This window comes from Anolis carolinensis, chromosome 1 (genome assembly GCF_035594765.1).
Source record: "Anolis carolinensis isolate JA03-04 chromosome 1, rAnoCar3.1.pri, whole genome shotgun sequence".
NCBI lineage: Eukaryota > Metazoa > Chordata > Lepidosauria > Squamata > Dactyloidae > Anolis > Anolis carolinensis.
Window position 1 is genome coordinate 261,303,048 of NC_085841.1, and position 122,634 is coordinate 261,425,681.

The 122,634-nt window shown below is 39.9% G+C and overlaps 1 protein-coding gene across 17 annotated transcripts; it reads left to right on the forward strand.

The window, feature by feature from the left end:
- The first annotated feature begins 678 nt into the window (after positions 1 to 678).
- On the forward strand, positions 679 to 118,174 carry LOC100554144 (sodium/hydrogen exchanger 10). Of its 17 annotated transcripts, XM_062967541.1 has the most exons (27): positions 682 to 1,203; positions 3,852 to 3,952; positions 5,446 to 5,571; positions 11,383 to 11,548; positions 15,640 to 15,756; positions 19,487 to 19,648; positions 19,762 to 19,861; positions 27,966 to 28,109; positions 30,426 to 30,603; positions 34,166 to 34,247; positions 35,862 to 36,028; positions 40,713 to 40,853; positions 59,074 to 59,171; positions 62,391 to 62,510; positions 63,867 to 64,062; positions 67,025 to 67,213; positions 71,323 to 71,472; positions 73,353 to 73,404; positions 77,528 to 77,676; positions 88,656 to 88,781; positions 93,275 to 93,373; positions 103,929 to 104,123; positions 105,056 to 105,193; positions 107,029 to 107,214; positions 110,692 to 110,809; positions 114,810 to 114,871; positions 117,863 to 118,174. In XM_062967541.1, the coding sequence occupies exons 1-27, from the start codon at positions 1,023 to 1,025 to the stop codon at positions 117,914 to 117,916; spliced, it is 3,597 nt and encodes a 1,198-aa protein (XP_062823611.1). In that variant the 5' UTR covers positions 682 to 1,022; the 3' UTR covers positions 117,917 to 118,174. The 17 variants fall into 17 exon arrangements, with proteins under 17 accessions (XP_062823628.1, XP_062823614.1, XP_062823625.1 ...); XM_062967544.1 differs by lacking the exon at positions 110,692 to 110,809 and having other exon boundaries at positions 681 to 1,203; XM_062967543.1 differs by lacking the exon at positions 105,056 to 105,193.
- The last annotated feature ends 4,460 nt before the right edge of the window (positions 118,175 to 122,634 follow it).

The following is a 122,634-nucleotide window of genomic DNA, read 5'->3' on the forward strand; positions in this document are numbered from 1 at the left end:
TGGGGTTGTTGTATGTTTTCCGGGCTGTATTCCATAGATGTGGGCGAAACGTCAGGAGAGAATACTTCTGGAACATGGCCATACAGCCCGGAAAACATACAACAACCCTGTGATCCCGGCCATGAAAGCCTTCGACAACACATTGTTAATGTTTCTTTCAGCAATTTTAACTCCAGCCTTGAATTCATCAAGCCCCGCACTTTGCATGACTGTTCTGCATACAAGTTTAATAGGTTGGGTGAGAGGATACTGCCCTGCCATAGTCCTTTCCCAATCTTGAGCCAGTCTGTTGTTCCGTGGTATGTTCTTACTGTTGCTATTTGGTCGTTATAATAAAAGCGGCAGGTGCTTTTAATAAATGTGTGGTGTGGAAAGAACTTCGGGAAGGTAATGTTTTGGAAAGTCATACTCTCTCAGCCTCAAAGGAAGGCAGGCAAGGGTAAGCCTCCCCTAGACAAATCTTGTCAAGGAAAATCCTTTCAAGATTGCCACCGAACAAACGACTAGAATGTGTATATGCCAAAGGCTGGAGTGTTTTGCTTTTGACGAGATTCGTTTTGGCGGGAAAAGGCGAGGGAATGTAAAGCCCGCCAGCCACTCTCAGTTAGGTTGGCTACTCCTTGCGCATGCGCCCAACTGGGCTCACGCACTTATTTATGTATTTATTTATTTAAAAAGAGGCGTTGGGATTGAGATACGGAAGCCGCGAGCGACTTGTCCCCGCTCTCTACCAGGCTAGCCGCCTCTTCTCCCTGGAACGTGCGTGCAAGTGCGCATACGTTAAAATCGGTTCGCGCATTCAGCATTCTATTAAAAATAGGCAGTTGAGGTGTCCCAACGGTTCTTCCGTTGGAATTGGAGAGGGCGCGAGAGACAGGCAGGCAGGCAGGCAGGCGCGGAGGTTGTGACAGATCTTGTATTTCTAGGGGCAAAGTTAACCGTGGAAGGAGGAAAGGCTGCCCTCTGTTTCCTGCCCTGCTTTGCCCGTTAGCGACCTTCCCTGAAGGGAAGCGGCTGGCTCAATGGCGCCGCTGCCGATGAACGACGCCTCGGTCTTCATCCCGCGGGGACATGACGTGACACTAGGCGTAGACAACGCTGCCTCCGAAGAAATGAAGGATTTCAGTTACGGCACATTCCACATCTTGCGCCCTAACCGGCCGATCACGCTGCTGCTGGTCTTCCTGAGCTGCGCCGTGGGAGGTAGGAGGCCCTCTTACCTCTGTACCTGGCGCCGTCAACACTGGCGTTTGAGTGCCGTTTCAACCCTGGATGGAGGAAAATAGTTTTGCCGTGGAGATTATTACTGTGGCGTCTATTAATACAGTTCCAAGTTGGTATTGAAAGGGGTTTCACTGCAGAGGATTTTAGACGCAATCCGGGAAGCAGTTTATTTATTTATTTCGGGAATTTCTAGGCCGCCTTTCACCCGGATCACAACCTATTTAAAATATACAATGCAACAGAAAACCATTAGGTAAAAGAAGCCATAAGAGTTACATAAATGCCTTATAGCCTCCACCATCTAAACTGTTTACATTAAATTAAAATGTCTAAAATTTCCGTACGAACCATCAGGTGCTAGGACTTGGTTAAAATTCAATTAAAAGCGGTTTCAAACGGGAAAGTCTTCACTCCTTTTCTAAATGACATGAGTGGGACCCGATTTGATTTATTCACAACATATTTAAAATATACGATGTAACATAAAAGACAAGAAACAATCAGGGCCAGCTAACACCTCCCAACAAACAATTTCCCCAGGCAGGGAGCAGCCAGGATTTGAAGCTGCAAGGCCATTTGATGCTAATCAAAGTGGCCAGTTGCAACATTTACATTTGCCTCTTGCAGACAAGAGTCCCTTCTCCCACCCTGGACATTTCACAAATATATAAATCCCACTTGCCTAGTTTCCAAGAAACCTCACAACCTCTGAGAATGCCTGCATAGATGTGGGTGAAACATCAGGAGAGAATACTTCTGGAACATGGCCATACAGCCCGGAAAACTCACAACACCCTAACAAAACCATTAGCTAAAACAAGCCATAAGAGTTACATAAATGCTCCATAGCCTCCACTATCTAAATTAAATTAAAATCTGTCTAAAATTCCTGTATAACCCATCAGGTGCTAGACTTGATTAAAATGCAGTTAAAAGCTGTTTCAAACAGAAAAGTCTTCACTCCTTTTCTAAATGACATAAGGGTGGGAGCTGATCTGATTTCTTCCTGCCCAGATGGTTGTTTACACAAACCACAGAGGACTTGATTCATCTTAAGGGGTTTCTTTCGTGTGCTTTCTTGGGGAGTTTATTGTTTGGCCATTGGATGCAGTTGGAAGATAGCTGTTGAAGCTACCTTCATTTTCTTGTCAAAGACTTTCACTGCCAGAATCACTGAATACCACGTTCTAAGAGAATTTTCTCATGATGTTTCGCCTGCATCCATGCTGGCATCATTAGAGGATCCTCTGAAGGGGGAGATGCTGCTAGAACACAGCCATATAGCTCGGAAACCACACAACACCTCAGAGGGTATACGTTTTCCACTCATTCTGGTATCTATGTTTAAAAGTACGAGTCTGTTAAATCCTTTGGTAGTTAAGAAACTAATTACTATACTCATGTCATCCTGAAGGGTGGCATTTCCCTATTCCTTTTGGGAACTATAAGGCGTCAGATATGGAGAGATGTGGTATAATAAAGCAGCATTCACTCACAGTTTGTCTTGAGGTTCAGTCCCACTTTGTGAGCAGAGTTTTAATCTCATCTGCTTTCCCACTGCCCTGGGGTATTTGAGTGCTTAGGATATGAATACACCACACATGGGACAACACCTGCAATTGGCCACCTTGATTAGCATTGAATGGCCTTTCAGCTTCAAAGCCTGGCTGCTTCCTGAATTGGAATTGCAAAGGTTTAAGTGTCGGGATGGAGTCACTGGGTAGATCAGGCATGGGCCAACTTGAGCCCTCCCTCCAGGTATTTTGGACTAACAGCCTTCCTTTCCTCTTTCCCTTTCCTTTTCTGCTTAAGCGGCTGAGGGGTAAAGGGAAAGATCCCGAGGCTGTTAGGAATGGTGGTTTCCAACTTTCTACCATTTTACACTGCAATGTAGATTGCCGGGAAGGGCGAGATGTGGCTGGTGCAGGCCAGACTCTGTGCTTGACAAGAAAAGTCTGCACCAGTCACGTCTTGCTCCTCCTGGAGAGCGGCTGGCATGTGGAGAGGCTCGCTGCACATTGCTGCCTAGCTATGTGTAGCAGGTCTTTCCATGCACTGAGCACTTGCCGCAAGGGATGAGATGCAGCTGGCACAGACTTTCCCGTCGGGCACAGCATCCGGCCTGCACTGGCTCATCTCGCCCTTCCCTGCGAGCATCTGGCGTGTGGAGAAGCCCGCAGCGCGAGAAACAGCTGTGGATCCGGGCAGGCATAGGATAATACAGAATGTCGGATGAGCTGAGGTCGGTTAAACGAGATTACTATATTCAAGTGACCTGTCAATTTATGTTGACCCCATGGACTTCACAGGGTTTTGTTAGGCAAAGAATACTCGGAGACCTGAAATAAAGCCTACAGTGCAAAATATTCACTACCATCAGATCCTCTGAAGAATCCAGCCACAGATGAAGGCGAAACATCAGGAGAAAATGCTGCTAGAACATGACTATAAACCACACAACACCATTAAAAATAATTACAGCTGCATTTGAGATGAACTTCTGTATATTTCAAAAATCAGCTAGCTTTGAGCTGCATTAAATAGTGTCTATGGGCCCTAAACCTGACACTTACTAAAAAAAATAACATAGATTGCATATTAATGGTGATACGTGCTTTTCTTTTCAGCACTGCTGCGAACTGTTTTAAAAGAAACAAAAGTTCCTATTCTTGTGGTTATATTCTTCATTGGACTTGTCATTGGAATAGTAGCCCATTTTACACATCAGGTACAAATTTATTAAAGTAAGAATAAGCAAGCATGGGAATATGTTTTCTTATGCAAATAGAGTTTACAGTTTACAGTTCATTGCCTGCTTGCAAAAGGTAGTGTTCTTGTATATTCATTCTAGAATCTCTCTGGAGTCTATTTGAATCTAGTTGATATACTTAAAAGACATTTGGAGAGATTGAGTGATAACACATTGGCATCCCTAATATTGGTACCTTCTCAATAAAAAACTGCAGCTTGTAAAGCTAAATATTCTATTTGTAATTGTACCTTTTTTAGAATACTAGGGCTAAAAGATGTATCTATAGAATCCTAGCCTTTTCCCTGTCAATTATGTTGCTGCATGTTCCTCAGAAATTATTTGAAACAGAATTCAAACTAACAGAAATACTTCTTGAAGATGGCAGTATGGGCAGTTCCCGAGTTACAAATATCTGACTTAAGAATGGGGTGAGACAACAAGAAATGAGAGGAATCTACCCTTAGGAAGGGAAATTCAATCCTGAATGTTATGGGGAAAGGTGTCTCCACTGAAGCTTTCCAACCAATTTTTGTTTCCATAACAAGCCAAAATTTTCAAGATTCAATTATCACAGACAGAAAGTGAGGTGAGATCTTCTGAATAGGTGCACAGACAGAAAAACAAACACCACAGGGGAGCCCTATGCTATCAAAAGTTATATGTATGTGTATTTATGGCTAGAGTTACACTTAAAATGTGCCTGTTACAATTTACATACAAATTCAACTTAAGACCAAACCTACAGAACCTATCTTGTTAATAATTCAGGGACTGCCGGTATTTTTTTCTTCTCAGGATGCCACAAACCTTGGGTAGTATCACTTTCCATAATCAGTAGCATAAAATGATAAGTACCTTGGAAACAGTATGCCTTACAGCTTCTTTTATTTATGAGGCTATTGTATATATAACAGCTCCTTAGGAAGAAATAGTCCAACATATAGCTAGAATTTGGATACATTGTGAGAAATCACATTGTGGATTCAATGTGTGAGAGGATGGAAAGAAGAATTGAGGCTTTTCATGTCTCCAGCATGATCCTTATTACGAGAAGGCAGTGAAAGGCTATGACAGAGCATAGTGTAAAGGCTTAGAGCGAGTTGGGGGAAAGTGTCTGGTCCCGTTGCATTACCCATGAAATCTGGATCCTTTTCAGATTTCCATTTCAGAACTAGAGTTGCAAAAAAAATTACTGATTTATTTAAAGAATTAAATAAAAATAGCTGTTTCTGAAAAATCCTGTTCTTATTGGCCCATCAGAGGCAATGGGACCTACTGTACCAAAGAGAAAGTTTCAGACATCCAGTCTTCTCACTGTTGTGTCCAACCAAGGCATCCAGAACTACCACCTTTTGTTTTATATGGAATATAAAAAATTTAACCACCCCTTTTGTGTTGCTAAGAAGAGTGTGATATTTTATAATGCAAGTCATTTTCAGCTAACAATACTTTCTACTTTTTGTTATCAGTTACCTTTTGTGAAGCACATTGCAGAAATAGATCCTGTACTTTTTCTTCATTTGTTTACACCAGTAATAATATTTACAGCTTCATTTGAGATGGACTTCTATATATTTCGAAAATCATTTTGGCAGGTAAGGAATATAATTTTCAGTTTCTTTTCAGACATTTAGAGCCCCTGTCATAGGGATAATGATATAGCTGCACAGAAGGCATTGCAAAGATGAGGTCAGAGCTATTTTTAAGAAAAGGAAAATTTTCCAGTAGCCAAGAAGAGTATCTTAACTGTAACTCTTGACTAATTCCTGTCAGAGCCTATGCAAAGCCTCTGCCTGGCATGGACAGAAAACACTGCCCACTTTCAAATCCTGTCTTCCTGGGCATGCAGTTTTACTCAGCTCCAGAGGTTTTAAGGGTGTTTTGGGACCTGAAATATTAAGAATAGGTTTTGCCTTTTCAAATCCGTTTTTCTCTGTTGTAGATGATAGATGTGAAAAGAATTAAGATAGTATGCAACTTTCAGTAGGCACTTTTCAAGAGTTATGAGTCATGCAGGAAGATTACCTTTGTCAACTTGATATAGACACAGGGTCTACTCCCATCCCAATTTGCACTTCCAAGAATTTGCAGCACTTTATCAGTCACCTCGTGTTTACAATACTTATATGGTGCACCTTACCCAGCCTACTTTTACAACCTCTCCGTTTTAATCCATGTTTTTATTAGTTCTTGTCATTTGTTTTTATTGGCTAACATTTAAATTTTTATAATTGTGCATGTCTCTTGCTTGCTATTGTGTTTTATATTGCTATTGTTTTTATTCGGGCTTGGACCCATGTAAGCTGCCCTGAGTTCCCTTTGGGGAGATAGAGGCGGGGTATAAAACTAAAATTATTATTATTATTATTATTATTATTATTATTATTATTATTATTATTATTATTACAAAAAGGAGAGTATTTAATATTGAGTTTGTTATAGGCAGAGCCACTTGTCTGAACTGTGAGAATTCTCACACATGTCAGTAGGCATTGGAATAGGTACCATGGAATAAATTTTCCAGGGACATACTTCAGGGAAGGGCAAAGTGCAACCTGGAATTACATGGGCCCCTAAGGCCATAAGTGAAGCCTTTGACCTTTCCAGTCTCCCCCATTTTCTTGGCAAAAAGAAAAAAGAGAAGAAAAAAAAAAGAAATTTCCTCTTCTCTTATAAATTGCCAAAGGAAACTACCTTTTAAATAGTTGAATGATTCAAGCTCGGTCGGTGGGAACAAAAGAGTAGGCCTTCTCGGTGGCTGCTCCCCAACTCTGGAACTCTGCCCAGGGAAACCAGAATGCCCCCCTCCCTGCTGTCCTTCTGGCTGCAGGCTGAAACCTTTTTATTCAACCAGGCTTTTAAAGATGAAAATGAGCTCTGGTTGGGGGTGCTGTGGTTTTTAACTTTGAATATGTTTGATGGATTTTAACTGATTTTTTAAATACTGGTTGGGTTTAATTCTGTTTCAATGTTTGTATATTTGTATATTTTAAATTGGGTACCAATGCTTTTATGTTAAGCCGTATTGAATTCCCTCGGGCGGGGGGGGGGGGGAGATAAAGCGGGGTATACATAAACACAATAATAATAATAGGCCACAAATGTTAATGTCTCTTTGTCTCCAGCTGCTAATAGTGAAACGTAGGTGGTAAATACCAGGCAACTCAGTCCACCTAATTTCATATAGTTGATCATTAATATCCATTATCTTTACTCTATTGGTAGCTTGGCTGGCTGATGATAAACTAGTCTTTGTGCGGGGATACTCATAATAAGTAGATTTTACCTGTAGATACTAGAATAGCTCACATATTATGTAAGCTGGAGTAGCTCTGTCACTCCTTTCCACCTGTCACTAAGGAGGCTGTTCAGGTCCTGAACGGGTGTCTGACCGCTGTGTCGGACTGGATGAGGGAGAACAGATTGAAATTGAATCCAGACAAGACAGAGGTCCTCCTGGTCAGTCATAGGGCTAAACAGGGAATAGGGTTACAGCCTGTGTTGGATGGGGTCGCACTCCCCCTGAAGACACAGGTTCGCAGTCTGGGTGTTCTCCTGGACTCATCGCTGAGCCTGAAGCCCCAGGTTTCAGCGGTGGCCATAGGAGCATTTGCACAACTAAGACTTGTGCGCCAGCTGCGCCCGTTCCTTGGGAGGTCTGACTTGGCCACGGTGGTCCACGCCCTGGTTACATCCCATTTGGACTACTGCAACACCCTCTATGTGGGGTTGCCTTTGAAGACGGCCCGGAAGCTCCAACTAGTACAACGGATGGCAGCCAGATTAATAACTGGGGCGACATACAGCGAGCGCACCACCCCCTTGTTAAGCCAGCTCCACTGGCTGCCGATATGCTACCGAGCCCAATTCAAAGTACTGGTTTTGACCTATAAAGCCCTAAATGGTTCCGGCCCAATCTACTTGTCCGAACGTATCTCCTCCTATGAGCCAGCAAGATCCCTGAGATCATCTGGAGAGGCCCTGCTCTCGGTACCACCTGCCTCGGAGGCGCGGCTGGTGGGAATGAGGGACAGGGCCTTCTCGGTGGTGGCTTCCTGGTTGTGGAACACCCTCCCAAGAGAGATGCGTCAAATTCCAACCCTGTTGGGTTCAGAAAAGCCCTAAAAACATGGCTGTGTGCCCAGGCTTTTAATCAATAAATTGTGAAGATGACACGAACTGAACTACGGACAAAGCATGAGGAAGAACGGATCTGATTTTATGTTTGAAATGTATATTTTTAATTCATAATGTATTTTAATAGTTTTAACTGTTGTATGTGCTGTTTTATATTGGTTTGTATGGGCATCTAATTGTTGCCACTGTTGTAAGCCACCCTGAGTCCCTTTGGGTGAGAAGGGCGGGATATAAATGTGAGAAATAAATAAATAATAAATAACAAGAATGAAGAATACATGGAATGGGCTTGGCTATCAGAAGCAACCTGGTGAAGCATCTGTCTGAAGCACCCATCGGCATTAACAAATGACTCTCAACCCTCTGAAATAATCAAAATGAGAAAATAATCCTCCTGGGGGATTTTAATGCAAGAGTTAGACCAAATTTGGGCCTGTGGCCAGGGACAATAGGAAAAGATGGGATTGGAAGCAGCAACTCGAATGGCAGCCTACTTCTCACCATTATGTGTGGAACACAACCTTGTTATCATCAACATACTCTTCTGTCAGAAAAAAACAAACCTAAGACATCATGGAAGCACCCTCGGTGAAAGTATTGGCAATTTTTAGACCATGTAATTATATGTGTCAGAGACTGCCACAAAGTGCTTCTTACAAGAGCCATGATAAGCCCTGATTAAGACCACAGGCTAACCTGACAGACCACAGGTTAATTCTATCCATGATAGCCATCAAGATTACCCCCAAACGCAGGCTCCAAGGCAGAAAGATAAGACGTAAAATGAACACTCAATCCTTTCAAGAGCCCTTTAGATGAATCCGTCCCCAAACACCACTCAAGGAACATCTATCCATAGAACACCCTGAAAATGTTGAGGAACATTGGAATAAACTGAAGACCTCTATCATCACAGCCTGCGAAGAAAGCATTGGATACCAAACTAAGAAACATCAAGACTGGTTTGATAAATATGATAACAAGATCCAACAGTTAATAAAAAAAGCAAAGCCTTCCAAATATGGCAGAGAGACATCAGATGTGCTGCTAAGTAAAAGATCAACGCTAGTGCAAAAGCTGAGATCCAAAAAGGACCAGAGAACTCAAGAACATCGGGTAGACAAAAAAGGTTCCAGAAATCCAACACTTTGCTCATCTTTGACCAAGATGTTCAGGGATTCTTTAAAGCTACAAGTGTCATCTATGGCCCAACAAGTCATGGCATATACCCTCTATGTTCATTAGATGGAACCAAACTTCTGAAGGATATAATATCAGTTTCACTACATTGGAAAGGGCACTCAACTCCAACGTGCCTGAAGAAGTTATCTTGCAAATCCCGCAACAACAAACCAGGGATGAGCTTGGAGCACTGCTTAGTTTGGAGAAAGTCAGCAAAGCCACCAGTCAACTAAAAATAACAAAGCCAGTGGACCTGATGGGATCCCTTTTGAAAGAGGGTGGACCTGAGCTGACACAACAACTCTATCAGCTCATTGAAAAAGTGTGAGTGACTGAGAAAATTCCTACAGACTTCAAGGATGCCACCATCATCACACTTTTCAAAATCCTTGCAAGGATCCTTGCAAACCGCCTCCTATCTATTGCAGAAGAATCCCAGAAGGGCTTCTGCCCCTCCAGAGGAACAGTAGGTATGATCTTCATTGTACAACAGCTCCAAGAAAAATGCAGGGAACAAAATCAATCTCTGTACATGGCATTAATTGACCGTGCAAAGGCATTCGGCACAGTGAATCGCAGTAATCTGTGGATCACCCTCAAAAAAATCAGGTGCCCTGACAAATTTGTGAATATCCTGCGGCTCCTGCATGATGACATGATAGTAACAGTCTTGAACAGTCATGGCTCCCAGAGTGACCCATTTAAGGTGGAATCAGGTATCAAATAGGAAGGTGTTATTGTCCCAGCCTTATTTTCCATCTTCATCGCTATGATACTGCATCTTGTTGATGGGAAGTTTCCTACTGCCGTTGAAATCGCCTATTGGACAGATGGCAAGCTGTTTAACTTCAGCAGACTGAAAGCCAAAACTGAGGTCACAACAATGTCTGTTATTGAACTCCAATGTGCTGATGATAATGTTGTCTGTGCTCGTTCCCCCTCGGACAACCTACAAGCCATTCTAAACATCTTTGTTCACTGAACAAAGTGCTCTTTCAGCAGGCACCAGCCAAATCCCTCTGCAATGCCAGAAATACAGCTTAATGGTGCAACATTAGAAAATGTTGACCATTTCTGCTGCCTTGGCAGCCATCCCTCCACATAAGTCAACATTGACACTGAAATACAGCAGTGTCTGAGCTCTGCGAGTGTAGCATTTTTTCGAATAAAGGATAGAGTGTTTGAGGATTGGGACATTTGAGGATCGGACAAGATGCTTGTTTATAAAGCTATTGTTCTCCCAACCCTGTTATATGCCTGCAAAACGTGGACTGTCTACAAACGGCACACTCAACTTTTGGAATGATTGCATCAAGGTTGCTTCTGAAAAATCCTGCAAATCTCTTGGGAAGACAAGCAGACAAATGTTAGCATGCTCCTTCCCAAGTTGTTTTTCTTAGCCTTCCAGTTGAGAGGCTAAGGCAGGTATGGGCAAACTTGAGCCTTCCAGGTGTTTTGGACTTCAGCTCCACACCTGGAGGGCCCAAGTTTGCCCATACCTGGGCTAAGGAAAAGGGACTGTCTTCCTTCCCAGCTTTTAAAATAAAATAAAATAAATGGTTGGAAAACACAACTTCTTTGGAAGCAAGTCCCAAAATCCCCCATTCAGCAGGTGGCAAAATAGCTCATTTGAAATGGCCTTTTTAAAATAAAAAAGGAGAGAAGAAGTGCTTGGAAAAGTTTTTTTGAGGGAGACTGCAGGTCCCAGAAGTTCCATTTTTACATTGCAGTGCCAGAACATGCCAACCAGCATGGCTTTTTTTTTAAAGTAGCCATCTTGAAACAATCTTTATAATAAAAAAGAGAGAAAATACTTGGACAAGGTAGATGCCAGCTCTTCATATTTCTGGCAAATCCAGATATTTCTAATGTGCACCTCAACATTAACAAAGTTCATTGCTTATTGATCTAAACACAAAATACTTACACTTTATTTTTTAAAATTAATATAGATGATCAAATTATTTTATTTAATGTAATTTCTGAGCTAATGTCAGTAATTTGTTTATTTTAATTCTAATAGCAATTTCTCAAGTCGCTCCTGACATGAAAAAAATTTCTAATAGCATATATATCATTTTTTTAAGGTGTTAGTTCTCGCAGTTCCTGGATTTCTAATGAATTGTGGTTTCCTTGGATGGTTAACCTTTAAAATAAATAAGTATAACTGGTCTTGGGATGATAGCATGTTGTTCGGAATAATTCTTAGTACAACAGACCCTATCCTCTCTGTGGCTGCTGTAAAAAACATTGGTGAGTAAGAATCTATATTGATTTTCTAATGGTGAAGTCGATAAAATAAAATTGGCAGAATAATGTTTATAGATATTAATTGATAATTAATTCTCAATGTAATTAAATTAAGAGATTTTAAACCCAATGGCAAATTGATCAGGAATTTGAGAAGCTATAGTCCAACAAAATTGGAATATCACAGTTTTGGAACCAATGGCTTGAGAATGTCAATAAGAATGATTCTTTAAACATTAAATATAGTTTGAGTGATTTAGGTCAGAGCTGAAAGATATTTAAGTGTCTTCAGTGAGTTCTTTCAAGTATGCCTTAGCCTTTTGTAACAGCTTGGTTGCACCGTGGTTGCTTAGTCTATGTGAAACCTTTTATTCTCTGGGTGGCACAAGGCACAGTCCATTATTTCCTCACGTGACAGCTAAGAATTTAGATTCCTTGACTCCACTTCTCCATGTCAGTTTTTACATTTCTTATTTTTCTATCACATGCATTCATAGATGAGGGAACTCAAAAAAGGAAAAAAAAATAGCAGAAGTATGAGAAAGGCAGAACAGTTTTGTATTTGGAGAAAAGAAAAAGGCAAGCATAATAAGAGGCAGTGGTCGAGGCTGTCCTGATTGCAAGTCAGTAGATCGAGAGATAAGATAATAACAGTGCAACTTGTTTTCAAACTCACCACTTTTCAGTGTTTATTTGAGAAAAATCTTAAAAAGAAAAAAATATTTTTACAAGTTAAAATGATGTGGGAAGAAAACAGCTTTTAAAAAAGATAAGGTAGGAAAGATAAAGAAAACTAAACATTACCAAAGTTTTTAGTGTTGAGAAATTTGGTCAAGTTGCCAGAGAGAGTGTGTAGCATTACTTTAGAATGTGGGTGAAGTAGAAGTGCATTCTCCAACTAGGCAGTTAGTTCATACAAAGCCAACAACTGTACATTGTCAGGATTTGGTTGATATTTTCAGTGACAAAAATGAATGCAGCTTGGAGAGAAAGAAATATCGTAGACGTAGTTGCAGATTTCCATGTTAGCGGCTTTAAAAATAACGTTAGCAAATGCATTGGGCCAGAGGGTTTCTTGCATACAAAGAAACAGATTGAAAATAATGTTTGATCAATAGCACAATTCAGCTGAAATGCGGAATATGGCAAAGAGACATTGAAAGAAAATTAGGCACTACTTGGCAGTTTTGCTTTAAGTGTGAGCAAAATGAATGAATTTAATGAATGCAAGTTTAATAAATGTAATGGAGCTGACATTTTTTCTACGACAACATTCAATTAGAATAAGTTGTCTACCAGTGTTTTGCAAAATGTATTAAATTTTATAGAAAATGCTAGTAAAGAAGAAATAAAAAGAACACAAAACAAACAACTAAAATTGATGTGAAATACATGAATGAATAGTGATTTATCAGCAAATCATGCAGAGCAGTGGTTCCCAACCTTTTTTTGACCAGAGACCACTCTCCAACATTAGTACCAATAGGGTTACAAATAGGTTTTTGGTCAACTTTAGATTGGATAGACCACATCAGCTCTAGTTTCTGATACAGAACATATGCCATCCAGTAGTTGCCATCGGCTTGTCCACAGAAAACCATATTTAATAATGTAGAGCTGATGTGGTCTATCCAATGCAATTTTCTGAATCAACACCCCAAATAATCCCAGGAACAGGCCTGAAAACAAAGACACCAAGTTGCTTTTGCTTCCAGGCGCCACATGGAATGGCTCCGTTCAGTGGGAGGAAGGAGGAGGATAAGCAGGCACCAGGAGGCTCGTGCCTTTCGTGGGCAGTCTGCCAAAATCCCCATTGCCTCGGCGCAATAAGAGGGTTTCGTGAAACCAGTCACTCCCGTCGCAATGGTGTAGTAATGGTGAGGCCACAAATCATATTTTAGTTCTTGTGGACCCCTAATGGTCCACGGACCACTGATGCAGAGGAAAGAAATTTACTAAGAAATATAGATGTTTAGAAAATATGCAGTCAGTTTCTGATAGATATAGATAGTAGTGTGTGGTGAATGAAAATGAGGATAAAGAATTCACAAGTCAGAAAAACAAATTCTTGGGATGTACAAAGGAGTAATCCACAGTTAGGTTCATCCGTGCATGCTATTAAAACTCCCCCTTCTTCATCTGAATAATTGCATGCATCTCAATATATACTAATGTTACATTAACCAGTAATGTACTTCAGTTAAAAATTATTTTAATGAAATTCTCTCACAGGTTATTTAGATTGATTTCAGTTTCAGAAGTAACTTCTTTGAAGAAATTATTTAAATAATGATATGAATCATGATAATACAGTGTTCCCTTACTTATCATGGGGCTTACGTTCCAGGATCACCTGCGAAAAGTGAAAATCTGCAAAGTAGGGACGCTATACTTTGTGTTGTTTGCAAGTAGAGTCTCTGTCCCCTCCTCGCCTCTCAAGTATGTGCATTTGCGCTCCTGCTGCTGCCACTGCCTTGTGAGGTGAAAACAAAGCTGCTTCAGCCTCCTTTTCTCCCCCTTCCTTGGGCTTCTCCTTAGGAAGGAAGTAGAAAGAGGGATTTATAATATTACTAGCTGTGCCCGGCCACGCGTTGCTGTGGCTTAGTCTGGTGGTGTTGGTCAGTCTACATTAGGTTGTATTTATGCTGTGACCTCCACCTTCTTTATACTCACATTAGTAGTAGTATTTGAAGTCTGTTACCTTCTTCAAATTTTGTGTTGATTGATAATTGCTTGAGATCCCTGTTGTCTTTGGTTTGTTGTTAGTTGTAATGTCTGATTCTGCTGAGTGCGGTTTATATTTTTATTGTGGTACAATAGTCCTTTTTTTGTTTTGCCTGTGTAGGTGTTTATTATTATTGTTGTTGTTGTGGTCATGAAGATTGGATAAGTTAGATGCTACTGTATTGTTTTTTGGAGGCCCAGTGTAGCACTGACTGGCCTCTCAGCCTCAGTGCCTAGCTGTTTCTTGCCTGTGATGGTGTTAATTCTTGTTGTTGTTGTTGTTGTTCTTACAACTGGGAGGCAAGGCTTTTGCATTGTGTTGTCAAATTTTGTATTTCTGGGGCGTTTAGTTGTGTTATAGTCACAATGCATTGTTGTGAGTTTTGTGGGTCCGGATTGTGGTTTTGTGGTGTGGTTGTGTTGTTACAACCGGGAGGCAAGGTTTTTGCGTTGTGTTGTCAAGTTTTATATTTCTGGGGCATTTAGTTGTGTGCCAAGTTTCGTATTTCTGGGACGTTTAGTTGTGTTGTTATAGTCACGATGCATTGTTGTGAGTTTTGTGGGTCCGGATTGTAGTTTTGTGGTGTGGTTGTGTTGTTACAACCGGCAGGCAAGGCTTTTGCGTTGTGTTGTCAAGTTTTATATTTCTGGGGCGTTTAGTTGTGTGCCAAGTTTCGTATTTCTGGGGTGTTTAGTTGTGTTGTTATAGTCATGATGCGTTGTTGTGAGTTTTATGGGTCCGGATTGTGGTTTTGTGGTGTGGTTGTGTTGTTACAACCTGGAGGGAAGGCTTTTGCGTTGTGTTGCCAAGTTTCATATTTCTGGGGCGTTTAGTTGTGTTGTTATAGTCACGATGCGTTGTGAGTTTTGTGGGCCCTGTGTGGTTTTGTGGTGTGGTTGTGTTGTTACAACTGGGAGGCAAGGCTTTTGCATTGTGTTGCCAAGTTTTGTATTTCTGGGGCGTTTAGTTGTGTTGTTCTCGCATGATGCGTTGTTGTGAGTGTTGTGGGTCTGGATTGTGGTTTTGTGGTGTGGTTGTGTTGTTGTAACCTGGAGGCAAGCCTTTTGCATTGTGTTGCCAAATTTCGTATTTCTGGGATGTTTAGTTTTTTTGTTATAGTCACTGCGCAAACAACTTTATCATTTTATATATATAGATTTTATGATTTATACTATTATTTTAGTGTTTATTAAAAACCCGTGAAACAGCAAGGGTGCGAAAAGTGAACCGCAAAGTAGCAAGGGAACACTGTAAATCAATTTGAGTCAAATTTAATCAGTCTTGTAGATAAATAAAACTTTCCATTTCTTAAGCATCAATGTTCAACTTGTTTTCTTAGCTGTTTTGTGTATGTGGTTTCTTTTTTCAGGCCTTTCAAAAATAGTTACCAACTTAATTAAAGGCGAGTCTTTGTTTAATGATGCTACCACAGTAATTATTTTTGAGTTATACAGGGACCTTGTACATCAGAGTCATCAAGAAGTGGGTAAGTCTTGTTTCCTATAATGTTTACATATAAATATGCAATGCTCTGTCAGTGGATGAATGGACCCAATAGGAGTATATTAACTCTTGTTACTTGAAAATGCAGGGTCAAAACTTTTTCCAGATCCATTGGGGCAGAGGGACACCCTTTCCAGTTTTGGCTCTGGCTTCACAATGACAGCAGGCAAAAGAATGGCTTATGGACTACATGCATTTGCTTCTCTCAGGGCTCCATGCTCTGATATGTTTTTTTTTCTAGAAATGCCCCATATTCTTTCTAAAGGAGCAGTATTACCATTTTTTAGTATGTAAACCAAAGGGATATTTAGTTTCTTGGCAGAACAAGCTCTTATGATTTTCAGATCTCTCAAAACTTATCCTCTTTCCTCTATGAGAACTGCTCTCCCAGAGTACCTGTACTATCTGCTTGGATAATTTTTCCACCATCTGTTGTATTGCTGAAAGCCGTTGTTAACTGAAAGTTTATTCACTTAAGCTATTTGATGGGAGATAGGTAAAAGCAAGTACTCCTTCACACAATGCATAGCTAAACATACAATAGAGTGGAAAGGACAATAGTTTTATAAACAAGCATCTTGGTCTCCCTACAAATGTCCCAAATCTTGAATACTCCAAGTAGTATTAAGATGAAATGTTAAGGTGGCAGACTTCTAAATCAAAGTGAGGAAAAGCAAACACCCCAAGACAGCCTTGTGTTCTCAGGGACCCATGTATCTCTTGGGGCAGGCCTGGACAACTTGGCAGTAATAAGGGTCCAAAAGGAAATAGGCTAAACCTCTTGGGCTGCAGATAGGTTTTGAAGTCCTCATTCAGAGTTTGTGAGAAGTATCCTCTGAGCGATCAGCAAAGCAGATGAGTCTCCATTTCCCCGCTTCTCCTCAACATGGGGACAAGTTGTAGTTGTTTCCCAAGGGAAAGAAGTGCCTTAGCGCTTGCTTTCTCTGCTCTTCCTTTCTCTTTGCTTCTGGGTTGCTTCCACTGCCATCACCTTCTCTTTTGGAGGGGAAAACTGCCAACTCTGCATTGTTCATTTCTCTCATTTTTGAGGAAGATACTTAGCTTCATTATGAAGAAAGACCCTGCAACAATTTCATGGTGAGGCTTTGTTTTGCCTACAGTAAGGGAAATGAATGGCAGGGAGTTGGTGGCTTTTCCCACTGGAGGAAAAATTGACAAAGGCAAATCAGAAGAAAAAAGAAAGGAAGAGCGGTGGGACCACGTTTCTCCCTCAGAAACAAATGTTACGGAGTTGGCGGTTTTGCAGCTGGTTGAGATGGTGGAAGCAAAGAGAAAGGAAGAGTGCCAGAGTCAAGGACTGAGGTCCTTCTTTACTGCTTCCCTCTAAAACAGCCAATCTAATGTTAAATTTCAACTTAACCTGGAGCCCAGAATCCCAACCTCCCTGAGTAAAGGTCTGAGGTCCCTTATAATTTCATCCTCACTCCCCACTTCTCCAACCTGAGTCCAACAACCTTCTCAGGCCATGTTCCCAACTGAGGCCAGCCCTTCCAACCACTGACTGGATCTATCAGTGGGGGCCCCTTTGCCACAAAGTGAATTTGGTAGCTTTTGTGCATGGAGAAAGGAAACACATAATAGAGGGAAATCCTTGGAGGAGGGAATGGCAGGCTGTGATTTGCCTCCCTCTCTAAGGCTTAGGCCCAGAGCCCCCGAGGGCCACACCAGAGCCTTGTGAGGGTCGCATCTGTCCCCCGGGTCACAGGTTGTACTGGCTTGTCTTAGAGCCTAAGAGATACTTGAGTCTCCAAGAACACAAGACTGTGGTTTCCAAGGGAATGTACATGAGAAAAGTGGCATCAGATGCTTGAGATGCACTACTTTAACTACTTACTATAACTATGATAACACCACTGTTTGCAAGTGACTGGATTTTTCAGTCCACTGGGTACACTTTTTCAAGGTACATTTTTTTTACTCAAAAGCAGACATTGGATTTTGGACATGGCGATTCATTTTTTCTTCTCATATAGTATTTGTTTCTCCTGTTGTGGATACACTGGTTATCAACTTCAGTTTAATTTGAATCATAGAATCGGTGAAATGGTTACAGGCTCTGATCCAGTTCATTCTCATCCCCTGAAGCTTCTAGGTGCTACAAAAAGCTGTATGAAATTGTGGCTCCTCCAGCATCATATGCTGTTTGGCCTTCAAAACATCTTTCACATTAGAGCATTGTTAATATTTTTACATGTAATGTACTTTACACATAAAAGATACCTTAATGATAGGAACACATGGCTTGTACTATAATATATGATACAAATTTTAAGAATTGTCCATGTTTAGGACAGAGACATAATAGTCCATTAGTTTTCACCTAAGATGTTCCTTATTAGGTTTCTTTCCAGATGAGTTACAAACCACATTACAGAAATCTAATATTATTCAATGCTATTGCTAAAATGGAAATTACCCATCAGTTCAACTGAAATTTATCAGAACTCATGTAAAACAAATTGTTGCCCTTTTTATTATTCAGTGTGAGAGGACACCTAAGCATCCATTTCCTTTTATATACCTTCCCAGCATTATGTTTAGAACTGTTTACATTAAAATGTTTAGAGGATATTAAATATTTACAATAATCAGCTATAATTAATCTGTGGTAACTCAGTAGATGAAATATAAATCACATAGTAGATTATATACTGTATTATGTTTTACATGTCTTTAAAAATATTTTTAACTTGTGTTTATTTTTTTAAAAAAATGGAGATAGTGAGGTGGAAATAATTACAGCACAGTCACTTGAGGCCTTGACTTCAATAGAACTGTTTTTGTGGGATTTAAGGCCCTTCCACACAGCCATATAACTCAGAATACCAAGGCAGAAAATCCCACAATATCTGCTTTGAACCTGGTTATCTGAGTACACGCTGCCATATATTCCAGTTCAAAGCAGAAAATGAGGGATTTTCAGCTGTGTGAAGGGGCCCCAGAATATCAAGGCAGATAATCCACAATATTTGCTTTGAACTGGATTATCTTAAATCCACACTGCCATATAATCCAGTTCAGTGTGGATTTTATAAGCTGTGTGGAAAGGGCCTTAATTACCAAACTCTTAATAAACAAAAGTTGTGCCCGTTGATCACTAAAACACTTTAGAAGCCTATTTAACAAAACACCGATAAATCTTCTATATTATTATTACCAGACTTCGAATTTCAATATACGTAATTCATTTTGCTTTGTTATTAAATAATGCTATTAAAATTATGAATAATTTAAAATACTCTAGTAACTTTGTAGCATATTTTAATAGAATGCATATAATCATGACATTCTAAACATGTCTTTACAGAATTAGGCTTTTAAATTCATTAGGTCTTGCTTTCTGTTGTCCCTAAGGAAGGGCAAATCCAACTATCATCTACTTATTTCATAAATGTATATAAATGTATATAGTGTGTGATCAGTGCTCTCAGAGGAAGACATGAGCTCAACATAAAGTTCTGTTCCTACTGAACTCCGTAGCAGACCATTCACTCATCTAAATGCAGCAGAATTATAGTCAAAGCTATTTAGAGTTAATTTGTCCTATTGATGTGAAAGGAGCAAAACTATAATTTGACTAGTTTTCATTCATTGTAACTACTATATAAGATACGGATCTTGAAGTTTGGTAATTCTGTGTAATTATTAACTATGATAATACAAATAATAATTTTTTTGGTTTCCTTTTACAGTTAAAGAGATTTTTGTACAATTGATTTTGAAATTTTTTGCAAGTATTGCGTTTGGATTTTTGAGTTCAAAATTAGTTAGTTATTGGCTGGCACATATTTTCAATGATGGAATTATAGAAGTAATTTTAAGCTTCTCCATGGCATATGTAATTTTCTTCTTGGGTAAGTTGACCTCAGTATTTTTTTTTTCTATATTCAATTTTTAGCAGGCACACAAAATTGTTAATATAGCTATATAATTGTGATTTAATTTCTCTCTTATTCTAATTCATAAGCTGAATGGTTTGGAATGTCTGGCGTTATTTCTCTTTGTATGTTGGGTCTTCTTCTGGATTCTGTAAGTTTTAGTCCAGGAATGGATGCGTTTCTTTATAAGTAAGTATATATATTTTATTTTTTTGAATCTTTATGATTGCTAGTTTTGCCCTTTTTACATGTCATTTTGAGAAAGTTAAACATATATGAATTAATTTTAATAGATATTCTGTATATAGAATTTTATTTGTAAATTGTACATCAGATTCTGATATAAGAAGATGGATGGTATTGATGATGAAAAGACGTTTCAAGGCTTCTTCACAATGCACATTAGCATTGTGAAACTCTGAAATGTAATAAATATGAATCAGGGAAAGGTTGACATTGTAAACAAAGCAATGGAATGTATAAATTTTGCAAATTTTAACATGAGAGAATCAAAGTGGACTGTGACATCTTCAATTAGATAAGTATTTTATTCTGGATTAGCTGTGCCTGGCCACACGTGGCCAAAAAGGATTCTCCTAGGTATGAAGCAGCTAGGCTTTGAAGCTGCAAGGCTATTCAATAGTAATTAAGTTGGCCAACAATGGAGTCCCCTAGGTAGGAAGCAGCCAGGGTTTGGAGCGGCAAGGCTATTCAATGGTATTCAAGTAATAGTTGTATATAGATAAATCCTGTGGTTCCATGTCATTCTTCAGAAGTTGATGCGCTATCTGATCTGCCTTTATGTTGGCGTGGGTGTTAGTTTGTGAGGGATCATTGCTCAGCCATCTTAAGAGCCTCCATGCCTTCTGGCTTCTCTTCCCAATGTCAGCTTCTATTATCAGCTTTATCACTGTTCTTTCTTGGCTTCAGAGATGGAGGACAGAATGTTCTGCGCTGTCTTGAGAGTTTGCTCACTAAATGGGTCTTCATTGTGGAGCCTGTAGTAGTTTTCTAGCAAGGCAGCTGTATCAGGAGTAATGCCCTGGAGGTAGTGTGTTCTGCAGCCTCTCGGTATAGAGGCCTGTGAGCAGGTTTTTACTATTTTGATAAAGCACTCATATTCCTCAGGGAATGGGGCGACCAATATCTTGTCATCTAGCATGTCTGAGAATTTGGACCAATCTGCTTTTCTGAAGTTGAATCTTTGTTTAAATCGAACTTCCAGAGGCCTTATGGTTGGGAACAACTGGCATACTATTGGCCAATGCTGTGTGTTTGGTATTGGTGGTCCCACTGATTCAGAGCATTGCTGCACAATGCTGTCGCTCACAAATAGGTCTGGGTTATATCCTCGGTGCCATCTCCCACTGTAGTAGAATGGTGGGAGCTTACTATCGTGAATAAGTGACTGTCCAGGAAAGGACAGTCTCTCCATTTTTATCCTCCTGAACATAGTCCCATAGGTGGCTATGGCTGTTAAAGTCACCAATTACTACAGCCCTTTGGTGACTATCAAAGTTCTCTGGAGAGGAGAAACAAAATTCTTTATTTGGGGGTTTGTAGACAGAGGTAATCGTGATGTTATTAAACTCCAAGGATTCTGCATCAAGGCTTGAAAATGGATTTTTTTTTAATGCCAAAAACAAAGCTTGATCTTCTCATGTTATATAATGGACGATATTTTTCTATGCCATTGTATAAGGGACTTGATCATCTACAGATTTTGGTATACATGGTGGTCCTGGAGTCAAACCTCTGTGGATTCCAAGAATTCTTTGTAATAGCTTTTTAAAACTAGAGATAAATCTAATCTAAATTCAGATAGAAATTTAAATAGAATTCCCAGCAGAGCATCTGAGAGGAGGTTAAATAATTCAAAGGTTGACCTAAGTGAAAACCTGTTGGGGATGCTTTCACTCATGTTGGCCTACCCGTAGCTTGAGAAATTAAGCCCCTGTGATTTCAATGTATTGGCCGCTACACTTGCTCCTCTCCTATCCATTGAGCTGAGCAACTTCCAGCCTTTCATGTGCCAGCCACACTATTCCCCACACATCCCACAAACATCCTATCCAGTAAGTCATGCAGCCTTCTAGAAATTTGCCAGAAAATCAAAAACAAAGCAAGAGTCCACAGATTGGAAATGCTTGAAAGAGGTATACCTCAGTATTGTTGGATTGACGTGGCTGGATTGAATGGTCTTTAGCTTGCAAGAAGTAATAAGGGCCATTAATACCAGGGTTGTTTGTAGATCTTTCCTGCATAGGGTTTCCATAAGTTAAATCCAACTGGATAGCACTAACAACAACAGAAAATTGAAATATGGTAGTTCTTCTTTGTGGTCTTTGTGAAATCACACAAATGGGTTATTCTGCCTTTGCACAGAGCACCTTTAAGACCTTCTAGAGCCCTAAAGGTACATTTGAATGCATCTCCATCCACTCTCCCAGGCTGTATGTATAGGTGGGTCCCATCAAATCCCTAGTTTCTTTTTGGCTTCCACAACAGATGAACAACTCTTAGCGTTCTTTGTTTCTTGATCATTTTTCTCTATCTTGGACATGATTTGGCTTATTATTGGTTTCTCTGGCTACTTTGATTTTCACCATTATTAGCTTTCCTCTTTCTTATGTTTTGGACTTGTGTTGCCTTCTGCCTTTATGATATCTTGAGCTTAGCTCGCTTCCTGATCATCCTGCTTTCTGTCAATCCTGATCTAGTCATTTCTAGTCAATATGTTTAACACTTTCTTCCACTGCTAATTTCAGCAGAAAAATTCAGGACAAAGATGGGTCACTTTACGTGCCTCTTGTGTCTTGGGGAGGGGCATATAGTGCTATATTGTTCACATTACCAAACTTTTACACTCCAGACCAGGCCAAATTGCACCTTAAGTTGCTTATGAGCATGCCTTGTTGGCACCAGCTCCTTTATCAAGCAAAACCACAACTAAGATACTAGTGGGCCACGTTTAGTTTCTTCTGTATCATTGTTTCTCTGCATTGTCTCCAAAACTCTCTTCAGTGTCGACATTCCTGGTATCAATGTCTTCAGTGCTGCCTCATCAACGTCATTTGTCTGTCTCACCATAAAGAGTTTCCTACAGGAGTTTGTGTTGTTCCACTCAAGCCAAGATCTTTGAGACCATATACGGTCCTCTTGATCTTGAGGTTGCCTCCCTCGACACTAATGTGGTCTGGCGCTCCTGCTCATTGGCATCCAAGCCTACTTTGGATTGGAAAATACAAGACTCTTTGGCCCAGTTGCAGCCTGACGACTCTCACCTGGATTTAGATGAGGCTTCGGAGATAACCCCATTCTGTGCTGCACGTGAACACCTGCCTTATCCATTGCCTGGAACACTGACTCACACTGTATCTAAGGATCCTTTTCTATACAGATGCCAGGACCATCATAGTAGTCATGGTTCTCTATACTCATTGTTGGCCTCATGAGATTCTCGATTTTACATCTCCAAGCATAGCGACTGTTTTCATCACAGCTACTCAACTTTTGGCTTATATACCATTGGTCCATATCACCATCATCATCATCATCATCATCATCATCAATCTCCGCCACCTATGTTACCTATACTGTTCTAGTATCCACCGTAACTGCCCAGCACTGCAAAGACTTTTAAATCAATACCAGTCGCTACTCTGTTTCAAGCCTTACCTGTATATGAATATCCCTCATGTCTGGCTCACCTACCTGACTCTGATGATGACTTTTCATCATCATCAGAAAGTTTTGTATGGTTATCAGCCAAAATATCCCCTTTCCAATCGCTTGTTTCATGATGTATTTACAGTAACACACTAATTTCTCAGCAGGGAGAAGCAACTAAAGCCTAATTATTGAATTTTGTTCAATTGAGAAATAAAATTGACCCATTTCTTTGTGGACAGAGGTGACAGAAGTCTAGCTGCATTTCTGTATACCAAAAATGAGTCTCTTCTCAGCTATCAGAAGCAACCAAAGCCCAGCTCCACAGAGAAGGGAAATGAACTTATTTCTCAGCAGATGGAAGCGACTAAAGTCCAACTGTGTTTCTGTCTGCTGAGAAAAGAAATGTCATTTCTCAGTGTACAAAAGCAGCTGAAGCCTGGCTATGTTTCTGTACACCAAGAAAGGAAAGGGGGTAATTTCTTGGTAGACAGAAGTGGCTAAAGTCTAGCTAATTTTTTGTCAGCTGAGAAAAGAAACAGACTCCTTTCTCTGGATAGAGAAACAGTTTGACTTCCATTGCTGCTCTCTACAGAGAAAAGAGATGGGACTGTTTTCTTGGAAGACAAAAGAACAGCTGAACTTCCATTGGTTCTGTTCACAGTAATAAGAGATGGATTCCTTTCTCAGTGGAGAGAAGTACATGGCTCTGCGCAGCCAGGATTCCCACCAGATTTGCCATGCAGGGTGGGACTACTTTTGAGAGTTTAGTGTGGACAGCCTGATTTCCTTCTGCCCTCACCTTCGCCTATAGTATGGATCTTACCATATCACTGAAGTCACTTAACATGAGCTTGTGTAAAATGCAGACCCACAGAATACATAATCATATATATCACCTGCTGTATGGAAGACATTGTTTTCCTTGCTGCCTAATTCAGTTTGTACAAAATTTAAAATTTACTAGCTGTGCCCGGCCACGCGTTGCTGTGGCTTATGGGAATGCTTTGTTGACCAGGTGGAATAGCAATGAATAGCCTTGCAGCCTCAAAGCCTGGCCATTTTCTTCTTATGGGAATCCTTAGAATCATAAAATAATAGAATTGTAGAGTTGGAAGAGACCTCATGGGCCATCCAGTCCAACCCCCTTCAAGAAGCAGGAAAATCTCATTCAAAGCACCCCTGACAGATAGCCATCCAGCCTCTGCTGAAAAGCCTCCAAAGAAGGAGCCTCCACCACACTCCGGGGCAGAGAGTTCCACTGCCGAACAGCTCTCATAGTGAGGAAGTTCTTTCTGATGTTCAGGTGGAATCTCCTTTCCTGTAGTTTAAAGCCATTGTTCCGCGTCCTAGTCTGCAGGGCAGCAGCAAACAAGCTTGCTCCCTCCTCCCTATGACTTCCCCTCACATATTTGTACATGGCTATCATGTCTCCTCTTAGCCTTCTCTTCTGCAAGCTAAACATGCCCAGCTCTTTAAGCCGCTCCTCATAGGGCTTGTTCTCCAGACCCTTGATCATTTTAGTTGCCCTCCTCTGGACGCTTTCCAGCTTGTCAACATCTCCCTTTAACTGCGGTGCCCAGAATTGGACATAGTATTCCAGGTGTGCTCTGACCAAGGCAGAATAGAGGGGTAGCATGACTTCCCTAGATCTAGACAATATACTCCTATTATGCAGGCCAAAATCCCATTGGCTTTTTTTGCCGCCCCATCACATTGTAGACTCATGTTTAACTTGTTGTCCACGAGGACTCCAAGATCTTTTCCACACCTATTGCTGTTGAGCCAGGCGTCCCCCATTCTGTATCTTTGCATTTCATTTTTTCTGCCAAAGTGAAGTATCTTAGTATCAAGGATGGCCCATTGAGTGGTATCTAAGTAACTGTGGTCCTCCACAAGATGTGTTTCCTGATTAGATCTTAGAGGTGTAAGAATTTGGATGAACAGCACTGAATAGCCTTGCTGCTTGCAGAATCCTTGGTCGGCCAGGTTGAATAACAATTAATAGTCTCAGTGCAGCATATATGAATGCTGCAAATTAGCCACCTTGATTAGCATTTAATGGCCTTGTAGCTTCAAAGCCTGACTGCTTCCTGCCTGGGGGAATCCTTTGTTGGGAGGTGTTAGCTGGCCCTAGTTGTTTCCTGTCTGGAATTCCCCTGTTTTCAGAGTGTTGTTCTTTATTTAGTGTTCTAATTTTAGTGTTTTTTAATACTTGCAGCTAGATTGTGTTCATTTTCATGGTTCACAGCATACACAGCAATAACAATATTAATAATAGTAATAGTAATAATAATGTCGCTGATAATACACACTACTTCTCTCCCTCCTCAGCTTCCTGCCTGGGCAAATCCTTTGTTGGGAGGTGTTAGCTGGCCCTGATTGTTTCCTGTCTGGAATTCCCTGCCTTCAGAGTGTTGCTCTTTATTTACTGTCCTGATTATAGAGTTTATATTTTTCTGTTTTATTATACCACAGTAATTTGTATATATTATATTTATAATCTTATATTATTTGCTTTGAACTGGATTATATGAGGCCCCTTATACACAACTGTATAAAATCCACACTGAACTGGGTTAAAGGTCAGTGTAGACTCAAGATAAGCCAGTTCAAAGCAGATACTGTGGATTATATCTGCCTTGGCATTCTGGGTTATATAGCTGTGTGGAAGGGCCTTGAGTCTACACTATCATATAATCGAGTTCAAATCAAATAATCTGTACAGTAGAGTCCCGGTTAACCTAGTTCCGGTTAACCGAGCCTCTGTATTATGCGAGGCGCCGCCGGGGACGCTTGTCCCTCCCCCTCTCCTTCTCTTGAGTGAAGTGAGCTCAAGAGAAGGAGAGGGAGAGTGAGGAGGAAGCACCCCAGAAGCGCCCCACGATTGCTGCTGAAGCGATCGCAGGATGCTTCCCAAGGGACGAAGGATCGGCCCAAAGAAGCACCCCGCAATCGCTGCAGCAGCGCTCGTGGGGTGCTTCCTTGGGCTGAGCCCTCGCCCCTTGGGAAGCACCCCATGAGCGCTGCTTCCCAAGGGTCGAGGGCACACCAAGGGACGTCTCCCTGGATCTCCCTCGGCCAGGCCCTTGCTGGAAGAAAAAGTTTCCTCCAGCAATGGCCTGGCCGAGGATAACCCACGGCACACTTGCTCCAGCAAGGGCTTGTCCCTCCGAGAAACGAGGAGCATGCCGTGGGTTTTCCTCAGCCAGGCCATTGCTAGAGGAAACTCTTTCCTCCAGAAAGGGCTTGGCCGAAGGAGATCCGGGTCACTCTCCGCGTTTCTTGGAGGGACAGGCCCTTGCCCCAGCAAGGGCCTGGCCCTCCGAGAAACGAGGCGCATGCCGCGGATTTTCCTTGGCCAGGCCATTGCTGGAGGAAATTCCTCCTGCAAGGGCCTGGCCGAGGGAGATCCGGGGAGACGTCACTCGGTGAGCCCTCGCCCCTTGGGAAGCACCCCGTGGGCATTGCTAGGCAGCAGTGATCACAGGGTGCTTCCCTAAACCAGATTGCTGGGAGGGATAATAGGGCCTCCCTATTATCCGAGCAGTTTGGTTATCCTTGATTGGGCCCACCCCTTTATCTCAGATAACCAGGACTCTACTGTATTTTATCAGCAGTATGGAAGAGGTCTAAGCGAGGCCTAACTCTGCCTGTCACCACAGGCAGAGTGGGTTGCTAGGAGACGATGGGGGCTGGGCCTAAAGGGGGCGGAGCCTACCCTTCTGAGAGAAAAGCCAGGGAGAAAACTGCTTTTCCACATCTTCTCATTTGGACTTTATTTTTTAGGGGTTTTTTTGGCCAAATTTGGTGTGATTTGGCTCAGTGGTTTTGTTGTTTACTCCATAGTAAAATGTCACATTACATTTATATATATACTAGCTGTGCCCGGCCACGCGTTGCTGTGGCGAAGCATGGTGGTATGGGAAATAAAGTATTGAGGAACTGGTGGTAGTTATAGGTAAAGGGTAAAGGTTTTCTCCTGACATTAAGTCCAGTTGTGTCCGACTGCACACTGAAGTGGATTATATGGCAGTGTGGAGTCAAGATAATTCAGTTCAAAGCAGATAATATAAGATTATAAATGGGTTATATAGCTGGGTGGAAGGGCCTTGAGTCTACACTGCCATATAATCCAGTGCAAATTAGATAATCTGTGGAAGAAGCCTAAGTGAGGCCTAAGTCTGCCTGTCCCCTAACTGAACCCCGGCTGTCCCTTGGCTGAGTTGGTTGCTAGGAGACCCAAGTGGGCAGAGATTAGCTCTCTAAACTGGCAGCAATTAGATAAAAACAATTATTGCTTTCCCTCTAATTAGGACTTTATTTTTCTTTTTGTTGTATCAACCTAGAGGCGTGGATGATGGGTTGTGTTGTCAAATTTCAAGGTTGGGGGGCCTGTAGTTTTGTTGTTTTGTGGGTTGCCGTGATGCCATCACTCTTTTATATAGATAGATAGATTGTAGAAAGAACATTGATAGAATCAAAATGTTTAAATCAGGAACTGTTTTGGGAGGTATAGGTTGGTGGGAAAGAGATAAAGTTTTTGTACACTTTCTCCTGTTTTTTGTGACCAGTGATTACTTTCTTCCATACAGTGTTTTAACAAACTTTTTTTCTGAAACAGGTTCTGGGCAATGTTGACATTTTTGGCTCATATTATGATCTACCTTATAATGGGAATTGTGATTGCCCAAAAAACTTTTCCATATATCAATACACGTGGGTTTTTTTCTGTTATAACAGTATACCTTTCATTGAATCTTGTACGGTAAGAATTTTCTTTGTCTTTGTTAAAAGTATTTCCACTGTATTGACATAACTTACCTAGTTAAGCCTTGTTAAGTGACTTATACACTGGACAAAGAGAACTGCTATAACAATCATGTAAAGAAATAGATGATAACAAAACAGTAGAAAAAGAGTCCTCTTTCACAAAATCCTAGAAATAAAAGGAGAAGTTAAACCAAGAAGAACACATACAGTAGACCCTCTTCTTGAACAGGAGTTAAGGGCCCAGAAACCACATGACTAGAAAAGAAAACAACAACTCAAAATAAAAACACTTTTTAAAAATTCAGACATGTCTCTAGGTCCAGGGTGACTGTATGGCTTCCAGCTTCTGCTGGAAGTTAATCAGAGAATTTCTTTTGAGGACCTAGAGACTCCTAGATAAGGTTTATCTCTAGGAATGTGTAAGTCAGAGGTCCTCAAACTTTTTAAACTGAGAGTCAATTCATGGTCCCTCGGACTGTTGGGGAGCCAGAATACATTTTGGGAAAAAAAAATCCTATGCACACTGCACATATCTTATTTGTAGTGCAAAAATACATGAAAGAACAATACAATGTTTAAAATGAAGAACAATTTTAACTAACTCAAACTTACCAGTATTTCCATGGAAAGTGTGGGCCTGCTTTTGGCTGATGAGATAGTCAATGTCCGGTTCCATATTTGTCACTGCCAGCCGTAACAAGTAATGCAAGCGTGCATCAGTTAGTCTGGATCTGGTTGGAGATTTCAGATGTTTCATTCAGGAAAAAGTCATAGACATAGGTATGCCAAAAATAGTTGTCATTTTTAGTGCATGGTTCCTGAGATTAAGATATGTCTCAGGGAAAGATACATAGAAATTAGTAAGTCTGCTTGACTTGAATTCCATTTGGCAAATTGGATTAGCAGTTTCAATATCAACCGAAAATGGGTTCCAGAAAAGCAGTACTGTCCTCTTCATGGAGATGAAACTCTTTAAATCTCATTTGAAATTCCCTTTGCAACATTTCCAGTGAATCCACACATCTTTGTTTGGGAAAGCAACTGTTGGTTTTTAAGTCAACACAGCTTTTGAGTAGTGGGGAGATGGCAGAAATGTTCTTCTTTCACTTCTTTAATGAAGAGGCCCAATTTTACTTCAGATGCTTTCACATGTGGATGCATATTACAGATGAGCTTTCTCTGTCCTTGAAGCTACACATTGAAATTGTTGAGTAGCTCTGTTACATCTGTCAGAAAGTCAAGGTGCCATTTCCATTCTGCATCTTTGATCTCTGGTACTTCTTTGTTTTTTGAAAGCAGAATAACAGAAACCCATGGATGTAAGTCATAAAAATGTTTCAAAACTATCAGTTGATTCAGCCAACGGACTTCTCTGTGTTACAGAATATCCTCATAGACAACAATCAGCTCAGACAGAAATTCCCAAAACTGTCTGTGGTTTAGTGCATGAGCCCAAATGAAGTTTACACGAGATACTACAAATTTCATGGCTGAGTCCCACTTCTGTTATTTACAACACAGCATTTGGTGGATGAGACAGTGTGTGGCTTTTGAATGCAAATGGCTGTGTTTGTCCTTCTCTTGGTTAATGCATACAAGCAACTCCTTCGTTAATGCATACAAGCAACACCCACCGTGTTGTAGCGCCATCAGTTGTTACTCTGATTAGTTTAGCCCAGCCCAGCTCCACAGTTTAGGCTCAATGAATATCCTTTTCATAGGTATCCTCTCCTGTTGTGGTTCCTTTGATGCTTTTCAGTGCAGCAAGCTCATCTTTGAAATAATCATTTTTCCCATGATTGGAAATTAGAAGTTGTGCAGAATCACAAATACCATTGCTTTTGTGGAGTGCCAACGAAAAGTAGCGTTTTTTAAAGGAGTTTTGCAAATGCTGGTGCAAATTATCCCCCATTTCTTCAATCATTCAGGATGATCTTGGACAATATTAGAGTGTACTATGATTTGCAAAGTATTTCTAGGGGAGTAGCTAGCTGGCCATATCATCTTCTTAGATTTAACAATAGTATGTTTTCTCCTTGAAATACAAATAAATAAACATTAGCTTCTCATAGCAAGCTATCTGTTGAAGTGTTTTCCCAGGTATTCCTGGCTGTTTTGGTCATGCTACTGCAGGCAATGGAAAAATATACTTTGTATAATTAATTTCTTTTATATATCCTTTGCTTTATATTAAGTATATTTATAGTTTGAATCTGTTATTTGTCAAATCTGTTTCGTCAACTTTTTTATTTTGAATACATTATACAGTATTTTCAATGTGTCTTTAACTCATTTTCTTTTATTTACTCAGAGCATTAGTAATTTTAACATTGAGCCCTTTTTTGAGTCGTCTTGGCTATGGATTTAATTGGCGTTGGGGTGCTGTTCTTGTCTGGAGTGGAATGAGAGGTACTTTCACTTTGAACATGGCTCTGGCACTTAGCCAGACACCAAGTATAACGGCAGCTGACCTTCAGGTTAAGACCATGGTAAAGACAATTTATTGTTTTGAAAACCATTGTCATAATTTCCAATCAATCTGCTGTAAATGTTTTGGAAACATATGTACTGGTTGAGCCATATTTTCAAATGAATGTACAGTAGAGTCTCTCTTATCCAACCTTCGCTTATCCCAATGTTCTGTATTATCCAATGCAGTCTGCCTTTTAGTAGTCAGTGTTTTTGTAGTCAATGTTTTCAATACATTGCGAAGTTTTGGCGCTAAATTTGTAAATACAGAAATTACTACATAACGTTACTGTGTATTGAAATGTTTTTTTCTGTCAATTTGTTGTAAAACATGATGCTTTGGTGCTTAATTTGTAAAATCGTAACGTAATTTGACATTTAATAGACTTTTCCTTAATCCCTCCTTATCCAACATTTTCGGTTATCCAACATTCTTCCGGCCCATTTATGTTGGATAAGCGAGACTCGACTGTATTTAACGGGTGTGTATTTATCTCTAATTTTCTGTAAGAATTTTTGAAATAAAGTCATTCCCAGACTTAAATCCAATTGTTCACCCTAAATAAAGTAGACATGTTTAATCAGTGGTAACCTGGCAAATCCTTTAATTCAGTGTGTTTACTTCAGTTGAGTCAAACAACTGGATTTTGGTGATAATTTATACTTCACAGTCTACTGGAAAATCTCATTTCTTAAAATTGACATTTTCTTGTATTATGACATCTACTGAGAGCCAAGAATGTATTTAATTGTGTGTGTGTGTGTGTGTGTGTGTGTGTGTGTGTGTGTGTGTTTTAGATGCCCTGCACAGAACTGAGCTGTACTTGGAAGTGAGGAAAAGAACTGCACTGTGGGTTATGTTTCATATCCATGCTTACTGCTCTATTACTCCACTTAAAGCGAAAAATATTTTGAGAAGTTCACAGTAAGATGAAACAGAAATCCCCACAGTCCTAACAGCTTCTTTTGTAACATATTTAATTAATCTAAAACTGCTTCTTAGCTACCAGAGCATGAAATGCTAGAATACGCATGGGTAAACTTCGGCCTTCTAGGTGTTTTGGACTTCAACTCCCAAAATTACTAACAGCCTACCGACTGTTAGCAATTGTGGGAGTTGAAGTCCAAAACACCTGAAGGGGCGAAATTTGCCCATGCCTGTGCTAAACACCTAAATTCTTCGATTAAAATAAGCAATTTTAATTAATAAAACATTTATAACTGGAAGAAGCTATGTTCTAACTCTACTCTCTGAAGGTTCTGCAGTTATTGCATGAGGAACTGGCCAACACTGTTTTATCTCTTGACTTACCAAGTTGTTTGCATTTATTCAAAAGTGCTTTTTGATCTTTAAAGATAGAGTGACCTTCTCTTATGGAGGGAGAGATGGTATAAGTGCTTCCTTGTCAACTCTTCTTCCTCTTGGCCAAGAAATAACTGCAGCAGTGCCCCTTAGCTTGATAATTGTGGTTTTGGAGCTAGTGAATAGTCCTTTTTGGGGTATCTAAAACAAGATATAGAGACCTGTCTAACACTGAGTTATACATGTTCATATAACTGACAAGGTTTCTTTCATTCCTAGTTTCAAAACATTTTTGAATACCTGGGAGGAAGGGTTCAGTGTCACCTGGTGAATCTAATAGCTAAGCATGGCTCTTCTTTGTGGTGTTTCTGATTCATTCATGTCGGGTTTCTTTTGGAGTGGCTATGAAACCTTCAGAAGTTAAGTTAGTTGTAGGTGAAAGCTCCACATTGTCCACTGAATATGTCTCCAGTGCTTCCCTTCATAATTTCTCACATCCATATATGTGAGTTTAGAAGATGGTCATCCTGAAAACCATAGTTTAGAAGAGGCATCCTGCTAATTTGAACTCTGGTCTTCTTAACCAAGCAAACTACAGGAAAGGAGATTCCACCTGAACATCAGGAAGAACTTCCTCAATGTGAGAGCTATTCAGCAGTGCAACTCTCTCCCCCGGGCGATGGTGGAGGCTCCTTCTTTGGAGGTTTTTAGGCAGAGGCTGGATGGCCATATGTCGGGGGTGCTTTGAATGCGATTTCCTGCTTCTTAGCGGGGGGTTGGACTCAATGCCCATGAGGTCTCTTCCAACTCTACTATTCTATGATTCTAACACAGTGGCTTAATCTCCATGTTAACATCTGACCCACATTCCTCTTACTGCTGCTTGGCCAACAGTGAAAACCTACCTGCTATTGTTATTCATCCACATCATCATCATTGTTAAATTTATTGTGCTAGTTACAGACCATAACAAATAATTTTTAAAATATACAAAGAATGAAATTTACAAAAATGTTTAATCATTTTAAATAATGTAATGATTAATCGTTTTAAAGTAATGTTTAATCGTTTTAAATGTGTTATGCTTTATTTTTTGAACTTGTTATTGACATTGAATTTTGCCAGATTTTATAAACCGCCTTGAGTCCCCTCGGGTGAGAAAGGTGGGGTAAAAATGCTGTAAATAAATAAAAACAAATGGCACAAAATAACTTTTCAGATAGTAACTAAAGTTTTTACACAAAATAATTTATTGATTTTTTATTAATAATTTGTATTACATTTTTATTCATTTAGTTACAGAAAACAATTTTTACAATTCATGTTAGTTCTTCTCCATTCCCCTGTTGTGCTACCCGTTGCGCTCCCCATCTCCGGAGTCCTTTTCTTTATGATCCCACCAGAATCACATTTCTTCTGGTGGGGGTTGGTTCCCATCTTCTTTAATGTTTCTTCAATAATTTTTTTCCATACACTTTCAAGTTGCAAAATCTGTAATGGAGCTGAAGTCTCTCGCATTTGTTTTATTATTTCATAATCTTTTTATCGCATTCCGGAGCTCCAGGAGAATGCTGTCAGCCAGCCATTCTCCTAAACCCCCCCCCCCCCCCCCACACACACACAACATAGTTTAAAGAATGTAAAAATGCAGTGAAATTCTAAGATACCAGCAAGAAAATAAAATTAATATTTTTAATCTCCATAATAATTTGTGGCAATTTTATCTTAATTTATCTTTTTTGTAGTCAAAACTAAAATAGCTACTTTGTATGTTATAAGGCTATTGGTATTACTCGAAAGAAATTGAAGCAATTCTACAAAGCATTCATAAAATAATGAGCAAATTAACATGTAGTGGGCATTGAGTTCAACCTGACACTTTTGGTCTTGTTCTGAGCATGAGAGGGGACTTTTTCTGTAGTTCTAGCTTCCACTTATTTATGCTGCCCCCAACTATGTAGAATACATTTACATTGTAACTTTACCTTACAATTTCTTTACCTTACATTACATAACTTTGAATATGTTTTGATAGATTTTATCTGTGAATGTTTCAATGATGTTTGTGTTTAATTCTGTTTTAATGTTTGTATATTAGTATATTTTAAGTTGTATACTAATGCTTTTATGTCAAGCCGCTTTGAGTCCCCTCTGGGAGATAAAGAAGGGTATAAATAAATATAATAATAATAATAATAATAACAACAACAACAACAACAACAACAACAACAACAACTTAGCGATTACAGTTGCTAATTGCATACATCTTTTTGTTTCAGATATTACTACATTGTGGAACAGCATCTTTGTTAACCTTAATAATTAATTCTACCACTGTGAAAAAGCTTGTTGTGACATTAGGTAATGCAGTTATTAGATCTTTATCTTTGTTTTACAAAATGCATGTTTATTGATAGATTGTGCCTTAAACAAATGGGTTTTGCACTTGTGTAGAAATTAAAGGTAAAGGTAAAGGTTTTCCCCTGATGATAAGTCCAGTCGTGACCGACTCTGGGGGTTGGTGCTCATCTCCATTTCTAAGCTGGAGAGCCAGCGATGTCCGTAGACACCTCCAAGTTCATGTGTCCAACATGACTGCATGGAGCTCCGTTACCTTCCCGCCGGAGCGGTACCTATTGATCTACTCACATTTGCATGTTTTCAAACTGCGTAGAGATTACTAATGGAAAATACTAGAGATGATCCAACATTGTGGGTAGAGTAGATAAGAAGAGTAGCCTGAGGAAGCATCTCCAATTGTACTAATGAACCTGGTACTGATGGTAGGATCAGTGGGACCAAAGAGATTGGTATTGACAATGGGAGTGTTGAATCTGAAGTGGAAGAAGACATTGCGGATAGAGTGTCCTTCTTTCTGGAGAAATTATTCTTCACAATCATGGTGAATGCAGAGTAAAGAGCTTTATTCAAAACCATCTGATTAACCACTTTAAGGACTGCACCCAAAAGTGAAGTCCTATTTTGAATGGCTTGAGAAGTGAAGCTATAGCAAATAGAACATGCAACTGTGTTGGGGAATGTGCAACTCACAGAGACATAAAAAGCATAAACAGTTAACTTAAAGGGAGACTTTCCTCCCACAGGCAGTATAGAATTTGAAAAGAGAAGTAGGGGCCATAAAGGAAATGGAAGGAGACCAAACATAGGCCCTGATGTAAAGGAAGAGTTTGTTGTTGCATGTCAGAGAGAAAAGGTGGAGGAAGAAATTAACAAGAATAAAGAATGAAAAAAAATTCAGCAGACATTTATAACTCAATACTTGTCAATTATTCTGAAATCCCAATACTTGACTTTACTTACAAGGAATGTCTTTATTTCCATGCATTTTTAATCTCTGGTAATTAGGCCTAAAAGATTCAGGTTGATAAAGAGCAGGAGACATGCAAATAGTTCAATTAGCTAGTGCCTGTTTCACTCATCACTTTTTTTCTTGGGTTATAACACCATCTCTCTTACTGAACTCAGTGTTTGCCTTATATCTGATATTCATAATTTTCTCTGGGATCCTTTTCAGCTACAGACCAGAGTAAAAATCTTCAAAATAATGCTGTTTTATTTTAAAGATATACTAGTTTGAAACTGTTTTACTGGGCCTGGTTTCCATGTAAGCCACCCCGATTCCTTTAGCGGAGATGTGGCGGGATATAAGAATAGAGTTACTATTATATTAAAAGAGAGGTGCAAGTTTGGTTTTAGTTCCATTTCATAGAGCGGTAGAAAGTGCATGTATGGGACAGTTTGCCATTCATACACTTCCTTAGTTTTCCCCAGAAATGTGGGGGAAAGTGTGCTTTACATACATCATCTCAAGATTGTGTAAAGAAGTTGGTACTGTTATTTTGTATATCCTAAAATTATTACGCGTATACGTATGCAGAAAAGCCCTAAACATTTTCAGTCCTGCTACCCTATTTCTCATAATGACCAATTATTTTTTTTTTCCTGCTTCTAAAGGCCTTTGTAATATTACTCTTCCAAAGCGCATGGCAATGCATAATGCTGTTCAGCGTATCAGACAAATGGAGGCCAATGCCTTTTCAATGTTGAAGCTTGACAGATTTTTGGCTGATGCAAATTGGACAATGGCTGAAGATTCAATGACAATTGAGTATCCTTATAAAGTAAGCATTATTATTCTACTACTATTGCAATATCGTAATTTAGAAAATGAATAAAACTGTTATTCATAACTTCAAAATGAGTAATGTCCTAACTCTGGGGGCATACATGATTAACATCTGATTTTATAGAGACAACTTAACATAGTACTGAAGCTGAATTTGATTTATTAAGAATAGAATAAAATTATAGACTAATAAGTATAATAAATAATTCAGCAAGCAAGATGATAGGCAGTATCTGTTGTTTCTTTTAGCACATTAGATTCACTAGATTCATAAGTTTCCTTTTATTGATGAAGAAAGCATATCAAATATGTTTTTTCTTTATACTGTGGCTCACACAAAGAGATGTGTGCCTGCACAGGGAACTAATCAGAATGTTCCAAGCTAAGTAGCTTGGCAGGAGCCCCTTCCTCTCATTTACTGTGCATGTCTTTCTTGTACTTTTTCTTGTCATTTCTTTTCTTATTCTCGTGATCACAAATGATTCTGTTTACTTTGGAGGTCTACCTTTCACCTTGTTATGGCCTCAATGTCTGCCCTTAAACTTTGCATTTTGTGTGGGCGAATTGTCTTTTTTATGGGTATTCCCAGTGTCTTTATTCCCTTGATGAGGGACATTTTGTTCAGCAGTGCTTCAGTTGTAGAGGCTTCAGCTCTCAAGCCTTTAAAAATCAGACTATATTGTTGGGAGCAACCACTGCAAGTTACAGATCCAGCTGCAAGGAATGAGCATCTTTTTCGGCATATGCAACAGCATTGAAACTTTAGTATTGATCTTGAGTGGGGTGCAGAATCTTTTCCATTCTCTTACAACTTTTAGTTGTAAGGACAACTTTGAAAGCAATGTCAGTTTCAATACTGACATTGATTTTGACTCTTACTGTGACCTTCTTGGTACCAACAGTGGATGTGGTATCAATGGTGCTCTCAATATTGGCTGCCTCTTTGACATTGCTACTTTCAGACCCATATCTACTAGGCATGTGCATTCAGGGGAAACCTTGTTCCATTTCGTGTCCCGGCTTTCATTGGGAGTCCCGAATATTTTTTGTAAGCCTCTCAAAATTGGTAGGGTTGTGTTGTTGAAGGCTTTCATGGCCGGGATTACAGGGTTGTTGTATGTTTTTCGGGCTGTATGGCCATCTTCCAGAAGTATTATCTCCTGATGTTTCACCCACATCTATGGCAGGCATCCTCAGAGGTTGTGAGGAATGGAGAAAACTAAGCAAAGTGGTTAATATATATCTGTGAAAAGTCCAGGGTGAGAGAGGATTTTCTTTGTGGGTCTGTAGATGGTTTCCTCTGGGAACACCCAGAGGAAAGGTGTTCTTACCATACATCAAGGGAACCACTGACCACATAGGCAAACTGATGAAGAAACAACCTATAAACCATCTACAGGCCCACAAAGAAAATCCAACAAATGCTACGGTCAGCGAAAGACATGAGGGATCCTCTCTCCTCTGCAGGAGTCTACCGTATACCATGCAGTTGTGGATAAGTCTACATAGGGACCACCAAACGCAACGCCCAAACACGAGTCAAAGAACATGAAAGGCACTGCAGACTCACTCAACCAGAGAAATCAGCCATAACAGAGCACTTGATGAACCAAACTGGACACATTATATTATTTGAGAACACAGAAATGCTTGACCACTCCAACAACTATCATGTCAGACTACATAGAGAAGCCATTGAAATTCACAAGCATGTGGACAACTTCAACAGAAAGGAGGAAACCATGAAAATGAACAAAATCTGGCTACCAGTATTTAAAAAACTCAAAAATCAGAACAGTAAATAAAAAGCAACACTCTGAAAACAGGATTTCCAGACATGAATCAACCAAAGGCAGTTAACGACTTTAAACAAAGGATGCCCCGGAGGCAGGAAGAAGACAGCAGATAAGCTTTTCAATGCTAATTAAGGTGATTTAACAACAGTCACACTGGCCTCTCTCACCCTGGACTTTTCACAGATATATGACCTCTTTGCTTAGTTTTCTCCATACCTCACAACCTCTGAGGATGCCTGCCATAGATGTGGGCGAAATGTCAGGAGAGTGTGTGTGTGTTGCGGGGCGTGCAGGCAGGCCTGGAGCACGCCTGCAGGTGAGATCTGGGCTTGGCTGCTTGCACGCCCCACCACACACGCACTCCCTTTCCAAAGAAGTTTGGATGCACACGAAAGCAGACTTTCATGTCGAGCAGATTTTCGTGTGGGGAGGGGCCGGGCCGTGGTGCAGGCTGGTGAGCAGCCTGCTGCAATAAATCACTCTGTGGCGGGATGAGCACCCGTCAATTAAAAAAAAATAGCCCCTGCTCGTTGCTGACCTAGCAACCCGAAAGATAGTTGCAGCTATGAAGTAGAAAATAAGGTACCCCTTATAAAGTGGAGAGGCAAATTTAACTAATTTACGACATTGGAATGAGGAAGTGCCGTCATAGTGGATGATGAAGCAGCTGCTCCCCCCTGTGGCCAGAATCGAACATCCCCTCAGGAGAAGGTTAAATTGCCTCTGCGTATGTCTGTCTCGGTTCTATGTATATGGGCATTGAATGTTTGCCCTATATGTATATAATGTGATCCGCCCTGAGTCCCCTTCAGGGTGAGAAGGGCGGAATATAAATACTGTAAATACATAAATAAATAAATAAATTTCTGTTTCGTGCTTCTGAAGATATAGAAGACATGAAAGAAATGATAGAAATGGTAGGAATAAATTTCGTGCACTCATCTAATATCTACAGTACTTTGAGAGCTAGGGGATGCTGTATGTCTGACTTCTCCAGCACATAGTTTGATGGTCTCTTGATCTTCCTACTCCAAATCTGTTACAAGAGAAGGATCTCACTTGACTGACAATAAAAGATAGTGCAATATTGACTATTGTAACTCAATTGGATGTTCTGCTGATTCCAAGTACAACTTATCTGCAGCCTCTGTACAAAATATAGAAGCACTTCTTGAATAGAGAAGCTTGTGAGTGATATTAGTATTCTAGAATTTTCTGTCATCAAGAAGGCCTTTCAAGGTGAAACTCCTGGGAAACTTTTGTGTAAGTCACAAAGTTTGAGCAGATAAGGGAGTACACATTTTTCTTCATGGTCTCTGAATCAAACAACTGAGTTTAACTGCTCTTGTGCCGTGCCTCTTTAAAAACTTATAGAATCACTAGGCAGAAAAAGGTTTGGCAATAATCCCGCTCACCTTCCAAAGGGCATGCCATTCTCCAGTTGCTGTAAACATCCTTGGTTTCTTTTCATCCCCAGCTGGAGATAGTTTCTCGAGGAACTTGTTATAATCATTGAATTAATCAAGATTGATTGCAACAGGGGTTCTCTAACTTTTTCAGCCTCAGAGCCCTTTTTCAAAGCAACAGTTTCTCATGGAGCCCGAAGAAATTTTTTATATATTATATTATATTATATTATATGTATATTATTAAATGTTTATATATTATTATAAATGAGAAATGTTTATATATAGTGTATTATATATAAAAGAAAAAATATTTTAAAAGTCTCACGATGACTGAAAGATCAGGTGGGCACGCTCGCGTACTTTACCAGGGAAGGGAAAGAAGGGAAGGGAAGGGAAAGGGGTGCAGATTCATGGGGTGGTGCTTTGAGGCCATTTCCTTTCATATAAGGACTGGTAGGCGCCTTTCAGGCAAAGGCCTAGATGACAACTGAAAGATGGGATGGAACGAGAAGGGAGAAGGAAAGGGGCTACGTACCGATCAACCTGCCTCTGACCCTCCTTCCTTCACTAACCTCCGACCTGCCCCTCAGTCTTCTCCCATGGAGAAGATGAGGATGGGAGAAGGGCCCGGGTGAAAGAGTCATATGGCACCTGCACACCCTCTCATCTCTGCCTGTGCACCCTGATGTCCGTTGGAGTGCCGTAGAGCGCACGATCCTGCGCATGAGGAAAGTGGGCATGGGCTGAAAAGGGAAGGATGCGAGCAGGGAAAGGAAGTGAGAACTGTGTGCTGGGCAGCTTTAGAATTCAAACCTATTTTTGGTCAACATGCATATCTTCTAGCCACTCCTTCCTCTCTTTCCTCCTTGTGGGAAAGAGCTTCCTGCCATTAGCACACATGTGCAGAAGAGAAGCAACAGGCAGTGGGGAGCAACCAGCCAACCGATGTTTCCCTCCCTGCCTCCGTGTGCTCATGAAGCGGGGGGAGAGCCTCTGAGTTTGCTTTGCGGAGCTCTAAGGGCTCCACGAGCACACTTTGAGAACCGCTGGAATAACATGGAATAGAATGAAGCAATTAGCTCAAAGGAGCACCATGAGATCGATGAAGACAGGAATTGATGTCTGAATATTAGAACAAGACTTTTTGAAATGCTTTCAGTTGGCGCAGAGAGAGGATATGGGCACTACTTCCGTTAGTATAACTGAATAACTTAGTGAACAAGTCCAAAATGATTTCTAGGCCTAGAGAAAATCATAGAAAGTTTTGCCATTCTTCCCTTGCCTGCAATCATTTTCATACAGTCGTATTCATCCCTTCCCAGGTTCACAGATTTACTCATGTATATATTTTAAAAAACCAAAGCAAATATGGATTTCAGTATCATCAGCCATGTGTAGTTTTATGATTATTTATATCAGTTTAATGTTCCTATTTTCAACCAAACTATAATCTTGTTATTCGCTTTTTCTGCAGTTAGATACTGAAGAAATACGTCAATTGTCCAAAACGCTTAAATGTCCAGACTGTGATGCTGATATTGCATTTGAAAGGAGCCCTCAACAAATTGCTGACATAATGGAAGAAGCTAGATTGCGCCTCTTAACTGCACAAATAGTTTGTATTTCTTATTATTTTTGTTAGAATATTGTTATAATTTTAGTATATATATATTTAACAGTTTTTCAAGAAAGAAATCACCCTGATTCCTAAAAATATATCTTAACATTCAGAAGTTCTTAAATATAAATTGAAAGTACATTGTTTCTAATGTATTTTGCAACTATTTAAATGTGCACCTGTAACTAAGGTGGAGAGATCTGTAATTTCAAAACAATTTATCCAGAGATCTTTGCTGGTTCAGTGAATTAATGAGTTGAGTTTATTATTCCTGTTCTATAGGAGTAAACTGAAGAGTTTTGAAGAAGTCACTTAAACGTTCTTGTTAGAAGGGGTTTGAAGTAGACTGCCCCCCTCCCCGCCCAGAAACTAGGCCACTACCATGTTCCTTTAGGCTACAACTCCTGGTGACTAGCTCTTTCAACCTCCTTACGTATGTTTTGTTCATCATATATCTTATCATCTAATTCGCCTTTTTCTGCTTGTCTGTATCTTTTTAAAATGAGGTGTCTGGAACAAAACAGTACTCCAGCACAGAATATGGTGGGATTATTACTTCCCTGGACTTGAAAACTATGTTTCTTTTAATGTAGCCTAGGATAGCATTTTCTGTCATTTTTAATATTGCTGAGCCAAATAGCTCTCATTCTGTAACTTCACATTTGGGTTTTTTTTTCCTCACCTAAATATATAATTTTACATTTGTTGAATTTCATTTTATTTCAGTCCAATTTTCTGGATTGTCAAGGTCCTTCTGAATTCTGTCCCCATTTTCTAATATTTAAGCTACTCTTCTTAGTTTTGTATTATTTGCAAATTTGATGATTCCTCTGTCCCATCATCTAGATCAGAGCTTCTTAAACTTTTCCATGTGGGATCCCTTTTGGTCTGAGAAGTGTTTACATGATCCCAGGTATATTAAATGAATATTAGGCTTGTGCATTTCGGCTGAACCTCAATTCATTTCTGCTGGCCGGATTCTGGTAGACCCCCATATCCGTTTTCACATGCCTCCCAAAAATGGGTGGGTAGCCAGATAGCTGTTTTAGTCCATAGCTGAAAAATATGGCTAGATCTGGCCCATTGGCGGCAATGGGGAGCTTACGAGGCTCCACTTTCCATTCCTGGGAGCCTTTCCTGTTTTCCCTTCAAGAGAGCCTTGAAGGGAATTTCTGCAATCCTTTCCCTTCTGTCTTTAATTGAGACCGGGTTTAATGCTTCATTAAAGCTGTTTCTACTCTAGAGGAGACAGGTGTTGCAAGCAGGCAAGCACGCTCTCTCTCCTCCTGCAGCACACATGCAGCTTTCCAAGGTATTTTAAGGAGGCCCAGGGAAGGAAGAGCAATAACCTGGAGCTATCTGTTAAAGTAGGAATGATTGTATATAGAGTTTTTTAAATGTAATTGAGTCATGGTGGTGCAATGTGTGCTTGAGATTGCATCATGCACTGTGTACTGTTTACTATGCCAGTGTGTAAAGGGTTAAGTGTCTGTAAACTTGGATTGCATCAGACAGCAGAGTCTGGGATAAATTGCCCTCTGCTTCCTATCTTCTCTTCTTGTTTCCTTCCCGTGTGTGTCTGCGTAAGAGCTGTGTATTGTCTTGTGGAATTCCATTCGTGAGTAAACTTTTGATAGAGAGCTGAAGACTCCAGCGTTGTTATTTATCTAGTGTCTTCTCGTCAGCAACTTCTGCGTGTGTGCCTAGCAAATCGCTCTGACATTTGGTTATGGGCCCAGTATGCCCAGTATGTCCACTCTGACCAGTCTGTCCAGAGTGAACAGAGAGTTCTAGTGTGACCAGAGATCCGGGAGCTGTGTGCTGCGAGAAGGAGGTCATTCAGTGAGCTGTGCTTAGACTGCTGAGGGGGAAAGTTCGTCTTCGGAGGAAGCAAATTTTTCCTGGAGCAGAGAAAGCAGAGATTGAGCAGCGGGATGTGCTGGACCTCAGAGAGATTTATGAGCCAAGGTGAGAAGGAGAAGCCATAAAGAGTGCCGTAAATTCTTGTGGCGGAGAGAACTGCCGGGCTGTGCTGAGCGTGTGTTCTGTCAGCTGCTAAAGGCTTTAACTCGGGGAATCAAGGGTCCTCCTAGGAAGGCAAGAATGGCAAGTTCAAATTCTTTGACTGTTGTTGATAAATTGAATGACCATAATTATAAGGAATGGTCAATATATATAAAGCACCTTTTGGTGCCAAAACAGAGGTGTTCAGATTGCCAAAGAGCAACAGGCTTACATAATGATGTCAAGCTTAACTGCTGAATGGGATCATCTGTTGCATTCTTTACAAAGCGTACCAGAAAGAGACCTAAGTCTGGATTTAGTGTGTTCCAGGATCTTGGAGGAGGCTGAGCGGCTGGAGTTTGAGAGAGAAACCTCGTGTGGTAGAAGTTGCCCGAACGAGGGGGAGTCGACGCCAGAAGTGCCGAGCCAAGAGAGCTGTATGTGCGGGAGTGAGAGCTGTAAGACTCCAGCGTCGTTATTTATGTAGTGTCTTCTCGTCAGCGACTTCTGCTGCGTGTGTGCCTAGCAAATCGCTCTGACACTATCCTCCCTGGGCTTCCTTTTAAAAGCCCTCCCTTGGTTTTATGGCCATTTACAATAATACTAGCGAATTGTTTTGAGTAGATTGCTTGAACCGCATTAAGAAAGTAATATCCCACGTCCATCTCTCTTAATACTCCTATTATAAAATTCCAGTTAATCTTATCAAATGCCTTTTCGGCGTCTAAAAACAACAAGCCTACCTCTTTTTGTATATTTTTGTCATAGTGTTCTATTATATTTAAGATGGTCCTTATATTATCTTTGATGTGACGTCCCGGTAGAAAACCCATCTGTTCTTTTCCTATTCTTTCAGTAAGTACCTCTTTCAATCTTGTTGCCAATATACTGGTGAAGATCTTATAATCGGTATTAAGGAGAGATATTGGTCTGTAATTCTTAACTTTCACATTGTCTACTTCCTCTTTGGGTATAAGTGTAATATTAGCCGATTTCCAGGAGTCTGGTATTTTCTTATCCTCCAGGACCCTATTCATTACATTCGTTAGCGGTCCTTTTAGTACGTCACTGAATGTCTTATAGTATTGGGCTGTAAAACCGTCCGGTCCTAGTACCTTATTTGACGGTAGCGCACTTATTGCTCTTTGTATTTCTTCCTCTGAAATTTTTTTATTTAGTATTTCCCTTTGTTCTTCAGTGACTCTTTTGACTTTTTGTTTTCCTAGGTATTGCATTATATTTTCATTGGGGATCTTTTCATTTTCATATAATTTTTTTATAGTAATTTACGAATTGTTTTTCTATCTCCATTTGTTTAGTATAAATTTTTCCCTCTTCCTCTAGTCTGTTTATGTATTGATGTTGTTTCCTTTTTGTCACTTTCCAGGCTAGCCATCTCCCTATCTTATTGGCATTTTCGAAGTGGTATTGCTTTATATATTTAAGTTTGTTTTCTATTTCCACTAGCTGTGTTGTATCTATCTGTTTCTTAAGTATGTTCAATTGTAATTGAGTTTTCTTATCGTTTGGGTTCCTTTTCAGTTTTATCTCCACTTCTGCTATTTCTTTTTCCAGTTTATTAATTTCACTTTTTCTTATCTTATCTTTGATACATTTCTGCTGTATGAAATGGCCTCTCATATAGGCTTTACTAGCATCCCAGATTGTTTCTATCGCTGTTTCATTTATGGTGTTAAGTTTAAAATATTCACTCAGTATTTTTTTATATTTGAGTTGGTCTGTCTGTTCTTTAATAAGTTGATCTTTAAGCCGCCATCTATATGATGTAGTTCTCGTTCCCGTGTTTCCTAGTGTAATTTCTAGTGGTGCGTGGTCTGAGATTGATCTTGGGAGAATTTTAGATTTAAATACCTTTGTTACTATTTCTCTTGTTCCCCAGACCATGTCTATTCTAGACCATGATTGGTGGCGGTCAGAGAAGAAGGTATAATCTTTCACTTTTATATGATAATGTCTCCATATATCAATTAAACCATACTCCTCCTTAAGTATTTTAAAATCCTTTGGAAGTTCTCCTGCTGATGGGGTCTTTACTTTTTTTTACTGTTTTGGTTCTGTCCTGTGCTGTTTCTAACACCCCATTGAAATCCCCCATTATTATTAAATCGTCATAATTTTGCTTTTCTATTTTTGCACTAAGTTGTTTTACAAATTTTGTTTTTGTCCCATTTGGTGCGTATATGTTACATAATAGGAGCTTTCTACCTCCCCATTCTATTATTACTCCCAGCATTCTGCCCTCTTGATCTTTGAATGCCAACTCTGATGGGATTTTTTCACTTATGTATGATACTACTCCCTTTTTTTTCTCTGCACTTGAAGCATAATAAACTTTTCCTAGTTTTTTCTGTTCTAAATATGTAACATCTTTATGAATGATGTGTGTTTCCTGTAGAGAGATAATATCAAAATTACCTTTTTGAAGTTGGTGCCATAGCTTCTTTTCTTTTATTTGGGCTGTTTAGTCCATTTACACTGTTTGAATATATTTTAATCCTCTGTGACATTTTCATTTTCTAATTCTTTATCACTATCTGCCATTGGATAAGCCATGTCCGTTTGTGCTAGATAATCTTTGGGGGATTTCTCTCTCAACCTTTTCTTTTGTCTGCCCCACTCTTCATCAAAGTTGTCATCACCTACCGTTCCATCCTCTTTCATCTTTCCTTGAGACTTATCGTCTTTATCCTGACCATGTTCTCCTTTTTAAATATATTTTTCATAAAAAGCTCTTGCTTTATGTTCTGAAGTAAGCCAATGTTTTATTCCCTCCCAGGTGACCATAAGCCCCTCTCTTTTCTCCCATTTAAATCTTACATTTCTTTTCTTCAATTCATCTGTCAGAAAAGTATATTTACACCTCCTTTCTATTATCGACATGGGATATTCTTTTAGTATCGCTACTTTGTTTCCTTTGTAATATATTGGAGTTTTCGCATTTTCCTTTAATACTTCGTCTCTAAGGTTTTTTCTGCCAAAGTATACCAAGACATCTCTTGGTGTATTATGGCATCTGGCATAGTTAGTTTGCACTCTAAACACTTTATCTATGCTTCCTTCCAACTCTTCCGTTGTCTTTTAGATTATTTGTGATATTATCCCCACAATTGTATCTCTAATATTTTCCTTTTCTTCTTCTAGTATATTCCTAAACCTCAATTGATATTCTTTTTCCTTTACTTCTAATACCTCCTGTTGTTAAGTGTCGTTACTGCTTTTTCCATTACATTTATTGATTTTTCCATGTCCTTTTGCTTTTCCTGTAATATCTTATTCTTCTTAGCACATTCTATATTTCCTTGTTTTATCATCTCAATATCTTTTTGAACATGTTTTAACTCTTCTTTTATAGTTAACTGTAACTCCTCTTTCAATTCTTTCTTCATCTCATCCATCTCCTCTTTAATTATGTTATATTGCCTGTCCTGCTTCTCTTGCATTTTTTGGACTTCATAATATCTTTCATATTAAATTCCTCTGTAATTGAGTCCCTCCTTCCTTGAAGTCCTTGGATTTTCTTTTCCTTGTCCCTTTCCATTTTAAATTTTGGTGTTGTCATTCTCCTTTTTCTTTTTCTTATAACTTTGATGTAGATTAACCCTCACCCTCCACCAAATCTGGCCTACAATATTTTGAACCCCCAAGTAACTACTAATTAATTACTCATTCAATAAGACATTTATGCATGTCTCTATCTTATGAAAATTTTTAAATCTGCCAAATCCAAATGCTTAACAAATTGGAACTTAATAAACTGGGGAGAGGAGTCTTTCCTATTTATCATTCGTTCTATGTATCATTGCAGACAAATTAATTAATTTAGGGAAGGATACAATTAATACAATTAAGGTACCGCATGTAGCAAATCACATATAACATAGAGAATATTACAAACAGCATATAACATGAGTCTCTATCTTATGCAATTTTTGGGACAGCCAAATCTAAATGCTTAACAAATTGGAACTCATTAAACCAGGGAGGAGTCAATCCTATATATCATTCGTCCTGTATATCATTTGAGATGCATTAATTAATTTAGGGAAGGGTACAATGGATACAAATAAGATACAACACATAAAGAAGTCACATATAGCATGTAGAATATTACAAACAGCATATAGCATTGGGTAAACAGTTATCTGGTCATATAACATTTGACTTGTGACTTGTGAGATTTATGTCTTATAATTTATACCTTGTAACTTAATAGAGAAGGGCAGTCCTTTTGTTTCTTTTATCCCTTAGTTTGTCAGTCTCCTTCAACATTCACCTTTAGTCCATTAATAAGTACATTACAGATACATTGTCCCAAGTTTGTTTCCTTGTTTGTTTTGTTTTGTTTTATTTATTTTTTCTCCCCCTCCAAAGTTAATCCTACCTTCTCCCTATAGTGGAAGCTAGCATTCAATAAGTCTGTACAGTCCATTTACTCACTTGTTCCTCTTACTTCAGGCAAGTTCACTATGGTTGGGCTCGGCGCTGAGCTCTTCTCATTTCCCGTTTATTAGTCAAGTGTGGCTTGTAAAGGGAAGTTTTCTATGTTTTTTGTCTCTTAGTTCATATCTGTGTCTTCCCTCTTCCGCCCTTCCACCTCCTTGCTTCAGTTGCCCTTACTGTCGTTCTTAGCTCTTTTGTTGCTTTATGGCCTTATTTTGCGTCTTTCCTGTCCTTCTGCCTTTCTGTCCCCTCCGCTCCTCTTCCACATTCTCCAGGTCCCTCCAGTTCCCCTATTCGCGTCCTCTCTCCTCCTTCCCTTGTCGTATGCTTCTCTCTCCGTCTCCGCGGTGCAGCACACCAACAGCTCACCAACAGTCTCAGTCAATTGTCTGGAGGCAGCTGCCCCCCTTAGCCCCACGCAATCCTGTTCAGCCTTCTCAGACTTACAATCTCTGTCTGCAATGAAATAAAAATTTACAAGGGGATGAGACAGGGATGCCCTCTCTCCCCATTAATCTTTATAATGACCTTGGAGATCTTACTAACAAGCATAAGATCTAATAGCGATCTTAAAGGACTAAAAATTAAAAATAACAGCTACAAATTCTGCGCTTTTGCAGATGACGTGGCTTGTATTATAGAAGACCCGAAAGATCAATGGAATAAGTGGTGGAAAGAATTGACAGAATTTGGTGAGGTTGCGGGATTCAAAATTAATAAAGAAAAAACAAAAATGATAACAAAAAATATCTCAAAGAAGAATAAAGAAGATTTAGAAAAACATACAGGAGTAAAAATCGTAAGGAAAGTTAAATACCTAGGAATAGAAATCACCGCAAGTAATGCCCAACTTCTTAAAAATAACTGAAAAAAAATGGATGGAGATAAGAAGAAAAATGGAAAGATGGAACAATTTAAACTTGTCACTTCTAGGCAGAATAGCCGTTGTTAAAATGAATATTTTACACGAAGTTTTATACCTTTTTCAAACAATACCAATAGTTAAATCCAAAATCATCTTCACAAAATGGGAGAAAGACATCAGAAAGTTTGTTTGGAATAATAAAAAAGCAAGAATTAGAATACAAAGCTTAAAAGATGATAAGACAAGAGGGGGGCTGGGTCTCCCCGATCTGGAATTATATTATGAGGCGGCTGCTTTGACTTGGGTGAGGGACTGGGCCACATTAGAAAAGAAAAAAAATATTAATACTGGAGGGAGAAGATCTACGACGTGGGTGGCACAGTTATCTATGGAAAGGAGAAACAAAAATAGAAAAAAACTTTAAAAACCACTTTATATTAAATTCTGCACCTAATCAGAATTTGGGATAAATATAAAACCAGATTCCACTCCAAAACCCCAATGTGGTACTCTCCAATAGAAGCAAACCACAGAAGAGAAACACCCAGTGAGAAATGGTTAACATATAAACAAATGTCAATACTAACCAACCAAGAGGCAAAACTAAACACACATGAAGAAATAAAAAAAAATAGACCCAAACATTAACTGGCTTCAGTATTGGCAGATTAGAGAGGAATACAAGGAAGACAAAGAAAGAGGATTTGAAACAACAGAAAAACTTTGGGACAAAATACTGAAAATTAACACCAAACAAATAAGAATACTATACAAACAATTACTTACCTGGGCTCAAGAGAAAGATAAAAAAAAAGAAGTAATGATAAAATGGGCCAAAGCAATAGGACACACAATTTATCTAGGTCAATGGGAAGAAATATGGGGAAAAAGCTGAGGTGGTGTCACGACCCAGGCTGCAGAGCACCAATAACCATACACAGAGGCCAGAATCTAACTAATATCTTTATTGAAGGAATATATAAAGTTAATAAAAGCAAGTGTATGAAATAGTCCAGAAATAGACCTTTCAGGAAAGGTCAAAATTAGTCCAAAGAAACAATGTCCAATATGAAATATTAAGGTCCAAAGTTGTAATCCAATAACCGAAACACTCACTTTGCCAGGCAAAGTGAGGGGAGATGACAAGGTCTTTTAGTCCATGAAACTTGAGCGAGGCTAGGAAGTAACTTGATTCTTGGAAAAACGAGGCTTGATTCAAGGCAACAAGGAAACAAGGAACAAGAACAAGATCCGTGGTAATTTCTTGGCAAAATCCGGGAAACAAGACGAGGCTGAGTCTTAGAAAGCAAGGCAGGATTCGTGGAGTAAACAAAGCTGGGAACGAAGGCTTGGCGACAGGAACGGAGGCTTGGAAGCGGAGTAGCTGTCCACACACGCTACTCCGGTTGCTGACGAATTGACTCCGCAAGATCCCTTTGTGGGTAAAACACCTAAATAGGGTCCCGTTTTCCCGCCCAAGAGCAGTTCTCTGGAGAACCAGAAACGAAAGCTATTTTCTGAGTCCAGATGCATGACTCCCTAAAGTTTCCCATGGGAAGCAGGCTTAATCAGCTGAATGCTTAGCAGCTATCCTAGCACTCCTGCGAGACGCCTGATCGACTCCTCTCTGTTGTTTACAAAAATCATGGCGAGAAAACGTAGGAGATTTAGGCTCAGGGCTTGTTTGACAGACTTCTGGAAGACAAATCTCTTGCAGGTGCAAGGTTTCCAATTCTGGCTGGGAAAGTTCCAATTCTGACTGAAACGGCGAAAAACCCAAGTTCTCCTCCTCATCTGGCACAACAGTGCCAGAAACGGGACTACATGGCCCATGACTCCTCACAGGTGGGCTTATGCTACAGAAATAAAGGAGAAGTGGTTTAAAATGTTCCACATGTGGTATTTGACACCAAATAAACTTGCTAGAATCAATAAAGGGAAAAACAGTGGAAACTGTTGGAAATGTGGAAAGCACGCCGGGACTTTTATACACATGTGGTGGGAATGTAAGAAAATCAAGAAATTTTGGTGAGAAATACATAAAAAAATGACAAAAATCCTACAAAAAGAAATTGAGTTTAAGCCAGAATGCTTCCTATTAGGAATTACAGACGGGCAAATAGACAATAACACCGATAGATTATTATTTTACCTCACCACGGCGGCGAGAATAGTGCTCGCACAAGCATGGAAAACAAAGGAAGTACCTAGCATGGAGAAATGGCTCAATAAAGTAATGGACGTGATGAATATGGACTTATTAACACAAAAACTAGCCCAGGAAAGAACATCAAATAAAACGGATTGGAGACCCATGAAGGAATTTTTACAAAAAGAAAAAATAAATGTTTATATAAGGATGGACTAAAGAAAGTCCCTCGGATAATAGTATAAAGTAAAGATAGTTAAACTTGTTTAACTTCAAAATAAAAATATATGACTAAAAGAAAATCAAAAGGACCACACCCGGAGCTCTGGAAGTAACAGGATATATCTAGCAACTGTTTACATGTAAATTCTTTTTTTTTTGCGTTGTGGCTGTTGGTTTTTTTCTTTTTCTTTTGTTGTTGTTATTTTTCAATCCCCCCCTTTTTTTCTTTTTGTTTCTTTTCTACTTGTGTATTGATACTTCATTTCCCCCTCACCCCTTTCCCTCAGATACCCTTGTTGTCTTACATGTGTTTTATGGTATTGAGAAATGAGAATCTTTGTTGTTATAAGAAATGTATGGAGTTGCTGGGAAACCTCTCAATAAAAATTAATTAAAAAATAAATAAAAGCCCTCCCTTTTCTGTACTGCAGGCCCTGCCTGGAGTGACACGCTTCAATCTCCTTTCTGCTTCGGGTTTAATACTTCCTTAAAACTGTTTCTACTTTCTACTCTAGAGGAAAGGTAACTAGGTGGTAATAGTTTTCTGAGAATGAGGTTTCTTTTTTTGTTTGCTGGGATTACTATTATTAATTATTATCTTTTAGAAGTATTTTCTGAAGGAGAGGAAGGGAAGGAGAAAAAGAAGCTAAAAGAGTGCCTCTCCAAGCCTCCAAACATGCGCGCTTACCCCACCTGTACTGCACATCCCCAACTCCCAGTCAGTCCCATTAAATAAAAAGAATCAAGAAAATAAAGGAAAATCAAAAAGATTCAACTGTGATTCGTAATAGGAGAAAAGGAGCAGTGATTGGCTGCCACGTGTTCCCATTACAGACGAAAAAACGTGACAGCTGGACCCTTGCCGTTATGGCTATCCGACCAAACCAGTCAAGCCGAAAAGGCCAAAGGTAACCAACCACTCCAAATCCGTGTACAAGCCTAATAGAGATAAAACCCAAAAATTTACTGATAAACAAACCATCATTTGCGAGGCTTGCTAAATAGGCTGATATTTCTTTTTATGAAATCCAGCTGAAGCATCCCCTGTAGAGTCCACTGTAAACATTGGGCCACTTATTTGCATAAATGTCTAAAACTCATTAGGTGACATTCAGAAAACTTACTGTTGCCATATTTTTTGGGACCCTGTTGCGCCCCAGGGCAGCATGAGCACTGAAAACCAGACAGACCAATAAACATATAATATCTTTATTAAAACAATTATAAATCCAGGAATGAATAGTTGGAAAGGTCGAGCAGATAATAGTACTTTATGAAAAGGTATGAATTAGTCCAAAGAATTGAAGGGAAATGTCCAATATTATTGTCCAAAGTCCAGAAACCGAAACACGCTCAAAACTGTTGGAAAGTTCTTAAGCGGAGAAAAACAAGGAAGCAAGACTGAATAACAAAGTCCAAAGTCACTAGGAAGTCTTTGATATCAAGGCAGGAATGTGATGAAGCTGAGGCAAAACTTGGTTCCGGAACAAGGCAAGGAAGTAGACTTAATCCGGGACTACTCGGGAGTCACGGCTCGGCTTGGCCGCCAGGATCTGGAAACTTGGCTTGGAAGAAACAGGAGCTAGAGTCGGAGAACCTTTCTCAGAAAATAGCAAAGTTGACACTGCAAAGTGTCCACGGTGCAAAACACTTTTATGGAACTTAGATTTGATCACAAACAAGGAAAACCAAACTCCCTAAAGGTTCCCAAGGGAAAATCTATCCATTATCCCCTCGAGATGCCAAGCGGTTACTCCTGCGAAGTTCTTGTTTCTCAGACCTCCAGCGATGCAGAAACTCCCTTCTGTTGAAGGACACATTCTCTGGGGAACTAAGAACATTTGGTTCCGCCATGGGAGTAATATTTTCACTTTCTCTCCCAATTAAGGAATCATCCGAGCTATCAACAGCCGGCAGCTGTAATTGGAAAGAGCTCTGTGGACTAGGTAAAAAGTCAGAATAAGCTTCATCCTGGTCATAGTTCATCTCTGGATCAGGTTCAGGTTCAGCCAAAGGTGGCTGGGGTATGACAGACCCCAACATGGAGCTAAAGGGACCTCATTTGGATTCAGGACCCACGGTTTAAGAAGCAATGATCTACATCATTTATAAGAAGCAATGAAAAGTTTTGGCTCCAGGAAGAAACCCTGCAGCACTCAACTTGGGACCGTCTTCCAGCTTGAAGCGCAGCCACTAATTTGAAGCAAATCCACAAATGACAAAGGTCTGAGCACAATTTTTCAACAAATTATTGATCCAGCTGATGATTATTATTGTGTTCCCATCTGCAGTTCTCCCGCTGTTGTATTCAGGAAGTCCTTGTGTTCTCTTATGTGTTTAAGAACTTACTGCAGTGTATTAACCTTCTCTTCCAAGAGATCTACCAGTTTGTACTTGCTGTGAGTGTAGTTGATGAAGTTTTCTAGCAAGAAGATAAATGTTGCACAGGCATTGCAGCAGACAACAACAGATATTTCTGCCCTACTGTTATTTTTTTCACACCTTCCAGATTAAAAACTCCTACTGAAATGAGTGTGTGCATTACAAACCATGTACAGCTAGTCCTCAGAGACTGAGCTGTAAAGACTGAGGCAGCAATTATATACAGCGAGTGACTCAGCAGAATCCCTGCCTGTGGTCAAAGCAAACAAAAGCTGCCACTCAAGCCTTTAAAAAAAACTCCCAAAACGTAAAAGATAATCCCAAAATACAGTTCAGCTTCTGCTTTCTCTTTAGATACTGTAAAAATGTTTTCTCTTCAGCATTTGTTCTTTGAAATCTTTCAGCTAGCACTATGATAAACCATCTGTTCCATCCTGTCTTGATACTAACTTTAAAGGTGGCCATAGTTGACCAATTTGCTACAGTGATTAATATTCTTTTCCTGCTTTTTTCATATTGGCTTCTGGTACATCTTAGATGGGATGTAGAGTACCTTTTGTAGAGCCTCAAGATCATTTCATTATGATCTTCCAGAAGATCTTCAGCATATATTAACAGTTGTGTATAAAATTCCTTAATAGGAATATATTTTCATTCATAACCTGTTAAGATTATGATCCCAATATGGTTAAATATTGGTGCAGGACAGTAAAAATGCAGAAGACTAGGGGTTTATGTGAGCAGAGGTAAAAAGAAAATAAACAATAAGATAAAATATCCAGCCTCCCTTTCCCTTTAAAAAGTGATGCGCACAAAATAAGCATCAGAGACATCAAATAAAATAGCAAAAATATGTTTACTCACAAACTTGTATGATGATGGTCATACAGGCAAAAACATCTTAGTTCCAAAAGAAAAACAGTTCAGGAAACTTCATTTCTCTTAACAAACAGGAACATCAGCATGGCATGGTCAGGAGCGAAGAGGAAGAGACAGGAAGAGGCATCTGTACATCACTTCCTGTGTGTCCCCAGAAAGGATACTCCATTTCCCATTTCATATGCAAAACCCCCTAAATGGTGTCATCAACTCTGGAATGCAGCTTGGCCCAGGTTACTAAGCAACAAACATAACTAACTACATAAACCATCCCACATTGAAAATGCATGCATGATTGCTTAGATAACCCAACATTACTGTCATAAAGGCTTTGAGGACATACAGTTTATACCTAAAGGTCAAGCTCTCCAGGTGACCATTAAGTTTTATATGTAAGTTTTTATGATAGCAGTGACCTTGCCGCTCTGGAAGAAAACAGTTTTACAACTATGGGGGATGATGCTTCCTTGGTGTACAAGCCAGGCAGTATTACCGGTATATCTTTATGGCAATGACAGCTCACTTGCCTACAGGTCTTCCCTGCCTCATTATGGCATGTTCACAGTATTGATCTTGAATGGGATACAGAATCTTTTCCATTATGGACATTGGTGAATGGATATGTCTACTACCTTTTCTGAAGGAGAGAGGGGATGGGGATGGATTAGTAGTCTGTGAGAGAATGTTTGTTGCTAGGCACTATCTCTTCAGATTTTAACAATTCCCACTCTTTGCAATAATGACAATCAAAATACAACAGGACAGGGTCAACAAAATAGTGGTCTGAGTCAATTGTTTTTCATTCTATTCTTTCTCCTCTTAAGATTGTTGCTCTCTTATGGCTGCAGCAAATGTCTTGTTTGATCATGTATCTCTGCATGTTCTATCTCAAGATGATGACCTGGGATTCTCTTTCTCTCTCCACCTTTTTAGAAGAGAGAATGAGGGATGCAAGTGGTCTGTAAATTGACTATTCATGCTTTCAATGTGACAAAGTGGTCTTGGGTCCTGAAGTTTACAGTTAAACCTTCTGAAAGCATTTTTACTTTTTTTGGGGTCTCACTGTGCTTCTTACTCAACTGATATTCCTGTTCCTCGATCCTTTGGTTATCTGTAGCCTGTTGTGTGCTAATTTTTAAGATCATCTTTTGTGTGGCTGCAAGTTTAGCTGGTTGAGCAAGTGATCTATACTGCATTCAGAAGCTTCATATTTCACTCTACATGGTGACACAATGCTCCATTTTAATCTAAGTTTGTATGAGTATTTATAGATAGACATCATATCAGCAATTAGAAGACAGTATTATGCTATTTTTTCCTTGGTGGATTTCTTGCAATATGAATTCTTACAGTAAGGAAAAATGCATGTAGCATTGGGAAAAAATATGGTTGTGAGTCAATCATGAACACAGTAACCTCCCTTACCTTGTGTTGTGACTGCGCCTTCGGGGATGATGGTTGATGGTGATGGAATTCGAAGAGGAAGAAAAAACCCTCGTGATGAGGGTTCACTGGAGGAGTTGCACAGGAAGCGACTTAGAGAGCTATATGGGGGATCTTCTGAGGAAGATTCAGATGGGGAGATGGATGCTGAGGAACAGGTGGTGGCTGGGGAAGCGGGCACTGAATGGGCACAGCCACCGGAGATGTCTGGGGATTTGGGGCCTATGGATACTTCTGAACCTGGGGTTTCTGCAGGAGCTGATCCCAATTGGGATGCTTGGAGAAGGGAGGATGGTTCTTTAAGTGTTCATGGGGCTAAGTGTGGGCAGGATGATTGGGACTCCGACGAATTGCTAGGTACTCCAGATCCACGAGCTCTAGCTGTGTGGAGTTCAGACTCTGAGTAGATTTGGGACACCTGGTGTTTGGGTGTGAGTGTTTGGTCACCCAGGAGGAAGGGGAATAAAATGGGAATGTTTGGCCACTGCACTTTGCGTGTGGCAAGGTGTTGCTGAGGCGCCATTGGGATCTCTGTGTTTCCATGAAGACTGGACTTGGACTATGATTTGAATCTGCTGATATCAACTAGCTTGGCTCTCGCTGTGTCTTATCGTGGACCTGTTTTGGATGACTGCACCCTCTTTGGACTTTGGATTGAATTTGACCTGGCTTCTGTCTACACCCTCTGACTGACGGCTACTCCCGGCTTCTGACTATTGGTTTGTCTTTCGGAATTTCTGCTGCCTCCCGACCTGACCTTGGATTCTTCTGACGACGGCTATTCATCATCCCTTTGAGGCTTTCGGCTTATCTGCACCGTGGAAGCAGCTTTATTGCTTTTCTAGCAATTAACTCTATTTGTTTTCCAAAGCTGAATTGAAGCGTTATTTAGTTTTTTATTGAATGCCAGCATGGGAAATTAGCGTGGCTCGTTTTTGAGTTATTATTGTCCAATCTACTCTCGAAACACTGAAAAGTGAAGTGTTTCAAGGATATTTCCTGTGTTTATGTTATTTTCTGGCTTATCTTCGGAATAAACTCTGTTTTGTATGTTAACTGGCGTCTGACTCTTGACACCTTGTTACCTATTGCCTACATACTATTTTCTCATATACAAACTTAATTCCAAATATGAGAGTGCTAATGAGAAAATGCTGGTGAAAATACATCAATGCAAAACCAATTCTAGACAAAAGAATTTTATCTATGTGTGTTTTGTACTGACCTGAGAATAAACTAGAAGGCACTCTTAAAGGCCCAAAGACCACACCATCCCATTTTTGTTTTTTCTGGAGACCTAGGTGTTATGTTGAGCCCTTAATGTTACAGTATTTAAATATTGCATTTGATAATGTGTCATGTTAAAGAAATCAGGATGGATGTTTAAAGAGCTTTCAGACAAGCTTAAATGTAAAGAGCTATAGAGAAAACTGAAGAAACGGGAAATAATCAAAGAGGAGTATAAACATATAGCCTGTAAATGTAGTGAGAAAGTCAGTAAAACAAACTCAAAATTATCTTAGGCTTGCTAGGTAGGTATTTATGTAGTGGTTGGATTGCTACCTCTGAGAGGTTATTTGGCTTTGTGTTCCTGGGGATTAGACTGGGTGGTTCTTTGGATGCATCCACACCTATAATTCTGTGAGCAGATTAATCGATAATTGAAATATGTTTTTATTATTATTATTATTATTATTATTATTATTATTATTATTATTATTATTATTATTATTATTATGGTTACTTATATCTCATTTGTTTCTCTCCACAAAGGAGATTCAAAGTGGCTTACATTAAAAGCATCAAAATCCATACAAACCGATTTAAAACATATTCAGAGTTAAAACCACAGTACCCCCTCACTTTATCTTAAAAACCACCTTTAAAAGCTTGCCTGAGTAAAACAGTTTTAGCCTGCTGCTGGAAGGACAGTAGGGTGCGGGCCATTCTGGATTCTCTGTGCAGGGAGTTGCAGAATCAAGGGGAAGCCACTGAGAAAGGCCCACTGTCTTGTTCCCACCAACCGAGTTTGTGATGGAGATGAGACCAAGAGAAGGGCCTCCTGAAGATATCAGAGCCTGGGCAGGCTTATACAAGGAGATGTGATCAATCATAATAACCTGGGTTTTAAATACCATAAGCAGTACAGTAGAGTTCCGGTTATATGAGATAAACGGGCGGGCCGAATGTCAGATAACCAAAACTGTTGGATAATAGGGAGGCCCTGTTTTCCATCCCGGCAATCTGGGTGCTTGCCAGGAGGGAAAAGCCTTGTCCCTCCTGGCAAGCAATGGGTTTAAAGAAGCCCCTCCGCATGTTGCTGCCTAGCAACATGCAGCGGGCTTCTCCGAAGGGCCGGGTGCTTGCCAGGAGGGAAAGTCTGCTCCAGCCCCAGCTCATCCCTCCAGCAAGCACCCTGGGCTATATGTCGGATTATATAGTAGGTTGGATAACTGGAAGTCGGATAACCGGAACTCTACTGTACTTTGAATTGTACCTGGAAACAAACTGGCAGCCAGTGGAGCTGCTGCAACATGAGGGTTGTCTACACCATGTAGCCAGCCCCAGTTAGCAATCTGGCTGCAGCTCTTTGGACCAGCTGAAATTTTGGAACACTCTTCAAAGGCAGCTTCACATAGAGCACATTACAGTAATCCAGACATGATGTAACTAAGGCGTGTAGCACCATGGCCAGATCTGGCTTCTCAAAGAACGAGTGCAGTTGGCACATAATTTTTAATTGTTCAAAGCCTCTCCTGGCCACCGCAGACTCCTAAGACCTCCAGATTCAGAGCTGAATCCAGGAGTACCCCCAAACTGTGGACCTATGTCTTCAGAGAGAGTGTAATACCGTCCAGTACAGGCTGGATCCTTATTTCCTGGTCTTCCTTCCAACTGACCAGGAGCACCTCTGTCCTGTCTGGATTGAGTTTCAATTTGTTTGCTCTCATCCAGTCCAGACACTGGTTTAAGGTCAGGACAGCTTCCATGGCTTTAGGTAGGAAGGAGTAGTAGAGTTGTGCATATATAATGCTGTGTCAAGGCTGGTCATAAATTGAGCACTATATGTGGAATTTTCATGTCTTTGTCAACGCAGTCAAATAAGTGAATCTTCAATGAATAAGCATGACAGTTTCTTGTATGGTTACTGGTGAATGTTATTACTTATTGTGACAATGTGTTTTACTGTTTTTATTCTGTTTTATTATGAATTGCATTTTATGTAAGCTTCATTTTAATTGTGTTTTTGGGCCTTGCCCCATGTGAGCCGCCCCGAATCCCCCTGGGGAGATGGTGGCGGGATACAAAAATAAAATTATTATTATTATTATTATTATTGACACAACGACGTTGTATGACACAGCAAACAAGATAGACATGCTGGATTTCGTTTCACAAAACCACAAGTCGAACACTTCCCAAGTGTCTAGGACTGTGTGATGTATTTTCGGATGATGCGTGCAGATCCCAGCAGGGTGGCCTTTTGCAGTTGGCAGATCGTAATTTAGTCAATGTCTTGTTTCCAAATGCCGGCTGAGATCTTTTGGCACGGCACCCAGTGTGCCCATCACCACCGGGACCACCTGCACTAGTTTCTGCCAGAGTCTTTGAATTAATTATTATTATTATTATTAATTATTATTATTATTATTATTATTATTATTATTATTATTATTATTATGCATTTTGTGTGTGTAGTGTTTTGGAGACAGGTGTATTATGTGGGATATATATTGTTATGAAAATATTATTTTACACAAAAAAAATAGCAGTCCTTTTTATTCAGTAAGAGCTTTTCCCCCCAAATATAGGCAAGTTATCAGAAGCAATATAACAGTGGAATGTTAAACCAAGAGGCTGCTCAAACATTAATTGGTGCAGCAGAAAGCTATGTTGATATTGAAGGAAAGTAAGTCTTTCAGTTTAAATATACTTGTTTTTAAAATCTTCTAAGATATCATTTCTTAAATGTTTACTGTAATTACTGCCCATGTATTTATTGAATTGAAATATTCCGGTCTGGCAATGAATGAGTGCACAAATATATTAATTTATTGTCTACGTTTCTACTATAAGCTATTCCTTTAGGCGTTATTTCCAGAATATGGTGATCCAATTTACTTCTATATTTGTGATATATTTGTGTTATTCCATTTGAATGTACGTAGGAGTCCTAGTACTTTCTTAACAACTTTTTTGTGGTATTGCAGAATTACATAACCATAAATCTCATTGGTTGTTAACAGATTATTAGTGTTCATCTTGATATATCTTTTTTATGTATATCAAATAAACATTTCTTCTTCTTCATGGTCTCTGTGAATCACATAATTGGGTATTATCATGCATGTGCAGAGCACTGCCTCGAACCTTAGAAACACTAGGCAGAAAAAGTTTTGGCGGTAACTCACCCACCATCCAGAGGCCATATAAGGCCTGATTGCCACTGAGACTCCTCGGTTCCTTTTGTCGGTGCTACAGATGGTTCAGAAACATTTGCTCGTCGAGGTCTTCTTAGGTTTTTAATGTTTTCTGTTGGATTCCTATTCGTCTTCATTGAGTAGCGACTTTGGTCTGACCTGTGTCTGGTGTTTTGTCGCTCCTACTCCCTCTTCTAACTTTTTGTTCCATGAATACATTGTTTGCCCTAGTCCATGATGGTTTCCACCACTCACTTTAAGCAGTGTGAGCAATGTTCAGGCAAATTGTGTGATACAGATGGACACTCTGTTTGGGCAAAGGGCATTACATCTATACTTGTATCTATTGCCAGCCATTCATGCCTCAGCTAGGAAAAAATAGAGAAATTAGGCTTTGTTCCTCTTTGTACCAGCAGGCCCTCTTGTCTTCCTCGTCAATGTTGACTTTGGCTTCAAAACCCCTTTCAGGAACCAAACAAGTGGACTGTGGTCCTTCCACATCAGGCTCTGGATTGGCTTTGGGGAAACCATACCTACTTCGATGTCGTTGACGAAGGTGGCCGTTAAGCATTCAAGTGAAGAGACAGCTGTCTCTCATTCAAAGAAGACCAGAGTAGCCCCCAACTCCTGGGAAAAATTATGAAGAAAGGCCCATGAGGGCAAGGAGGCCAAAAAGAAAAAGGCCAAGAAAACTGCTAAGAGGGCCAAGTCACAGGCATAATGAACTGCCAATTCTATACCACAGACCCAGAGGGCAGGCCCAGAATTAGACCCGCCATGCCTTACATTGGAGCGACAAATTGATGAGATTTCACCCCGTTCTGAGAGTGAAGAACCTGAGGCATCTGTCAAAGCTGTGGGACTTCCATCTCCTACACCGCTGCCCAACTACCGTACCGAGGTGGTTGAACCAATATACATTGAACCTGTAGAAGTTCTAGGTCCTCTTCCTACCTCAGTAGACCACCTTGTTATGGCAGTGGTCCCTTTAGTGCTGCTGCACCACCAAGCCTTTTTGGTGCTGCCACAGCACCGATGTGAAAAGATTGGTCCTGAGCCTAGACCAACAAGGTCCCCAACTCTCCCAGACATGGATCCTTATACCCCTCCAGTGGGTACAATTCCCCCGTGAGGTTGATTCACTCAGTGGAGAATGATTTTCCTGACAATGACTATACTCCTCATTCTCCCCCTGGTCATAGGTCGACTCCTATGCTTCTTCAGGATACTGTTTCCCAAATGATTCCCCAGAACAGAGGGTCTCAATCATTGAAGCTTAATCTCTGATAGATGACCTGAGACAGTTTATGGATCCAGTGCTGCATATGGCCATGGCCACAGCCTTGGGCCTTGAAGTTAAGTGGTCAACACAGCTGTTTCACAATACCCAACAGGCTGCTTCTTTGGTGGCATACCTATTCTTCTCTCCATACTTGTTAGAATGAAATCGTCTTGGTCCAATCCGCTGTCGGTGCCTCCTATGTCCCTGAAATAGAAACTTGGTACCATATCAATGACTCTTACTTCACTTGGCTGTCACACTACCAGAACTCCATCGCTGTTGATGAAGCTCAGTCAAGATAAAGCCAGCATTTACATGCGGCTCCAGTAGATAGGGAAAGAGGATTGACATAATTGGTAGGAAAGCTTATTCCAGGGTGACCTTGTTGACACGTATTGCTACTTATGGCGCAACCAGGCATTATATAGCCTCGGGATGGTGGGTGAAGTTACCGCCTAAACATTTTTGCCTTGTGATTCTAGAAGTTTTTGAGCAGTGCTCTGCGCATGCACAAAAATATCCAATTGCGTGAATTTAGAAGACCACTAAAAGAAATACAATTACAGGTAAGCAACCTGTCCTTCTTCATGGTCTCTGATGGCTGTATGTTCCATCTCCTAGAAAAGTTCTAGTGAGTTCCAAGGTCTTAGGCCAGGCTGAAATTTTTATTCTTCATTTCGGAATCTTTCTTTCAGATCCCAAAATTTCTGCAAAGAGAAAAGTCAACTCAGATAGGTATACTGTACTTAATACAAAAATAAGCTATGTGGAAGTGGCCATATTTCACAAAACATCTAGTTTTTAAGAAATCTTTAATTTTAATATTAAGTAGTGAGGTGGTGCTTGAGGTTGTAGTCTATTTCAAAAATAAATGGGCTCTCCTGGAGACATCCAATAAAGGCAATTCAGTCCAATTTTGGCCATTCAGCAAGGGGGAGATGGGGAGTCTGGATAGAACAATAGCCATAAAAAGCCATAACGTGGTATACTTCGCCCAGTTTTACTATGGGGTATTTCTTTTTGTTTTCTCTGAGTGAATCGTGGTTGGTCATTGTCACTGGAAAATCCCCATGTCACCACGCTTTGTGAAATGAGATTTCCTGGCACCTGAAGTTTTTTTAATGGAATTCCGTATGGTTTTCCGTTGCTTTCCTGCAAATTTTATACTGAAACTTGGTAAGATACCTTGTTAAAACTAGTTGAGTGGCAGAAAAAAATGAATAAAAAGCAAGCACAGGATTTCCTCTGAAGAAAATCATGTAGGATTGCATTTCTAATGCTTTCATAAAGCTGCTGCGTGTTCCCTGCTTATTTCAACCTGTGATTCCATATTAACACTGTATTCCAATAATTTTGGTAAAGTTATTCCACATTTGAGTGATTGTGTATTACTCTTTTCAGTTATATATTACTTTAAATATTCTAGGTTTATGAATATTCATGAAGTAAAGACATATTGGGAAAGCAAAGGAATGCTGGTGACGATGAAGAAATGGCTGTCTGATTGGGTTTACAATGTGAAAGATGAAACAACAAAGGCACCAAAGTTAGTAATGTTTAGTAAACTATAATAATAGACATTGCTTAGAATTAGAAGTCTGAATCTGTGAATTTGATTAAGATAGATGTTAGCATTTGTATTATGTCCAGGTTTGTGGAATAAATAAACCCCTAATGGTATTGAATTGCTACCAAGCTGAATTTAAAGTGCTGGTCTTGGCCTATAAATCCATAAGCAGTTCTGGTCCAACATACATGTCTGAACATATCTCCTCCTATGAGCCAACAAGAGCTTTAACATCGGCTGGGGAGGCCCTGCTCTCGATTCCACCCCTTTTGCAAGCACGATTGGTGGGGGCAAGAGTCGGGGCCTTTTCAGTGGTGGCCCCTCGGCTATGGAACTCCCTAGCAACATCAGGTAGGCTCCATACCTTCTGATTTTTAGAAAAAAGTTAAAGACCGGGCTCTGTTTAGAAGCGTTTGAAGAATAAGTTATGGAATTCAATGCAGTCTGAATAAGAATTATGAGCAAGGATTATGAGTGAATGGAATCATGCTATGTTTTTAATCTGTTTATTCTATGTGTTTTATTTGTTTAATTGTTTTAGTGTATGGCATATGTTTTATTATTGCTATGTTTTGACACAGCATTGAATTTTGCCGGAGTTGTAAGCCACCTTGAGTTCCTTATGGGGTGAGAAAGGTGGGATATAAATGAAGCAAATAAATACATAAATAAATAAGAGGTAAGGCCTTAGTGCTAGCATTCATGGTTCTAGAACAGGCATGCACAATGTTTGGCCCTCCAGGTGTTTTAGACTTCAATTCCCACAATTCCTAACAGCTGGTAACCTGGAATTTCTGGGAGTTGAAGTCCAAAACACCTGGAAAGCCAAAGTTTGCCCATACCTGTTTTAGAACTTCCCCAAGATCACTGTTTCGTTGTTGGTGCAGCTGTGCATTGCAGAGTAGAATTAAGGCAGGGTTCAAAGAAGCATGTTTTTGTGTGTTTGGTGGTGGTGGTGAGATATGTTGAGAAAGTATTAAAAACCTTCTAGATCCTTAATGCCGGTCAAAGCAGAGGTGCCTATCTTAGAATGATGAGTTTGAAAGAACCAAATTGCAGCAGAGAAATAAGGTTAGAGTCCTCAGCGGGAAGCACATTTATTGTAGAAATACATTATAGAAATATATTCCTGGATAGAGGCAGCCTGCTTCTTTCTAAATCAGTTCACAACCTTGGTATTTCTAGTTATTGAAGGATTTGTGTCAACTAGGGGAAAACATTGTGATGCATATATTATATGGAAAAAACATAGACATAATATTGATCTAGAAGTACTAAAATGCTCTATTCTGAATAACGGAAACCTCAAATCTTTTTTTTCTTCCTCCTGTACAGAAACAAGTTTTTGAGGCTGTGTCACCAAATAGTGTTTATGGAAGAGTTTGAATATATAAGTACCATGATAACATATTTGAACAGTGTACCTATTATTCTTAACTTTATAACGAGTGTGAATGCAGAATATCTCCCACAACTAAAAATGTGCAACTACTACTTTCTGTGCCTATACATAGGAGAAGCTGCCCTGAAGGTATTAATTTTGTAATAAAATGCTTGTATCAGTCGTAATTTAATTGGTTTTACAAAATAGTATATGACACTGGGATTCAGGGTTCATTTTTCTACTTTGAACTTATAAAGTACACTAGGTAAATTTGGACCATACACATTCAGCCTCAGAGGAAGACAATGGTAAACTTCTTTTGAACAAATCTTGCCTATGGTAGGGTCACCATAGGTTGAGTTTCTTGAAGGCACACAACAACAAAAAATTAAATTTCATTTGACAAAGGATGTGAAATTGAAAATACAGTAGTGTCTCACTTATCCAAGCCTCGCTTATCCAAGCCTCTGGATAATCCAAGCCATTTTTGTAGTCAATGTTTTTAATATATCAAGATATTTTGGTGCTAAATTCGTAAATTCAGTAATTACAACATAACATTATTGCATATTGAACTACCTTTTCTGTCAAATTTGTAATTTGATGTTTAATAGGTTTTTCCTTAATCCCTCCTTATTATCCAAGATATTCGCTTATCCAAGCTTCTGCCAGCCCGTTTAGCTTGGATAAGTGAGACTCTACTGTAGTAAAAATGTGAAATAGTACACTGTTCTCCTTATAGTAGTATCACTTTTTTACTTCTTTCTGATTTTGTTTTTATTGATATTATTTGCGGCAATTACAATTCTTTACACCTAGTTGCTGAACCAGATCTTATCCCATTCAAGGTTGCAGACATATTCATGAAGAACTTTATATCATAAGTCAATCTTCCAAGGCATTTGTAATAGTTGTGTGTCCCAGTGAACACATAGCTTTTTAACACCTTCTGAAGACAAAAAGACATATATGTTGTATTTACATGAATCTTAAGGCACACTTTTTTGGCTAATGACTATGCCAAAATTGGGGTGTGTCTTAGATTCATGTAATATGGTAAAGCACAGGCAGGGAACAAAGGAGAGGCAGCAGGAGTGTGTGGTAGCCTCCTTGCCTGCCTGAAGTTGCTGCTGCTTTTGCCCCTTCTGCTCTCCACTGGCTCCGTGCAGCTTTTGCCTTTGCCCTCCTGGGATGTCATGGGCGGGGAGGGGCTTGTGCCAATCAGTGCCCAGTTGAGGCTGGTGTAAGGAAGCAGCACAAGCAGGCAGCCTGGTTTTCCTGAGCGGAGGTGAAGGGGACAGGTCTTGGGGGGCAGAAGAGGAGGAGGAGTCTTGGGGCAGATAGGGGGGCCAGGATGTGCTCCTGCTACCTCACATGTTCGCACATGTGTCTACCCACCCTTTTAAACGTTTCTGTCTTTTCCACCTTTCCCTCCCTTTCTGGCTCTGGCAAGGTGGCGTGAAGGGGGCATGCCCCAGGAGAAGAGGAAGAGGCGGCAGCAGTGTTTTGGGTCAGACATTTGCTCCCACTGCCTCACCTGTGTGCGAGCTTTCTGTCCTTTCTACCTTTTCCTCCCTATCATTTCTTTCCTTCCTCTTTCTCTCTCTTCCACCCTTCCTTATTTCCATTCCGTTCTCCTTTTTATCCTCTTGTCATCCATGCCCCCTCTTACTTGCTTTCCTTTTTATGTCTTTCCTTATCCTCTTTCCTCCTTCTCTTTCCCTTTTCTTTTTTCCTTTACTGCCTTCCTTCCTTCTCATTTTCCTTTTGTGTACTATATTGGAATTGGCTACCTGTCCTTTAAAAATGCTTCAGTATTTTATAGAAGTTAATAATATTTCTGAAGTGTCTTCCGTAGTAACACTTGACCTACAGCTGTGAGGAGCTAGCCACACTACACAGCCAAAATACACAGACATCAAAGATCTTCCAGACTGGAAATCTGTAGGTTTATTTCTCAAGAGGATATCTCATTCCAAATTTTCTTTTAATGGCTATTTAATTCTTTTTTTTTCCGCATCCTTTTCTTTCTTCCTCTTTTCTTTCTTTCTTCTTTTCCTTTCCTCTTTTCCTCTTCCTTTCTCTTCTTTCCTCCCATTTGTGCTTTCCTCCCTTCCTTTCCTCTTGTCTTACTTCCTTTCTATCCCCATCCACCTTCTCTTTTATTCCTTCTCACCCTTCTTTTCCTCTCATCCCTTTTCTTCCTCTTTTCTTCCTTTCTTCTTTTCCTTTCTTCCCTCTTTCCCTTTTCCTTCCTTTTCTTTCTTCCCACCTTTTCCTCCCACCTTCCTTTCTTTTCCTTTCCTTCCTCTTTTCATATCTTCTTTCTATCTTCTATCCATCTTTTTTCCTTCTCCTCCTTTTTTTTCTTTTCCTTCCATCTTCCCTCTTTTCAATTTCCCCCTGTCTTCTTTTGAGTCTGTCTGTAACTTTTGTACAGAATTGAACAAAGGACCCAGCAATCTAGCAAAAAGGTTAGTTTAGATGACATTGTCCCATGTGTTATCTGTGCAGTAGAAGAGATTAACCCACTCCTTGGCAAACAATGGACTTTCATGATAAGTTCACAGTGTACTTTGCAGTGATGGCTATAATCCATTCTGTGTGGATTCCACCTCTGCACCTATCCAGAATGTATCCTCCCAATGGTTACCCAATATTTTAATCTTATTATTTTCTTGTAATTGAAATTTTATGCATACCAAAATATTATTCATTAGTGGAGAATTGCAGAGATGTGTGTGAAAAACTATCAAGATTTCTTATTCATTCATATCGCTAGGACATAGCCTATATCTTTACTCAATTTCACTTTTATATATAAGTTTCAAGGTGTAACTTGTAGTATATCAAAGACCACTCTTACAATTTTTTTCATTATGTAAATACCTTGTATATTGATCAATAGGTCTGCTGAGAGTTTAAAAACTTCCTGTGTTGTGTTTTTATCTCACTGTTTATAGCTACAGTGCTATGCTAATTATCTAGATACTGTGTCTACATATGTGATATAAATTAGTATGTGAATGCATTTTCCTAAATATTTGGTGCATGTTTAATGTCTACTGGATATTTAATGTAATATCAGTATAATATTTGTTTTCAACAGGCTTTAGCAATGGGGAGGACTTATATCTATTACCATTGGAATCAGTTTGATCTTATAGTAATAGTAGTTGGAATTATAGATGTCATGATTATTAATCTTTTTAAAAATATGACACCATCATACCCTATGATAAATACAATCCGGATATTTCGATTTGGTCGCCTTCTAAGAGTTTTCCGTCTCTTTAAGGTAAATGGGCATTTCTGTCTTATTTCTGCAATGTGGTATCAAGCTGTTACATTTAAAAACTTAGAATTTGGCTTGTTTCTAAGCTAGATTTAAAAAGTTAATTTCAAACGAATTAAAATATTCTTTATTCATTAATATTGGCTTGGTTTAAATCCATTCATTAACATATTAGCTTTTAAAGTGGATAACCTAGTAATAACTGAACTTTCATTAGTGCTTGTTCTCTGGCACTGAACAAAAAGATTCACCCAGGTAAGTGATATGTCCTGAGTATTTGGAACAGCAATAAAATTACACAATCAAATTTGAGTTGACATATTGTATCTTATTTTAGAAGGTATCTCCTCCTATAAACCTACAAGAACCTTAAGATTGTCTGGGGAGGCCCTGCTCTCGGTCTCACCTCTCTCGCAAGCGTGACTAGTGGGGATGAGAGACAGGGCCTTCTCAGAGGTGGCTCCTTGGCTGTGGAATTCCCTCCCCAATGACATCTGGCAGGCTCCATCCCTTTTGGGCTTTAAAAAGAAAATAAAGACATGGCTATGCGCACAAGCGTTTAATGAATAAGCTTTTACGGCTTGACATCGTTTGGACCGAGGATTATGCGCAAGGCTTTTGGATGAACGGATTTAAACACTTTACTTGTTTTAAGTTTTGTATATTGTTTTTAATTATTTAATGCCTAATTGTTTTAATTGCTCTATGTTTTGTTTTATTGCATTGTTGTTTATTGGCATTGAATTTTGCCAGATTTGTAAGCTGCCTTGAGTCCCCTCAAGGCATCTTATCTCAAGTAGGGACAAAATGGCTGATACTCCCATATAAAATCCAGATTACCTGATTTGAACTGGATTATATGACAGTATAGGCTCATATAATCCAGATCAAAAAAGATAATGTGGATTGTCTGTTTTGATAACCTGGATTATCTGGCAGTGTAGAAGATGCTTCACTTATAGATATAAGTGAAGACCTTTCCCCAGAAAGAAAGGTATTCACTTATATCTATGTAATGCTACAATAGATCCAAATACAGTAGAGACTCACTTATCCAACCTTTGCTCATCCAATGTTCTGTATTATCTAACGCAGTCTGTCTCCCGCCTGGATCCACAGCTGTTTCTCTAGGCAGCAATTATATCTTTATTTGTAGTCAATTTTTTAGTAGTCAATGTTTTTTTAATCAATTTTTTCAATACATTGTGATGTTTAGGTGAAAATTCGTAAATACAGTAATTACTACATAATGTTACCATGTATTGCACTGCATTTTCTGTTGATTTGTTGTTAAACATGTTTTGGTGCTTAATTTGTAAAATCATAATGTAATTTGACGTTTAATAGGCTTTTGCTTAATTCCTCCTTATTATCCAACATTTTCACTTATCCAACATTCTTCCGGCCCATTTATGTTTGATAAGCAAGACTCTACTGTATGAGCCTACCATTCATCCAATCTTGAATATAATAGGTATTTAAAATAGAAAAAAATGTAAACTGAATCCTGCAACATGATCTGATAATTGTGTAGCTGCAAGAGAACTTGGTATCAGTGATGAGCCTGATACTAGAGAAAAAAGGAAACTGAAAATAAGAAATGCCAAGGTAAAAAAGAAAGAGTTGTATCACAAGCATGCTGGCCCTGATTGTTTCCTTTCTGGAATTCCCAATTTCCCTGTTTTCAGAGTGTTGCTCTTTATTTACTGTTCTGGTTTTAGTGATTATATTGTTCTGCATTATTATACTACAGTAATTATTACATATTATATCTGCTTAGAACTGGATTATATAAGGCCTCTTCTACACAGCTGTATAAAATCCACACTGAACTGGATTATACGGCAGTGTGGACTCAAGATAATCCAGTTCAAAGTAGATACTGTGGATTATCTGCCTTGGCATTCTGGGTAATATACCTGTGTGGAAGGGACTTGAGTCTACACTGCCATATAATCCAGTTCAAATCAGATAATCTGTATTTTATAGGCAACTAGCTGTGCCCGGCCACGTGTTGCTGTGGCAAAGTATGGTGGTATGGGAAATAAAGTATTGAGGAATTGGTGGTAGTTAAGGTAAAGGGTAAACGTTTCCTCCCAACATTAAGTCCAGTCGTGTCTGACTCAGGGGGTTGGTGCTCATCTCCATTTTTAAACCGAAGAGCCGGTGTTGTCCGTAGACTCCTCCAAGGTCATGTGGGATGACTGCATGGAGCGGTGTTACCTTCCCGCCGGAGCACTATTGATGCACTCACATTTGCATGTTTTTGAACTTCTGGGTTGGCAGAAGTTTATTTCCTAAAGGTTGTGAATATACAATATTTCTGATTGGTTTTTTTTTTGTCTGTTGGAAGCAAGTATGAATGCTGCAATTAGGAAAAATGATTAGGATGTAATGGCCTTGCAGCTTTAAAGCCTGGCTGTTTCCTCCCTGAGTGAATTTTTTTGTTGGGAGGTGTTAGCTGGCCCTGATTGTTTCCTGTCTGGAATTCCCTTGTTTTCAAAGTGGTGTTCTTTGCGATATTTTATGTGCTTCTACTGTCTGTGGCCCTGAGAAAAAGGAAGATTTGCCAGACTTTGATGATGGGAGTACTTTGTTGGGAGGTGTTAGCTGGCCCTGATTGTTTCCTGTGTGGAATTCCCCTGTTTTCAGAGTGTTGTTCTTTATTTAGTGTTCTGATTTTAGAGATTGTATTGTTCTGTTTTATTATACCATATTAATTTTTATATATTTTAGTGTTTTTGAATACTTGGAGCCAGATTGTATTCATTTTCACGGTTGACCGCAACACAATAATAATAATAATAATAATAATAATAATAATAATAATAATAATAATAATAATAATAATAGCAATGATAGCAATGATAGTAATGATAGTAATAATAATGACTTTGGTAATACACAGTGCTTCACTCCCTTCTCAGCTTCCTTTCTGGAAGAATCCTTTCTTGGGAGGTGTTAGCCGGCCCTGATTGTTTCCTTTGTGGAATTTCCAATTTCCCTGCTTTCAGACTGTTGGTCTTTATGTACTGTCCTGGTTTTAGAGATTATATTGTTCTGCATTATTCTATCCCAGTAATTATTTCATATTAAAGTAGAATCTCACTTATCCAACATTCGCTTAAACAATGTTCTGGATTATCCAATGCAGTCTGCCTTTCATAATCAATGTTTTTGTAGTCAGTGTTTTAAATTCTTTGTGATATTTTAGTGGTAAATTTGTAAATACAGTACAGTAGAGTCTCGCTTATCCAACATAAACGGGCCGGCAGAATGTTGGATAAGCGAATATGTTGGATAATAAGGAGGCATTAAGGAAAAGCCTATTAAACATCAAATTAGGTTATGATTTTACAAATGAAGCACAAAAACATCATGTTAGACAACGAATTTGGCAGAAAAAGTAGTTCAATACACAGTAATGCTATGTAGTAATTACTATATTTATGAATTTAGCACCAAAATATCACGATATATTGAAAAGATTGACTACAAAAATGCGTTGGATAATCCAGAACGTTGGATAAGCGAGTGTTGGATAAGTGACACTCTACTGTATATAGATATATAGATGTGGATCAGGCCTAAGTGCACTCTGCCTATGCCCTGGGCACCATTTTGGCTGGGGGAGTTGCTAGGATACATGAAACAAAGTTTGTATACATTAGATCATCAGAAAGCAAAGCACTTGCTATCTCTGTCACTCTTGTAGATAATTTTGAATTTTGGAGTGTTATTATATTTATACTCTGCTTTTTCTCTACCAAAGGACATTTTAGAATTTAAGGTATTTCTAAAGATATTGTCTTGCATCATCTCTTGTCTCTTCTACCTCCTATTTACCATCTCATTGCTATGATAACTACCTTTCATTTTAGGACACAGAGCCAGAAGTGAATTGACAAATTCTTCCAGGTTTTACATACATTTTTTCTGACATTCTTGGTATTTGCTCATGAGTTGTTTTTTGCACCTTATTCAAAGAACTCAGTTGTGCGGACATAAGTCTTGGCTGGATGTTGCAGAAATTGCAGTAACTAATGTCATTAACTTTACTAAATGTGATGGATAATGCAAAAATATAAATAAAAATACATTCTGTATTTCAGCTTACGCTACCCACATTGATTTTTGTATTGGATAAACAAATAAACAAACAGCTCACCTTCCGGTATGATATTGCCAAAGGATATGTTCAAGGTGAAGAAGATATTAAACGTTTAATTGAACAGATTTCTGGCCATGAGAAGGTTTACATAGTAAGTACAATAATCATGTATTTTAAGGAGTAAGATAAATTATTCATGGCATCATGCTTCATTTTTATCATATTAAATGTCAAGAGCATATTTTGAGAAGACAAAAATAACTTTTGTTTGCACACCAAACAGGAGGATACAAAGGGAGACTGGCTGGGTCTGGGCGATTCTCAGATGAGCTGGTAATAGCTGTGTGTTTAAGATATAGAATCTCTAGAAAACTGTTCAGTTTCTGGCAAGCAATTATATCCATGATACCTTCTACAGCACAATTCCTTTCTGCACCATAGTAGAAAAGTGGCCCCAAATAATGTGAAGTTCGGAAACAACAAAATAAATACTTTCTGGCAGTGCAGGAAGACAATCCTTTAAAGTGGGTCTGTCTTCTTCCTCAATCAGGAAAGGGACTTTTTTCCAGTTGAGTCCTGCTTGCGCAGTTCCACCCTGATGGGCTAGGTTGGTCTTGCTATCCCTGGGCACTAGCAGATCATGCTAGTTTTCCTTCATTGCTTACCATCCTAATGGGGCTGGTGGTATTGAGTGGAATAGCCAGTGGATGCAGCTCTGATCTCTCTTTTAATGCATTGAAAAAGTGTATTCAGGTCTCCCTAAAGGTTTGAATCAGTCTACTCTCTTATGTGGTGCAGAAGTGGTTTCCTGTGGGAATCTAGTAGGGGTTACAGAGAATGTGGTGTGTGAGTGAAATACAGCTTCAATCATCTCGCTACATTGAATGTTCTTACTTTCCTCCCCATTGTAATTAATGGCTAGGAACTTCTCTGGGAGCTCTATAAATGGATTTCATTAATTGAGAGTCAAGCAATAGAAGCTGAGGGTTTAGATGGGTGGGTGAGACAGTGATAGGTTTGCAGGCCAAAGAAGGCAGCATTTTGAGTGCGTAGGGGAAAAGCATGAAAAGAAAAAACCTTAAGAGATGGAGATAATTCTTTCAAGAATCTAAGAATAAGAGAAATATTTTGATAAGGGTTCTCAAGGTGTCAGCTCTTGTGGTTCAAGCTGTGTTTGTGGCTTTCTTGTTTGCCAGAACTTTGGTTCATTGGGCTAAGAATTTGCTAATCCTTGTTTCCTAAGAAAGAGAATTACATTTGCCAAGATATTAAGGCATTGGCAAAAATTGGATTCTCTACAATTTAATTATTGTGCAGTGGCAGCTGATATGGCAGCTGGTATCAGTTGTAGTTAAAGAACAGGAGTGCAAATAACAAATCCAAAGTTAATTTAGCTGTATGTCCTTTTAATGGAGTTGTATTATTTGGCAATGCTCAGGGTGAGCTATAGATGGAGACCAAAGATTTTTTTTAAAGCATTAACCTTTTTTGGTGAAAAAAGAGGAGAAAAAGTCCAAGAGCTCAGTCCTTTGATGAATAGAGCCCCAAATTTCAACATAGGGATTTTATGTCCTTTGGATCAAATTATTACTCAGCCAAAAAGCAGTTTTGACAACGGTCTGCAGTTAGGGAAATTTGGGGTTAGAGTCAGGGTCCAAAAGATGATTTCTCATGCCCACTGCTCAATTAATGATCACAAGAGCTGTCTCGACATTGGCAGCTTTACTTCCAGGTGGTTCTCTTCCTGATTTGTGCAAAGCAGTGACATGGTCACAATAATCAACATTCATCTAGTGCTATTGTCTTGACTTCAGGGCCAGATCAGTTGCTTATTTTGAATGCATCATTTACTAATGCTAGCCAAAGGCAGTCGGTCACTTGTTGAAGGTGATAGGATAGGATAGTGGCGTTTCTGTTCTCTTCCTAGGTTCTAGTAGCTCACTGGAATGGTTGTCAAAGACTACAGAGGAAAAAGACTATTGCAAGAAAATATGTATTTTTCTCTAACATAATTTTGTCCCATTTTAACAGGAAATAACCAAAATATTGGAAAAAAACAAACAAGAGGCTATGAAGGAGTTGGGTATGTGTTTAATGTATTTGCATACATACAAATGGCTGCATTTCAGTTGATACTTCTGTGGCAATAATTTGTATATCTTTACTCCAGATTTCTATAAGAATCTGAGTTGATGAGATTTAAAATGCTAATGTTTTTATTATTCTTACTAAAAATGAATTAATCCTATGATTGCTGATCCTTGTGTAGCCTAAATAGCAGTGTCCTTCCCAATGAGGGAGGTTTGATCTTAAGGGAGTAATCACAGAGACCATGAAAAACAAAATTACATTGCTTACCTTCAATTCTGCTAGTCTGTGGAATCCAGTTAATAGCCTTACAGTTCACCTAATTCTGCCTGCAATCATTTGACGCTCTCCTGTAGAAGCCATTGCATACAAACTGTTATAAATGCAGCTGATGATTTAGAGTCACAATAGAGTCTGTTTTTCTGTTGACAATAGCTTCCATTCTGCTCCTGGGCTCATTTGAGGTGTTAACTATTACCTAGACACCTATAACAGTTTGGGACTGGGATACAATCAGAGACTTTATTCCATGTTCCCTTTCCTTTGGAAATGCAGTTGATTGAAAGATTTTAGTATTACTTCAAAGAGCATAGGTTGTTCTATGATTTTCAGGTGGGTAGTTGAGACCTTCTTATTTAAAGTATTTTATTGAGCATTTTCAGTTGGCTGTTCTGGAAGTGAATGGGATACTGTTTTTTGCCAGGCTTTTTTAGATGGACTCTGGTAAAAGTTGGACTCTGACATTTCCTGCACTAAATTTTGGCCACAGCTGTAGAAATTTGACAGAGACAGTGGCATAGCCCTTGGTATCTTATTGTGAATAGCTCTTCTTTGTGTTTCCTGAAAGAAACTAAACCCTTTTCTTACTATTCTTTTCCATCTCTGAGTCTTGGTTTTTTGCTAATGTTTTGTTGGCTTATTTGTGTCAAAAGCATTGCATAAATAAATAAGTTTAAAACTGATAAAAAGTGATCACAAACAGCTAAATAGTTTTAGACTAACAGTGGGCAACAGCGACTGCATTGTCTGTAGCTTTAAACAGTTCTTCCTCTGTGCACGAGGCAGGGAATTGTGGCCAAGCATACAGAAGCTGGGTTCTTTGTTTTACTTCAGTCACACAAGGTGGAGGATTCTTCTAGGTACCCTGTTTCCCCTAAAATAAGACATCCCCAGAAAATAAGACCTAGTAGAGGTTTTGCTGAATTGCTAAATACAAGGCCTCCCCCGAAAGTAAGACCTAGCAAAGTTTTTGTTTGGAAGCATGCCTGCTGAACAGAACACTAGAGCATGCAGGATTGGTAAATGTATGTACCATAGATTGTTGTGCATGGAAATAGGGGTAGTAACAAGAAATACTTGCTAGGATTCACAGTTTGTCTGGCTATTCTTTGTAATGACAACTACTGTACAGTATATAATAAATGTTCATTTTTTTGTTTAAGAATAAATGTGAATTCTTCTTCATGGAAAAATAAGACATCCCCTGAAAATAAGACCTAGCACATCTTTGGGAGCAAAAATTAATATAAGACACTGTCCTATTTTCGGGGAAACACGGTAGTGCCATTTTGCCAGGTTGTCTTTTGATCTGCCAACTATACTTTTCTGAGTCTGTTCAGGGACTTCCAAGTTGCCCGTTCTTGGTTTGCTCCTGGAGGAAGACCCTTGTGGGGGGCCATCCAGTTGGGATTGCCTGATTTTGCTGCCTACAGGGATAGTCTTGCTGTTACTCGGGGAACATTTAGAGGAGTGGTGGTTCTCATGAAACTTTTCCTTGATTTAAGTCTACTGGGAGGAGTCTGATAGCCATACAGTGGGTAGCTTTCACAATGTTCAACCTTATTTCTCTCACAGTTGGCAGCAATTTCCTGTTGCACATCGGGGGCCACTGCCAGCTAGCTTATAGAGTCTATCTTCTGATCAACTGTGGACATACTCAGTTGACATACTCAGCAGTTGAGTAAGACAGGGCCAGGGCTGATGTTCTTATTAATTTTGGGTCTGTCCCCCATGCACTATTAGTAAGTTTCTGCAGGATGTTATTGCGTGCAGCTACTTTGTGCTTGGTGTTCACACAGTGTTTCCTAAATGTTCGTGTTCTATCTAAGGTGATGCTGAGATAGTTAGGGTGGGAACAGTGTTCAGGCTCTTGGCCTTCCCAGGGACCCTTCAGTTCCCTGTTGGCTTCACGATTACGTAGATGGAAAGCACACACTTGTGTCTTGGCAGGGTTAGGCTTCAGGTGGTTATCTTTGCAGCAGCTGGAGAGATCTTTGAGGGCATTAGTAAGTTGTTTTTCAACTATTTCAAAGTCTTTTGCTTGTGTTGTTAGGCCAAGGTCATCAGCTTATATAAACCTCTTTGTGAGTGGTGGTTGTGGCTGGTCATTAGTAAAAATGTTAAACAAGGTCAGTGTAAGAACGCTGCCTTGAGTTAGACCATTCTTTTGCCTCCTACATCTACTTATCCTGCCCTGGAACTCCACATTGAAGCTGTAGTTTTCTATGAGGGTCTGGATGGTTTTTGTAAAATTGTAGTCCCAAGTGATATGGTAGACTTTATGCAGCAATTTTCTATGATGCACCATGTTATAGGCTGCCATAAGGTCCACAAAACCTGTTCCTGTAATGAAACCTTTCTCATAGCCTTCCTTGATATACTTGGTCAAGTTAAGAATTAGAGCTGTACAATTTTTCCTTGGTCTGAAGCCTGCTTGTTGTGAAATAAGCTGGGGTTCAATAACAGGCCTAGTTGATTTAATAGCATTCTCTCTTATATTTTATACAGATGACATAAGGGAGAGATTGGTCGGTAGTTCTTGGCATTGGAGGCATCTTTACCAGGTTTTAAAATGACAATAATCTTAATTTTCCTCCATTGTCTGGGAATCTGTTTGTGTGCCAAGCATTTATTGTAAAAAAAATCAAAAGTCATTTTTCAGCTTTGGGGCCCAAGTGTTTGATTTGCTCCATCATTAGGTCATCTAGGTGGGTGCTTTACCAGTTTTGCATCGCTTAATAGCGTCTCTAAGTTCTTTCAGATTTATGGGACATGACAACTAGTGGATTTCAAGTTCTAGTGCCCTGTTGATTTTCACCTTTACTCTGCTGCAGTTGGTTTTTCCATTCCAAATTAGCTGGTATACTATCTGGTCTGATGTTACATTTGCATGTCCACAGTTGATCAGATTATCATTATCCAGGCTTCTCAACAACTGCCAGGCTCTACGACTACTCTTGGACATATCAAGGTTCTCAAGCAGCTCTATCCAGCGGTCTTTCTTAGCATTAGCTATGGCTGTAGATAATTTATGGCCTGCTGCTACAGTTTCATCACTGTATGGATTCTATTGAAATAATCTGAGGTATTCCTGTAGCTGAGTTAGCGATTCTTCATTTAGGCCTGGTAGGTAGCTTGTACAATAGCCTCTAGGGCAGTGGTTCTTAACCTGGGGTCCCCAGATATTTTTGGCCTTCAACTTCCAGAAAACTGGTAAACTGGCTGGGATTTCTGGGAGTTGAAGGCCAAAAACATCTGGGGACCCCAGGTTGAGAACCACTGATCTAGGGATTGAGAGCCTCAAGGATCTTTTCACAACTTCTACAAACAAGTCATAGCCTTCTATAGAAGGTTCTATATCCGAAACAGCTGCTTCCAAGTTCTCTGTAAACTTTGTCTAGTTAGCTTTACCGAAATTATATCTTCTACAAAAAGGGACACTTTTTGGTCTTACAGCTTCATATGCTAGCAGCATATTGGTCTATGTGGAATATTTGGTATTGGGTTTATTACCCTTTTAATGCATTGGTGGGCTATGCTTTCATTTACAAAAAATCAAATCAGGGTTATAACCATGCTTCCATAGACCACTATTAAATGATGCTGGTAATTTAATGTCATGGAGAAGGCTCATTTTGCTATTTGTTTTGTTGGCTGTAATCATATATATTAATTAATGCAAATTAATGGACAAATGTTTAAGAAACTGGTATAGACATAGCCAAAGCAATAATGTTAATAAGTGGTAGGACAAACTATTCCAGATAAATAGTTTACTTTCAGGTGATTGGCATTTAACATTTCTTGTAAAAAAAGACAATGTTTTTGTTTGTTTTTAGGGCTAATGCAACGTGATTACCCCGAAATAGTTACTGCTGTGAAAACCAGACAAGCAGTACAAACAGTGCTGAACACAGCTTCAGAAACCCTTAAGTTTATGATATCAGGAGGTATTGTTGATAGAAATGAAGGAGCTGAACTGCATAAGGTAATCTGAAAAATCAGTCCCCATACACCTATGCATGTAATTTACATATTATAACATGTTTCATTACGAAAGGCGAAGGAATGTGTTCATTTCTGTGGGATTTACTTTTTGTAGGTTTTCATTAGCTGAGGAAAGCCTGAATGAAGCAAAGATGCTTCTCTGTGTGGGAAAGATGAGGGAGTTATTGCTCTGGTCTGGGAAAACATGAGCGGAGGAAAGTTGTCTGGTTCACCAAAGCAATGGTTGGAGGAATATTCTACCAACATTGTCTGAAGAGAATTGGCTTTATTTTCTCTGTCTTTCTTCCAGCTAGGAATACTTCAATCTCCATTCACCTTTTTGACATGGGGAAATCTCTCACAGATGCTGAGAAAGGCTTCAGTACTACTATGAACTGGAGACAGATATAATTGTTGGAACAATTTTCATTAACTAAATGGGACTTCTCTTTTTCTGTTAAAGTTCTCCTCCACCTAAGCCAACAATGTGATCCTCCACCTAAGCCAACAACATTCACAAAACCCCTCTTCCCTTCTCAACATCCTTTATACGTTTTATTTGTAAGTATAATAACTCATCAAAACTAATCAGGTAGTGAACATTGTAATATCAGAGCACAACAACAAATAATAATAATAATAATAATAATAATAATAATAATAATAGCAACCATTTTATTTTTTTACTCCACCACCACCTCCCCAAAGGGACTCGGGTGGCTTACACACGGGACCAAGCCCAGAGCAAACAACAGAGTTTACCAACTAAAAACACAGCTAAAAACATAATATATCATTATTATCTAATTAAATAATTAAAAACAGCAGGGTATAAAAATCATCAAATATATAAAAAGCAAACTTTGACAATCAGTGAACAGAAATATAGTGGGCATAATCAGAATTAGAGCATGGACTTGTGCAAGAACCAGACTATAGGGCCAGGGCTAGGGATAAAGTGCTGAGTGCAATCTATCTGTCAATTAGGGTTGGGTGTTCATGAACAGGGACCTAACCATAATCAAATGCACACTGAACATCCAGGTTTTGAGGTCCCTGCGGAAGGTGGACAGAGTAGGGGCTAGCCTAATCTCCCTAGGGAGGGAGTTCCAGAGCCGGGGGGGGGGGGGGGCACCACCGAGAAAGCTCTCTTTCTCGTCCCCACCAGCTGTATTTGTGATGGTGGCGGAAGCGAGAGGAAGGCCTCCCCGGCAGATCTTCAGGCAGGTGCCAGTTCATAGGGGAAAATGCCAGTTAGATTTCGTTACATGATATTGTTACTACGAGCTTACGAAACCTTCCTCTTAACAAAACACAATACTCCTTGATATCTGTAATTCACATAGAAGGCTGTTTGGTCCCTGTGTAGAGTTATTGGGAACATACAGTACTTGTGTGGTCAGAAGCTACAGTCTTTGCAATGTAAAAAACAGGGCTGATGTTCACAAAATCATCAACCAAAAAAAAAACACCGTCAGTCTTTAAGGTACCAAAAAGACATTGTGGCATTTTGGCTTTCTGCAATACAGTAGAGTCTCGCTTATCCAACATAAACGGGCTGGCAGAACCTTGGATAAACGAAAATGATGGATAATAAGGAGGGATTAAGGAAACGCCTACTAAACATCAAATTATGTTATGATTTTACAAATTAAACACTAAAACATGTTTTACAACAAACTGACAGAAAAAGCAGTTCAATACACGGTAACGTTATGTAGTAATTACTGTATTTACGAATTTAGCACCAAAATATATCAATGTATTGAAAACACTGACTACAGAAATATTAAATACTAAAAGGCAGACTGCGTTGGATAATACAGAATGTTGGATAAGTGAAGGTTGGATAAGCAAGAGTCTACTTTACTATGATACTTCCATTATACCATCTCTTTGCAATAACTAAAAAGTGCATTGATGATAAATTATTGTGTGATGATTCTCACCCCACAGTGTCAGACATCTGTTAAATGGAACAAGGAGAAAACTCTTCTCATTCTGTTGTGTTTTCTACTTTATTTTTATAAAACATGACTGCTGAAAACGCTATAATTTGTAGGCCATCTGTAGCATTTGCACAGGTAGCATGTTGTAATATAATAATAAGTAATAATTTTATTTCTTACCCGCCTGTTATCCATGTGAGGAAACTTGCCCATGTTATCCATGTCCGTCTTGCATGTTCTGGACTGGGAAAATAACTTCATTTCTAGTCTAAAGAGTTTCCATTAGTTCCTGGTAGACAGTCATTATATTTTTCTACATATATTTTTGTTTTTTCCTTCTTTCTTTTCCTTCTTTCAATTATACGTAAGTTCAGAAGACCTTTAAATCTAAGTGGCTTAGAATGGATTTTGTAAATGTATTAAAGCAATTACAGACTGTAGTGATAAAGGCCTGTGAACAAACCATTGGATACCAAACTAAGAAACATCAAGACTAGTTTGATGAGAATGATAATGAGATCCAACATGTAATCAATAAGAAAAGAAAGGCTTTCCAAATATGGTAAAGAAACATAAACAGTGCTTCTAAGAAAAAGATCTGTGCTTGTGTTGAGGTCTAGAAAGGGACCAGAGAACTTAAGAACATATAAGATGTAATTGTGGGGTCTACTACAGACCTTCAAGCCAGATGGAATAATTGGATGAAGTTTTCCTTGATCAGATGACAAAAAATACAGAAATAAGAGATATAGTTGTAATGGGGAATTTCAACTACTCTGATATTTGTTGGAAAACAAACTGTGCCAAGAATACAAAGTCCAACAAATTCTTCACTTGCCTTGGAGACAATTTTATTGTCTAGAAAGTAGAAGAGGTAATAAGGAAGTCAGCTATTCTGGATCTGACCCTAACCAACACTCAGAATCTGGTCAATGGAGTGGAAGTGGTGGGATCCTTAGGTCGGAGTGACTATATGCTCCTTAAGTTTGTGATACAAATGAAGGGTGAAACTAAGAGAAGACAAACATGTATTCTAGATTTTAGGAGAGCTGACTTGAGGAAATTTAAGGAAATACTGAGCGTAATCCGTGATTCCATGGGGTTAAGAATGAATGGGAGTTTCTTAAAGGTGAGATATTGAAGGCACAGTTGAAAAAAGTACCAACAAGGAGAAAAAATAGGGGAAGTGTAAAACAACCAGAATGGATGTCCAAAGAACTTTTAACTGAGCTAAGATTTAAAAGAGACATGCACAAGAAATGGAAAAGAAGGGAAATCACCAGAGAAATTCAAACAAATAACCAACGTATGGAGGGAAAAGGTTCATAAGGCTAAAGCACAAAATGAATGTAGGCTTGCTAGAGAGATTAAAACCAATGTTTTTTTTCATGTCAGGAGTGACTTGAGAAACTGCAAGTCGCTTTGGTGTGAGAGAAATGGCTATCTGCAAGGATGTTGCCCAGAGGACGCCTTGATATTTGCTGTTTTGCCATCCTGTGGGTGGCTTCTCTCATGTCCCTGCACGGGAAACTAGAGCTGACAGACACCCCGCTCCCCACATTCAAACCACTAACCTTTTGGTCAGCGGTTCAGCCGGCACAAGGGTTTAATCCATTGCATCACTGGAGGCTCCATTAAAACCAGTAAGAAAGGGTTTGGTTATGTCAGTAGAAAAAGGAAGAAAAAAGAAACAGTAGGGCCTCTGCGTGGAGAAGGTGGTGAAATGCTAACAGGATAGGGAAAAGGCAGAACTGCTCAACACCTTATTTGCCTCAGTCTTCTCCCAAAAGGAAATTGGTGTTCAACCTGAGCAATATGGAGTGGATGAGGTAATAGGGGAAATGCAACCCAAAATAAGTAAAGAAGTAGTCCAGAAATATCTGGCTACTCTAAACGAATTCAAGTCTCCAGGGTCATATGAACTACATCCAAGAATAATGAAGGAACTAGTAGAAGTAATTTCAGAACTGTTGGCAATAATCTTTGAGAATTCTTGGAGAACAGGAGACTCCCAGCAGAGAAAATCTTCAAGAAGGGAAAAAGGAGGACCTAAACAATTACCGTCCAGTCAGCCTGACATCAGTACCAGGAAAGATTCTGGAGCAGATCATTAAGGAGGCAGTTTGCAATCACTTAGATTGGAATTCTGTGATTACTAAAAGCCAACATGGATTTCTCAAAAACAAGTTATGCCAGACTAATCCTATCTCTTTTTTTGATAGAGTTACAAGCTTAGTAGATGCAGAGAATGCTGTGGATGTAGCATATCTTGATTTCAGCAAGGTCCTCAACAGAGTCCCCCATGACCTTCTTGCAAGGAAACAAGTCAAATGTGAGCTAGGCAATGCTACTGTTAGGTGGCTCTGTAATTGGTTAAGTGACAGAACCCAAAAGGTGTTCACCAATGGTTCCAGTTCATCCTGGATGAAGTGCTGCAAGGTTCGATCCTGGGTCCAGTGCTGTTCAACAACTTTATCAATGACTTGGATGAACGTTTAGAGGTCATGCTTATCAAGTTTGCAGATTGCACCAAATTAGGATGGATAGTGAATACTCTAGAGGACAGGATCAGAATTCAAAACAGATTAGAGAGCTGGGCCAAAACAAACAAAATTAATTTCAACAAGGACAAATGTAAAATACTACACTTAGGCAGAAATATGAAATGCAAAGATACAGAATGAGTAATGCCTGCTCGACAACAGTATATGTGAAAAAGATCTTGGAGTTTTCGTGGACAACCGGTTGAACATGAATTCAACATACCAACAGTGTGATGCAGCAGCTTAAAAGCCAATGGGATTTTGAGCTGCATCAAAAGGAGTATAGTGTCTAGATCAAGGGAAGTTATGATGCCTTTCTAGTCTGCTTTTATTAGACTTCACCTGGAATACTGGGAGCCGTGGTGGCACAGTGGGTTAAACCCTTGTGAACTTCTGACCTGAAGGTTGCCAGTTCGAATCTGCAAGATGGAGTGAGCTTCCATCAGCTCTAGCTTGCGGGGACATGAGAGAAGCCTCTCAGTAACACATCCAGTGTCCCCTGGGCAATGTCTCTGCAGACGGCCAGTTCTCTCACACCAGAAGCGACTTGCAAGTAGTTTCTGACACGATAAAAAAAACCTGGAATACTGTGTCCAATTCTCGGCACCACAGTTTAAAAGAGATATTGACAAGATGGAAGGTGTCCAGAGGAGGGCAACTAAAGTGATCAAAGGTCTGGACACCATGCTCTATGAGGAGCTGTTGAGACACAGAGGCCTTAAAGAGCCACACACACTATCTAGTCCAACAAAAGGTTTATTGCAAAACAAATAAAAGCTCAGAGACACTTAGCTTCAGTGTCTCTGGCCAAAACTCAAAGAAGTTACCCAAGCTGGGCTCCAAAAAGCAAACAGATAATAATCCGGGTAAAACAGGAGGAAAAACCAGATTAAAAAGCAGTCAAAGTAACCAGTAAACAAGATTTCCAACAAACAGCACTGCACCCAAAGAGTTAACTGCAAGGAGGAGTTGCCAAAGCCAGCCAAAGTCCAAGAGTCATCGCCAAAGAAGCCCAAAGAAATGTTGTTTCCCAGTCTGTCAAACAGAATCGTCGTCAAGTACATCCCAGATCTTCTTCCTCTCCCGTTCTTCATGTGATTCCTGCTCCCGAGTAACCCTCTTTGTGCCTCTATTCCCATCCACCACATATCCTTCCTCGCTCATTGACTCCCCGCCACTAGAAAACCCTTCAAATGAGTCTTCATCAGTATGTGCCATAAGTATATCCTTTGCTGTTCTTCATCTGACTCCTGCTCGCGAGTAGCCCTTTCCCCCCTTCTGGTACTCATACTGCTGCTTGCAACATTACTTACAGGCTCTACTACAACAGGAGCATCTTAAAAACTATGTTTAGCCTGCCAAGAGAAGGTTGAGAGGAGACATGATAGCTATGTATAAATATGTGAAAAAGTGTCATAAGGAAGCAAGATTGTTTTATGCTGTCCTTGAAACTAGGACTTGGAGCAATGGGTTTAAATTATTGTATGACTCTATCTCGTTGACAAAAAGTCTCATGAAATCCAAAACTGCAGATGTCCATAACGCATGGGAATTCTTTAAAGGTCATTTATGGCCCAACAAATCATGGCATATACCCTCTACATTAATCAGATGGAACCAAACTTCTAAAGGACAAAAAAAATCCATTATACTAAGTTGGAAAGAGCATTACTACAATCACCTTATTTATTTATTTATTACAATATTTATATCCCGCCCTTCTCACCCAACAGGGGACTCAGGGCGGCTTACAATAATTAATTGCAGTTCCAACATGGCCAAATAGATTATCTTGCAAATCCCACAACAACAAATCAGCAATTAGCTTGCAGCATTGCCTACCTTGGAGGAAGTCAGGTAAACCATCAACCAATTAAAAAATAAGAAAGCCAGTGGATCTGATGAAATCTTTAGCTGACGTAACAACTCTAGAAGCTTATTGAAAAAATGTGGATCCTAGCAGATCTCAAAGATACCATGATCAAAGATGCCTTTTATCTCAAAAAGGCAGAAAGAACAGACTGAAAAATACCAAGGTGTTTTCCATTTAACCTCTGCCAGAAAAAATCCTCAGAATAATCCTCACAAACCACCTTCTACCTATTTCAGAAAACATCCTCCCTGAATTCCAGAATGGCTTTCACTCCTCCAGAGGAACAATGGGTAAGATCTTCACTGCACAACAGTTCAAAGAAAAATGCAGGGAACAAGATTAACATGGCCAACCTTGCAGAAGCCTTCAACAAAGTGAATCGTAATGTTCTCTGGACCTTCCTCCTGAAAATCGGATGCCCTGGTAAATTTGTGAACATCCTGCGGCTCCTCCATGATGACATGATGGCAATAGTCTTGGACAGCAACGTCTCCTAAAGTGACCCATTTAAGGTGAGCTCTGTAACGCTCTAGGCTGCGCGAACACTGGAAATCAACACGTAGGCCAATAAACTATCTAATATCTTTATTAAAGAAATAAAAGAAACAAACAAAAATAAGCAGAGTATATAGTCCATCAATTGACCTTTGTGGAAAGGTGAAATTTAGTCCAATAAAATGAAATTCAATGTCCAGTATTAGAGTTCAAAGTTTAAAATCCAATAACCGAAACACACTCAAACTCTCAGGCAGTTTGAGTGGGGAAATGAGCAAAGTCTTCCAGGGAAGTTCTTGGAATAAATATCCAAAGCAAGGATTCAAGGCAAGGCAAGGTTGTTCATGGTGGATCTAAACGCAGTCCACACTTGGCAAGGATGGGGATGTAACTCCCGGACTTCTCAAGAGTAAGTGCGCCGGCAGGCCACTGGGAAACTCAGGAACAAGAGTTGAAGTATGTTTCTCAACAGTCACGTTGAACTCCGCAACGGTTAACCTTTGCACAGAACTTTTATGGAAGTCCTAGAGCTCCCTGAAACAGGTGCTTGTCTCCCCATTTTCCCAAGAGAATGAACTGGTCACAACATACCTGCCAGATGTTAGCCTCCCTTAATATTCCCAAAGGAAGAGGCTCAGTTTGTGGATTCAAACACAATCACTCCGTTCTGCTAATCTTGCGCTCCTGCGGATAATCTGCCTCCGAGACCTATCTGTTTGAATAGAAAGTCTCCTATCAAACACTGCGCTCTCCGGGGAGTCTGGGAGAATTGCCTCAGGCTCAAGGCAATTGCAAAACATCAACAGACGGCATCTGGAAAGGGAGAGAGACTTGTTGGGCTGGGAAAAACTCCTCAGTAGCTTGATCAGTACTGACTGCGGATTCAGGGGTCAAAGGTACCTGAGATATCACAAGCTCAAACAGGAATGAGCAGACTTCGCAGGCTGAAAGCCAAAAGTAAGGTCATAACAACTTCTGTTATAGAACTCCAATATGCTGACAATAATGTAGTCTGTGCCCATTTAGAGGAAAACGTACAAGCCACTTTAAACATCTTTGCAGAAGTATATGAAAAGCTTTGTCTCTCACTTAACATTAAGAAAACCAAAGTGCTCTACCAGCAGGAACCAATCAATCCTGGTGCAGTGCCAGAAATAAAGCATAATGGTGTAACTCTAGAAAATATTGATCATTTCTGCTATTTATGAAGCAAAGAGTTTTTGAGGATCGGAACATTCATTGGGGTACCAAGATGCTTGTTTATAAAGTTATTGTTCCCTCAACTCTGTTATATGCCTGTTAACATGGACCATCCACAAACGTCACTCTTGACTTCTGAAATAATTCCATCAGTGTTGTCTTCAAAAATCCTACAAATCTCTTGGGAAGACCAGCAGACAAACGTCAGCATTCCAAAAGAAGCAAAAACCACCAGCATCAAAGCAATGATTCTCCACCATCAACTTTGATGGCCATATTGACCAAATGCCCAATCACTATCTCCCAAAGCAGTTATTTTACTTTCAGCTCAAGAAGAGAAAACATAAAGTCAATGGGCAACAAAAGAATTAAAGATGGGCTTAAAGCAAACAAAAAATGTGGAATAAACACTGAGAACTGGGAAGTCCTGGTACTTGAGCATTCTAACTGGAAGTCAGCCCTAATAATAATATTAATTGGCCTGAACTTAAACACAGTCGGCGCTGACAAAATTACCATCTGCCAGCTGCAGAATACCACCTTACTAGGATCTTCACGCATTATTCGCTGATACATCACACAGTCCTAGACACTTGGGAAGTGTCCAACGTGTGATCCAATACAACAGCCAGCAGAGTATCTGCTGTGGACTCATCTTGTTGTGTTTCAAATAATAAGAATAAGAATATATCAAAAGAATCAGAAAAAATTTGAAGAGCAAATTAAATGGTGGAAATACGATCAAGTCTCTCAACACCTGGGCCATACCCGTCATTAGATACACTGCTGGAATTGTGAGCTGGACACAAGCAGAGTTAGATGATCTGGGCAGCAAAGCAAGAAAACTGATGACAATCCACTACTCATTACACCCACGTAGTGATGTCGACAGACTGTCCAGAAAATCAGAAGGCAGAGGGCTTCTGCAAGTGAAACAAACGGTAGAAGAGAAACATGCCCTGGCAGATTATGTAAAAGGCAGTCAAGAATCAACATTGAGGGAAGTTAATAGTAGTAAACTGCTTCAAGTGCAAAAGACAAAGAGTGAATACCATAAAAACAATCCAGAGCAGAAGAGAAAACTGGCGAAAGAAGGCTCTCCATTGGCAGTTCCTGGGAAAAACCGAGAGCCAAATTGACAAAGAAAAAACATGGCTGTAGCCCACAAATGGAACTTTGAAAAAGGAGATGGAGGGCCTGATTCTGGCAACCCAAGAACAAGCGATTAAAACCAATATCATCAAGGCCAAAATTGAAAAGTTGATGACAGATCCCAAATGTAGACTGCAAGGAAGCAGATGAAACAATAGATCAATCCTCAGCTGCTGCAAGAAGATTGCATAGATGACTACAAGCAGAGGCATAACACTGTTGCTCAGATGATTCATTGGAACTTGTGCCACAAATACCATCTGCCTACGACAAAGAACTGGTGGGATCACAAGCCAGAAAAAGTTACAGCGAATGAACATGTCAAGCTACTCTGGGACTTCCGAATTCAGACAGACAGGGTTTGGAGCACAATACTCCTGACCTCACGATCGTGTTAAAAAACAAAGTGTGGATTGTCAATGTTGCAGTCCCAGGGGACAGCAGGATTGAAGAGAAACAACTGGAAAAGCTGACACGATATGAGGATTTAAAGATCGAATTGCAAAGACACTGGCAGAAACTAGTCCAGGTGGTCCCAGTGGTGATCAACACACTGGGTGCAGTGCCTAAAGACCTTGGCCTGCACTTAAACACAATCGGCGCTGACAAAATTACCATCTGCCAGCTGCAAAAGGCCACTTTACTGGGATCTGCACGCATTATTCGCCGATACATCACACAGTCCTAGACACTTGGGACGTGTCCGACGTGTGATCCAATACAACAGCCAGCAGAGTGTCAGCTGTGGACTCAACTTGTTGTGTTTCAAATAATAATAATAATAATAATAGTAATAATAATAATAATAATAATAACAACAACCTTTATTTATATATCGCCTTATCTCCTCGAGGGATTCAGAGCGGTTTCCAATACAACAGGAAACATACAAGTTAAAACCATACAACAATTAAAACACAATACCACGTACACATAAATACATAAGACATATAGTCATATAACAAAGATTTAAAATCAATAACAAAACTCCATCAAGAATTCCTTGTATAGTGACCAGGATTTGGCATTGAAGTGGCCGGCTAAAGTGGTAGGTATATCAGATGCTAAAATACATAATGGGTAGGGAAGTGGGTAAAGTGCTGAGCATAGCCGGCAGGCCTAAAGAAGGTCTACAGAAAGATCTGCTGAAACCACCAAGTTCTCTGATCCTTACGAAATTAGTCTAAGGTAGCGGCTTGTCTGATCTCTCTGGGAAGGGTGTTCCAGAGCTGGGGAGCCACCACTGAGAAGGCCCTCTCCCTCATCTCCACCAACTGTGCTTGTGACGGTGGCGGGAGCGAGAGGAGGGCCTCCCCGGAAGATCTTAGAGCATGCCCCAGCTCATAGGAGGAGATACAATCACAGAGATAGGCTGGGCCCAATCTATATAGGGCTTTATAGGTCATCACCTGCACCTTGAATTGGGACCGGCAGCTTATCAGCAGCCAGTGGAGCTGTTTTAGTAGAGGTGTTGTATACTCCCTGTAATTAGCTCCATTTAGGAGCCTGGCTGCTGATCTCTGAACCAGCTGAACCCTTACCAACAGTGCTGTGAAAAGGAGAAACGTGCCAAGAGGAAGGCACATCAAGTCAACCCTTCTTGGGACCTTCCATCTGTGAAAGACCATGAGGATTCAGAATAGGTCTCTATGATGCTGAAAGGAATTTCGTAATTAATAGTTCCTATGAAATAATCTGATTATTTAGGCCATGTTTTATAACGAAAGCAAAATATCAGTTGTATTTATAAGCATTTTTTCTTGTTTAGGTGATTCTAGTAAAGAAAAAACATCTTGCAAAACTCCCACCTACAATTGCACCACCTACTGCACAGCAACTTCTGCATAATGTTATGTGGCTACAGGATAACAAAAACCAGATTGAGTTTATTCAGGTAAGGATTAAATAGTTGGAAGATACCTATGAAATATCTTCATTTGATTAAAGCATTTACGTAATTTCACTTTCTACCTCTCCCCATTTTGGAATATTCTGCACTTTGGCCTAGATCTGTGTATTAGTCTCTTGTTTTTAACATTTTATGCTGTATGTTGATTTTAATGACTCTTTTATTGATGCTGATGTTTTTATTGTTGGGATATTTGTTTTATGGTTTTGTTGTTGTTATTATATTGTTGTATCAGGCAAGGCCCCATGTAAGCCGCCCCGAGTCCCTTCGGGGAGATGGGGCGGGGTATAAAAATAAAGTTTTATTATTATTATTATTATTATTATTATTATTATTATTATTTCAGTATCTGATACTATTTTATTACTTGTATAGTGGGTTTTCCATTTATCAAGATTATCTTTTCATACCATTCTGATCACTGTTATTTGCCTTCTGATCAATTCTATTTTGAGTGACCCTATTGTGGGCTTTCTTGGCAGAATTTATTCAGATTTTTATCACTGCCTTTTTGTAAGGTTGAAGGTGGGCTTCCAAATGTTTTCCCATGTGAATCGTGGTCTGGAGTCCTGATCCAACAACCAAAGCAGATACATTAAACTTGGTCTGGTGTCATCTAATTATACAATCTTTATTTCTTCATTTCCTTTGCTATATTCTGAAATAATATTTTCAAAGCACCTTAAAAAATCCCTTAAAATAAATTCTGTGTCCTGATTTTTTCTCTTTCTCTGTAGTGGTGAGAGGAGTAATCTATATAACTTGGTTTTCTCCCATCACCTCCCAGAGACAGAAGAACAAGTTTCACAATAGCTGAAATAGACTTAATTGATTCTTCCCCTCTGGCCATCTTAGAGACCAGTTCTTCCTCTACCCAGGAAGAAGAATTTTTCTGTTACTTTTGAATTTTGACTTTTTTTCATGTATTGACTCCTCTGGAGTTCAGGGAGGGTGACATGGTTTCCTATTTATAAAAAAAAACAAAAACAAAAAAAACCACAGACCTGTAAGCAATCTATGGTCACCTTGATATTCTGCAAAGCCCATAGAAGGAGGTGACTGTCAAGAGTCTCTCCTGAGTATAGGCTTTGCTCCAACTAGCTCCCTGGGAGTTGAAAAGAAAACATGGATGCAATGTTGAACATTATTCTTTCGCAATCAATCCACAACAGGAATTTATGAAGCCACATGGAAGGTTTTCACTTTGTGATATTAATCCATTTCCATTCATTATAACATAGCTCCTGTCGCGTACCTCCTTGCTTTCTTATAGAGAGGTTAGGATTTGGCCTTAGAGCTAATACTGTGGAGAGACAGGTAGCTGCTCTCTCCTCAGTTCTTTCTAAAGTCCAAGGATCCCATTTTCTTCTCATTTACATTCTTTAAGGTTCCTTTAGGGAGCTATGATCATACCTTCACCAGGTACCATTTTCCAGTGTGATTTTAAAGCAGCTCATGACACATCTGTTTGAACTACTTAGAAAAGTTTTCTTAGGTTTCTCTCAAAGGTTGCCTTTTGGGTAGCCTCCATATTTCTTTTGTTTAGGGGGCACCTTTAACAAGGTCCGTGTTTCTGTTTGTCTAGATCTTTCTTTTATAGCTAAATTGCTTTCTACTTTTCACATATTCCAGTAACTCATTCTTCCTTTTTTCTATTCTGACCCATGGCACTCACAAGAGAGTTTATGGCACAATTTGCATGTGTGCATAGTGCTAAAAGTTTATATTTGCAGAACTACCAGTAGGAGCTTACAGCATTGTGACTTATTATGTCTTTCAGTTCAGCCTCATTAGGGTTCAAGTTGCCTTAGTCCAAAATAGCCACAAGGATTGGCATATGAATTGGCTAAAATACTTTGTGTGAGTGCACTCAAGCAGAGCAGCCACCTTGTCAGTATTTTCTACTCTAATTCTTGGACTATTCTTCATTCATTCATCATTACTGCATTGATACATTCAGGTCAGTGAGTGCTACTTTTGAAAGAAGAGTGCTTCAGGAGATGGTTAGCACTTAGGATACAGACACTTCCTTCTCTGATAAGACAGGTTGAGAGCTTGGTTACGTCCTATTGTGTGGATTCCTGTGCTTGCCATCCTGGAGAATACCACATTTGATACTTACCATGAAGGTGTATTCTGGGTTGTTAAGAGGAGCTATCCATCCCTTCTTAGCATGATTGTTCATCTTGTTTTTCTTTCCTTTCTTTATGCTGTTTTCTGGGTTTTCAAGCTTGACTGATAAGCGAATTGGTCTCTAAAATGGCTGAAGGATAGGGCTCAACAAAGTGCATTTCTGCTATCATGTACTCATATTTTTCTTTCTTCCTGTCTTTGGGCAGTGATGACGGAAACTCAAGCTGTTTTTTGCATCACTGCACATCTCCTCCTCTCAGCAATTATAATACACTTTCATATGTACCCAGTGTAATATTATCTCTCTCCACTCAACAATATCTATATATATAAAAGAGTGATGGCATCACGGCAAATCACAAAACAACAAAAGTACAGCCCCCCCCAACCTCCAAATTTGACAACACAACCCATCACACACGCCTCAAGGTTGATACAACAAAAAGAAAAGAAAAATAAAGTCCTAATTAGAGGGAGAGCAATAATTTTTTTTTATCCAATTGCTGCCAGTTTAGAGGGCTAATCTCTGCCCACTTGGTTGCTTAGCAACCAAGGGACAGCCAGGTTTCAGTTAGGGGACAGGCCGATTTAGGCCTCACTTCTTCCACAGATTATCTAATTTGCACTGGATTATATGGCAGTGTAGACTCAAGGCCCTTCCACACAGCTATATAACCCATTTATAATCTTATATTATCTGCTTTGCACTGGATTATCTTGACTTCACACTGCCATATAATCCACTTCAGTGTGCATTTTATACAGCTGTGAAGAAGGGGCCTCATATAATCCAGTTCTAAGCAGATAATTTAAGATTATCAATAAACAGTAGAGTCTCACTTATCCAACGTAAACAGGCCGGCAGGATAAGTGAATATGTTGGATAATAAGAAGGGATTCAGGAAAAGCCAATTAAACATCAAATTAGGTAATCATTATACAAATTAAGCACCAAAACATCATATTATACAACAAATTTGACAGAAAAAGTAGTTCCATGCGCAGTAATGCTATGTAGTATTCACAGTAGAGTCTCACTTATCCAACACTCGCTTATCCAACACATTTTTGTAGTCAATGCTTTCAATATATCGTGATATTTTGGTGCTAAATTCATAAATACAGTAATTACTATATAGCATTACTGTGTACTGAACTACTTTTTCTGACAAATTTGTTGTCTAACATGATGTTTTGGTGCTTAATTTGTAAAATCATAACTTAATTTGATGTTTAATAGGGTTATCTTTAATTCCTCATTATCCAACATATTCGCTTATCCAACGTTCTGCCGGCCCGTTTATGTTGGATAAGTGAGACTCTACTGTACTGTATTTACAAATTTACCACTAAAATATCACAATGAATTTAAAATACTGACTACAAAAACATTGATTATGAAAAGGCAGACTGCGTTGGATAATCCAGAACATTGTATAAGCAAATGTTGGATAAGTGAGATTCTTCTTTAATATGAAATAATTACTGGGATAGAATAATGCAGAACGATATAATCTCTAAAACCAGGACAGTAAATAAACAGGGGAATTCCACACAGGAAACAATCGGGGCCAGCTAACACCTCCCAACAAAGTATTCCCATCATCAATGTCTGGCAAATCCTGTTTTCTCAGGGCCACAGACAGTAGAAGCACATAAAATATTGCTAACAACACCACTCTGAAAACAAGGGAATTCCAGACAGGAAACAATCAGGGCCAGCTAACACCTCCCAACAAAAAATTCACTCAGGGAGGAAACAGCCAGGCTTTAAAGCTGCAAGGCCATTACATCTTAATCATTTTTCCTAATTGCAGCATTCATACTTGCCTCCAACAAACAAAAAAAACCAATCAGAAATATTGTATATTCACAACCTTTAGGAAATAATATCCCCTGATGGCGCAGCGTGTTAAAGCGCTGAGCTGCTGAACTTCTGGACCGAAAGGCCACAGGTTTGAATTGGGGGAGCGAAGAGAGCCCCCACTGTTAGCCCCAGCTTCTGCCAACCCAGAAGTTCAAAAACATGCAAATGTGAGTGCATCAATAGGTACTGCTCCGGCGGGAAGGTCACGCCGCTCCATGTAGTCATCCCACATGACCTTGGAGGAGTCTACGGACAACGCCGGCTCTTCGGCTTAGAAATGGAGATGAGCACCAACCTCCAGAGTCAGACACGACTGGACTTAATGTCTGGGGAAAACCTTTACCCTTGACCTTAACTACCACCAATTCCTCAATACTTTATTTCCCATACCACCAGACTTCGCCACAGCAACGCGTGGCCGAGCACAGCTAGTACTATATATTCTGTACTCTTTAGTACTTTTATTTTATGTTTTCAGAAAAAAGCAAAAATTCTTTATTATGACTATGGAGATATCATTTGTGAGGAAGGTGAATTACCCCAAGGAATCCATTTAATTGTTTCAGGAATGATTAAGGTAAGGTCTAGTTACAATAGACTAAATAACTAAGACTTTAACCAACAGAATAGAAATGTACATCATATAAGATAGGATAGAGTTGTCTCCGAAATTAATATTTTTCTGTTTGGAGAAGGGACTGTGGTTTTATGTTCATATTTCTTTTTGGAGATACTGTACCAAAAGTTAAGTTTAGGCAGCAGATCTGCCTTTTTCCTGTGCAGGAGGAAGTGACATTCTCGAGTGGACTTGGATCTGCAGGTAGTTAACATCTGAATTTGTTTGGCCTGGTGTCCATTCTTGTGAATTTACAGACATACTCTTTGAACTCAGAAAACTTTGGGCAATGTTTCCCAAGATGAAGCATTTCATCTTGCTAAACTGCATAGTACATATATTTTATACTATAAATTGTATTATATATACTATGTGTCTGGATCAACAAGAATAATATAATATATAGTATTTGTGGTCTCTGTGACTCACACTATTGGGTATACTTGCCCATGCACAGAGCAGTGTTCGAAACCTAGAATCACAAGGCAGAAAAGTTTGGGCAGTAACGGTGCCAACCATTTGGAGGCTATATAAGGCCCGGTTGCCTCCAAAACCACTCAGTTTCTTTTCTTTTTTTTCACAGCAGCTGGTTCAGAAACTGTTACTCATTGAGCTCATCTTCGTTCTTGTTGGAATAGCCTTTGCTAGTGGGCTTGCGTTCACCTTTGTTAGCAATGACTCTGGCCTTTACTTGTGGCCAGTTCTTGGTCTCTTGTGGCCAATGTCTTGTGGCCAGTAGTTTGTTGCTGTTACTCCTGTTTCTGACTTTCATGAGGACTGTGTTTGACCTGTTTTGTCAACTACCACTTGCTTTAAGCGGTGAGAGAAGTGTTCGGGTAAGTTGCCCGACATGGATACACACTCTGCTTAAACGAAGGACCTTCAGTCCATAATCCTGTTCACAGAGAGGCGAGACTTCATTCCTCTCTGTATCTTGCCTTCCTTGTCAGCTTTGAAGTCCCTTTGGAGAACAAAGCAGGTGGATGTCGGCCCTTCAGCTACGGGCTCTGGGTTGGCTTTGGGGAAATCAGTACCCACTTCCACGTCGTCGATGAAGCACTTTGGCTGAAGAAGCAGCTGCCTCTCGTTTGAAAAAGACCAAGTCCAAGGAGTCTGGTTCCTCCCTGGAAAAACCTCTGACACCCAGGAAAATTTAAGATGAGCAGAGATTCAAGGCCGAGGAGGCCAACAAAAAATAGGCTAAGAATGCTGCCAGAAGGCCAATTCACAGGCACAACATGGCAAACCGCCAATTCTGACTGCTGCTGTACTAGGGGCTCAGAGGGCAGGCCCAGAGGCAGATGCACCAGTCCTTTTGGTGAAGGGGCGGGCTCATGAAATTTCACCCCAACCTGAGGGTGAAGAACTCAAGGCTTCTGTCGAAGCAGTTGGACCTGTACCTCCGATACCTCCTTCTGACTACAGGATCAAATTAGTGCACTCTCCTGATTTTTTCCCTGCTTTGGCAGATAGCCCTTCTAAGGCTCTCGTCCTGTTAGTGCTGCCATACCGTCAAGCTCTTTCGATACCACCACACCACCTGTTGTAACCCAGCCACCTGTGTGACTCCTTTTCACCCAAACACCACACAGTTCAACAATAAGTAATACGTTTTTTAAGAAAATAATACGTATATAATAGAAAAAGCAGTTCAAAAATTAGACAGTAATCCAGAAGTCATTCCAAAATCAGCAGACTAAGCAATCACTAAGGTACAATTAAAAACCAGACTGTAAAAGCATTTTCAAAGTTATATCCATAAGCTTAATATTCTTGAACGCAACAAATAGCAATGACCAACTCTGAATATAAATGCAAAATCCCAAAAGGTAAAAACAAGAAACTGTAATCCAGGGGTTTCAACACTTAAACCAAAACTATATCCAAAGGCTTGAAAACTTTAAGTGTTTTTTTCATTGCATGAGACAGGAAAGGTTTTATAAGAGACAAGGGAAGGCTTTTACCTCCGTCTGGTCAATGTTGAATTTTCATGACAGCCTTGCTTTCAAGTAGATTTCTAGTTTTGTGGTTCCTGTTTTGCCAAGTTTCTGTTCTGAGTATTGGGACCTTATGCTGCCTTGTTCACGTGGATTTTGCAACCTTGATTCTTGTGTTTTATCTTGTATTTGGATATTCATGGACTAAGTGTTACCCATGGAAATTACCTTGTGGACTATACTGTTTGCATAATTTTTATTGCTTGACTTTCATATATTCTTCAATAAACTGCTTGCTGATTATACTCAACCGGTGTGGTGTCTAAGGTCAGATGGGTTCCTGCTCTGGGTTGTTTAACAACATCCATTTCAGCATCTATTTTTGCAAGAGCAGCATTTCTTATGGGTGCAAGAGATATTGCAATTACATAATTTACAAAAAGTTTCCAAAATATTACAGTGCATAGTGGATGCTGGCTATGATTCTACAGCTATGACTGCAAGAACAATTAATGCAATGACAATAAATGAGAACTCACTTTGGTTAGATTATTGGGAGGCTGAATTGAAATTCAGAACTAATTTGGCTGTTCCTTTTAGGGGGTGTGGTTATTTGGCAAAAATGTAATAAATGGGGGGAAAAGAAATAATGCCTTCCTTGCTATGACAAAGGTTTGAAAGGAGATGATATAGGGGAACATGTAATACTATTATTTTTGAGGTGGAAGAAAATTTCTCAGGCAGAATGATTACAGAATTCAAAAGCAAATCTTTAGACTAAAATTACAGTATGAAAGACAAGCATCATTTTCTGTACGGCAAGGAAGAGGTGCAGGTAACATCCCATGGAGAAGACCCCATTATTGATGTGAAATTGGCACTGGTGGGATGCAGATTGGATTTATCTGGAAACCACTGGACACAAATAATGACAATTAAAAGGTGATAAACATGTCAGGCTACAAGATCATAGTCGATATGAGTCCAAAAAGAAAGACATTTCTCTCTCTTCCCAGCAAGGAGTGGTCTGCCTTTTTGGACATTCTTAATTAGAAATAACACTGGAACGCCCAGCCTAGTAGTATGGGAAGTCAGAAACCCATCTGTCATCTCGGTTCCAATGGAAAGGCTAGATTTTAAACCTGGCCAGCACTGGTGGCAGCTTCTTATGTTTATATAGGTTGCACGCCTACTATTCTCTTGACAGGAATGTGGCAAAACTGCAAAATGAATCCCTCTGTGCTTTTAGTTTCCATTGCTTTGGCTTTAGCTTTGATTCCATACCTATCATTTCCCTTGCATCCAGGATAGTCATATGATTCCTTTTGGAGTGTATATTGAGACTAAGTTATTTTTCCTTCTCTTCTTCCTCTGAATTTCCCCTTAATTACTTAATCATTCCCATTAAAAAAACTTCAATAGTATCAAAGATTGTCTCCAGTTCCTATACACCTCTCACATAAAAAGGACACAGTATTTTAGTTCATGTCAACAACAACAAAATGTAGCACACTCTGTTACGGGTTTGTAGAAAAAACAAACTGCGTGCAGTCCTGTCCAGACTTATCCAGTCCTTTGTTGTATCCACAATGAGCAAAAGAAAAAACAAGCCACGAAAATGGAAGAGAAAATCAAAATTTACTCTTAAGTAGCAGTCAATAAATCATAATAAAACTTCCAGCAACAAAACTCACATAAAGTCTCTTGCATTAAATTCATGCATCTTCATAGTAGGCTCTCAGCAAGCATTCAGTAAGTCCCCAAGTAAGTCCCCAAAAGACATTACAAACATTCCCAGATATACCCCATTCAGGGAGTGGCTCAAGCCTGTTAGCCCTGATTGTTCCAATTACTCAACCATGAGTTGTAATTGACCAGGTGTTTTTCTCTTAACACACACATACACAAGTAGTGATCCCACAGAAACTTAGTCACATACATGCATATACAGTAATACACTCCTCTTAGATTGTCATCACCTATATTTTTGCAGTACCAAAAGGAGGATTTCTGCTTAGCTTTTCTGATTTGTATAATAAAGGTTATGATTAATTTGCGGATAAAGTAACCTTTCTACAAATATATCCTTCTCGATAAATGAACTAGCTGCTTACAGTAATTAAAGTAATGTCATCCTGTGCACAAATTGCTTGTGCTAATAAGGCTAATTGGTAACAGTGAGCATTAACCATGATTAGTCATATGTATGTAATGTCATCATCAGTGCCTGTAATTGTCTACATAAAGGGAATTTTACATCTGTTTTAAATCATTTGTAGGTCCTCTGAAAATGAAGTTCATCCCTGCATTACAGGATTTATCAGATTGTGTGTTGTATTTTGATATTGTTTCATATTTTAAACCTTTAATTACTAGATATTGAAATAAATAAAGTTTTTAAATTTACAATACCCATCTTCTGAACATTGAAGAGTTTTGTTTTATAAAATAAGTTCAAAAATATTAAGTTGTTATGATGGCTGCTGAATTTGGAAGTGCGTACAATTTTTCACATACTAATCAAGCTGAATCCCAGTGCATTCCTACCAGGCCAGAAATGTTGTTGAGTGACTCTTGTTTTATTTTTGTCTGATTTTCATAAGGAAAGGCTTTTGATATTTTTGGAATGGGGTGGGAGGAAGGAGAAAGCAAATTGTCATGTTTGGAGCCATTTGCAAGGCTTTTTGAACTGAAAAAAATTTCTGGGGGATTTGGGGGACTATTGCAAGTTTTATTGGGTACAAAAATGAATTTAGGAAAATGCATGTAGCTTTCCTGTCATACTTTTTTCATTTCTAATATAAAATATACATTTTATATATCTAAAATGCTCAAATGTTGATACAAAGGATGAAGGATTTCATGTTGTAGACTTTAAAAGCTCTTTACAAAAATGCTCTTTACATATGTGTGTCAAGTAACTTTTCCAAATACTTACCAGGAAAAAATCCTGGTAAGGCCTGTGGTGTTCCAGTGTTGAGAGTGAGAACTGATGAGGTATGATTACCTAATCTAGCCCTCTGAGAATGTGCAGACAAGAGGTCCATAATCCAGGAACAGATTCAATATGATCATCCAAGATCCATAAGTTTAGACACCAGTCTATGTGGGAGAATTGTGTTAAATGTGGAACTAAAGTCTGCAAAAAGCATCCACACATAGTTCCCCTGTTGTTCCAGTGGGTCAGAGCAGTGTGGAGCATGACGGCTATGTTGATCTGTTGCCTCTATATGCAAAGTAACGTTTGACCAGTGCGTGTGGAAGGCAGACTAGTTTTCAAGACACTTCATGATGATGGAAATGAGTGCCACTAGTCTTTAGGCCTGAAAATTATTAGTTGGGAACTTCTTCGCAGTCCTCAAAACACGCCTTATTTCATTTTCATCCACAGTGAGGTGGGAGCTGCAATTGCCCAGTTGCTGAATTTCAGCTACCTCTGATGGGCTTATTTCAAATTGGGTGAAAGAGTGATTCAGCTTCTCTGCCAATGAGGTGTCCCCCTCAGCAGGAATGTCATTGTTTGATTTACAGTTAGTAATTTGTTGAATCCCCTGCCACACCTGCCTCATATCTTATACTTCATCTTGGCCTGCTGAATGCCTTTCTTGAGACTTGCTTTGGTAGCAGTGTATTTTACCTCATCACCAGACCTGAAAACATTGTTTCTGTCACGCATAAGTCGTTAGTTGGGATAAATCCAGATGCATTTCTCTACAGTGACATCTGTGCAGTATTTGATGTAGCTCAGTTGCAGTGTGTTCTTCCAGGTCTAGGTGATTAAAAAAATGTCCTAGTAATGGTGACTGACGGGAGTGGGGGGTGGAAGGGAAGTCCCACACAAACATTCGCCGGGTCCTGCCACCAACGAAGGGAGAGGCGAACTTGGTCCGGTACCGTGAGAAACATCAAGCTTGGGTGCCGATGGGGTTTGAAAGAGTCTATGAACCATCTTTGAAGAGGTCTGAGACGCAGCCTGGCGAAAGGGGTGACCATGACTGTGGAGGCCATGTGACCGAGGAGGACCTGGACGGCATGGGCTCGAACCCTGCGGTTGCGGAGGAGGAGAAGAAGATGCTGCTGGAGGGCTAGAAACCTATCCGACGGCAGGGAGGCCGTCTCCGTAAGGGAGTTGAAGAGAGCCCCGATGAAGCGAATTTCGGTAGCCGGGACCAGATGGGATTTTTCGGTGTTTAACCGAAGGCCCAGCCGTTGGAGAAGAGACAGAGTTTGAGAGACGTGGATTTGAAGGGACGAGGGGTCGGATGTGACAATCATCCAATCGTCCAGATAAGGGAAGATCATTATACCCTGCTTCCTCAGGTGAGCTGCCACTATGGCGACTACTTTCGTGAAGACCCTTGGGGCCGTAACGAGGCCGAACGGGAGAACTGTGAACTGGTAAGATTGTCCCAGGAGCTTGAAAGAGAGGAAGCGTCTGTGGGATCGACGTATCGAGACGTGGAAATACGCGTCCCGTAAGTCTATAGAGGCGAAGTAGTCCCCGTGTTGGAGCATTGGTAGAATGGAACCCACCGAGACCATTCGAAATTGTGAAGGCAAAATGAAAAGGTTTAAGGCCCGTAAGTCGAGAATGGGCCAAAGACCTCCACCTCTTTTGGGAACCGTGAAGTATCTCGAGAAGAAACCTCGAGCATCCTGCTCGGAAGGAGAAGGCCAGATTGCGCCCTTTGCTAGAAGGGAGTTGACCTCGGAGCAGATTTCCGGTGAAGGATCGGAGGGGAGGACGTGGCCTGTGGGGGGCAAGCTTTCGAATTCCAAGGCGTAGTCATCCCGAACAATGCAGAGAACCCAGGCATCTGAGGTGATAGACTCCCATTCGTGGTAGAAAGGAGCTAGACAATCGTGAAAGAGGCACAGAGGAAGGTTCGGGTCGGAGCTTATGAGAGGCATGGCGGTGGCAGTAGTACCGAAGGTAGAAATGGCCTCGAGAGAGTGGGCGTCAGGCCCGCCGTTGGGGTTGTGGCATTGTAGCTGCACCTCTACCTCGATTTTTCGGGGCTTGGTGCTGGCGGCGAGGCTGTTGCTGATGACTGTGCTGACTCGAGCTCGACGATCGCCGAAAGATTTGATGGCGAAAGGGCTGAGGAAAACAACGGTACCTTTGAGGGAACCATCGGGTCCGTTGAGTGTGAGATTGGTCGGTGCCGCACTTAGATGCAAGGATCTTAAAATCATGGTTGGATTTTAATTTGTCATCAGTTCCTGAGTTAAAAAGTCCCAGGGTGTCAAAGGGGAGGTCCTCGATCACTTGTCGAGAGGAGGAAGAAAGGCCCGAGGATCTCAGCCAGGCGTGGCGTCTGATCGCGACCGCGTGAGCAATCATGTTTCAGGTGGTATCGCCGGTGTACTTTGCCATTTGAATTTGATGATGTGCGAGAGAGTCCGCCTCCTGCTGGAGGGTCGAGAGGACTGAGCGGTCTTCGTCGGAAAGTTTGGCGAAGAAAGGCTGGGCCTTTTCGCAGAGGATCTGTTGATATGCGCCCATACAGGCTCCGTAGTTCGCCATGTGGCACAAAAGGAGAGCACCGGAGTAAAGTTTCCGACCTACTGCATCAAATCTCTTACCCTCCCTGTCAGCTGGAGAGTTAGACTGTTGACCTGAGGATTGGGAGGCCTTAACTACCATGGAGTTGGGATCGGGGTGATGTTTGAGCCACTCCAAGGCTTCATCATCAGTACGGTACCAGGCCTCTATTTTCTTAGATGTTGGAGGTATCAAAGATGGGATCTTCCAAGAGGCCTGGATGACATCCAGGAGGTAAGGAAGAAACGGCAACAGTGTGGCTGGCGGGGCCTGAGCCTGAACCCTTTTGAAGACAGGGTCGGTGACAGCTTTTGAGGTTTGTTTAATTTCCATCCCCAGAGCGTCTGCCATTCTAACCATTTGGTCAGAGAAAGCTCGGATATTATCTGTCGGGGAAGGCGGGTCGACCTCGTAGGCGTCATGAGGTGGAGAGAGATCGAGACCGAGGGAGACGACCGAGGCCAAGAGGATCGACTCGGGGTGTTCGACGTCGAGGTCATCCTCCTCGGCCCCTTGAGGGGACCGGGGAGGAGAAACAAGCGCGGAGTCCTGTTGAGGTATCACCTCAAGAGCAGCAGCGGGCTGTGGGCGATTGTCCTTGGAGGCAGAGGCCTGGACGGCTCGAGCGAGGCAGGTCATCTGCCTTCCCCTTTCGGGCGTCTGAGCCGAAGGAAAAAGTTCTTGCCGAGCCTGAGGGCGCGGGGGAACTGGCTGGGGAACCTTAATAACTGTCCGGATTGACCGGTCGGGTGAGGCTTGGACGCCTCCATCCGAAGACCGACCAGGAGGAGAGGGAGATCGGAGGCGTGCTGGTTGGATAGGGGAGGATCTTCTCGAGGAAGTCACTGGGGAGGGAACGTCCTTCTTAGAAGAAGTGGAGGAAGAAGACAGTTGGGTCATACGCCTATTGGCTGGAGGTTGCGTCGACGCAACCCTTATGGTTTTTCCCGGTGTCGGTGGAATCAGGCACACAGCTGCCGAGTCAGATTGGGCTTGTCTAGATTCCTCCTGCGCCCTCTTAAAGGCAATCTTCATGGCGGAAGAAGATGGCGGCAAGGCCAAACGGGATCGAGTAGAGATGGCCGAGGCCACAGAACTCGAGGTCGATGAGGGACCCATTTTGCCCGACCAGGCCGATACAGTGGCTGTAGTGACCGTGCAGGGTGGTTTGGAGGATTTACCCTTCAAGGTTTTCGAGACCTTGGACGACACCGACGGGGAAGGCCTAGACGCCATTGAGCCCGAAGCAGAGGTAGAGGGCTCAGGAGCAAGAGACTTTTCATAGAGAGCTGCTCGAAGTCTCGCAGCCCTATTTCTTCGGGCCTGGGCTGTAAAGGCTAGGCAAATCCGGCAGGTACCGACGACGCGACTTTCACCGAGGCAGAAAAGACTTGGCGTGGCCGTCGGAATCTGGAATTTTAGCGTCACATTGAGTGCACCGCTTGAAACGCGTAGTCGACATAAGGAACGAAGAGTCCGATGTGAGCTTTGCGGCGTAAAAAAAAAGAACTGGGGAGTAGGCGCGAAGGGCGCCTTTTATACCCTCTGGGGAGAGGGGCGGGGTTACCGCCAAATTTCAAACTTTAGCTTGGAAGAGTATCCGTTGGAGCCTGCGCAGGTGCAGTCTCTCTGTTAGTGTGCATTCACAGAGTACACGAAGAAAAAGGAAGATTTACTCCACTGCCTCTCTGCTGAGTTGGATTGCTATTTTCCATTAGTTACATCTTTTGAGCCATTTCCAAAAGACAAAAGTACACGACAGTATATAGTTTGGCAGTAACTACATTTTGTTACATGTGTGTGTGTTTGTGTATGCATTTTTTTGAACTAAAAGGGTACATGTGTTTTAGTTGTTCACTGTTTGTGACTTGGCAGCAACAACAATATAAGGTGTTTTAACTGTATCATAAGAAGTTGTTGTTATACTTGCTATTTTTATTTTCACAAAGGCCTACCGTTGTATTTGCTAATTTCATGAAAGCTTATTTATGAGTTTTCCGTTTATTCCACAAATATTTTGGATACACATAGTAATAATAATTTTTAAAAAATTATACCCCGCTACGATCTCCCCACGGGGACTCGGGGTGGCTCACATGGGGCAAGGCCCGACTAGCACAATTTACAAAAACAACAGCATAAATACATTGAACAATATATATATTAAAAAAACACAGTAAGAAAATAAAACAACAAGAGTTAATACAGCAGTAATTAACTGCAGTAATTAACTAACATAGTAAATATTGACTGATACAGCTTAGTCAGAAATGGAATGGGAACTCTCATAGCCTCTAATTGATAAGTTTCATATAACTTTTGTGAACAAGTACACTCTTGGAAGTGAGATCCTACCATTGTGTCTTCTAATTTCATTTAAAAAGTGAAATGCTAACTGGTGTGTCTTGGCGAAACCTGAGTAAAGCAATGATTCTGGAATAGCTTTGTAATGGGAAAATAACATAAATCAGTACATTAGACTGGATAAAAGTTAAGACATATGCTACTTGACATGGAGAAATGGATTTTCCCACTTCTTCCCATACCACCTGTGTGTTATCCTGATGATGCAAGAGGGTAGAATTTCAAATACTAAAACTTTTGTGGGGGAAGTGCTCATGTTCACAAAATCATAATTTGAACTTACTGCAAAACATATAATTTGACACCTGAGTATTGAAATGCTCAACTTGATTCTACTTTGCAACATTCCCATGAGTTGTAATAGTTTGGAAAAAAATTAAAACACTAAATTGGCATTATTTACCAAATCAAGTTAGATGAGATGAAAAGTTAGAGTTTTGTGTCTGGGTGAAATTCTAGTGGAAAAACCATTCAATGAAAAACATTCCCAAAAAGGCAACTGGCAGGGGAATCTTATTTTCCTGGGAGGAGAGAAAACGTTCATGTTGGAAAAATCACACCTTATGAACAAAAAGTAGATGGGGTACTTTGCTACACTGTCCAAAGTTATTGTTTCAGTTCTTGTCTCAATGTAATTGTTATTTTTATTACTCTAAAATGTGCTTCCTAGCTTTCTGGGTCTTCTGCTCCTCGTTATGGAGTTGATAAAGATGTTATGAAAGAAGGTGCTAAAAAAACAACCCATGGACACACAGCTGCGTCTTCCTATACAGACTACATGGTCACTGGTGCTATAATAGGAGAGCTGAACTGCCTAACTAAGCAAGAAATGGAATATGCGGTTTCTTGTGAAACTGCTGTGCAGGTTGGAGCATTCTGCTTTCTACTTCGTATAAGTAGTAATTACAGTTACAATAGGTTTAGACTAGAACTGAAAGAAGTGCTGTGTATATTTGAAACATGATTTTTTTTAAATATTCCGATTTTGATTCTATGATTTAAATTCAAGAACTCTTAAAATCAATCATAACTCTTCTTAGTAGATTTTAAGACAGTAAAATATCAACTTGAGAAACTTAGTTTTATTTTCAGAAATACCCATTCTTTATCATTTTAATAAAATATTTTACAATAATGGAAAAAGTCCACCTTAACCCAACTTGGCTTGTTATTATCCCTCCAAGTGAATAATCTGCAAATGCTTTAACTTTATAGTCTTACCCTTTCATTTTTACTCATTTAATGTCCTTTTCAGGTCTTATTGCTTTATTTAATACCTTCATCGCCATTTTTTAAAAATTGTGAAAAAGGATATTGTTGTCTAGTTCCTTTGTGTATGTTACATGATTTTGTTTGTTCTCCATTAATCATGACTTGAGCACTTTGCTTATGGTAGATCTGTTTAACCAATTCTTGAAAACAGAATTCATGGTACATTATAACAATATGCCATTATTATCTCCAAGTCCTTTTGACTTATTTAAAGCAGAATTTGAAAGAGGTCCTACTTTTGAAAAGAGGTCCTGATTTTCAATCATTCGTGGTGTTTAAATTAATCCTGAAAGAATATTATTTCTTGAAACAATGCAATTTAGACTGAAATGTGTGTATTTTTTCCAACAAAAGTAGATTTTAAATAAAGCATTAAAATATTTTGTTTGGCATGAGCTCTGTTTTTACCAATTCTTTTGCAGAATTTAGCAAGCACTGTATAACTCATTGCTTCAAAATATATAAACTTAATTAAACTAGGAAGTGATACTAATAACATAATATCTCATGGTCTTTTCCTCCCAGACATGCTTTATCTCTATAGATGATTTGCTAGAAGCTTTTGATAGGTTTTTAGAACCACCCTCCTTAGAATATAAAATATGGCTGAAAATTGCTCTTGATATTGCTCTCAAAACCTATAAAGAAAATCTTCCTAACCAGGTAGGTTGTAGATTAGAGTACTGCTGCAATAAAATTTTTATTTTATATTTTCTCCCTTTCTTACAATTGTAATAAAAAAGTTAATACCCTATAGGTTTGCAGATTCAAAGTACACCAAGCAGCACAAGTAATTAATTTCAAAAATCTGGGCTTATTATTTTCAGAGGTTTCTTGGAATTGTTGTCAGCGATATGCCTAATATATAGTGTACTAAGACCTCTAGATTGTTTCACATGTTCTGTTAAAATAAATATGCTACCTTCTGTCTTTATGTGTTGGAATTTTACTGCCTAAACAGATTAATTTACAGGTTGCTGTGAATCTTTCGGGCTGTATGGCCATGTTCTAGAAGCTTTCTCTCCTGATGTTTCACTCACATCTGTGGCAGGCATCCTCAGAGGTGTAAGGTACCGTGTTTCCCCGAAAATAAGACAGTGTCTTATATTAATTTTTGCTCCCAAAGATGTGCTAGGTCTTATTTTCAGGGGATGTCTTATTTTTCCATGAAGAAGAATTCACATTTATTGTTGAGCAAAAAAAGAAAGATGAACATTTATGATATTCTGTACAGTAGTTGTCATCACAAACCAGCATAACCAGACAAACTGTGAATCCTCTCAAGAATCCCTTGTTACTACCATTATTTCCATGTACAACACTCTATGGTACTTACATTTACCGATCCTGCATGCTCTGGTGTTCTGTTCGTTGGGCATGCTTCCAAACAAAACCTTTGCTAGGTCTTACTTTTGGGGGAGGCCTTATATTTAGCAATTCAGCAAAACTTCTACTAGGTCTTATTTTCTGGGGATGTCTTATTTTAGGGGAAACAGGGTATATCTCACACCTCTGAGGATGCCTGCCACAGATGTGGGCGAAACTTCAGGAGAGAAAGCTTCTGGAACATGGCCATACATCCCGGAAGACTCACAGCAACCCAGTGATTCTGACCATGAAAGCCTTTGGCAATACAGATTAATTTACATCAATCCCTGGTGACCTTAATTTTGATGCCTTTTCCCACTTTCCCATCTGTAATGGTCGTTTTGAATCCTGCTTCTGCCCTATGGGGTATTGGCTGTGCTGTATCATTTGCACATTTGATTAGCATGCCCTCTATTTCATCTTCCAAGTATTTATAAAGATGTTAATCAACAGTGGGCCCAGGACAGAATCATTTGGCATTATATTTGTCATTTCCATCCAGAATGAAGAGGGCCCATTACTGAGCACACTTCAAGTTCTGTCCACCAAGCTCTCAAAAATCCATTCAACGCAGCATTGTCTAGTTCACGTTTACCAGACTGATCTCTTTTTTAAATGCCCATCCTGGATTTCAGTGACAATAATAGCAACAGACTTTTTAGAACATGCTGTAGTCTCTTGAGTGGATATACATTGTAAATAATTTTGAGAATTTGTTATCATCCCTAGTATTATGTAATAAAATAAATAGAAATATGTATATATATTTGTTTAAAACATGTATGATCATCGTTCTTAAAATTACATATTGTGATATTTGAAATTAAAAAAATTTTAAATAGACAATAGATGCAGAATAGCAAATATGAAAACAGGTTGCTTGTGTGAAAACTCTGATCTTTAATTTACTATCTTGCACATATTCATACAGGATCTTTCATTCATTAAAGTGTCCCATAGTAATATGCCAAAGTATGAGATAGGACAAAAATAATACAATACATTTAAAGTCATTCCTCAATCCAAATAATTTTGTGTGGGATATTAAAGTTTATACTATTAAGGTATTGTCATGTTGGCAATGATTATAAATGATCACATAATTGACTTTATATGGTTTGGTTTTTTAGGACTGGTCATACAAATTGTGTGCACAGTATTCTAACATGTACGTTGTAGATGTACTAAACCACACTAAATGTGACATTTATGATGAGGCTATGGATGATGTCATTCTTGTACATGGAACAGTACAAGATTGTCAATTGGGGCAACGTTACTGTGCACCATGTATTTTACCTAAAACCTGTCACCAGGTAAGGAGAATTTTCATAGTTAGTTCATAGTATAACTCAGGTGCTGGAGAAAGAGGAAACTCGCAAACTGATTCTATTTCTTCCCAATAAGTTTTAAGTCTTCTGCCTGCCAACCAGATACACCTCCCCTCCCCTAGATAATCTGCTGAATTAGAATAGCAATACAGTGTTCCCTCGCTACTTCGCGGTTCGCTTTTTACGGACTCGCTGTTTTGCGGTTTTTAAATAAACACTAAAATAATAGTATAAATCATAAAATAATATTATAAATCCCTCTTTCTACTTCCTTCCTAAGGAGAAACCTAAGGAAGGAAGGAGAAGCCAAAGGAAGAGAAAAGGAGGCTGAAGCGGCAGACAGAGACGCTACTTGCCAGTGAGATTGTAAACAACACAAATATAGAGTCCCTACTTCGCTGATTTTCACTTTTCGCGGGTGGTCCTGGAACGTAACCCACGCAATAAGTGAGGGAACACTGTATAGAAAAAAAGAGAAAGCAGAAATGAGTGTGCACTGTTGGTCCTTCAGAGGAAAAAAATAAAGTGTATTAAAAACTAAAGGAAACAACATTTCCCAGATGGCTAAAAAGCAGATCAGGGGATAAGAACGGGCAGGTTCTGATGTTGCTTGGATAACCACTGCCCAGCACATCTCTGAAGATGAAAGAGTTGATTTACAGAAAGTATTTCTAACTTCAAGTGAGAATGAGAGAGAGGAGATAAAATTAAAGAAAGGAAAAACTACTGCCAGAACTTTAAGTTTGATTAAAATCCACCAGAATGGGGAGTTTATGTAAGTCCCATTGTTTAGTGGATTTCCTCACTATACCATTCTGAGAATGGCATAGCGAAGCAACCCACCCTGGCTCTTTTGACTACTGTAAATCATTCTATACCTTTAATGCATTTTAGTTGTTTAGATTTTACTGTGTTGTAAATATGTTTATTTAAGTACTTTTTGTCTAATTATTATAAGTTTATATTGATGCTGTTTTACTTATTGTTTTGATTTGGTTTGTCTGTCAGTTTGTTTTTTTATTATGGCATTGAATGTTTGCCACTTTTTGTTTGGAAACCGCCCTGAGTCCTCCCAGGGAGAAAGGGTGGGTTATAAACAAATTATTATTATTATTATTATTATTATTATTATTATTATTATTGACACAACGACGTTGTATGACACAGCAAACATGATAGATATGCTGGGTTTCGTTTCACAAAATCACAAGTCGAACACTTCCCAAGCGTTTAGGACTGTGTGATGTATTTTCGGATGATGCGCGCAGATCCCAGTAGGGTGGCCTTTTGCAGTTGGCAGATCATAATTTTGTCAATGTCTATTGTTTCCAAATGCCGGCTGAGATCTTTTGGCACGGCACTCAAATAATAATAATAATAATTGTTGTTATTATTGTTGTTGTTGTTATTATTATTATTATTATTATACTAGCTGTGCCCGGCCACGCGTTGCTGTGGCTTAGTCTGGTGGTGTTGGTCAGTCTACATTAGGTTGTATTTATGCTGTGACCTCCACCTTCTTTATACTCAGTAGTAGTATTTGAAGTCTGTTACCTTCTTCAGTTTTTGTGTTGATTGATAATTGCTTGAGATCCCTGTTGTCTTTGGTTTGTTGTTAGTTGTAATGTCTGATTCTGCTGAGTGCGGTTTATATTTTTATTGTGGTACAATAGTCTTTTTTTTGTTTTACCTGTGTAGGTGTTTATTCTTATTGTTGTTGTAGTGGTCATGAAGGTTGGATAAGTTAGATGCTACTGTATTGTTTTTTGGAGGCCCAGTGTAGCACTGACTGGCCTCTCAGCCTCAGTGCCTGGCTGTTTCTTGCCTGTGATGGTGTTGATTCTTATTGTTGTTGTTGTTGTCATTGTTATTATTGTAATTGTTTTTTTGGAGGCCAAGTGTGAATGTAGGGATTGGGGAGGTGGATGAGTTGTGTTGTCAAATTTTGTATTTGTTATAGTCACAATGCGTTGCTGTGAGTTTTGTGGGTCCGGATTGTGGTTTTGTGGTGTGGTTGTGTTGTTACAACTGAGAGGCAAGGCTTTTGTGTTGTGTTGCCAAGTTTTGTATTTCTGGGGCGTTTAGTAGTCTGCCACGTTTCGTATTTCTGGGGCGTTTAGTTGTGTTGTTATAGTCACGATGCGTTGTTGTGAGTTTTGTGGGTCCGGATTGTGGTTTTGTGTTGTGGTTGTGTTCTTACAACTGGGAGGCAAGGCTTTTGCGTTGTGTTGTCAAATTTTGTATTTCTGGGGCGTTTAGTTGTGTTATAGTCACGATGCGTTGTTGTGAGTTTTGTGGGTCCGGATTGTGGTTTTGTGGTGTAGTTGTGTTGTTACAACCGGGAGAAAAGGCTTTTGTGTTGTGTTGGCAAGTTTCGTATTTCTGGGGCATTTAGTTGTGTGCCAAGTTTCATATTTCTGGGGCGTTTAGTTGTGTTGTTGTAGTCACGATGCATTGTTGTGAGTTTTGTGGGTCCGGATTGTGGTTTTGTGGTGTGGTTGTGTTGTTACAACCTGGAGGGAAGGCTTTTGCGTTGTGTTCCCAAGTTTCGTATTTCTGGGGCGTTTAGTTGTGTTGTTATAGTCACGATGCGTTGTTGTGAGTTTTGTGGGTCCTGTGTGGTTTTGTGGTGTGGTTGTGTTGTTACAACTGGGAGGCAAGTCTTTTGCATTGTGTTGCCAAGTTTTGTATTTCTGGGGCGTTTAGTTGTGTTGTTATCGCATGATGCGTTGTTGTGAGTTTTGTGGGTCTGGATTGTGGTTTTGTGGTGTGGTTGTGTTGTTGTAACCTGGAGGCAAGCCTTTTGCATTGTGTTGCCAAATTTCGTATTTCTGGGATGTTTAGTTTTGTTGTTATAGTCACTGCGCAAACAACTTTATCATTTTATATATATAGATGAGAGATTGGTACTTACTGTGAATGGCCATTTCTGGGAAATATAAGTAAGATAAATATAGTTTGGTTAAGGTTGTTGTGAGAGTGCAGATACAAATTAGGCAAGACATGGAAGGAATCACAACAAATACAACTGAAAAAGGACTTTGGCACCTGCATTGTCAGTTGGTGCACAATTAATTCATTGTTTCGTAGATAGGTCTTCCTGACAGAATGATAATTCATGGTATGTATCAACTTCTGATTTTGAATTTATCCTGGTCAATGCAGACTATCACTCCATCATCTCTTTAAAAAAACTTAAGCAACAGTATAATAAAATACATTATGGCAGGATTTGATGTTAATTATTTCCCTTGAAGAATGTGTATTTTAAAGTATTATCATTTAATGTTGCCTTAAGATTTATAGGAAGATAAAGGACTTTTTTCCTACCTATGATAATTAAGGTGACTGTATATTTATATGGTAACCAAATTTAATATGGTGTGTTGAGTCATTTATATTGTCCCTATATGAGTGAACTATTTGATGTGAACAATAATTCTTATTGTGGCAATATTCTAGGTACAAGGTACTTCACCAGCCACTAAATTGTTAATTATACGAAGTATAGAGGGTGGAGCACGTAAGAGCACTGGAACATGCTTTAATGTTTGTCAGCATCATGCAGATCGGAGATGTGGTGAGAGAGAGAGCTTGGAAATCTTATTCTAGAGCATGAATAGAACTTTATAGCCATGGTTTTATATGTATTGAAATTAGAGCATAATTCCAGAAACATTTGAATCAATGGGAAATATTGCCAATTGAGCTATTAGCATTAAACTAATGTTATCTGCTTTCTTGCCCTGGCACTTATGTGTTTCAATAATTTTTAAAGTTTGAATATAAAAAATAGACTTCTCATGAACTTGTGAAGATGAATTGCATTGTACACTTACCCAAGATGCTTGTCATACTTTATTTTTATGATTCTGCCATTCCCTTCAGAAATCACAGAATAAAGGGAAACTCTACAACCTGTGGGTCGTTAATCTGTGGAAATGAAAATCAAACCAAATTCTTTCATGTCCCTGGGTTAGATTCATCCCATACTCCTTTTCTAGATCAGTGTTTATAGTATAAAACAATGATTTAACTAAAAATATTTCAAGCTTAACTGGAATGCTTGTGTACTTATCCAGAATCCAATTAAAAATTGGAGGTTCAGTTTCAGAGCCCCCTCCTGAAATCCATGAATTCTCAAGATCAATTATGTATATAATAGTGTAATAGTGTAATATAATGATGTTCCTTATATAAAATGGCAAAAACAAGGTTTACTTTTTCAGTTTTTTGGCAGAGAGAGGAATATTTTTCAAAGGTTATACTTGAATTTATGGATGTGGAATCAGTGGATATGGAGGGCTGGTTGTATTTTATGTAGTACTTATTCACAGCTTAATACGTGCCATTGCATAATCGTCCCTGGTCCCTCCTCCTTACTCAGTGGTATGATATTTAAACAAAAAACAAAAACAAACCAGAACTGTCTGGAACTTTCCTTCCTCCCCTTATACAGAGGTAAGATAATTTGAGGAAGAAAAAAAAAATAAAGTCCCGCCCTTCTTTTTTGCAAAAAAAAAAAAAAAAAAGGACATGCAATGTGATCATGCAATGAAATATGATATATTAGGAATATGTGATAGGAGATAAATCAAGTTAAGTAACAAATAAAATATGATAAAACAAAGTTTATGAATAGCCTGTTCTGAGCAATTATAAAGCTAGATTCTATAGTATATATGCTAGAGTTACATGTATACCATGGTTATCTACTTAACAAAATAAATTCATACCACTTTTATTTTTTGAAGTTGGGAGTTAACAGATCCCGGGAAAAAGTATTTGTTAACATCAAACTGTCAGGGATATGTGAAATGAACTGACAGTCACTACTTCTCATTAGGATTGGAGACGCAGCAGGCAGAACAGTTTAGTTTAGGCAAAACCAAAGATCTCTTCCACAGTAGGAATAAGTAACAGAGAAGGGGCAAACATAAGCATAAAAACTATATTTCAGATCATTAGTCCTCCTGTAGTGGAAAAGGACATCCTTCAGCTGGGTTATCTCCTGTTCATTATAACAATACTTGCTTGAGATAGAACAATCCGTACAGAATCCAGTCTAATAATGGCTCTGCTGTGACTGCCTTGTGAGCGCCTTCATTTTTATAATCCTGCCATTCCCTAAATTATTTTTTTAAACCCACATTTTTTCCATTTCTCTAATTATTTTAAGTATTTCATTTTCAAACATTTCTGTCATAGTTCCTCTTTTCTCTCCCAACCTTTTTTCTGAGTGACATAGTTAATAATAAGCACTCCAGGGTGCAGCATATAACATAATATGGTAAAAACAGCTAATGAGTTTAAAACAATATCACATAAAAATTATAACAACAACCCCTGTCAATACATGTAACATAAAATCAGAATAGCGCAATTTTAAAAACACAGAACATGTATAGATAAAAATAGCTGCCATCAATTCACAACTAAAGTGCCGGAGTGTCAACTTCATATGGGCCTATACAGCCTACTCGAGGTCAAAAGCCTGTTTGAACATCTGTGTGTTTCAGGCTGGATCAGAAGGATTGAAGGGGGCTAGTTAGGCCAGAATTCTCTTGTGCAGTTATGAGTGTAAGTTATGCACTCATTATATTGCATAAACAGCGCGTAGTATAGGGCTAGACAGGAACCATGAAAGTTTGCCAATCCCCACTTAGACTGAAGCAGCCACTGGTATTGACTGGGGTCTGTTTCTCTGTCAGTCAGGAAGAAAACTGCCTCACCACACCCTCTTAAGTTTAAGTGATTTCTGGTGTAAGCAGGAATTGGATTCTATATCTGCCCTTCCTATAGTAAATCATTCACAGTAGGAGGACCATCATTGAGCTGGGTTCTGATTGATGGGAAAAGATCCATCCCAGTTCCCTCTCCATATATTATTAGGTTCTTCAGTGTCATTTGGCATTCCTTTCTGAGACAGCTGTTGCCCCTTCCTACATGGAGAGAGAGGCACAAAGTTCCATGCCTTCATTTGCACCAAAAAATGTGTTACTATCACCTGTCTCTGAAGGTGAGATGATTTCCTATTATACAATTACATTCTTCATTGGGAATAAAAACAAAATAGGGAAGGTGTATTCTTGCTGCTTTTCCTGTGCGAGCAGTTTGGAAGCAAGCTGCACATGCTACTCTTTACAGTTCCATGGAGTTGTGCCTTCAAGGAGAGAAAAGAGCATTTCTTACAGGATGCACCCTGGCTTTATTTAAAAACATGAACTTTTAGAGAAGAGCCAAGAAACCCTTTAGAGCAGAATCTCCTCTTGTAGTATACAACAAAATATAATTATGCTAGGCAATGGTTTGAGTTGTTAGACTGAATAACCAGCAATCTCCAGTCTGTCAGAAAAAACAGAGTTTTGTCAGTGCATAAAATAGCAGAGCTTTAAAAGTGATTTTTGTCAGTGGCCAAAAAAGTACTCTCCCATAAAACAACTTGTTTCATACCATGCAGTCAAGAGACAAAAATGAAGTAGACTTTGATGGAAATAACATATTTGGTTTACTAACCACTTTCATGTATTCAGCATACACTGGTACAAAAATGTATTAGTCTAGTTTCAAATATCTTTGAGGTGATTCCCTGTGCCAGCCGACCAGGGCATCTCTCTTGTAACAAAAACAGCTATCAACAGGTTACATAGTCAAAAGGAGAGAGAGCATGTGGTCTGCAGTCCCTTTTATAACTTCTCGAAAAACATAAAGTAAAAGAAGCTGCACACCAGAACATGCATACAGGAAACAGTAAGCAACAAGATCATAGACAAACAGATTGCTAGAGAAGTTTGTCATTTCCAACAGCTTTTGATTAGCTTGTTTGTACAGTCAGTCTTCTATTTTCATGGGTTTCACCTTTACACATTTGATTATTCATGGATTATTTGCTGCCACCTGTACTGCTGCCCTATGCTATTTGTAATAGGGACTGCAAGCATTTTAAAATTGAGGGAGACCACAAATGCACAATATTACTTGTAAACCCCTGTAAAAAATGGCATAAGGCAACAGAGGTAATGAGCACCTGCCTTTCCCTATCCACCTGCCTCTTTGTTTGCTTCCTTTCTCCTGCCTTTCTCTTTTCCTTACTCTGCTTGCCAACTTGCTCAATGGCTTCTCCCCAGATAGCAAGAAATGCGGTGAGCAATTGGGCAGGTAGAGAAAGAAATATGTGCCTGGTTCCTCTCATCCTTTCTCTGCCACCACTTGCTCACTGTCTTTCTGTGCTCATTCATTCACCCTCACCTCTTTTTCTTGTGACGGAACATCCAATTTACTTTTTAAAATGGGAGGAAATAGTTTTTATTGGTGGTCCATTTTATCTTATTATGCTCTGAATTGGTTTTTACTGTTATTGTATTGTACCTGTACAATGTCGATTTTACTGTGTTTTACTTATTGGAATATGTTGTTTTATCTGTTGCACTTTGTTTTATTGCTTTCGGGCTTTGCCCTGTGTTAGCCACCCCGAGTCCCTACGGGAAGATGGAGATGGGATAAAAAAATTAAGTTATTATCATTATGATTAATACTTGGGAAAGTTTCAAAAATGAAGTATTTTCTCCTTGAATTTGCAGCCACATTGGGACAACTTTTTTCAATGGAATCAAGAAATCGTAGTTCAGTAGCCAACGATTTAGTAAGTATGTTTATAGTAAATATTAGCCAAAGTAGGTTTTGACATCAGTGTAATATTGTTAAGTTAATAAGAATTTTTATTTTTAAAATTGTATTCCACGATGAGCCGTCATATTCAATTTCAGTTCAGTTCATTTGATCATACCAGAGGAGCAATCTGCATTTTGTAATACTGTTTAATTATGTTGCCCAGAAAATTACTAATGCAATTACAATTTGAGTAACAACAACAATCACGTGTTGTTACTTCTTAGTGTTGCTCTGTAAGGGAATCTCTTCAGTAACCTGGCTCCAGCACATTCAAGTAGCACCTGTGTAAGATTGCACATACTCAATTTGATCCATAGGGCAGAGTGGCTCAATCATGAGAAATGAACAGCTATCACCTTCCTGAACCCTGGTGTTCCCTAGAGTACTTCCAAAATATTGAGGGGAAATCTGAGCGGGGAACAGCTTTTCCTTTCTCTCTATGCCACTAACTGGCTGTGGTGCATGTTCCATCAAACTATGGTGAATGGGAACAGAAGCAAAAGTCCATAGTAAGAACTAGTGGAGCATGGTAATTGCCCTCGTGGCTCCCAAACTGCCCAGGGGCCTGCAGGACAGTGTTATCTCCAAATGAGAAAGGCTCTTCCTGTTTTTCTATCACTGCCGCTTTGTCCTAAAGATGTATTTTCAGCCGGTGTAAGACTTCGGTTATCATTGTCACCAACAAGATTACAGCGAGAATGTCTTAGAATCATAGAATAGTAGAGTTGGAAGAGACCACATGGGCCATCCAGTCCAACCCCCTGCTAAGAAGCAGGAAATCGCATTCAAAGCACCCCCGACAGATGGCCATCCAGCCTCTGCTTAAAAGCCTCCAAAGAAGGAGCCTCCACCACGGCCCGGGGAGAGAGTTCCACTGTCGAACAGCTCTCACAGTGAGGAAGTTCTTCCTGATGTTCAGGTGGAATCTCCTTTCCTGTAGTTTGAAGCCATTGTTCCGTGTCCTAGTCTGCAGGGCAGCAGAAAACAAGCTTGCTCCCTCCTCCCTATGACTTCCCTTCACGTATTTGTACATGGCTATCATGTCTCCTCTCAGCCTTCTCTTCTGCAGGCTAAACATGCCCAGCTCTTTAAGCCGCTCCTCATAGGGCTTGTTCTCTGAGCCCTATGAGGAGAAGACAAGCTTGTTGTCTTCATAGCTTTCTTCATAAATCTACCTCTTTAACATGTCAACCTAATGAACAGGGCCAAAGCTTTGGCTTAACTTTTGACAATATTTTGTCCATAATTCCCCATATAACAATATGTTGCCAGATGTGCCCTTTACAATAACGTGAACATAGGACTCATTCTCTCTCTGTATTTTTCACCTCTAGTACCTAATCTTTTAGTTTTAAATTAATCCTTGACCATTCATATGAAAATAAGGAACTTCTAGCCTAATATTGACAAGTCTGACTGATAGCAGTTCTAAGGTTTCAAATAGGATTCTTTCCCAACTCTAGATTGGAGATTTTCTGGTGGTTTCTTCCCCAACTACAAGCCAGGCTCAACCTTGATGAATAACCAGGGCCGGCCCGAGATGATTTTACATGTTAAGCGGGGGAGGGAAATTGCGCCCCCCGCGCTGCGGGAGGCGTGGCCATGCGCCGCAGGAGGCTCTGGTCCCGCGCTCTGGCCCCGCTTCCCGTGCTGCTCGCCCTGACCCCACCTCTCGCGCAGCGTGGGAGGCGGGGCCAGGGCGTGCTGGGCGGGAGGCGGGGCACCGCCCAGACGGGACCCCGCCTCCCGCCCCGTGCACCCTGCCCAGCTGGCGAGGAAGCAGCGGAAAAGTCCCTCCAGGCCGCAGCGACTGTGGCCTGGAGGGACTCCCTGTGCAGCCTGGCCGGTTAGGCAACGCCAGCCGAGCCAGGGCGAGCAGCGCGGGAGGCAGAGCCAACCCTGGCCCCGCCTCCCGCGCTGCTCGCCCTTACCCCGCCTCTCGCGCAGCGTGGGAGGCGGGGCCAGGGCGCGCTGGGCGGGAGGAGGGGCACCGCCCTGACGGTGCCCCACCTCCCGCCTAGTGCGCCCTGGCCTGGCTGGCCTTGCCCAGCCGGCCATGCTGCAGCGGGAGAGCTTGCTCGTCGCCGAACAGGCCTTCCTGTTCGCTGGCGAGCGAGCCCATAGTCCCCGCTGGGGGGGGAAGCTTGACGGCGCCCCCAGGGACCTGCGCCCGAAGCGGCCGCCTCAGGTGGCCTCCGTGTTGGGCCGGCCCTTTGAATACCCACTAGTAGGTGCATTCTGGGTGGAAAAAAGGTAACTATTGTCAAAATAATACTTCATGGTCTCTCTGTCTGACACAAATGGGACTTTGTGCCTACTTTATATAGTAAAATAGCTTGGCAGTACATTGCTCCCTCCCTCATAGCACTTGTGTCCTTATCCACCAAGCTAAGTTCCCTCATTTTCTCCCCTCATTGGTTATTTCTCTTGGTGTGATCGAGTGTTGAGTAGCTTTCATTTTCTAGTCTAGGTCATTTCTATTTCTGATTTTTAAATATTCACTTTTATTTATTTATACCACAAAAAAGTTACTTTCCCTCACTCTCCTTCTCCCCCCACCTCCAGTGTGGGCAGAAAGTATGGTTGTATAAGTGTTAAACGGGGTGATTTGATGTACATTTACTAATCAGGCTCTGAATAATTGTACCTCTGAGGTGTGCATTAGATTTAATAGTGCATTAGAATCATGCATCTAAACCTGTCTGCACTGTTTGGCAAGATATCTCGACTGAGGACAGAGGAAGGAGAGGCATTGGTAGCCATGAAAAGACTTGTGGGAAGGCCTGACCAAGGGGTGTAGCTTCCCACCAGCTTTTTTGGCAGCCACCACCACTTCACATTCAACAGCAAATCCTATTTTTTTGGAAAACATGCTTTCAAAATTAAAGTTAGCATTACATCAGATAGTACACTATACTTGAGTAAATACAGTGTGTCTAACCTTTACTTTTCTCTTATACAGGATTACACATATATGAGTTCACAAAGCCACAGTGTGAGAAAAAATAAAGAATGAAGGTGTTCCAGTTCCATAAAGCTGGATGAGAGGGGAATTAAGACATAACCATTGATAACAGCTCTCTAATGGAGTTGATTGTTTTTTAATTTTAATTTTTTTATCGTCTTGTAAATTTTAAGATTTTACACTTTTAGAATATTTTTATTAGAAACAACTATTTGTAAAATAGCACTTAAATTGTTTTAATTTAGTTTTCAAATATTTAGTGTTATTTTAGCTGTCATAACGAATACAATAAATTTTTAACTAATTTGATTCCTTCAGAATGTGCCAGTCATTAAACAACAAGAACAATATCTATTGATATTCATATTGAAATGTATTTCTTTTTAATCGGTTACTATAAATAATAAAACATGGGTTTGCCATCAAATAGAGCTTTCTAGCAATGAGGAGACTTGTTACAAAAATATTTTAGATTGCAGAATAGTATTTCTTCTTTGTGGTCTCTGTGAATCATACTATTGGGTATACTGCGCAGAGCACTGTTTGGAACCTTTTACCTTTACCTAGGCAGAAATGTTTTGGCAGTAACCCCGCCCACCATTCCAAGGCTATATAAGGCCCAGTTGCCGCTGAAAACCTTCAGTTCCTTTCGTCCATGCTGCAGCCAGTTCAAGAACCTTGCTCATCAAGCTCGTCTTCAATTGTTAACTTGCTACTAGTTTGCTAAGATTACTTGATAGTGATTTTGTCTGGCGTGTGGTCAGTTTTTCTGACTTCTTGTAGTTGGTGACTCGTTACTTCTGCTCCTGCTTTAGGCTTCATTCTGTGAGTATGGTGTGGGCCTAGTCTAGGATGGCTTCCACCACCCGCCTTAAGCGATGTGAGCAGTGTTCAGGAAAATTGCCCAATACAGACAGACACTCCAAGTGCCTCCTCTGTTTGGGCGAAGGACATTCCATCCACACTTATATACATTGCCAGGTTTTCTCGTCTCAGGCATGGAAAAATAGAGAAGCGAGGCTTTGCTCCTCTCTATATCAGCAGGCCCTATTGACCTGCTTGTTGGCCTCGACATCGGTGTCAAAGCCACCTTTGGGAATGAAAAGGGTGGATGTTGTTCCTCACGATCTGCAACGGCTTCGGAGAAGCTTGTGACCCCTTCCACATCCTCTGTGAAGGCATAAGGACTGGCTCACACAGGACAGACAGGGACATCTTTCCCACTGTTAACACCATCAATGCGACCAATCTAACACACTGTTTTGACTTGTTGCTTCAGAGTTTGGCTAAGCAAGTTCTTTCCTGCCTGGTCTGAAGGGGCAAGGTTGTAAAAGATGTAAAAATACTCCTCTAAATCCAAAGTCAAAAGCAGAAGGCCCCTTTTCTGTGAAGAGGGCGAGGAAAAACACCACAAAAGTTGGATCTTCAAACTGCAAAAGAACTATTTATTGCGTGGCCATAGCAATGAGACAAAAACATGCATACATGCAATCAAAGGATTTGTCCCAATTTCCAAAACGGTTGCAAGGGTTTTATCACCTCCACAGAAATTAGCAAGCGTGTCCTTATTGGCTTACAAAGATCATTTACCCCATTTGTCTAATGTTGTCTACGTCACAAGCATCTTAACCATCATGCAATCCCATTGGGTTTCTATGCTGTAACAACATGTAATTCTTTAGACAATAGTGCTTTCATGTTATTGACCCTGACTTGTTGCAAGTATATGCTCGAAATCGTATGGGAACCGGTTCTGACTTGATGTATTATTATTTGAAAGTAACTTCTCTGGAACAACTCTTTTCCCAAACATCAGCATTTTCTCTCAAGTGCAGGCCTTCCTCAAACATAGGCCTTTTGCAACTTAGGTCAATCAAAACATATGGGACTTATAGTCATTACAAGTATCTTTGAAAATTCTTTTTTTAAACCCACGTCTCCCTCAGGTCCAACATCACCAGCAGTTGCTGCGTACTCAGCACAATTGTATTTGGCTATATTGTTGAGTTCGATTCTTTGCCCTCTGAACCCCTCCTTCACTTCCAGTTCTGGAGGGAATCAAAACACTCCTTTAAAAAGGAGCAATACTGCCACTTCATAGAAAGGACTTTCAGTGGGCTTCCTTTTCCCGTTACTTCATCGTGCCAAAAAGGAAATTCTGGATCTCCATTTTGTCAACACCTTCATAAAGACAAAACGGTTTCATACAGTATTGCTACCGTCTGTCCTGCCCATGTTCTGACACGTGACTGGTTTGCAACATTACATCTGAAAGACATGTTGATGGTTGTAGAAAGAAATAGAAGCTTTACCACAGTTTCTGAATCAAGATAAACCCTGCACTATAATAAAATGTCACTCAGGCTTGTGTAACAAATAGCAGTATCTTTACTTCAGTTCAAAAGTTCAAACGGCAACAATATTTATAACAGTCTTTCTGAATTCACACAGAGAACATAGGGATAAACAGTCCCTTTAAATATGGCTCATTTGCCTTTAAATAATCAGGCTTCGGAGAGTATGGCAGCCATTTCCTCCCTGACCATTTTCAGTCAGCGCTCCTTCCTCTCCAAGATGAAAGTGGCAGTTAAAACCGTTAGCCTAAGTACCAAGCTAGAGGCAGCTTGGCTGCTGGCTAGCTCAGCCAATCAGCTGTCGACACGTGCCCTTTCCAGTTAACTCACCACATCATGGTGCCTCTTTTACAAACCCTCACAAGACACATATTTCCACGGTGGGATACATTGAAGCTCCCAAAGGTTTCTGTCAATTATGCATCAAGAAACGAGTGCATATCGGTTCCATGCCCTTTGATCTGTCAACTGCTCCAAAGATTTTTACCAAAGTGATGGCAGAGGTAGCTGCTCATCTCAGAACCAACAGTATGACTGTGTACCCGTACCTGTTTGGCTGCTTGTTGCTTGGTCTGTGACATGCCTTTAGGAGAACATAGACTTTACATTTCGCCTTCGTTGAGGACTTGACTTGCCTCGTGATGAATCCAGAGAAGTCCAACTTGACACCAACACAAAGTATTTGGTTCATTGGGACCAACTTAGACTCCTCAAGAAAACTTCCCTCCCAGAGGACAGATTCCTCAATTTGCAAAAAGCAGTCAAATATTGCTGTCTCCAACAACCGGTCTGCGCCAAAGATGTCCAGATTGCTTTAGGGCACATGGCCTGCACCAGTGCTGTCACACTCTTTGCACATCTGCACATGCGTCGGGCTCCTTTGTGCCTTCGATCCTCTTCGGGACTCTCACCACACACACCTCTTTATCATGTATCATGTATTTTCATTTAAATCAAAATGAAATTTTGCCTGCCTTATTCCTGAACCTGACCTTTCAATTGGAAAGAAAGCTTTACCTACTTGAAGCACGCCTTGTCGTTTTACCTGGACAAGACTCATGATACCTTGAATTCACACAGACTTGTTCTGGTCTACGCTACTGACAAACAAGGACTACCTGTGTCTCCTCAAAAGACTTTCAAAATGGATAGTGGCCACTGTTAAACTGTGTTACGGGTTTGCTGGAAAATGACCACTGAATTATGTTAGAGCACATGGGACTAGGGCAGCTTCTGTTTCTGCTGCTTTTCTTAAAGGAATCCCACTAGAAGCCATTTGTAAAACAGCTATGTGGAGGACTACATCCACTTTTGTGTCGCACTATAGATTGGATGCTCCCTCCCTGAAAGATACCTCTTTTGGTTGCTCGGTTTTGTTATGTGTTTCATGACTCCCCTTGCCTTCTGAGGCAGATTTTGGGGTTCTTTAACATGTTTATTTTCTGTGCAGTGTTTTTCTGTATATTAGGCTGTACAATTTTAATAAGGCTACTTGGGGCAAAGTATCTTTTTCTGACCACATCCCTGAGCAAGGTCAGATTTTACCTTTGGATAAATGTGCATAGATCCAGCTTTTCCACACACTAACTGCTTTTCAAGATAATCATGAAACCATTTGTTTTCTTCCTGTTAGCTTTTCTTCCTTAGAATAATTTTTTTTAAAATCACATAAACATGTCAGTGGTTTTAAAACAAATGCTTTTGTCCAAATGTTGAGGCAATGTGATATTGCATGTTTTTTTTACTCACATGAAATGACTTGTCCATTGTTAAAACCATTAAAAACACCTGGATACCTTTGAAAAGTCATTCTAGATGTTTTTAGAAATTGTAGGCTTAATACATATACAAAATATTATCCATTGTATTTATATTACTACTGGCTTTAGGTATAGTGAAATAAATGTTTTGTTTTTTAATTTAAGTGGTTCCTTCTGATTCTCAAGCTATTTGATGTGATGGTCCTGTATTTCTCCATTAATGTACCAGAGATCAAATCATATGATGTTTGCATATTTTCCTGGAAACTTGTCACTGACCAATAGGTTCAGACTGACATCTCTCTCTGAGTCTCGCTGATTCAGGGGAAAAGGTAAAAGATAAAGGTTTTCCCCTGACATTAAGTCGAGTTGTGTCCAACTCTGGGGGTTGGTGCTCATCTCAATTTCTAAGCCGAAGAGCCAGTGTTATCTGTGGACATCTCCAAAATCATGTGGCCGGCATGACTGCATGGAGCGCCATTACCTTCTTGCTGGAGTGGTACCTATTGATCTACTCATATCTGCATGTTTTTGAACTGCCAGGTTAGCAGAAGCTGGGCCTAACAGCGGGAGCTCACCCTGCTCCCTCGATTCGAACCGCCAACCTTTCGGTCAACAAGTACAGCAGCTCAGCGGTTTAACCTGCGCCACTGGG

Bases quoted from the DNA above. Each gene is read 5' to 3' on its own strand.
- LOC100554144 (XM_062967541.1), top strand. From the start codon at position 1,023: ATGGCGCCGCTGCCGATGAACGACGCCTCGGTCTTCATCCCGCGGGGA. The intron at 88,782-93,274 runs GTAAGGATTAAA...TTATGTTTTCAG, and splicing joins ACCAGATTGAGTTTATTCAG to AAAAAAGCAAAAATTCTTTA. The intron at 104,124-105,055 runs GTTGGAGCATTC...TTTTCCTCCCAG, and splicing joins CTTGTGAAACTGCTGTGCAG to ACATGCTTTATCTCTATAGA.